Genomic DNA, 128,372 nt, shown 5'->3' on the forward strand with positions numbered 1-128,372 from the left:
ATACCAGAGTAATATCTCTGCTTTTCCAAGGTTCAGCTCCTTTAGTTTATATATCTTAAATAAAACTTCAGGTTGTCGGACACTTCTTTAGGCTTTTGAGCTCCTGTGCTTCCTTTGTCTTGCTACATAAGAGCAACAGATCTCATAGGACCTTACAAAAGAGAGCTGATCCACATCTCACAACAACAACAACAACAAGGAGAAGCGGTTTCGTTGAGAAAAAAAACTTCTTTGCTGGGCTGAACTTAGTGATTAAGTTTGGGAATTCCACACTTCTGCTGCTGAATACTCGTTTCACCCTAACGCAAACTCTCCACCAACTTTTGTAGCTGAGGTTCCCATATCAATAGTTTAAGTAGCCCTTATGTTGAATTCACTTTTTTTTGGTGGGTTTACCTATGTGCTTCCAAGCAATGTAAGGTGTCCCTACACAGATCAGAGAGCAAATCTCGGATTATTTCCTTAGGGCCCAGTGTTTATAAGCTCTCTCATTTTCTGCTCCTTCATATGCTTCTCTAAAGAGTCTCCAGTACGGATACTGACATTGCTCATATTTCATTATGAACCCTGTGGGACTGATAGTGCATCTTTTTCATATATGCTCACTTGTCAGATAGCAGGAGCATTACAGCTGAAGTCTGAGCACTTTAATGCTATCAGGGCACAGGGCAGCTTTGTTTTAGCAAATTAACAGACTGAGGTGGGACTGAGAGACATAGGAATTATTCAGCAAATATTTTTGCCCCAAATCAAGGGCATCTCTTTAAAATACTCCACTGCCCAGGAAAATTCCAGCTTTTGGTCACTCTTTGTGCAATAAAATCCAATTAATGACAAACCTCTGTTTGCTCATTGTTGCTGTCTATTCCAAATGGCTGACTGCCAGCAGTTTTACTGAGAGTGGGAGCCATCTGATATTTCAGCTCACATAAAGAAAGCATCAGCAGAATGCAGGGGATCACAGCACTGAGTGGTGTTCAGAGCACAGCCCACATTTTCGGTATGATTTGAGAGAGAGCCAAAGTTGTACAAAAACAGAATTTGTACAATAACCAGCTTTTGTTCAATGGGGCTCTTTTTAACCTCTAAACATGTAAAGGATGTGCTTATTATTTACATCTTGCTAAATAAGAGCTTGAAAAGTTCCAGTTTGAGTCAATCTGTCCTTCAAGTCAGGAGTGAAAGAGAAGGACCTTTCAGGTCTTCCTGATGAGGAATACAATATGCAGGATTACTTTGTACTGTGTGATAGCCTAATGTCAATGCTTTCCCTGATATTATTAAAACATGATCATAATGCTTCACATTTACTGACTCAGAAATACTTTCTGAGTTCAAATACCTTCAGCTGAACTGGAGGAAAGCTTCCCACCTGACTGTATCCTTGCAGATTACTTTAAAGAGGGCATTTACTACATTCTTGATATAAATCCTCTTTCTTCCTCTTCATAAGCCAAAGTCTTCTTACTCAGCTATCTTGCTATCTAGGACCACCAAAAATCCTTCAGCCAAGTTCTGGGTCATACTGTAAGTCCTCCACTTTGCAGTGAAATTGCATCCTCAACCGTGAGTAGCTGTCTAGTTCCTCCCATCTCATGCCCAAAGAAATATGCTCATGTATGAGGTAGCATGGAGGACTCACACAACTTCTGAGTTATGAAGGCACCTAGATGTATCTGTCTCTCTATATTTAAGTAACATTTACCAGCCACCATATTAGCAGCAGGCTCACTGCTCATGCCTGGGTTAGGCTGACCTGCATGCTCAAATTCAAGTGCAAAAGATCTGACTTAACTCTGCAGATCACCTGCTCCTCTTGACATTATCATCTAGAATTCCTAAGTTTGCTCACATCTTAGAAACTTCTACACAGCTCTGCCCATCACTGTAGGAAACCCTTAAACAGCAAGTCATGTACTGCAACTCTCTTATAGACATTACTTGAAAATTATTGTAATGGACATCCTTAAAATCTTCAAAAACTACACACTACAGTTGTACACTCGGACTGCAAGTATTTATGAGCAACACTTGATGATTCATTTGATGATGTGTTATCAACAGGGAAAAAGAGGGATATAAATAGAATCATGCATGACGAGTAACATTGGAGGGTTTAACGTCTGTGTTTCTCATAGTTCATGCCATTATTACTGTACTCCACTCAGTAATAACAAAAAATTTCACCTTTTTAATACCATATATTACTGAATTTCATTGAATCATTATTCCTGGCACTCTGCTAAGCACTCCACAGCCAATCATTCATATTCCCTCTCTTTACCTATGTTAGTGGGATCATGGATTAGAAGTGCACAAGCAAGAAAACCTCTTAAGATAAGGAATATTTGAAAACATTAAGGAAAATTGAAAGAAAAGAGAAAGAAAACAAAGCAAAATAAGTGGTACAAAGGTAATCATTCACCACCAGTCCCAGGCAGTGAGTAGTTTGTATAAATGATCTTCCTGGTTGTGTTCCCTCCCAAACTCTTGCATACCTCCATATCTACTCTCTGGGGCAACAGAGAGAGAAACAGGAGGCCTTGATTCTGCACATACACTGTTCAGTGGCAGCTAAAACATCGGTGTATTTACTTGCACTGTTTTGGTTGCAAATATAAAACACACCACTATGCAGGCTGCTATTAAGAAAATTAACATTACTGGTGGTTGTGTCTACAGTCTCTGGGATGTATTTCCTTGACTGGATTTCCACAGCCATGATTTCTGTATGAAAGACAAATGACATCACTCCTTCCATGACTAAGAGAAATGGCACTACAAAGCTGCCTTGACCCTTTCAGAAGACATGGCACAAGTCCTGGCACAGTAGCAACAGGTCCAAGATTCAACACCATAAAATCCATACTGTGCTCATGCAGGAATACCAGCAGTATCACAGTGAGAGAGCACTAGAGGAACCTAACACAAATACCCTCAGGTAGAACTCATCAGCTCATCATCTAAACCAAAATGTGCTTTGGCAAGGTGCATCGATAATGGTTCCTCCAGACCTGGAAAGGTTTTAATGACCTTTCACTATGTCTTTCCTTGGAGAATACAGACTTCTACTTAAGACAGGCTCTGCCAAACATTCTAGGCTATAAATAAATCTACTTTCTATTTAACAGTGTCTGTTTTGATATGCTTCTAAACTGCAAATGTAGCACACTTCATTAATGTCAATGTAATGGCTGTTTTCCAGAAAAGAAAAAAAAAAAAAGGAAAAACTGAGATAAACACCGTTTCTAGATGGAGGCCCTGCAAGACGATGGGTGAAGTGCATGAAGATACCTGGGAATAATTCCTCACAGGGACTGGTGAACAAATAAGGCAGTGAGGAAAGACAATGGTGACCTGACTTATTCAGACATTGCAGAAGATTATTCAAGAATGGAACTTCAGCATCAGGGTGCTAAACTGTATCCTCACTGTTCTTCACACTAGTTAGACTGGTGATTCATGGAAGACGTTCATTTAGCTTATACCCTGATAAGCCTGCAGTAGTTTCAGTTCACTTACGCTTGAGATTGGATAGAGCAATGGTAGCAATGAGTTTGTCTAATTGTGTTCACTTTCATTATGTTTTCATAGATGACTGTGGCTGTTTTCTGTTTGTTTGTTTGTTTGTTTGTTTGTTGATGGGAGTTGAAATTTGGGTGGTTTTTGAAAATCTGAAATCTGAAATTAGAGATGAAGAAGTAGCACTAGTAATAAAACCTGTGCCACCATGGGAACAACGAAATATAGGAGAATGCAAGTTCTAGAAGGAGCTACTGGAGTAACAAATAATAATACTAGCAATAATTATAGTTCAAGAAATTTTGTCTATATACGATTTAAGCAATGTTTTGGTTTATCTGAGTTAATGGTAAAAACAAAAAGAAAGAAAAAAAGAAAGAAGAACGTGGCATAATTTTATATTTAAATTATTAAATTTACATGCCTGTCTTGTGTTGAAAGAGATAGAGGTCAACAAAGGGATAAAAATATGCCTCAGCCTAATGACCATTTTAGATGCTCAAAAAATGCCTGGCCTGCCATGTTTTTATCTGCTTGTAGGCACCTTTGGGCTTCATTTCTCTTCCTCCTCGATAAACAAACAGAATGAAGGCAGAAAGGAGAAGGCAATTTTAGAGTTTCTGTTGATAGATAAAGATAATAGTGGTTGACAAGGGAAAAATAAGTGTGATTTCTTGAGTACGTGTAAACAAACACAATTCACCAATGATCAGGACTTCAAATATCATATAAAGTGCCTGCATATTTTATACATAAGGCTCTTAGGAACATCATTGGTTGTTAGTATGGTATAAGGGTAACGTATTAAGGTAATAAGGATGTCTGATTTTGCAAAACAAATTGCTAACATGAGCCATGCCAAATGTACAAGTGGTTTCAGGTGCTGAAAATTACAGTGGGATTTGGGGCTTAAAAATGGTAGAGGGATTTAGCCACAGAACTTCTGCTAAATTCAATGTTAGCTGTTTGGCTAGATGCTCTGTATAACTTTGCAAAATTTTGGTCTTTTTAAATCAAATTTTATAACTACAGAATATTTAGTTTTTCTTGCAGATGTTAGATATAAAAAAAGAAAAACATTAGTGTCTAGCCTTTTGTTTAACTATTTTGTTTCTCCCCCATTGCCTTTTCCTATTCATGCTAATAAATTAAATACTAATACTAGCTTTTTAAAGAATTATTATGTTCATAAGAGCCAAAGCAATGCCTGCTGAGTTTACCTAGCGAAGCCTTTTTTATTTGAAAACACATGTACATGCTACTTAATTCTGAAACTACTGAACTACTGAAAGAAGAATACAGCAGCCAAGCAGGCAAGGAGCTGAAATGGTCTACAACCTCTGTTTAGTCCAAATTAGCAGTGTGGGCAACAATAGTGTGCTATGTTTTCATCTTCACTTGCATATATTAACAGTCACACATGCAAAACAAATTCCCCTTTGTAAAGAATGATTTATGTAAATGTAATTTATATCATCAATTTGGACTTGCAAATTTAATCCACTCAAACATGAAAAGGTTTTCGTGCACTGAATAATCCTGTGGTAGTTTAATATGTTTAAAATAAATGTTCAGCAACTGACAGAAAAACATGCCCTTCATATCACAAAAACTGTTTAAAAACCAATAATTTAAGTGCTTAATTAACATTTACTACCCAAGGATTAAACGACCAAATAAATTGTCTTTCTAAAATAGCCACTGTGCAATCTATACAGGTGGCAGGTATTAGTGGGACTAGATGGCAAATGGGCAAGCCAAAGGCACATAATAAATGCTACTATATTGACAAGTCCTCCATGAAAAAAGAGCAGTTTTTAGAAAAGAGACCTTGACTTTCAGGTCTTCAGCTCATGAAGTGCATTTCCCACCTGTTCATAAATCCTAAGAGAGTAGAGGTAACATAATCTCTCTCCACAAAAACTTTTGTTTAAAATGTTTTATGTTTGTAATGCACCATCAAGTGTTTGCTTACCAAAAAAGAAATGCGGGGAGGCTCAACAACAAACACAACAGTGAGGGCATTGCATGGTAGCCAGTGGGTTACCCTGTACTTGTGTCTTAATTCAGCTGTTAATTATTACAGCTTTTGAACTAATCTCAGCCTCAGAACTTGTGAAAATCTGTCAAATCAAACTACCTCGACTTTACTTTTGGTTCTAAAATGTAAAACAAGAACTTTTGTTGGGAAAAGCAAGGTAAATCTGCCAAATCAAAATGGTAGGCTCATTTATTTCCTTTGCTTTTTAGATCGGAAGGAAGAAGAAGAAGCATTACTATAACCAAGAGTTCTTCATGATTTCTATCGCTGAACTGCATCTTCATACATCTATTCCAGGTACTACTACGTGATCTTTTGCAAATAGTTTTCTTGCCGAAGCATAGCCAAATCCTCCAGTACTGGCCTCACCTGCGCAGAGTAGGGAGGCTAAGTAGATCTGCTGGCAATATTTTGCTTAATTCATCTCATAATATTATTACTCTTCTTTATATACTTTTTTGCAGCCTTCTTTGCAGTAAGGGAATAAACTTGTTGCCCATGGGGATCCCCAGTAACAAAGCTGGTGGGTGGGGGATCTGGAGCACAAGTCTTATAAGGAGTTGTTGAGGGAACTGGGGTTGCTTGGCCTGGAGGAGGTTCCAAGGGGAACTTTACCGTTCTGTAACAAATACCTGAAAGGTCATGGCGTAGTTGGGGTCAGCATCCTCTCCCACATAACTAGAGATAGAACTAGAGAGAATGGCCCAAAGTTGTGCCACAGAAGGTTCAAGTTGGAAATTAGGAAAAATTATTCTCTGAAAGAGTAGTCAAGGCACTGGTGCAGGCTGCCTAGGGAAGCTGTTGAGTCACCATCTCTGGAGGTGCTCAAGAAGCATTTAAATGTGCTGCTAAAGTACATGGATAAGTGGGGAAATACAGGTTGTAGCTGAGTGTTAGAACTAGATGATCATAGAGGACTTTTCTAACCTTGGTGGTTTTCTGACTCCATGATCTTTGAATCTCTTTAGGTACAGACGACTACTAGATATCTCCATCCCTACATCTACTTACAGCATATGCTGATGATATTCTTCTCAAAACAGATCAGCCTATGCATAGAGGCTCTTGGGTCTGCCCATACCGCGCAACGAGGATTTCCCTAAAGGAAGTAAAGCAAACAAATGTCTTCAGAAGCTCAAAGCTGTAACATTGAACTGCAGCATTAACGATTTTGACATTGACTGTTCCCAGTTACATTTTTGTATAACAAATTGCTTTGGAAGGTGAATATTACAATAATTAAATAATGTCTTTAAAAGCAGGATTTGTAATATAATTAGAACATTCTGTTTTTATTACCATTAGTGTGTCTGCTAGAATTAAAATGTCTGTCCTTGTCCTGTCTTTTATGTAAAATGCAAATTATTCTTGAAATGCTATAAAAATTACATTAATCTTACAGATTCAAACACAGGATAGCAAACTGTCTTTGCTTTTTTTTGTTTGTTTGCTTGTTTGTTTGTTTGTTTGTTTTTAAGTTAACAAATATGTATGTTACGTGTAGGAGATATGAAAATTTGAATGTCAGCACAGTGATTTTCCAGAAGGAATCATAATTAGAAATGAATTAGAGTTTCATCTTTAAAAAAAAAAAAAAAAAAAAAAAAAAAAAAAAAAAAAAAAACGGACAAACAAACAAAAAAAACCCAACTTCATGTTTATTGCTGTCAATATTTAGCAGCTTCATCTTAGTTCATTGTAACAGTGATAGATTTTTTACCCCCTACTTCAGAACACACTTTGATGATACAATATGGATTTGGAAAAAAATATATAAATAGGGATGGTTCTGTTACATTACTAACTGGTCACACACCAGGGAATACTTGATAACAGCAGGAAGGAAAGAATACATAATGCACTTAAGTAATTTTAATATCATTCCTAGAAATTAAAAATCATAATACTGAAATGTAGGAATCACTAACTCTGGCAGTTACCTGGGTCTGTCTCCAGTAACTATTTCTTCTACATGTCACAGAGATAGCCTCTATCTATCTATCTATCTATCTATCTATCTATCTATCTATCTATCTATCTATCTATCTATCTACTTATATATTTTTTTTTCACCATTTCAGTCTTTTTTTTTTTTTTTTTTAATCTTACCACTCTTTATACTTCTCAAATTGTAAAGGGTAGGGCATAAAATGTACTTCTGAGTTTGTGCAACACTTAGATCTTTGTAAAGTCACCATTTACCTGTAAAACACAGTCATAAATAAACAAATAAATAATACTATCTTTCCTCATAATTCTGTACTATATAAAGTGCAGTAAAAAGAGAGATACTTTGAGTATTATGTTCCTCTTAAGAGAACTGATGATAAATGCTAGTCAGGTCACACTGACATTAAAAATTAGAATCAGAGGAATGCAGTATGCAGGTATCTCTGATTAAACAGATATTTGCTGATAGAACTTGTTTTTTGCATATTTTTTTAACTACCAATTTATACTTCATTATGCAGGCATTAGCTACAGGCTGTCACATTGAACTGAAGTTATTGACTTTGGTAATGTTATTTTCTGATTATCTAAAAAATAAATAGATAAATAAACAAAATCTTTTTTTTAGAGAAGCCTACATTTAACAGGAGAATATGCTCATTATTTAACAGTTAAATAACACTGTACCTAAATAGCCTCTGCACTGCTATGGCTACAGATATGCATAAGGACAAGCACAGTAAAATCTGCTATTGCATTAGGTTATTACTCTTTCTTACCTGCTGCCGGTTTAAAGATTTTTTGCCAAATCTCTGTGGTCAGTCTTCATCCCTGAGACAAGCAGGAGTTTGGAAGCATTGCTTCTTCAAAAGATTTCCCTTTGAAAATTGGAGAAACCACGTTTGCTGTCTCCTTGATGTTCTCTGTGTAAAAGGACTTAGTACTTGCAGCTTGCTTTGAGTTCACTGATGTTTGTGTGATCTTGGGATCTCTTAAGTCCAGGCTAACTCTTCGTTTCCTTTGGGGACATAGGAGTGAGGGGTGAAGGAAAGAAAAGTGTTTAATTACACTTCACTCGGCCAAGTTTAAAGCCAATGACCACATAAAGTTGATTATTTTACTAGCGGGTAAACACCAGTTTAGAAAATAGCATCACATTATTAAAATGATTTAGAAGTATTTCAAGTCATAATGACAGTAGCTAGCACAAATGATTTATTTTCTGCATTTAATCTATTATCAGACAAGAATATAGATGTGTTTTCTCACACAGGTAGACATAGCTTTGAAAAGAAATTTTGCTTCTCTTTGGGCAAATATAAATAAATCACATTTACTTATTTGTGACCAACCTTTGTGTGTATAAGAGCAAGACAAATCCACTTTCAGGGCTTGTACATCACCTTTAATAAACAGCTATTTATCAGGTTCCTGCTCCCACCACAAAAGGTTGTGTCAGAGCTACATTATATTGTTCTGCTCAGCAAAATAAACTTCAGTGCTGCATGTTCCTGCTTGTATTGAAGTCAATATTATTTTGTCATAAACAGAAGTGACAGCACTATTTTGACCCTGGTAAATAGAATTGGTGCAAAACAAGGAAGAAATCTGATCCTGGAAGAAAATCAAAGCAGCACACATCATGACCTAATCTTCAATTACTTTATCAGCTATATAATATAACATATAGGATTTTCTCTAGCGTTTCCAGAAAGTCATATTAATAAATATCCCCTCTTAAACAAATACAGCTAAAATGTACCCCAAGACTGATTGGATCTAGCTAATGAAAGAGTATGTTGTATGACATATGCGTGAGGAGGTGCTCTCTGCATCTTAACAGTGATTTGAAACTGTCTGGTTCACCTGGATGTGCGTATTTTTTAAAATGTCATTGGCAAAATAGACTTGATTAAATGTAATGCTATAGTGAACAGGAGGCTCCTGTGAATTGATCTATAGTATAAGAGCAGATGGCGCAGGTTAAATCTATTTATTAGCAGTCATTTGGCAGGGAGATTAAAACAAAACAAAACAAAACAAAAAACAAAAAGAAAAGAGACAGGTGTAGCATGACACTTGATATAATAGTTTCATGCTTAAAACCAAAATATGCTTCATCTTCCTATCTATCTCATGTAAAGTCTTCTCAGTCTTCAGATAGAAATTTTTAAAATCCACTGTTCCCCACTAGAATCTTTTCTTTTTTAGATCTGCACAACATGTAATCTGCAACAGCATTGCTGAACAGCTGTTTTTCCATGGAGAACATGAATGTTATTATTCTTTCAGTGGAAAATCAAAGGTAGGAAGTCATACAAAGTCATCAAACGTGGAGATCTACTTTGCTATGGGAAGCTCATTCATTTGAAACAAAATGAGTATCGTAACTGCCTGTCAATGTTTTCAGATGAAATTCCATCCCCTCTTTGTTTATGGTGCTACTGCATTGTATTTCTTCAAGAATCAGAACCGTGTTTTTGGTAGACATTATTCTTGTTCTCTCCACAAAGCTCCTGAAGGGATTACAAATATTATTTTTAGTGCTTTAACTTTGTTTTCACCCCTAAAAATCTAACAGGCAATGCAGTGGTCTGTGTGTTCAGAATATACTAACCCTGTTACTATTCCCTTAGAGTTCATTAAAATGGCAGTGCGTTATGGTTTTTGTTATTCTTTCTAAAGGGACAAGACTGCTAACTCTCATGCTAGTAGTATGATAAGCATCTTTATATATATTCTTTATTTCATCATCTGTCAGAGTTCATGGGAAAAGGATAGCTTTGGTGACTATTAAATCAGTCTCACCTTGTATCCTTCCATAAGTGTGAAGTTTATTCTGAGTGATACTGATTATAGCAGCTGTATCCTTGGTCAAACCTAATTACTACTGCATGTGGTGTGGCACTCCACTGTTGTTTATTAAGGCCAGAGATAATGTGGCCTCTCTTTCGCACAGCAGCCTTTGCAGGCAGCTCCCTGTTAATGAATAGAAAGAGATGAAAAAAAAAAAAAAAATAAAAAAAAACAACAACAACAAACAACACCTACACAGAGTCTCAAATGACCTCTTTTCCATTTTAAAAAGATATGTGGATTGATAAACACACTAGGATGTGTTAGTATCCATTATTCAATTTTACAATTAATGAACATGAACACCTGGCATGGGAAAAGTGAGATAGGTGTCTTCTTTCCATCAGTATTAATGCTGATGTCAAGCAGTAACCAGAAATCACACTGATTTCACCCTTTTAGAGGAGGCAAAATTACAAAACAATATTACTTAATATTAAGATGCATAGATTAAAATGTTAACTTTACAGATTATGGATTACATGCCTTTTGGTAAAGAGCAAAAAGAGCAGAAATAAGACTAATAAGGATTGTGAAAGGTCAGTTATTTCAAGTGTGCAAAATAAAAAGGAGGTGGATCAAGAAGGGGTAACACTTCAGTTTAGCATAGCCAGACAAAGACCATTTTGTTTTGTCCAGCTGATATTATCCAATAGACCTGAATCAACTTGACGTTCAGGTAGAATTTTTTAAAAAGTATTCTTTCTTTGTGAAAGCTTGATAATGTTTGATTGACTACTATTAAATATAGATCCATCTGATTTTGTCTCCCGGTGTGTTGTTTTCCATTTTTATGTATAGTATAGAAACTGTAAACAAACACATGAATACATCAGGTTTAGCAAGCAACAGCATCTTATTGAAAAGATATGCTGAACAAAGTATTTGTTGAAAAGCAGATGTTTGAAGCTCTGGAAATTCACAGCTAAAACCTTTGAGCATAAGAAATGGAACAGGTGAAAACATTAGTTTAGATTTGACTGTTCTTCACAGTGTAAAGGAGGATTTATGCACAAAGGAGTGGATTGTTTTCTTTAATGTGTGCAGGTATCTATTTTTCTGAGCACTGAATGAACTTCTTTACTGTTTATGCTAACAACAATAAGACTTTCAGATACCAATAGGTTAATATATTTATCAAGAAGCACTGATCTTTTGACCAGTATATCTCTCAGAGTAACCCCAGATGCTTTTCCAGAGGGAAAGGGTAGAACAGCAAGGAGACAAAAAAAGAGCTTGTTAAATAATGGCAATAAAATGAAGTGAAAGAAGTGTTAAGGATTAGTTGAAAAAAAAAAAAAATAAAAAAAATAAATAAATCATGTACTCAGCATTGGTCCAGACATACATAAACTGACCAACATGTAAGTAGAGTAGGAATAGAAAACGATAAAACACTAAGCCACAAAATGTCTGGCATAATAAACACCTCATAAAATGACATAGTGAGAACACAGCTTGGAGTTCTTCAGTGCTACCTGCATACTTTGTCACAAGTGAGGATATTTCAGCTGATTTCCACACACTGGTTTTCTGATGCTGAACTGAGATTTGTTACTCTGAGTTTATGTAAAAGTGCAACAATGCACTGGAGGATGCTAATCCAGCTCATAAAATGTACCAGTTAAACAACATGGCTCTGTGTTTACACACCATCTCATATTCTCCTCTCCCACTCCTGTCTCTCATTCTACCCTGTCTGTCTGATCCACAGGATTCACAGAACTATGCAAACAGGCACAGCAATGTGGGAAGGAAGGGCAGAAATCTGTGTCAGTGCTTCTGGCTGAATGTAGAATCACAGAATCATAGAATAATTGGATATCCCAAATTGGAAGGGACACATAAGGATCATTAAGCACAACTCCTGGATCTGCACAGAATGACCCAAAAATCACACCATATGTCAGAGAACTTTGTGAATTCCATGAGCACTTCCCCGGGGAGGCTATTCCATTGCCTAACCACACTTCTGGTGAAGAATGTTTTCCTGGTAACCAGTCTGAACTTCCCCTGTCACAGGTCCATGCCATTCCCTCAGATTCTATCACTGGTCACCAGAGAGCAAAGAGCATTCCCCTTGTGAGGAGATGTAGCCCACATTGAGATCCTCTCTCACATCTCTTCTCTGGACAGAACAAAATAGGAATTCCTCACATGACATCCCCTCTAGGCCATCACCATCTTTGCAGATACCCTCTAATGGTTATAAGGCCTTTTCCTCTTGTGGCACCCAGTGCTGTACCCAGTGCTGTAGGTGAGGCTGCACAGCGCAGAGCAGAGCAGACCGCACCTCCCCTCACCCACTGACAGTGCTGGGCCTGGTGCACCCAGCTTCCATTGGCCCTTTGGACTGCCAGGGCACACTGCTGGCTCACATTCCACTTCCTGTTGACCAAGACCTACAGATCAATTTCAGGATGTCTGCTGTTCAGCCTCCCATCCTCCAGTCTCTACATATATCCAGTGTTGCCCCTTCCCAGGTACTTGATCTCCTTAAACTTCATGTGACTGATGATGACCACCAGCCTAACGTAATCCCACTTACTATAGCCCTTTGAGCCCAACCTATCAGCCAAATGCTGACCCACCACAAAACAGACTGCAGGAGTTTGCAACTCGGAATAAGAAAGCCTTACAATTTTTCACTAGATAAAGTGTTTTTCATATCCTTGGCATTGATGCTGTCTTTTAAAGGGACGGCAGCAATAGCTGCTGTCATTAGACGTACACTATTTTGACATGTATGGTTGATTTATCTGTTGTTTTAAAGCAAAATAACAAATACAAATATGTCAAGTTTTATTATCCATGTAAGTCACAGCTTATAGTGATAACTCAGACACATATGCATTGGCATTTTACTGCTTTGATGTCAATGCATGTTCCTGAGACAGTAACTTTTTAATAAACCTATTAACATCTGTTCAGTTATTCAGCTGGACTTAATATATGTTTAACAATAGTTCAGTGTTTAAACGGTATTGAAGGTCTTGTAGACTGATTGTGTCTGCCTGAAATTAGTTTTTGGGCACGTACTGTCCCAGCAGTTTTTTGGAGATGCTTTTGTCAGTGGAAGAAGTGCATTGCTGCATCTTAAAGTGGCATTAGAACTGGCGTCACAAAGAAGAACACACCAAGGGGCTGTGTTTGCCTCTGTGTGAAGGCAAAACAAGACTAGCAAAGATTTGTTCTGCAAAGTACCTCTTCAGGATACAGATATTAAAAATAAATGTATTCTCTAGATTCCTGGAAATCTGTAGTAAGAAATTTTCTGTAGACTGACATACAAAGTTGCAGTGACTGTTCCCCTAAACTTAGACATGATTGCTGGGTGCTTATATTCTCGAATTCACTTAAGGACAGCCAAATGAAGATGGTTGCTTTGGGCTATATCAATCAATAAGGAAAAAGCTTTTGATGTGGCTCAGTGAACCTAATTTTGCACTTGGATTAATCAGTGTGATTAAAGGCTCCCAAAGGCCACATCCCAGAGCAAGTCAGTAGACATTCATTTAGATGCACTAAATGCTGATGACCATCCAAGTGTTGGGGTCAGACAGGAATATCTTTTTTTTAATCTCTGTAAATACTATTGTCTTGTAACTGCTCTTCAAAACTGCCAGATTTGCTTGCAGACATCTCTTATGCATACAATGTTAGTTTAGGGGCATTGAGGTCAAGACTGAGTGTGAAGCTACTAGAACCATACAAAAAATGAAGTACTGCTTAAAAACGACATCTCGGTGATCACATTTTCTCAATTTGTGCCTTTCCGATGTTGACTAGTAATGACTACAACAAAAATTCATGCCAGTGAGACTGAACATTTCCAAAATGTGAATGTGTGGCTTTCCAGAATTCTTGAAAATATCTCAGTAAAGCTGAAGTAAACAGAGCACATTCAAATATATTCCAAAATAAGTTTTCTGCATCTGGGCAATAAGAGAACAATTATTTTTCATCTTTTAAATTCATTGACAGAATTCATTTTGAACCTTTATTATTATTTAGAACTTGTTAACCTTATCCTGAATATTACTTTGTTAACATACATAAGTATGAATTACTTGCTAAACATGCCCATGTTTTGGAAAGAGTTTTTAATCTTCTAGGATAATCTAAATGGACATTCTACATTAAGATAACATCACATGCTATATTTAAAATATATATATAAAAATGTAAGAGTGTTAAGGCTTTAGATGATCTACGCTTAATTATATCTGGCATTAGTTCAAGAGCAGTTATCACCTACTCTATTAGCAGTGACTGTACATAACAGCAAGAGATAAAGACTCAGAGAAAAACGTAGTACCTTCTCTTGTGTTTGATTTAGTGAAAAGTTATCAGCACTGGAAGATAAGCACCAGCATTTAAACTGGTGTAGATGTGTGTAGAGTAAGTCAGCTGGGAGTTAATTTGCTTTTACAAATTGCCTAAGAAAAGAAATCCACTGAAATGGGGCTGAATCTGGCATCAGAAAGAAGCAGCTTGTTACACAGCACTATTTTTAAGTAAAAGACAGTGAAGAAGTGTTTGAGACAGACTTGAGCCAATAGGTAATCAAAAATCATGTAAGCAATCTGCAGACCAAATTTAAGTAGTGTGCTGCATGATTTTATGTAGGAGATTCAGACAAAAAAAAAAAAATAAATAAATTAAAAATTTAAAAATTAAAAAAAAAAAAAAAGGCATTTCAATTCAGAGCAATGGTGAATTTAAGAGGTTTTAGAAAAACAAAGCTCCTAGCAAAATTGCCTGGCTGTTCTTCTAAGGTGAGAGAGAGAGGGAGGGAGCAAGGGAGGACCAACAGAGTGACTGAGGAAGTTTTCTCATTCATCTGTGGCCCAGGGTTGCAGGTTATGTGGAGAGGTAAAGGAAAGCCAAAGCTGTTTTCCATTTGAACAGACAGACTGGCATATTTCCGTGTAGCCTTCCCAGTGCCAAGGTAGGTGGAGTAGGAGCAGAGAAAAACTGAGAGTCATTTCCCTCTTAAGTACTCAAATACTTTACTTACTGCCTGATTTACTTACATGCAGATATGTGGCTAATGACATGGCACTGCTGCACGGTTAAGCTGCTGCTGGTTAACAGGAGAGGGCAAGAGAGTACCCAGGAGAACTACAAAGGTGAGCACTTAGCTGCACTGAGCACACGTGAGAGCTCTGATTGCTAAGGAGCGCTATGACTGGCCATTGGGCAAGACCTCAAAGCAAGCAGCTGGGGCATATGGTTTGTATAGGAAAGCAATGTACGCCCAATGCAGTGAATGTGGCAGTGGAGCACTTGCTGGAGAGAAGCTGGGTTGTTTCTGCCCAGGGCTGTGCTGAGATCTATGCCTCATTCTCTTGGTGCTGGCTCTCCCACTGGTGCAGGGTCTCCTTACTAACATGTTCACTTTGGTAGAAAGGCCATACACAAGGTGACTGGGTCACCAGTTACAGTGATTTCACAGTGTTGTGAGAGTACTGCAAGGCCAACACCTGTATCAGGAAAGTAAATTTTGAGGATTCTGCTGAAGAAGCTGCATGAGAATGAAACAGCAGGAAATCCAGTGTAGGTTTCTTCTACTGACAAAACTGAAGCAGAGACCAGACTCTCTGCTGGGCCAACACTCTCATCATTAGATAATTATTGCATAACTATTTTACAGTGGCTTCTCAAAATGGGTGTTTCCATTTAGAGAACTTCATACTCCTGAGAAGTTACTACTTTTCCACCTTCAGTTAGCATTGCCTGCCTTCTTTTGATAGGCTCTTTCATTCATATTTTATCTTTATGTTATACTGTAATTTTAATTTATTCTAAGTAACAGTAACAAAAAGGCACTTCACCTTTGTAGAACTTATGATTTGTCACCAACGCTGTCGTGCTTTTCTTCCATCTCAGGTGTATCCTTCAGGATGCATCCTATTCTAAAATGAGTCCTGCACTCCCAACACTATATAAACATCTTATTCCATTATTTTTGTGAGTACTCCTTTTAGTGAGGCTTGAAAGAATGTCATTACATTTACTACTGAACCCACCTACTTCACTGAAACAATCTCAGGGTACTCCATTTGAGGGGATAGTCTGAGCTCTGTATTATCTGTTCCACGTAACACTGCGTTGAGCTGCTCTCGGGCAGGGTAGATAGATAAAACAAGTATAAATACGTGTTAGCAAAACGGCCTGCCTGAGTCCAGAACATCTAAAATAAAATGCACGCTCAGTTACACAGCAGTTACACTGTCACAAATAAGACCTGTTTGATTTCTATCCGTTTCTTTTTAAGCTGATGCTAAAGTGGAGATAATAGAATTTTATAACTGTGTTAGAGCAAAACCTCAATGCTTACTGAAGGCATTTGCTCAACCTTAAGGTACATTAGTAGTTCTAGAGTATCAGTTAAAGAAATGAACATAAATTCAGGTCTGCTTTTAATGGAAGAGGAATCTAAAATGTAGAGTATTATCTGATTAATGACACAACTGGGAGCAGAACAAAGATATTTCAGTTTTCAGTCCCAACTCTTACCCACTTACTGAGGTTATAAGACTGTAAAACAAAACATGCTGTTATAGCATTCCCATCCCATTTACATCAATTGGCATAAAATATTAAAAATATCAATAGGTATTATTGACCTATAGTTTGTATAATTAAGAAATTGTCAAATATTATTTCTCATCTACATGATGTATTATTTACTGCTAAGTTGGTTACTTGTTTGGGGATGTGATATATTTATCAGTAGAAAATCCTTACATACACAGTTGAGAAAAATCATAAGATTTACAAAGCATTGTTATGATTGCCAACGATGTGTCTTTCTATTCAAGAAATTATTTTGTCAGCAAAAGAAATTTTAGTCACTGATACAAGAAGACTGTGGATTAGACTCCATAGAGCAGTTGCACTGGAAGATAATTCAGCATCTGCATTCTAGTAAACAGAGTTTGTGAGGGTAAATTGGGATGGGGTAGTTCAATGCTATTTTTCTTAAAATGTATTTTTCTGAAACAGCTTATAGGAAGTAAAATTCCTTCTGTTATATACCTTTTTTAGTTACTGCCATACAAAATAAAACAAATAAGAATAGTGTTATTAAGACATGTGCTATGATTTAAAGCTAGCTCAATTTGGAAAACATTTGATTCTTCTTGCATAGAACACTGTGATTAATCTGCTTGCAATTCCTTCTTGTTTGTTTCGTTGTTGCCATAGCAATTTCTGTCTTTCAACTACCAAGAAAATCATTGAAAAGTACATCTTCTCTTTATTATGTAAACAGCATGCTCCTATAGAAGGAAATAGTTTACTACTGTGTGCACTAGCATTTCATCTATTGTAGCTGCACTCCCTCTTTTCAATAGAAGTATATCCATTATGGCCCTGGTTTTATTAATTCTTTCCTAATCACAACATCAAAAGATTTTCTTCTCACACTGACATTCAAAAGACATGCTTCTCAAAAAGGGCACAGTAATCAAATTATAAATGTTAATATATTTCCTTTTTCATAACAGTTCTGTGGTATCCTTGTGCTAGAGAAGCACTTAACAACAAAAGTCTGCTACACATATGCCAGAATTCCATTCCAATATCTCTCTGTAAATTGAATTACTTTCAGGCATCTGAAACCCCCAAAACAAAAAGAAATGCATTAGAAGGTACAAAGCTTACAGATGGTTTGGGTTTTTCTTGCTTATAAAAACAATGTCTTGTCAGAACTGCAAATAAATAAAGGGAAAAGGAGAAGGGATATTTCACAGATTGATGTTGGTCTGCAGGAAAGGAGGGGGGTGATGAGGTTTTAGGTTTTTGAGAGCATGAGGTAATCTATATTGGAAGGCACCAGGTCCCCAGTCCAGAGCAGAGCTGGTTTTGACATCATACTAAACTACTTAGGCTGTTATCCATTCCACTGAAGAAATTCAGTGATGAAGATCAGTGTCTTCAGGTCCCTTCTCCACTGCTTGGCTCTCCTTATGGAGAAAATGTTTCTCATTATAGCCAGCCTGAACCTCCCATTTCAATCTATGCTTGTCGTTGCTGTTCCTCCAGCACGGAAAACTGTAAGGAACTTGGCTTCATTTTCTCAGTGACCTCCCCACAGGTGCCACAAGGCTTCTGCTAGGTGTCCCTAGCAGCTGTCCTTTCTCCAGCTTGTACTAACCCCAGTCTTGCAGCTTCTCTTTGAAAGACCTATGGTCCACCCCCCATCCATCTTGGCCTACTGCTCAGCTCACTCCAGTTTATCAAATTCTTTGCTGTATACGGACCCAGAGATTAGTTGCAGGTATGGCCTACCTAACGCTGAGTAGTAGGAAATGATCACCCCCCACCAGGCTCCTGGAAATGCTTCTGTCCACACGGTCCTAAATGCTTCTGGCCCTCACTGCTGTCAAGATACATGATTGACATTGTTCTGCTCACTGCACAAGATGCTCCAGGTTATCTCCGCAGAGCAACTTTCCTGTCATTATCAGGATCTCTTCCCTCTCACAACTCAGCATTTGTTTCTACTGAGTCTCAGCAAGTTTCTCTTCATCAGTTCACCAGTTCATCAGTTCATCAGCCTTCCTAAGTCCATCTGAATGGTAGGTGTTTCATTGAGCATACTAGCTAGCTCCCTTGCAGATCAGGTGCCATGCACAAGAGTGTCCACCATCGCCTGCTCCAGACCCCTGCACTGCACCACCATTTATCAGCCTCTGGGTAGCCTAAGATCCTCTAGCTACTACCAGTTATTTAAGCAGTTGTGGTTTTTTTGTTTTTTTTTTTTTTTGTTTTTTTTTTTTTTTTATTGTTGCTGTTGTTTGTTTGTTTGCTTGTTTTTAAGCCATTTGATTGTCCACTGTGCTGTTCTAACTTGAATATATGAACACGGTGGGACACACTGACAAAAGCCTTGTTACAGATAAATGACCTCCACTGCTCTTCATTTGTCCACAGATCCAATCATTTTATTATCAAAGGCATCTAGGTTGGTCAAGCATTACATATTTTTAGTAAATTCATATTGACTGCTCCCAGTTTCTTTCTTACCCTTCATTTGCTCCAAAGTATGCTCTAAGAAGACTTAACTCTGAGACCTTTCCAGGGATCCACCTGAGAGTAATCACTCTGTAGTTCCCTTGATTCACTTTTGGCATTTTTTTAATATGGGCACATGTTTTCTGTCATTTACCTTCCTCTGTGTGGGATGAACCTTTCCTAATCTCTCTGACATTTCAAAGGTGATAGAGAGAGGCTTTGCAAGGACTTTGGCCATCTCCTTTAGCACTCTTGAGTGCAATACTTTGGGTCTCGTTGAATCCTGTGGGCTGATGTCTGACAACACTTCTGATTCAGAGCTTATCTTCCCAGGTACCTTCTTCCTCACTCAGCTCTGCCACTAAGAATAGAACTCTGGCTGAGTTTTGCTGGTAAGATGAAAGTCACAAGTTCTATCTATGTACACTGTTTATAAATTATCACACCCCCCCCCCCCCCCCCCTTTCAGTCAGCAGCAGTCTCATATTTTCCTTGTTCAGTCTTTTCATTGTGAATGTAGATTTACAAGCTCTTCTTGTCCTTAACATCTGTTTCAAGGCTCACCCAAGTTCAGCTTTGGCTTTTCTGTAAGCATCCCACCTGCCTAGGCAACATTTCTCAAATCTTCCCATTGTAGCTATACTATTTTTTTCTGGGATGGAGTTATCTTTCTTCAAAACAACCCCTACTGTGCTGTGTTTTGGACTTGTGGTGAAAACTGTGGTGACAGCACACCATTGTTTTATTTGTTGCACTGTGGTGCTTACACAATGACAAGGCCTCTGTCTCTTGTGTTACCCTGTCAGCAAAGAGGCTGAGGGTGCATTAGAAACTGGGCCAGAAACACAGCCAGGACAACTGACAACCCTCTCCTACCTACCTTGTATACCATACACACCTCACAGAGGACACTCAATTCTCTCTTCCCTGCCTATGTGTCCTGAAATGCTTCAGTTCTCCATTAGAGAGCTCTGGTTGTGTGCGCTTTTCTACCTCCTCTACAAGATTTCAATTATGCCATATTTTTGTGACTGCACATAGGATTCAATTCAGGCTCCTCCTATTTGTCTCTCAGGCTACACGTATATGTGCTTCACGCACTCCAGATTCATGGCCCTTCACCCTTTCACCATCTTCGAGGTTTTTCTTGTTTTTCTCGCCCTGCACTTGTTGCTTTCTATGCTGTCCAATGTCAACTCCTTTAATTGTGAATCACTACCTCTTTTTTCCAACATTCCTTATTTAAATCTTTTCTCTTGAAGTTGGCCAATCTGTTGAAAAAGATGCTCTTTCTCCATTCTCTGATTGGATTCCATCTCTTCCTAGCAGTTCTCAATTCACAGAGTGGGTCATCTGGGGAAAAAATAGGCAAACTCCCCTCCATAACACCAGCTGAGCAATGAGGCATTGACCTTCAGAATTCATCAGCTTCCCTGCAATACTTTTGCCTTCACCAGTATGGTAGGCTATACCAAAACACAGAATGCCCTCAACCTTCCTCTCCAGAGCCTGCAGTCCTTCTCGATAAGCCTTGGCCTTATTGTTGATGCACAAGGGACATACCATAGGGTACAAGAGTCCAAAGACTGAGCAAGACTCAGCAATCTCTTCAAAGCATCCTGGATCTAAGCCCATTGCAAGCAGAAAAATTCCCTAGAAAGCAAGTTGGGCCAGCAAGTGAGGGACCCTAGAGTCACTTGTTATCATTTGCCAATTCCTCCTGGTGCTCTAGTTCTGATGCTTTTCCAGACAGGGGGTTTTGACCCCCTCCTGTCTTCTACCAGAGTCTTAACCACACTATGCAGTTGCAGATGGAGCACCACCAGCTGTGTACTTGCTAGAGGTCACAAGTTTCCAGCCAGTGCCCATCACAGGAGCCCTTATTCACTCTGCCAGCAATAGTCTCTGGCTGCCTCGCTTTTGGGGCAGGATCTGTTCTCAACAGTCTCTGTGAAGATCTCATTGGTTTTACTTACTTTTTCTGGTTTTCTGCTTGTCTTCCCTGCTGCTGAGCTGTCTGCTCACTTAGCTCCTTCAGCCAGCAGTCCAGCCCATGGCCAGCTTTCACTTCCTGTGAGACACCATCTCCTACCCTAATCAGGGGATAGACTCCAGCCTAGCCTGGAAGCTGCCTGCTCCCTCTGGAGCAATGCCTGAGTCAAGGTCTCTGGCTTATTTGATGCTCAATAGCTCAAGTAAACTGTCAAAACTTCCAATCTGGGGACACTGAAATTGAAAACACTAAACATTTTACAAAAAGTTCAACTGCTTCTCAGCTGGTCAGAGGCTTTGAAGATAAAGGCCATTCTTAATCTGGTCATCCTGGTCATGGTGATATGGATTTTTCCATTAATGAAGCATCCAGTATTTCCTGTTACTGTCCGTCAAGAAGTCTAAATTCACAAACATGCTCTTTCCCTTATCCTCTTCCTAAGAGAAGAGCAAAACGCATTACTTTCTAAGTCTTCTTCTTTCAGCAAATCACACTGAGACGTAAATCTAACAGATTATCCTATACTTCTGCCTGCGAGTTTAGCGTGAATGGAAGAGTGTGGTTGCTGTTCAATTGCTTAATTGCAAATCATTTAAGCTTGAGTCTCAGAGTCAGTCCTTAATTTGTTGGCACAAAACCACATCTGCCATCACTTCAGAGGAAAAACGGTCTGAAACACTCAAAGACAGGTTATGATAATAGCAAATGACTGATTTTTCTCAACTGTAATGGAATAACATATTGTATGGCCCTGCCACGGAAGACTTTTTTTTTTTGTTTGTTTCAAGCACAGTATACTGAAACGCGTGAAAAGATAATACAAAGTAATACTTCCTTAGAGCTGTGGTTGACGTCTCCATGAAACCAAACATTTCCTCCTTTCCAGAAGCTAGCAACCGCATATCAACAGCTTAAGAATTTTATTTCATTACTTACCTTTTTTACTGATACTGAACTGAACAAACATACACACCTGCACTCAAATGAAAATGCACTCACCAATATACATGCATATCATACATATTTTTATGTATTGAAATACTTCTGTGCTGATAAACTTCATAGCAGCTAAGTTGAGCCTAAATCAGCATGAGCTGCAGAAAAGAAAGTAATACTCGTCAAAGTCCCTATTATACTGGCACTAAATCATTTCTTCTGCTTAGCTCCTTACTTTTCTTGACTTAGTTTATAAACGCAGAATCATAGGATTTGGAAACTTTGTGACTCCTCTTCTCTAGAAGTTCCCTGTCTTGCTTGAACTGAAGAGCTCAGAATTGGATACAGTCCTCCAGATGTGGCCTTGCCAGGGCACAGCAGGGTAGGAGGATCACCTACCTCAACCTGTTGGCCACACTCTTTTTAATGCACCCCAGAATACCACTGGCCTTCTTGGCCACAAGGGCATACTGCTGGCTCATGGTCAGCCTGCTGTCCAACAAGTCAATCAGGCCATTCTCCACAAAGGTTCTTTCCAGCAGGTGAACCCCTAACATGTATTAATGCATGCAGTTATTACTCCCAAAGTGTAGGACTCTGTACTTGCCCCTGTTGAACCTCATCAGGTATCTTTTCTTCCAGCTCTCCAGCCTGTCCAGGTCTTGCTGAATGGCTGCACAGCCACCTGGTGTGTCAGCAACTCCTCTCATCCTTAAATCATCATCAAACTTGCTGAGGGTGAACTCTATCCTTTCACCCAGGTCATTAATGAACATATTGAAAAAGATCAAATAGAATACTGACCCCTCAGGAACACCACTAGCTACAGGCCAACAACTAAGACTCTATGCTGCATTCTCTGAGCATGCCCAGTTCTCAATCTACCTCACTGCCCACCTACCTATCCTACATCTCCTAAACTTATCTATGAGAATGCTATGGGAGACGGCATCAAAAGCCTCGCTGAAATCAAGGTACACAACATCCACTGCTCTCCCCTCATCTACCCAGTGGGCTGTGACATCAGAGAAGACTATCTGACTGGTCAAGCATGATTTCCCCTTGGCGAATCTGTGTTGCCTACACCAGATAACCTCCTTTTCCATTTGCTTGGAGATGAGACCCAGAATAAGCTGTTCTATCACCTTATCAAGGACAAAGGTAAGGCTGACTAACCTGTAGTTTTCTGGCTCTTTCTTGCTCTTTTTCAAGACTGGAATGGCCTTTCCTTCAGCCTCAGGCATCTCTCCCATTTTTCATGACCTCTTGAAGATGACTGAGAGCAGTTCAGGAATTATTTCTGCCAGCTCTGTCAGCATTCACGGGTACATCCCATCAGGTCCCATAGATTTGTGAGCATTATTTTGCCTAGGTGCTCTCTGACAAGATTGTCCTCAGCCAAAGAGAAGTCGTTCCATCCCCAGACTCTCTTATTTCCAGAGCCTTGAATTTCTGAAGGGGAGTCTTAGCTTTAAAGACTAAAGCAAAGAAAGAATTAGTAACTCTGCCTTCCCAGGGCAACTACTACCTTCATCAGCAGGCCCACAGTGTCCTCATCTTCTTCTTACTCCTGACATACTTAAAGAAGCCTTTCTTGTTGTCCTTGATCTCCCCCTCCAGATAAAATTCTAAGTGAGCCTTGCCCTGACAACACCCCAATATTCCTGTCAAATGGCCAGATGCCTTCTACACATTCTGTAGACTTTCTTATTCTGTTTAAGTTTTTCCAGAAGCTCCTTGCTCATCCATGCAGATCTCCTGTCATCTCTGCCTGATTTCTTCTGTTTAGAGATGCACTGATCTTGATCTTGAAGAATTTGTGTTTAAATGTCTATCAGTTCTCTTGGGCTGACCTTTCAATGTTCTAACCCATAGGATACCTCAAAATAGGACCTTGAAGAAGTCAAAGTTTGCTCTCCTGATGTCCTTTTTACCTTATTTCTTCTGTGTAAGACCCTGAATTCACTATCTCATTGTCACAGCATCCAAGGCTGCCCCCAACCTTGGATTTCCAAGCAGTCCTTCCTTGTTTTTAGGAACAAAGTGCAGCAGTTCACCTCTTTGCATTGGCTCCCTCACCACCTGCGTCATAAAGTTGCCTTCCACACACTACGGAAACATCCCAGTCTGTGCATGCCTGGTTGTGTTGCTTTTCTAGAAAGTATCAGGGTGGTTGAAGTCTCCCACCAGAACAAGTGTTTGTGATTGTTGTTACTTCCACCTGGCTGCAGAAGGCCTCACCAACTTCTTCCCCCTCATCAATGGTGTTATTTGCCCCCTCATTCTCACCTATAAGAGGAGATTCACACGTCATTTATTCCTTGTTAAAGCTTGATACATTCCTGTTTCAAAGTGTATTGAAACAATTCCCATAGTTCTGGGACACCTTCATTTAAAAAGTCTAACTTACAATACAGTTTCGCACCAACCAGAAACCTACCCTATACAATTTCTGGCACAAGGTTTTTTCTTTTCTTTTTCTTCTTCAGCGGGGAAGACACACACACACACACACACACACACACACACACACACATATACACACGCACATGAAAAACAAAGCAAAGCAAAACAAACAAACAAAAAAAACTACAACGAAACCAATTTAACAAATCAAACAAAACCTGACACTCCACACAACAAAGACGTAAACTCTACTTGCACATATTGTTTTATGAGTCACTGCAGAATCCATTCACTTACTCATTGCTTGGTTCACTAATGACAGGTACAATAAGCTTCTGCAGACATTAAAGACCATGCAAATAATTTTCACACATGCCATAAAATATGATCGTACTAATGTACAATTAATATGCTTAAAAATTACAGAAAACATATATCTATCTCAAAAGACTTTTAGCTTTTAACTATCATTATTATTGCAAAGAACTGGAACATTGTGACAACCTGATTAAGTCTTTCAACAAAAAACTAGAAATGAACATGGAAGCCATAGTTAGATAACCTTATATCACAGCTTCTTTAGGGGTGTGTGCAAGTATTGCTACGAACAGAGTGGTGCTTCCTTTAACCATTAATTAGTAAATCTGTTTGCAGTGCTTTCAAAACATATTTTCATGAAAATACCTGATTGTACAGGTTGAAACATATAAAAGGAATTAATGTGGTTCTACAGAGTTTTGGGAGGGAAGCTTTTACAGCATCCCAAGTTAGACTGTTATCTGAGGTGAACAAGAATAAAATAGAAAACCTAAATATTTTATCTAGAGTTTCTGGACATTTCAATGCAGTTTTACTTCTGAAAACAGCTGAGAAGTTCAAAAGCTTGAGTATTATAATGAAATTGAATAATCTTTCACCAAATGTAATAACCAATAATATTTTGCATTAACATTTTGCTTTCCAGAAGATTGTAAGCCTGAAGTCAAAATATTCTTCCAGGTAACACAATTTGGACAACCAGAGGGTTAATTAATTAAGCCTGGCTGTATTCCAGTCACATACATCATACCTACACATTATAGAGAACACAGCATAGAGGTTAAATAATTTCCTGTTCTCAGCCTGCTGTGGAAAATTTACCTCCTGACATTCAGTCCTATTATCTGAATGCAGTGAACTCGTGGGAAATATGGACAATTGTTAAGCCACAATTTAAAAAAATAGCCCATGGGAGCAGAAATCACTCCGTAGGTCTCAGAGGAAGAAAAAATCTAAAAATAAGGAGTCAAGCTATATTTAATAGGCAACTTCCCAACTGTCAAAAAAAAAGAAAAAAGAAAAAAAAAAGTTCAAAATAATGCATCTTCTTTTTCAAAAATAAAAAGAGGCACTTTAGTATTATGGCCATCAAGCCATGCATCATTCAATTATTAAATAAGAGAGCACTATTACATCTGAAATGTGGACTAATTACTCTAAAAGCATTAATCAATTTGTTAAGAACTCTTCAGTAATAATGTAATCTCTTTGTTGCTACCACAGTAGGATTTACTTCACACAGCCATAATCTGCTTACTGATACAAACACCATCTCCTTTCTGTTAATTTCAGGAAAACATTTTAGAAGTGCCCCAGGCTAAAAGGGATGATAAATAAATTTTTAGACTGAAAGTTGAAGTGGATTGATTAGGAGCAATTTTTTATGTTTTACACAATAAAAACATGAACTGCATGGTTCATGGAGCCAATTTGCAGAGCAACCTCTTTTCTCTAATTGCTGCTAGACTAATGTAGAAGCACACTACTAGGAAGTAGAGAAATCCATTTACCCAACCATGTCATTTAAGTAGTGAACACAAGTAGTGAATTTTTCCATTACTTTTCATATTAGCCTTGCTACATTCCACCTGTGACCTGCATTTTAAGAGGGCATTGCTCTTTTATATGATTTTGTAACTATAATAGAGGTCCTCTTCACATTTTTTTAAGTAGACCAAGGACATAAAAAAAAAAAAAAAAAAAAAAAATCAACAACAACAACAAAAAAACCCATAATTAGGGACATAACCAATCTCACTGATTCCTGGTACTGTATTGTAAAACCAAATTATTTGTTAAATGTCTAATAAATCCCCATCTCCTGGAGCAGAAAAGAACATTTCCTCTATTTCCTCTAGCACGAGAAACTAGTGACTCTTCTCAATACTCACCCTGTGGTTGCCCCAGCTACTGAGAAATTTATTTTAAGAATCATTTACTTATATTAGGAAACCAACATACCAAATGGACAGATCCTATTTAACTCGAGGTAGGAATTTTTTTTGTACTCTTCTCATGAAAATAGACAACATATTGCAGCTGGAGAGAAAAAAAAGAGAGGCACATCCTTAGCTCCACTTATCATAGCAAGTCAGTGTGTATGGAATAATTAGCTTTTCATTCCAGATGTTTCCTCCAAGGACGGTTCCTATTATTGCTGGAACCGCATTAAAAAGAATGCCAAAACTAAAAACTACTCAGCAAGCAGATCAGTGCTTCAGAGTTTCCTTATCGGAATAATATTTTTTAAAAGCTATTCTCATAAATACCTAGAAAGAAATTGTAAACATCTTTGAAGAAAGCATTCATTTTTCCAGAATGAAAGTGAAGACCACTACTGAACTAGTCAATTTACAGAGAAAGTTTCCTAATAGAGTGAAATATGCCTACAGTGTCCCCTGACCCATGGGCAAAATGCATTAAATAATTACAAAGTGTTTTGATACGGTTACTTCAAAATATCCTCTATGCTACTGAAAAACTAAATTATAGGGATGATTCTGGAATAAGTGCTCGAATTCTGCATTGCATACACAGAAGCCCCACATAATACCAACAGCTGCTACAGCTTTTGTTGCAGCAGGAAAATGATCAGTAAAGGGAAAAGAGGAGAACTGAAAATGCCAGCTTAGTTTTTTAAAGACAGAGGCAGTACTTGTTGCACTTCAATACAGCTAACAACATTCTCATTGTTAATGCTCTGCTTTAAAACATAATTAGTGAAACTCGACTCTTCCTGAAAACTGTATTAACAATATTAACAGAAGTAATTTAAGACAATGTTAAATATCTGCTACTTGTGCAACTGTGGATTTAAATTAATTATTTAGATCTCACAACACCAGAGCTAGCATGGATGCATTTGCACTGCAATATTTACAATTTTTCAGCAATATCTGGGCTTTTAAAACAAACTTCAGAACAACCTGGATGGGACAGTTCTGAAAAAGTAACACTTACAGATATATGTAATTTACATTCTAATGAATATAACATTCACACTTATAAAGATGAGACATAATACTTTAAAAGAATTAGCATTGTGAGAAAGGGCTAGTAGTCATGGCCTGCCTGCAGTATGTACCATAATACCACTACAGACATAGGACTTAACGAAGGGTAAGATAAAATGATGTAAGAGACTCAGCCTTGCAAAGAATTAGATTTTTCTCCAAAACCAGTCCAGTCTACAGCACCAAGCTGATAAACTTCTCCAGTGAAGCAGGGGGTATGTGACAAAAGGCCTGTGAAGTCCTGTTGGAGTAGCAGGAAGAGAACAAGTACGGGCCATTGTAGCCAACTTGAGAACCTGGCTGCAGGCCTGGCTCTACCACTCAGTTCAGAAAGGGGACCTGGGCAAATAAGGGTGTGATTCTCTACCTAGTAGTTCCTTTGAAAAGCTTTTCTCTTTGACTTTTTTTCTGACAGCCTTCCCAGCAAATGTTTGATATTGAGTAGAGGCAGCTGTGTCCTAAAGAGTTTGAAATTTTCCTATCAAGCTCCACTGTAGCAGCATAACTTCACTGTCTTGGTTAGATTAAAATCTGATTCATATCAGCAAAACTGGGAAGGAAATCAGACAGACATGCATATTTACTTGGTATTAACCTAAAATCCTGAAGCTAGAATAGACTTTGCTTTAAAGATGTGTAAGGAATTCTGTTAAGGAAGGTACCAGGCATGATTGCATAGTGTGGTTCATGTAACCATTTTGCCTACTGACTTTATAACAGCACAATGAATAAGCAACTTTGGCAAATGTTAAATGGGTTTTGTTTGTTTGTTTTTAAGCAGAATGTGAGAAAGCTTTCTACTCCTGGGGTTAGTCATCAGCAGTCAGCATCTCTGTGGATTCAGCACAGGACATCACAGCATTTTCCTGTTCAGGTACAGGGACCATGTCTTCTTTACCACTTCTGGCTAATTGCTTTTGCAGCACATGCCATTATCCTATGGTTACAATTACCCAGATAAGCCAGGCTTATATCAGAGTGCTTACAGGTTGTGAAGAGGTAAAATTGCTGAGCAACAAGGGCTGTGCCAGTGGAAGTCCCTCATGGAAATAGCACTCCACTGGCAAAATGGCATTGATGACTTGAAATGGCAAATGCAGAAAGGAATGCAGAGAAGATGACACATTTGCAAAGCACAATTTGCTTTTAAAAACAAGCATTTCTGATAAGCCTACTATTTCTAGCCATAGCTGCATTCACAGCACAACCTCAGGAATATTTCAAGTATTGGTATTCAAATGAGAAACACTCTGAACTTTAATCCTAGAAAATTTTCTCAGATGCCTACACTTTCAACAGTCATGGGAGAACACACTTAAAGGGACTCCACGTTGCCTGACACTATTTCCTACCTCCAAACCACATAACTATTCAAGGCACTCCTGACTAATCTGGTCCAACCTGTTCCTAACGCCTCATGCCCAGTGAGCACTCTGCCACCTCCCTGTGCTTATAACAGACTTGAGGTCTCTGCAGGTATCTTAGAATCATAGAATTACCCAGGTTGGAAAAGACCTTGAAGATCATCAAGTCCAACCACAGCCTAACCAGTACCCTAACTCTAAAAACCCTCCGCTAAATCATATCCCTGAGCACCACAAGGTAGTCCTTTACTAGTATTTATTTTCTTCGTATCTAACCTGAGTCTTTTCTGCAGTAATTTAAGCCTGATATTTCTTGTCCTGTAGCAGAAAACAAGAATAGATTAATTGCTTTCTGTCCTTCATAATCCTACACTCATTTGAAGACTATCATTGTTTTCCCATTGCTCCCCCCAAGTCTTCCTTGAAGTAAACATCTCGATTTCCTCTGACCCTCTCCGCTGACAAACTTTCTTGCTCTTCGTATTTTCAGTCTGGTCCACAGCTCCCCTGTGTCATGCTCCCTAAAGCTGGACAGAATAAACCTGCATAAATTCAGCAGTGCTGGCTGGTAGAGAACTATTTTGTGCGTCATATTGGTTTTGGCTAGGATGGAGCTAGCTTTCTTCACAGCAACCTCTATCATGCTGTCTTTCGGATTTGAGGTGAAAACAGCAATAGTACGCAGACGTTATCAGTGTTGCAGAGTTGTGCTTACACAGCACCAAGGTGTCCTGTTTCTTGTGCTTCCCTGTCAGTGAGGAGGGAGATGTTACCAGGTAACTGCTTTCCTAGAAGTGGCTGAACATCTGCTTGCCCATGGGAAATAGTGAATCAATTCCTTGCTTTGCTCTGCTCAGTGAACTGGCTTTATTGCGACCCAGGAGACCTCACACTTCTATATTCCAGCTCTCTCTCCCATCCCACAGGGAAGGAAAAGTGGCTGTGTAGGCTCAGCTGCATGTGGGGGCCCACTCGCCACATGCATATTTCAGGTTACAGTCCTTTACATGTTTCCCTGTCTGACATCTATGTTTTTCACAGCTAACTGAAACTGAGGCTCTCTCACTCCACTGCAACCCATACTTGATTTCCTGAAGAAATGCCTCCTTGGAAGTTACTGTCTGTATCAAACTTGTGCAGTTGATTGTGCAGCATAGTATCTTATTCTTGTTCTTACTGATTTTCACTGGAGCTGTTTTTTGGCCTTTTTTTTGTTTTGTTTTTAAACTAACTACCCAATTTGTCAAGATCATTTTGAATTGTACTTTAACTGTTTAAGCTTTTCTCCCACAGCAGGTGAAATTGAGAGAAATTTTAGCAGGAATGTTTGTGTCATTTCTGAGAAGATGGTGGAAAAAACATGCTATTCTGCTAGTGATTCAAAGGATGATTTAGAAATACTAATACAACCCCAGCTGCCATTTCTTCATGCTCTTAGGCACAATACCCAACACCCATTCACCTGTACCTTTCTGCCACACCATCTAGCAAAACAGGACATCTCTTGATTGTTGAGGAAAGTGATTGTGGAGGGAAGTCAGAGTGTATGAATTCTCAGGTGAGAGTATCAGAAAGTACGCACAAAAGCCTCAATATTTTTTGACATGTGTAAACGGTACAGTTATGCCAGTCACATTTCTTGGGTTAGAAATCCCTAGTTTACTTCCATTATTGTCTTCCCATCATCTTCTCATTTGTCATTCAAAAGTCTGGAGCAAGGAGGGAGTGTGTTCTGATCATCCCTATCTTGTGAAATTAGCAGCTCCCACTGTTTTCAGGATTGTAAATAAATGGCAGGAAAAAAAAAGGAAGAAAAAAAAATAAAAAAATTTCCTGACCTGAGAAGTAATTCTACTTGGTTGGTTTTTTTTGGATCTGAAATAGCAGAGTATAGAAGTAACTGAGGGAACTACAGGTAAAAAACATCAGTTTATGTTTTGTACTATGCTGTTCCAAATGAGAACAAGACAAACAGCATTGGACACTTCAGTTAATACATCATTAAGAAAGACAGTATGAGTCCTAATGAATTTATGGTTTAAGCTAACAAAACATAAAGGAGAAAAAAAGCCATTAACAATATACACAACAATAAAATGAGAAACCAGACAACAAAACTAAATTCCCAATAAGGCTGTGTGATTGAAGTACTTGATTCTAGCAAAATAACAATTTCAGTATTTATTTTTTTTTTAATCTAATGAAGATTTTCCATCAAAAGTCTCTGTTTACCATCAAACTTAACAGTTCTCAAGAAGTCCTGCCAGCAAAATGTTGTCCTTACCATTCATATAGCACTGCAATGATTCCCAAATAAGTATTTCATTCATATTATTGTGATTAATCTAACCCTTCTTTTAAATTAGCATTTTAAATTTGTTGGAGTTTGTGCTTAGATAGATTAACTTATTTTCTTTCTTGTGCTTTTCTAAGACTTAAAATGAACTATTTATATAGGAGCACAAGTGGATGATGGCATTAGATGCACTTCTACTAGCACTTGTGCGCGTATCACATCTTATAACAGAGCCTGTGTAGTAGGAGAATGAGACAGCAATGTCAACAAACTTGGAACACAGATTAAATGGGCAGCATATTTGTTCAAATGTAATTTTAGCAGTCTCTGAATGGAAAATAGAAAGTAACAATTATCTTTTTAGCCAGCATTTTATATTCTGAAATCCTTCTAGTGTGGGTCTAGTTCAATTACTGCATTTTCTTAATTTCCACCAAGGAGCATATTAATTGCAAAGGCTAAGGGGATCCATACACCAGGGACTGCTGAAAGAAACAAGGAAAGAGACTGTATGCCCATCACGTTACTTTAAGTATGCATTGCAAGAGCTTTTCAGGGACACTGAACTATGTAAGCCTTTGGTGCTCACCTATACAGGCTTCTTGCATTTTTGTTCATAAAACTAAGATTTATTAAAGTTTCTTACAAATGGGTTTCCACACACTGGAGGTCTGGAAAATCAGTTCTTGTTTACTATATTGTTTATATATTTATAGTAATGTATTCTGAGAACTCATTAGAATACATGGCTGGAAAATTCTCATTTGATGTGGAATTGTTGTTAAGCAACTTTAAAATTTAATTAGAACTCTTTGCTGCATTTCATTATGAGGTTATTTCATAATTACTCAGCAGGTCCTAAGTATTTACTAATGCAGAAGTGACAGTACATCATAGTGCCGAATTACAACTGCACAGCTGGAGAAGATACTTAGAAAAATGAAGAGCAGATAAATGCATCATTTAAAATGCATCAGGGGAACACTCAGCATTAAGCATCCTTCCCTCTCTCTCTCCAGCTACTTTCCACAATTGTAAATAATGCTTCAAAATTCAGTGTGGTCATCTAATATTTTAAGGAGTCTAGCAAAAAGAAGCAGCTGGTTCTTTACAAATGCAACTTACAGAAGTTAGGATGCTAATAACCAGGAGAGAGGTACAGTCCTACACGGCACAGAAATGGATGAGTTACCATCATTTATGCTGCACACACTGCATGTCATGTAGTACAGCAAGACAGCACACAGGCGTTGGATATCAACATCTGTTGAGACACACACCTTTTATTGTGAGGGGAAAAAAATGACAACAACAACAACAAAAACACAAATAAACAAGAAAAATACAAAATCTAAACATACAAATCATTTTGCCTGAGAAATACCTGCATTCCTTACCTTCTCAAATTCTGCCACTAAAAACGAAGTTACTACTACTACGCAGTCTGCTTAAATAACATGTGAGCGTGCTGCCACCTCTGAGAGAGAAAAAGACATTAGTACGCAGACATTATCTGTGCATGTGCTCACAGAAGTGCAGTCCATACTTTAGTTTCTTACATCTGAAAATATTAAAGTTCAGTGAAATACTTATGGGAAAACAGTGATCCACTGTGCCTTCCTTTCTCTTTTGGCTAGAAAATCCCAGTAGGAAACACAGTGTAGATAACTAATTATCCTTAGATTAAGCAATTTCTTCCAGTTATTTTGAATATCTTCATTGGCTACTTTGATCGGTATAAAACACACATGATTTTCTTTTTTTTTTTTTTTTTCTTTTCCTGCAGCCAAATTGGGCATTCTACAGTCACTTATTTCTTCAGTGCCTCGGAGAGCTTAAAATTTCCCTTTTCCCACCACCCCCATCTTCTTTTGTTTATTATTTGTTACTACTCCTAATAAAATCATTGTTTGATTCAGAGGACACAGTGAGCTTTTCCTCTCGCTGTTATGTCCAGGGATTCTTAGCTTCCTTCTCTTACGTTCTTTACTTGGCCCCTTCCTATATTTTCATCCTATTTTCCTCCAGTGGGTTCCAAGCTGCCTATTGCTATTGATCAGCAAGACTGTGCCTGTGGACAGCTTCACATACCTTGAATCAACCCGTGCAGCTCTCCCTTGCCCTGCTTCTTTCCAAACCTTGCATCATCTACTTCCTTATGCCTCAGGGGGGCTGATTCAGGCTAAAATCCAACCCAGCAACAGGAATCAAAGGTACTTTTTAAGCACAGTAGCACTGCAAAGATTTTTCCTTGTTTTTAACCCAGGATAAAGAGGATGGTTTACAAACATGGAAACAGGGATAGATAAAGTTGGACTGGATGATCTTTTAGGTGTTTTCCAACCTTGGTGATTCTATGATTCTATGATAAGGCCTAACAGCTTCTTTTAGTAGTTGTACTGTTTCAAGTAAATCTAAAGCAAATGCAGAAATATCACATTAAATTATCAGTTCCTCTTTTTATTTTTATTTTTTTTTCCAGTGAACTAAATTCTTCCTAAATCTCAAAGGAAATTTATTGACTAGGGTTCTGCATACTGGCACAGATGTGAGCAGCAGATCATCATTATACAGAAAAAATAAGATTTTCTGATTTTGTTGGTCTATAGCAATACCACAAATAATGCAGTTGCACTGAAACCATCCCCCACGGAAAACAAACCAATCCAGTTTCCAAGACTGAATGGCATCATGTTACCCCAGACAGCTGACTGTTTTGCAGGCTTCCGCCATAGAATGAACATTTTTGTTTCAAACATGCTGGGTGAGACAGTACTCTCAGTAAAAAACAAACCCGTGCTATCTTTAAGCTTTAACAGACAAAGTTTGTAAACACTATAAAAATATTTAGGAGTACTTGTTGAAGTTATATTCTGCCATGAACAAGTCCAACACAAATTTTGCTACTGACAGATGTCACAAACACAGCATTTTCGATGCTGTACCAGTAAAAAAATCATTATTTCCTTTCCTAGATCAGCAATCTTAGTTTAAATACAGATATCAAATCAAACTAAAATGAGCAAAGAATGCTTAGGAGAATGTGCTTCTAATGTTGCTTTTTAAAAATCTTTTGCTTTTTGTTTTCTATGTAGCTAAAGAAATTAAATAAACATCTTGCCAAAATACACTTCCTTCAAGATACCAGACATTCTCACCAGTCACATCCCTTTTTACTACTAACAAGTTCTTATACTTCCTAAATGAATTTGGGAACACAGACATCCAAATTTCCAGCATACAAAACCTTAGCTGACAAAATTGGAGTGCAAAATACTATCATCTCCATTGCAATAAAAATTTGGTTTGCTTCCTTCCATCACAGAACGTCTTTCCTGAGGATCTGAAACCCTAGTAGAATATAGAGTGAACAAACCTACTGTCTCATGAAGACCTAAAGCAATAAATTAAAATAGAAATGTAATATTGTGTTTTTTTTATTAAAAACTAATTACTTCACAGAATAGAGAGACTTCATGAAAAATGTTGAGCTGTGCATTTCAATGAGCTTAAGACTATCCAAAAGACTAATACCTTTTCTTACCACACATTTTCATGTGTTTTTCCACAAAAAAAAAAATAGAAATAATAGTTAATTCATGCATACAAAAAAGTGGGTTTGGTTCAGACTGTACTATTGAAGCAGAACAGTCTGCAGCACAAGAATAAACTACTATTAGGAAAATACATTAAAAAAAAAAAAAAGTAATAATAGATAAATACACAGTCATGCTTCACTTTGTACTTTTGCAACTGCCTGCAAAGGCTGATTACCATGCTTACATATGGATAAATAATACTTAGCTGTGAGTATTCATAATAATTTCACATCTTGATTTTTGCAGGGCCTAATATATTGTTCATTAACTTCATAAAGGCCGCTATGAAAATATCATGAGATCAAACTAACTCCCAGTTCTGTCTGAGAACGGCAGAAACTGAAGAATGATCACTAAACTAAGAGTTTAAAATGGAATCTGGAAAGTAATATTTGCCTAACTGTTTGTCTTATACCTGCCGATAGCAAACTCTTTTCTCCCTTGTGTTCAATCATCTACAATCACCAATACTAATAAACATTTTAGATACAGCATTTTGCTGGAAAAATGAGATTGTTTCATGTCTTTATGTTAAATAAGATTTGTGCTCTACAGTGCTTGTATTAGAGAATAATAGAATGTTTAGTTATAAATAAATGCTAATGTTATTAAAAACATCATGTAATATCAAACTCATTTCCCTTCACAAATAGCAACACACTTCTATAGCTAAAGCATCTGTTTTCCTCCTGTGTTGACTTTGCCTTCATTAACAAATGTGATCACATTACAATATTTAACAGTTCATGCCTGTTAGCTTTGTAGATGAACACTTGCTTTTCTAGTGACTGCTAAGATGAAAAATAAATCTTCCTTCAGCATCCTTGCACAGTTTAACATGCTTTAAAGAAATATTTTTTGTTGTTTTGTTTTTTATACATAGGTTCTTGCTGGCATATCCTGGCAACTCTTGGCAGCTCAAGGGTATTTTTTGTCACTTTTTGTACTCAAGAATAATTGATCTGTAAGTTAAAAGGAAAAGTACATCTTTTTACAGTACATTTCTACTGGATGATTTCTGAATGCTTTAAGTTAAAAGTAGATCTTTATTTACTCTTTCTATTTAATGTTTTCTTGTGAGAATCTGTTTGAGGTTAACTATACTAGTACTTCTAACTGGAGGTAGACTATCTAAGTATGTGCTTAGGTAGCCAGCAGCACTGGTCTGTTTCTGAAAATAAAAGCCAGACTTGTAGTTAAATAGTAACAATTCTTGCCTGTACTTTATACACACTATACATCTGTCAAATAATGATTGTACTGTAATGGTAAATATTAAATGAAATTGTCTTACATACAGAAAAGTCAGTTGCAAACATTTAGCTTGTAATTGCAGTTATTTCCTCAGTGCTGCTGGTGTAGAACATTTCCTCGTAATGACCATAAATCACACTCCTTCCTCTCACAGATTCTCTTATACATGCATATTTTCACCTCAGTGTTTTATGTTTTTGGGTTTTTTTGTTTGTTTGTTTTTTAATCTAAAAGGATGCTCTGTGAAGGCTATGATTCTGCCAACATTTTAAGATCAGACTGTTATCTACTGCCTCACTGTTGTCCTGTAATTATCAACATCATTAAAAAAAGAAAAAAATCCTTGACCCTTTATGCAGAAATAATAACCTGCCTTTTTTATTATTATTTTTCTTCCCCCAAGGAAGACTGTCCTCATCTAAGGACAAAATTCCAAAGAGAGACACAAAGAAATTGCATAACATGTCAGGGTGGTCCACGCCAGCTGGGTTAACTGCACAAGCTCTCAGTAGAACCTTTTCAAGGAGTTTGGTGTTTCTGAAACGGGCACAGATGCTCATTTAGATAGCACTAAATACCAAATATCTCCAGACTCCCGCTCCAATTACAGATAAGGCGCTTAAGAGCTGAAAACTAGATTCAAACTCCAACCACTCTTTGAGGAGCCACCAAGTTGAGGAAGATTTCTTTTCTTTGGCAAACAGACTTGTGAGAGCCTCCTCAGGAACTAAGGAAATTCCTTTGTCTGTAGAAGTCTCAGACCTGTCATTCCTTCACCGAACATCTTTTCCAGCTGTTCGTCTAGTCAGGCTGCATTACTGATGCAATGGTATTTGCCTGTATCCATCCTGACCCTTTTCATAGTCTCAAAACTTTGTTGAAATCAATGACAGTCCTTGAAAATAGTGGAAAAGTTACATTTTCTAAAAATTCATCTAGTACTAAACAATGGGCTGCATATTGCCATTGTCTTTTAAGTAACATCTTTTGCTGTTCAGTAGTAGGTTCTTCCACTACTCCCTCTACAAAAGCGATTTTAAATCCATCATTATGATGACTAATGTTACAATACAAAACCTTCCCCTAAATATCTTACAGCTATTATACATCAGCCACACAGGTGAAAAGAGGCAGGTGAGCAATGAATAGATGGCAGGCAGTACTCTGAGGGACCTGAGCCTCATAAAAAAGACCTCAAGATGCCATACCTGAGGGTCGGCCTGGCTGAGTGATTGTGAGCGTGTGTGGTTTAAAATGCTTCAAATGGTGTGCAAGACAACAGAGACAACTCTGAGCTTCTGAAAATTAGGTCGAAGCTCACTTAGGGATCAATCTGGACACAGTGAGAGACTGCATCCTGCTTGGGGCAGGCCCACAAGCTGCTTCCCTAGGACAACATCTCTGAAGTAGGCCTGCAAAAGAAGCAAACACCAAGCAGGTGCCACAGAGGGCTGATCAGGCAGACCCTGCCTGAGCTCAGTGTGACTAAGGGAGCACATGGAAGGAACTTTTGGAAGACTTGGGGGTGAACACTAGGAGAGCACACAGGGATAAGCACAGCAGCAAATAGGATTTCTGTAAGTATATTCAGAGATAGTGACAAATGGGAGCTCATCATTGAATAAGAGGGAGGACCTAGTAACAAATTGCATGGGAAAGACTGCAGTACTCAGTGAGTTTTTGTTTGTTTTAAGGTCGTGTTTCTCAAGGGTTAAGGTCTGCTTCCCAACCTCACATTTCCCCAGTTCTATTATCAGGATCTGCAGAAAGACAGCACTGCACATTGCAGGAGACAAGACAGATAAAGAGCACAGCATCTTTGCAGTGAAGGTAACTAGTCATATATCAAGCTTTACCCGACAGCAGCAAGCAGCTTCAAGAAAGCAATCCTTCCTCTATTTTCAGTGCTTTGTGAGACCACATTTGGAGCTTTGTGTCCTATTTTGAGTTCACTAGCATAAGAAAAACACTGGAGCACATACAGCAGTAGGCTGCCAAGGTGGTCAGGGGGAGTTGAGAACAAATCACTCCATGGAGAGTATAAGTGAGTTTGTTCAGTCTAAGAAACAAAAGCAGATTCTGACAGGAACACACTACAGCTTTGCCCTGCTGGAAAACCCAGTATAAGCAGGAGAAGGAAGAAAAAAAACAAAAACAAAAACAAAACAACCAAAAAAAGCCTTAAGAAAAAAGGATTAAATAGGGACATACCAATATAGAAGTCTGGTACATGTATAGCAGAAGCTGATTTGTAGGAAATGTATGCCTCTTCTATGGAGCTTAACAAAATTGCAGTGTCAGGCTGCCCTTACCTCCCGTTTCTGTCACTGTTGTTGTTTGGCTGTTCCATTAATTCAGGGACTACAATGCAGAGAAGTAGATCTGAAATCAGAAGTGCTGTTTACATTTTAAAGTCCTTTTTGCCCTTTTCTCCCAGGTAAATACACTGAAGTTTGCTAGCCACTATGATAACTCAGAAACACTGTACTGAAATTCACTCTTTTCTACCTACAAAGTAAGATTTGAAGTTACTGGGTTTTTATTCTAAACAGAAATACTTAACATTACAATAGCAAGATACAAAGAAATATGCTTAGTACCAAATGTTATGATCCCCCACTCAACTTTTATGAGAACATCTCCTACTGATATGACCTGAAATATCATTCTTTCAGCATCAAGTCACCGAAATGCTCTTAGATGGAATCAGTCCAGAGCATCCTTTTGGAAGTGCTTTACCATTACTAACTGGCACTTTAAGACGATATTACCACAACTTGCCGTTGCTTCCTTCTTTAGGAGGCTGCCTTCATTCAACAAGATCATGTTGTCAGGTTACAACGACATGCATCATTGTGGAAAAACTTGTATCCAATAGGATCAGGCTAGTCCCCAAGCTGTTTTTGCAGCCTTGTCTATTTGGAAACCTGCCACATTCTTTGGTCTAGCTACTGCTTTATTCTACAGTAAGAGCGAATACCCTTTAAGAAAGAAGGGCACAATTAAGGAAGAGTGAAGGAGAAGACAGAAAGGACAGCAGCTGCTTTCTGATAGAATATTATGCACAGCTGTTGAGTTATATTGACTATCACCTTCATCAGCTTGTAAGAGAATTCTGAACAACTTCCAAGCAAAGTGCATTTGCACCTCTCCACTCCATCACTACCACAGACAAGGGAGGTTGCAGCCTGTTTACTTATTTGATCTGTAAGAATTCTGATTATCTGAAAGACAGACATGCATCAGTTCTTGGCATGCAAAGGCAATATACATACATCACATGTATCCGTGGCACATAAGCACTGTGATCAGAAATAGCGAAGTTGATTTGGGTCACCAGTAAAGTGAATCGTACATGAACCAACCACTAGTACACACAACCAGTTATGTCACTGCTTGTTTGATATGCTGTTGTTAGTTAAGTATGCTGAAATTTTATTTCCTTTCTTATCTGGAAAAACAACAACAACAACAACAAAAACGTTATATTAGTCATTAATTCTTAAACACAGATCTGGAATCAACAATGCCAGAAAACTGTACCAAAACATCTGCTGGGCAGTGAAGCACTGAACAGACCAGCAGTACTGAGATTTATGTTGTTGCATACACTTGACAACACACACAGAAGCCTTCCAGGAAAAGAACATTCAGAAATTGAAGGCTTACGTATGGTGGAGGTTAGTTAGCTGGAGGTGCAAGGGAACAGATCTGACAAGTAACACTGTCTCTTTTTAGCAGGGAGAAGGTGAACTTCTTTCAGCAGGAAAAAAAAAACACGCAAATATATGAAGAGTGAAAGTGTGACTTGAGGTGATCAGCTAAGACATTGATAACACTTATTTAAGTGCTTTGAATGGCTTGCTCTTGCTTTTCACTAGTAGAATATGCATGGACTATTTGTTTAGCTCAGACTTAAAGGACTGCCATTCCTTTTCATGGTAAGGTTAACATCCCAAATGAAATTAAGTAATTTCCACAACTCCGAGTAATGCAAAAATTTTCCATAAAACTACCCTAGAAGATTAGTCATCTGTACTACATTTTAAGGGGATTAGCTGAGATGAAGCTTGGTCAGTTCCCTATTAACAAGCACATGACAATGCTGGATCTTCAGTTGCTTCAAAAATAGATCTCTCACAACAATCTAGATTTTTGCTATTGCAATTCTAAATGATGCACAACTCTCCCATCAGACCAGAAGGTTAGAAACAGGCAACTAACAGGGCTACGGTTTGCTCAGATTCTCTTCAGAGTGGAGAGGGAAAGGGAATGTGAGGAAGCAAAGCAACACAGGAACTCTACACTGTTCTAATTAATTCCAAATTTCTAATTTCTAAATTTCTAAGCTGTTGGAAACGAAGTATAAAAAGGCCCACGCCTCACAAAGCTTTCCCTTTCTCCACCTGCAGCCAATTTATCTTATTTAGCAAATTATCTCTACTTTTCCTTAAGTCCCTTGGATTATCAAAGAAAACCTCCCAACTGGGGGCAAAGCAGGGAAACAATACCGATAGTCTCCCAGCAACTTCCAAAGTTCTAGCAGCCATGGTTTAGAAAGAGAAGAGGCTATGAAAAAGTTAAATAATGGCAATCTGAATGAAAAATCCCCTCTCCTCACTACTGACTTTACATTCTCCACAAGCACTCAACACTGCACAGACTTTCGCTATCTTCACCCTACTCCTGGAAGAATTCAGAATTCTACTGATTTCAAAGAACAAAATGAAGGTTAAAGGGGGGGAAGAAAGGAAGAACGAAATCAAGCAAAAATATTTCTCATTCTCTATGCACTCAAAAAGACTTATATTCTTCTCTAAAAGTGACAGAACAGCCCTTATCAAAGTTTATACAAAAAGTTTAATGTTTACTTTTATACACTCTAAAAGCAGAAACACAGAACAAAAATTAAGACCAGCATTAAGTATACAGGAGATTTGTAGCACAAGTATTTGACAACTCTGTGGAGAGATTAGACTAGTAAACACTGTAAGAGCTAACAAATAAGTTTGCCTGTGCTCAAAAATATTAGCAGCGATGAATATGCCAAAACATAGATTCTTTATTTGTTAAAATAATTCTTTTTCTGCTAATAAAAATATAATTTTTATATTGCCAAATATTTCAAGTACAGGTTTTTTTAACCCCATTTATGTATATGTAGGTTTTTGGGTTTTTCTACACCTGAACATTCAGAAGAAAATCTTCCACTTCTCTATACTTCATGCTCTCGCACAAACACTATGCACTCAGGTTTTCAAGCTAGCATAGTCAGATGCATTCACACCTAAATAATTCTATCTCAATTTATTCAACCACTTTCCTCCACAACTACCTTTTAAATATCAGGTAATAATTCATCCTTGAGAAAGAGTAAGATCCAGCAGGTTTGTTCTCTATTACTCATTTCTTGACAAAATCTGCTCCTACAGAATACCAGTCAAGAATACAGAAGACTTTGCTGAATTAGAATGATATCTGCATGTTTTAAATCAAGACAGAACTATTTGAAAATTTATTTCGATGCTGTCACCTGAGAAGCACATTGCTAAATTCTTTCTCACCAATCCATCCCCTCCTCTCGTTTTTCCACTACTTTCCCTGAAAGAAAAGGCATACCACTTAACTTCAAAATGTTAAACTTTCAACAGCCTCTTGGAGGAAATATTTAATGTTTCCATTAGGTCAGCAGCTTTGCACACGTTATTTGTTTAAACGTTTCTTCAGTTGTTCTAGATGTCTTGCATCAATATCCTGTAGAATTAAGACAGTGGTTTTAGACTGAAATGGATTGAACTCTATAGTCATCAAACAACAGAGATCAATCAACTGTTTCTGACATCTCTCTAAACCACCCTTAAGCTTTGGTTGCAAAGCTGGATCTTTTCTCAACATATGCATTTCAGGCACTGAAAATCCTATCAAACTTGTTAGAATATCATCAGCAAAATCTACTTCAAGGTAAGCGGAACCATCAGAAACTTTAGCTTTTATACCCCAGGACCCATTACTGCTTGTGAGGTTTCCAGTAAGAGTTACAATAAAACACTTCACTTTCACAACTGTAATAGTTTCTGGCTTTTTTGCAAGGAGAAGGGAAATATACGTGAAAGGTGGAGAATCTAAATCAAGATCACATGTATTTTCTGGTCTGCAAAGGCTGGCCTGCTGATCTGCTTCTGGATCAGTTTTTGAGAAAGATACAGGATCCCTGTACAGCTGCCTGTTGTAAGGAGCATGACGGGATTCACAGCTGCTCTCATCCAGGCCTAAATCATTCTGCCTTTCTTCATGAGGACTTTCCAGAGGCACAATTGCCGAGCTGCAGGCCTGAGATACACTGTTGCACTGTAAAAAGTTACTAGTATCAGTTCCATCTCCAGTAGATACAGTTCTTCCCAGATTCTTTTGCTCACTGATAACTTCTACAGGCTTTTCCCTCTCATATCCATCATCTTTTTCAGAAGTTTCATTTAAAGATGAACGATGGGAGCTTTGGTATGTATGTGGAACTCTCTCAGTAGTTAAATTTACGTTTCCATTCCTGGCAACTGATGGCACTTCTTCCAGCTCTCTTTGGATCTCTTCTTCCAGAAGAATGTCATCTTCCAAAGGAAAGTCATTTAAAAAGGCATCATCGTACTCCACCGGAGGTAGAGTTTGTTCATCTGAACGAGGCAAAACATTCATTGATTCCTGTTGCAAAGTATTTTCATTGTATGTAGTGAGTGAACCCGAGGCTGTATTAAAATTGTTACTTCTACTGCAGTATCCGCTTTCTAAAGATGTTTCATTGTTCAAAATAAAGTCATTATTTTCATCAAGACTGGCCAAGAGCTCTTCATCCGAAGGGCCTAGATTTTGTCCTAACTCATCCACACGACCTGGAACAATTTGTTCATGACCAGGTTGTGCAATAGAAAAGGGGTTCTCAGCTTCTCCAAGTAGTCTAGCAAGGACCCTTTCCTGAGAATACTCCTCCAGAAGAGCATCTACCTCACCACCCAGCAGTTTCACGTTTTCTGGCTTAAGCAAAAGGACCCCAAGACGATATGCAACATTACCATGCACGGTGATTTTTGTTCCAGGTGGAAGGTTGCTATGGAGGACAGGCACTGGCTGATACTCCATGCCTTGGATTTGATGTATCCCATCAGTTAGCTGCAGCATCAGCATTCGGGTAGGCTTTGCTTCCCAGGGCTTCTGGGATGCCTGAGTATTGGCTGTTACCTCTTCATTTACAGTACTTTTCCCTCTTATCTTCTGCAACTGGGAATATGCTGGTTGGCTGACATCAAGCAATGAATCAATCTGCAGGGAGTAAAAGCCAGACAGCTCTCCTTTGGGGGCATCTAAGATGCCATCCGGCAAAACTGGATATTCCAAATCTCTTAGATCAGTAAGCAGCCATTGCTCAAACACCTGCCTGTTAATTTGAGCTTGACTTAAGTTACCACCACCATTTTCTTCCTGAATCCAATTAATACATGCTTCCAGCCATGTCAAAGGAACTTTAACGTGCCATGTAGATGAAAGCCAGGTTTCCACTCTTGCTGTGACATTAGGTGTAGTCATTTTCATTCAAGCTAAAACAAAATCCAGAAAGACATATTTACACTTCTGACAACAGCTGAATTTATGACATATATTTCACTTCTATAATACTGCATTTTTGCTCTCATTTTGAAGCCCAGCTACTCTAACTGTAACAACATAGAATCATTTTCAATTAGAAACATTTCCACAGATACTAAAAATAAATACGCAATTCCAACATTTAAACGAGTAAGCTTCAGCTGGCATCAACTCAGTCTGCATCAGCAGTTTGCTCATGGAGGATCGGTATTTAGACTTCAACACCCAACTCTTTTTGGTGAGTCCTTTCCTGATGATTTAATTAGAAGTATACAACTGTTTCCCTCTTGCTGTGCATAGCAAGACCAGACCAAAACAACTTAAATTTCACGACCAGAGTTACACACAAAAAATGGTTCTCCTATTTATTTTTTGTTTTCTTCTTCTGGGTGCTCCTGTTAACACTGAATTTACTTCAGGAACTGAGCTGACATTCTCCCATGCACGAACAGAAGCAGAAGGCTCCATCCACAACGCAGACCTTCTCACTCCTGTAGCACTGGAGCTGAGAGCTTTGGGCCTGACAACAGGACAACATGAAATACCTCTGCTGCCTCCAGCCTCAGGGCGGGGTTTGACGGCACCACCCCACGGCAGTCAGCACCTGACAATCACCGGGGGCTAAAAGGCCGCGGCAGCTTCTGCTTAGCTTAGGGAGTAGCTGCGTGAATTCAGGCTGCATAACCGCGCCTGCAAGTACTTCATCCCCAAGAAAGGGTGACTAAGGAGCTACACAGTGAAACCCAGCTGCCTGGGCACCCAAGATACACGGTGCCAGGTTTTGGCCGCTTTATCCTACAGCAGTATAAACGAACACCTGCCCCAACGCTCCCTCAGGCCCCACCACAGCACCACCAACGTGCGACCGCCCGAGCCGTGCTCGAGGGCTGCCAGCAGGCGTGGAGAGACCCTAGGGCACTTCGGAAGCGCCCCGCACTTACCGCAGCCTCAGTCCCAGCTCTAGCTCGGGAGTCACCCCAAGCCCGCGCGTCGTGACAGCCAATCACAGCCCCGCTCCACGCGCCGTTTTAGGCCTCGCGAGAGCCCCGCCCCGGCGCTCCCCCCCTTCTCCCGGCGCCGGGCAGCAGGCGCCAGGCGGAGTTTTCTTCGGCGCCATTTTCTCTACGCGCGTCTGGTGCACCGTCGGTCTCCTTCACCGCTTCCCGCTGTTTCTGCTGCCCCCGCCGCTCCCGTGGCGGTTTTCCGCCCGGCAGGTAGGAGTACCAGCGGGGCGCGGCGGGTGTGGCGCGGGGCGGCGGGCACCGTCCTCCCGTGAGCGGCCGGGCCGGCCTCGCCGTGGCTCACTCGGAGGGCGGAGCGGGGTCCGCCCGCCGCGCTGACGGGCAGCGCTCTCCCCCAACGGGGCTGTGGCAGGGCCGCGCGGTGGGGGCGCGGCGGGGCCAATCGCCAGGCGGCGGCGGTCGCGGAGGTGTTCGTTGGCGGCTGCTCCCCTTTCTCTGCTGTGCGCGCGGGTGCCGGCGGCGGCTGCAGGTAACATCTGCCCCCGGCGAGGTGCGGCGGGGGGCGTAGCGTGTCCGCTGGGCTGGGGGAGGTCCGGGCCACACCGGGGGTAGCGGGGCCGCGCCGCGGCCCTCCGTGACACAGCGAGGCGAAAGGCCCGGGCAGACCGCGGGATTTAGGAGGGTCCTGCTGTGACCTCGGTGAGGCGGTGTAGAGGAGGAGGAGAACGGGGTGAGGAGGATGGGAAGGCCTGTGGAGGCCCCACGCGAGCGGCGCGGCCAAGGCTGGCGGCATTGCAGCGGCTGCTCTGGAGGGCGGGGGAGCGGCCGCCGCCTCCTCTCTGCGCCTGCCCTTGGTAACTCTGCGCCCGGGGCGAGTTGTCGGCAGTTATGGCGGCGGGGGGAGGGCGCTGGCGGCCGCACCCTGCGCCGAGGGGGCCTCTTCGGCGCGAGGCGGTGTTCCTCGTTTGCCGCCTGTCTCTTTCTAGATCCCAGCTTGCCGCCACGTCGTCCCGGGCGGTGAGGCGAGAGCCGCCGGCCGCCTTCTTTGTGTTCCCCCAGGCGGGTGGGGAGCGATCTCCGTGCGGCCGCATGGTGGAGGTTCCTCCGCCGTCGGCTCCGCCTAGCAGCGGGCAGGCGCCATTGCAGCCGCCGCCATTTCTGCTGCTTGCCGCCGCCGCCGGGAGCTGCGGCTCGGGCTGCAGGTTACGTAACGGCGGCTGCCCGGGCAGCGGGCGGCGAGGGAAGAGCGGAAAGGAACCGCGTCGGCCTTTCCCGGCGCTGTTCTCGGGGTTACGGTCGCAAATGCGGCCGCCCGTGGACGCTCTGTCCTCCTTGCGCTTATAAGAACGCCGCGTTCGTCAAATTAATGACACCGGCTTGATTTACAGAGCGGGCACTGTAGCGGAGAGCATCTTAAGTACACGTGACGGGGGAGATTTGGTGTGGGCGATCAGTACAGGAGGCCGGGGGAGATTAAGCTCTGAACCAAGATAGTATATTTCATTCCCTTCCCTGCGGTGCTGAAGTTCTGGGAATGGTGGGAAGTAGAATAATCGGCGTTCAGATGGGCTAATTGAACCTTGTAAAAATCTTTTTCCTCTCATAATAGCATTTTGGCAATTTCTGTTTGAGGCTCCCTACACAAGGCAATGGCCGGGAAGGCGCTGCTGCCGCCTGTTCCTTACAGCGCGATTGTAACAAGTTAACAACTGGCTGGGAGTGCCTCTAAAAAAGTTGTGCTCGCCTCCCTATTTTCCTTTGTGTAAACCAGCCTGTCAGACAGTTGCTGGAAGTTAAACAATAAGTTACCAGGGAGATGAGTGGATTGTGTGGTGGTGCTCTGTAGAAATTAAGTTTTGGAAGAAATTACGTTGCCAAATTACTCCTGTCTGGGCTTGCAAGTATTTCCAGATGGATTTAACAAAGGAAGGTATATTAAAATGCCTGCTAGTTAGTTGACACGAGATTTATAAAAGGTAATGTTAACAGTTACAATAAATTTACTGTTTTTTATTTGATTTGTTCAGAATTAAACGCTAGAAGCAAGGGAATCATATTTTTCTAAGTATCTGAAAATCAGTTAATAACAGTAATTACTTAAAATGATAAAATGCTTGGAAACTATGATACTTAAGACTATAATTGTTTATTGTAAGGTTACAGACTTGTTTAATATCACCTCTTATTGGTGTCTTTGGCCTTGGTATATTTTCTCATTTTATGAAGAAGAGCTTTACAGCAGAAACTTGTGTCAGACGTCTTTTTTTCTGGATGTAGTGAGAATCATAGCTGGAAGCCAGGGGAGTCTCAACTCATCTGTGCTTTTTTTGTAGGTTGTGGAAGTGATAGGCTGTTGGATTTTGGTCCCGCCCAGAATACTTAAGGTTTTTCTCGAGAAGGATATATAGCAGCGGTAAGTTCCTGAAGCAGGCATTTATCTTTGCTTTTGCTATCTTTTCAATATAATGCACAATTCACCTTTTTATGAAATAGGTATGCTAGCTCTTTTATTCTTCAACAGGTTTTTGCCTGCCAACCTAAGAAAAAAAGGTAATGGAGACTGAGCAACAGGAGGAGACCTTTACCAACACAGAGACAAATGGTAAATTTTTTAAAGAACTTTTTTTTTAAAAAATCAGTCTTTTATAATTTCATTGTTTCTAAACATCTTGTAATGCTTTAATTGTATGAAATAAGCATTTATCAGCTTTAGTTTTGCATTCTGCATTAAATCTTTCCATTTCTGAGCTCTGTCTGACTTACTTTTGAATCATGAAAGGATAATTTTTCTTTGGATGTTTTAGGGATTGCCTAAATGGCTGTGACTATGTAAAAATATCAGTAGTGTCTCTTAACAGTATTTTTGCATTGCAGGAAGTTAGGGAGGTAGTGCTGAGTTGATTCATGCCAGTTTTTCCAAACAGTGTTTGAAATGCTGCTTTCCTGTTATTTCACCATTATTTCAGTGTTGGATGAGCTACCTTTGAACTTCTTGGTTGGAAGGTTTTTCCCACTTGTACACTGTAGGAGGAAATTACTGGGCAGGTGTTGTTGTATTGTTTTAAACAGCATGTTGCTAATGTGTCACCAACCAAGTGTGTAGCATTGTCACTTAAGTCATGATTCTTAGGTTTTTAAATGGGATCTCAATAACTGATGCAGGCTGATAATTTTACATTTTTTACAAGTTTTTACAACATTTTTAACAGGTTTTTACAACCTGTTGACTTGCTATGGATGCCAAGATTGGACATCAATAACTGGGCTGATAGGAAATAATGTGTTAGAAAGGGGATAAACTTGAAATTTGTTTTGACTTAGAAAGTTAAATAAATGTTTGTATTTCCCCCCTATGGACCTTTCTACAGGCAAACGTCCTGCAGAAGATATGGAGGAAGAACAGGCCTTCAAAAGATCTCGGAATACGGATGAGATGGTTGAATTACGTATCCTGCTTCAAAGCAAAGTAAGCTATCTTTTTATTATCACTCTGTTACTGCTTGTAGTGTTGTGCAGGACAGCTTTGACAAAGTGTAAGTTGAGACATAGGTTTAAAAAGAACACTATGTAATGTAAGTAGAAATAGTTGTCAGTGTGCATGGATAGTAGTAAGACTGTTGTGATGGAATTTTTTTCAGTAATTCGTTCAAAGGGTAAGTTCTTGAGAGTCTGCCGGTTTATTTATAGAAGACACAAATTCTGAAGTAATAGAACAGTAGAAACTAACAGCTGTTTTTCTTGCGTTTGAGTGGATTGCTACTTTGGAGAAGAGGAGGGGGGAAGGGTTGTGTGACTGTATGTTAGTATTCAGAAAGGAAGCAGTTAGAGAATGGTCAGCCAGAGATTGTTAATTTTGTGTGGGAGTTGCGATGAGAACTTCTTGTGATTTTAGTGACTTTCACTGACAGATTTCCTAAATCTGTTCAAATGCACCAGCAAGAAAAAATGTGGGAATAATGCTTTAGGGATTGCAGTAGCTTCATGCACTGGTATAAATTGTTGCTGTAAACGTGCAGTGTATGAATTTCCTCTACTGCTTACCATTGTTAAGGATAATATATGTTGTCTGATGCATCTCAGTCTTTTGTGTTGGCACGGGGAAATATCTGAACTCCGTGCAGATTTCTGACCAGTAATCAAGTTTCGTGGAAATGTTTGTATGCTGTTAGCCTCAGGTATGAACTGCATGTAGTTCTTGAAATAATCTGGTGAAAAAATAAAAATAAAAATGTAGTTTTGCAATTAATTTTCTTTTAGCTCTGCTAGTTTACTTCTGATATTTCTTTAGAAACCTTTAGAAAGTTGGTAGTTGTTAATGTCGTCTTTGCTTTTTGCCAAATGTACCACTCTGAAAAGTCAGTTGACTTAATTAGATGTAAACCAAAGGAAACTCTTAAAATTATCAAGAGTCATTTGAGTGCAAGAATGAAATTTGTGAACATTACATAAAAACAACAAAAAAAAAAGGTTAAATTAGGGAAATTGCTGATGTTCATGGAATCCCCTTTTTTAAACTTGTAGTCTTAACTTTGAGGTAGCTCTAACATATGCAGAATTGTCTAGAGACATAAATTTGGAATTGAAATAATATTAGTTGTCAATTGAAATGCTCAAATGCTCCTCCCTTAGACTATATTAGAGTTGTTGGTATTTTTCCTATGGACAACTTTTATTAGTTTTTATTTGATCCAAACCTTTCCAAAGCAAACATAAGTACCCTCCCGCTCCTTCACCCCCTGCCAGCAGGGTAATATGAAAGTAGATACATGATTCTTATTCTGAAATTCAGAGTTGTTGGCAAAATGTGACTTCTGAAAACTCTTTTTTAGAATGCTGGCGCAGTGATTGGAAAAGGTGGAAAAAATATTAAGGCACTTCGTACAGACGTGAGTATATATGAGTTTGAACTAATTTAACACCAATTCTTCCAGAACACTACATCAAAATCTTGGTTGCATTCATATTTAGAAATGGGATCAATTGGACTCTAGACACCAGTAGTCTAGCTACAAGCTATTTGTAGGTTGTTAGGGTAGGAAACCTAGTAATTAAAGCCCATCTTGACTCGTGGGAGAAGAGGTTTGTATTGAAACCTCTTTCCTTTCGAATAGAATTCCACTAAATTACACACTTCAACTGAGTTAACATCCTGATAATAAATACTGATAAAGCTTAAAACCCCTAATTGTACCATTTCCCATATGTGTGAATCAATTATGGTGCTGCTGAAACCATTGCAGGTGGCTGGCATAACCCAGTGATAGAGGAGTTCTTTAACTTCCTTCCAAAAAACAAGAACAAACACACAACAAAACACAACAAAACAGAAAAATGGTCTGTCCATTCCTTCTTGCACATAAAACACAGAAGCATTAGTGTTAGGTTTACTTGATTAAAATATGGGCACAGAACAGTAGAGAAACAGGATTGTATTACTTAGAAACATTTTTCAGCAGTCATGACTTAAATACTTATTCACACTTTGTAGTGGGTTGACTCTTATGATTAGACACATGTTCAGGATTAATGTTATGTATTTATAAAACTTGGCAACGCTTCTTAAATTCTGTTTGTTTACACTCCTGTACTTAACATCAACTACAATTTCAACAATTCTTTCAAGCAAAACTCTGTTCGACACAGTATTTGGCAACGTCTCAGTACAAATCTGTTCCACCTCAGGTCATAAATACAGCAAGTAGGTTTAAGCTGAAACGGTCAGGAATCATACATACGCTCTCTTTGGCAGCTAGTGGTTTTCTCGTTTTTTATTTATTTTTTTCTCTTTTTTTCTTTTTTGATTTTTTTTTTCTTCTTTTTTTTAAAAATAATTAGTACATCACCGAAGTCCAGATAATTTAGACTGGTCTGGAAAACTAACATTCCCGATTTGCCCAAGGTCTTCGTAGTATCAGTCTTGACAGGTTTTGTGTCTGCCCTCATGAGCCAGCCTGATACTGAAACGTCGTATGTTAAAAGTTAGTTCAGTCAGATAGAGTGACTCATTTTTAAGGTCCACACTGATAAGCCGCAGTCATTGTAGCAATCCGTTATTGTGTTAGCCTTCAGAACAACGTAAGCTTGTTTCATTAATTGAGAGTAATGAGTATAGTTTGTATTAAATTAAAATTTATTGCTTTTCCCCCTTTTCCCTCTCCTTGTTTTTTTGGCCATATATCTCCGTTGCCCATGTACTGGATCGTCTTGCCCCTGCGTTGCCCACCATGACGTTGGCCCATCCGCCCCTGAACGCCCATGTGAAAACCCTGGTTGGCTATGCCCAAAAATGTGCTCGTTGCCAAACGGGTACCATACTTGACAACTTCTGATTGAATACCCATGCCCAATGCCAACATCCACGAACGCCAATGACCAATGCAGTACAATGCCAGTGTTTCAGTCCCAGACAGCAGTGGCCCCGAGCGGTATGTCCCAACAGTTTATGCCTCACTGCCTGATTAGAAAGAGAGAAATGTATTTTATTACCTGCCTTTATATAATTAAATAGTATCCCCTTATAGACGGTGTATTGTTTTTTTTTCAAGTTTTCTGTCTTATTTTCCCCATTAAGTCTTTTTGTCACTGAACTTTTACGTGAGTTGCCCACCCAAACAATCCACTAATTTTATTTCAATGGAAGGAGCACAGCTTCAAGTGTTGCATATTCGCTGCATTGTAAATCAAATTGTTTCAAAGTAGTCTCTCGCTCTGTCTTTGTGGCCCACCTTGCTCCCTCAACATTGCCTGTTCATAATTATTTCTGATGAAATGCTAACTCTGGTTCACTTTCCTTCACTTCTCATTTGTATTGTCCTTTTTTGTCTTGCATTTGTATTTGTTTTCTTGCAGAGCCCATTAGTAATCTAATTTCTAACTGGTATCATAACTTTACTCCAGATACAGTGTTCACCACTTGCATATCCCCACTTATACTACGAGAAGGTGTGCCAGTTTTACAAATGTAACAGCGAGGGAATCCTAAATTAGTGGTGGCGGGGAACATGAATATTCACTTCTGCTTTCAGTTCTGCGTCAATTTCTTGCCCACTTAATCTGAGCCCTTCCAAAAGCCCATTCTCTCTCTCTTTCTATCTCTTTCTGTCTCTCTGCAAGACCTACCTAATCTTATCATGCATATGTATTGGCTATGAACAAAGATGCATGTGTTCTGAATTCAGAAAACAGGTTTACTTTATTTGGGGAATATTGACTAAGTTCTTCAGAGCAGTAAATCTTGTTAGAATTTTACATATCATTGTGAATAAAAAATTTACTTCTGCTTCTTCTTTTCACCTTCTCTATATTGTCTGGCACTGTGGGTTCTGGCAGCATCTTGAGTATAAGTGCGGATATAGAGACAATTGGAGAAATCTTGAAGAAGATTATCCCTACTTTAGAAGAGGTGAGTTTCTTAATGTTTTTATTCTTTAGACCCACAATATTTGCTTTTGAAATGAGATAATTCTAGATGATTTGCTGCTTTTTAATACATTAAATTAGAAAATACAAACAAAAGACTTTTAAACAAGGAGTACAATTCTCAAGCTATGTGTTGGCATCTTTTTTTTTTTTTTTTGCTGGTGGCAGAAAAAGCTGTCTCTAAATTCTAAGTGAATATTTGGAGCAGCAATTCCCTTCCTCTTGCTTTCAGAGCACTTGTCTCCTCTAACTATTTTAGTTTCCAGTTTGAAGTACTTGTATTCTCATTTGTACCCTGTCTTGGTTTTGTAAGCTTGTTGCACTGTTTACTGTCTTCTGAAATTATTACAGAAAGTTATGCAATGTCATAAAAGAAGTAAGGAAGATGATCTTGGTATCAGTTTATGTTGAGGCAAGATGCTATCGCATCAAAGGAAATAAAGGGTTACAATTCCGCTCTTAATGAAGTCATGCTGTCTTTGGAGGAAAAAAAATTGTCTTATTTTCTTCTTAAACATGTATTTCTGACAGTATCAACACTACAAAGGCAGCGACTTTGACTGCGAGTTAAGACTTCTTATTCACCAGAGTTTGGCAGGAGGAATTATTGGTGTCAAGGGTGCTAAAATCAAAGAACTCAGAGAGGTAATGTTTCCTTTTCTTCCAAGACTTGGCTTTTGTTCTTGTATGTTTTGTGTTCATAAAGTGCAGGTGTAAGTATCTTGTATTGGATAGTTCCTTATTACCATGGTGCATGTGATTTCTGTATCCTGAGATTTTTATTGAAAACATCCAGAAATAAAGAGATGATTAATAATAGAGCCTAGTACTTCTCTTCAAGCTTTTAAGCAGTGTTACTGATAGAGCAGTGTTTATAAAGGACATTGCTAAATTTAAGTTCATCGCTCCTGGAAGGATCTACTGTATAGGCTAGATTCCTTGGAGTGAGTGGCCGGACATTGAGAGCGATTTAAGGTGAATCCATTTCCACACACTCTCAAGATGATAATGCAGTGCATGTTTGAATATCTATCTAAAACTTGAAGACCATTACTTTCCTTCCCTGAAGGAATGAAGGTTTTGTTCAAAACAACTAATGGTCTCTGTGAACTTAAAAGACCTTTTTCGTCTGTCCTTTCTTGGTATTGTGTGAGAGGCAGTTTCAGATCAGTTCAGGTATAAGCTGATAACTCTGTGTATGTTGAGAAGGCAAGGTGGCTAGGCAGGTAATCTTAGCAACATTGCTGTATTACAATACAGTAATATCCAAAGCACGTTTTCCTGACAAGTGAAAGTTAATAAGACCCATAGCTTGTAAAGGATGTGTGATTTTTATGTTAGTATTTAGTTCAATGATGGTATATATTGATGAAATGAACTTTTTTCTTCTTAATACGAAAATAATAATTACAGGTCTTTAAAATATACATTCCTAAAATTAAATTTATTGTGAGAACTCAAAAGTAAGAAAATACGTAAAATAACTAGAAATTCAATTGCCTTTTGAGTTGATTATTTAAAAGCATTTTAGTGGGCATTATACCCAATTTATTTTCATTGAGTTTATATAAAGTTGTTTGAAATAATGATATTTCAGAATCTTGTTTGTTTTGTTTTGTTTTTTCAATAGAACACTCAGACCACCATTAAGCTCTTCCAAGAGTGTTGTCCTCATTCAACTGACAGAGTGGTGCTTATTGGTGGAAAGCCTGATAGAGTTGTTGAATGTATCAAGATTATTTTGGATCTTATCTCTGAGGTAATGTTTATTACATTTGATTTTATTCTTCTTTTGACGTTCCTGAGCAATAGGAATCTCTTGGTTGGAACATTACATCTTTCAGTTTCTGTTTTGAGTTCAGTACCTCGTACTTTTCTGATAGCAGAGTGCTGGAATCTGAGGTTTTCCAGAGTCAGGATGCAATTAAGCATTTTTTGTACTAGTGGGACATTATTTGTGTGTCACTTAACATTAATGCAAAAATTGAAAAAGCAAGGCAATTGATAATAGCAGTTCCTCTATCATCATTACGTTTACAGGAAACTCGTCACCTCTTCCTTTCTTACAAGCATTGTGAAATCAAAAATAAGGTCTACATAAATTCACTTCTGAACATGTAATATATTTAAATATGCTAATCATAATGGTGTTAACTTCTTGTTTGTTTATTTTAGTCTCCAATAAAAGGACGGGCACAGCCTTATGATCCCAACTTCTATGATGAAACATATGACTACGGTGGCTTCACTATGTTTGATGATAGAAGGGGACGTCCAGTGGGCTTTCCTATGCGTGGGAGAGGAGGTTTTGATCGAATGCCTCCTGGCCGTGGTGGGCGACCTATGCCTCCATCAAGAAGAGATTATGATGATATGAGCCCTCGTAGAGGACCTCCACCACCTCCACCAGGTCGTGGTGGCAGAGGTGGCAGCAGAGCTCGTAATCTTCCTCTTCCTCCTCCACCACCTCCTCGTGGCGGGTGAGTTGTTGCATAAATACATTGTATAAAACTCTAGTTGTGTTGAATTGTGTTCAGGTTTCCAGTGTTTGCTTCACACTTCGGTTCTGGTAGTGATTACAGAAGCTTGTGTATATATTCCTCTGAAGTACTTTGAAATGTACTGGAATTTATTTTTTGTACTGTAGCATGCAGCCTGCTAGAACTGTGGCCATTGTAGGGTTCTTTATGTCATTCACTATGTGGCTAAAGTAGTTACAATTCAAGGTGCATGAAAATCATGAATATGAAAATTTGGATGAGAATGTAGGAAAACAGTTTATGATGTGATTTGTGTGATGGTTCTTCCTTTCAGAGATCTGATGTCTTACGACAGAAGAGGCAGACCGGGAGACCGTTACGATGGAATGGTAGGAGTTCATAATTCACATTGTTGCATTTTTATAAGCTCAGTTCAGCACTTAACTGAAGGTGCAGTTGCTAACATACCTTGTAGTGTTTTCTCTGTAAAAGCAGTCCCTCCTCAAAAGGAATATTGAGGAGATGTAGCACAATAAACTTAACCTCCCCTGCTGCCCCCCTCTGCCATCAGTATCGCAGCAAGTTCTACTGTGCTTTATCCTGTAAGTTTTTATACAGTGACACTCTTTTAGATTTTCTTTTTAGAGAAAATTTGAGAAACAGGAGATGCTAGGCTTTTCAAGTGAAGAAAACATGTTATTCATGGAAGCAGTCTTAACATGCATGCTAAAAGAGACAACTAACATCAATAGTATTTTATATTTTGTTTACTAAACTTTGTTATACTAAATTGAAAACATTTAACCATATTAGTGCTAGTATCTGCTTGGGGTGGGAGGGAAGGAGAAAGAAGGTGAAATCACAGTTTATGGAAACTTTAAAAACTACCCTGACATGCAACTTCTCCAGCAATCACCTGTAGTTCTAATAGATTGCTGTACTTGTATCAGGAAGAAAAATCATAGCTATCTGTGGTAACATTTTTTTTTTTAATTTAGCTTTGTTGGGTACCTTTCTTAAAATGACAGGCGAGATGAGACTTTTTTTTTTTTTCAAGTTTTTAAAAAATAGTCCTTAATGAATAAAAAAGAAATAAAGAGGAAGTATCAATAACTGGGTTTTACACATCTCTTTCTTCTGGGAGTAAGAGTTACTGGAAGTACATGTCATAAAGCACTTCATGAAGCTGACCACAAATACATATAAACATGGCAGCTTGCCCTTTCTCTGGTATCCGGTTTAGTGCAGTCTTGCTTAGCTTTATTCCCAAGTGGAAATGTCTTCTAGCTTTGTTTCCTTACAGCTAGAATAGAAAAACTGTATGGATTCCTGTTTGGTCTGTTAATCTGAAAATTGTCCTTTACTTTTTTGACTGGAGTGTCCATGAGAAAGTGGAATTCCATCTATTTATTCCATCTATCCATTGATTTTCATAGTCCAAAAACACTGCCTTGTGTTTTGTGTAGATCAAACAAAAAAGCAACAGTAGATGCTCTTCTCAGGCAGACATCTCCAAAATCTCAGAGATATTAAATGTAAAGAGACTTATTTTGCTAGTTCTGATTTCTAGTAAAAGAGCAAATTTGCAGTGGTTAAGAGACCATTAAGGCGAAATGTTGAACCACGTACTTTTGGGATGCAGAGAGAGAAGACATTGACAACCTTGCAAATTCTGAGGTGAAAATAAATTTCATTTTAAAAGAATGTTCATTTTCCTTGCTTATGGTAGCCTGTCTTACAGTTGTAATTGTGCGCTGCTTTCACAAGGGTTCATTTGATATACTGTCTCTGAAGTTTTTTTTCTGAAGGACAGAAAAAAAATTCTCTTAAATAACTAAACATTTCAGTCTGTAAGTACTCCAGAGCAAAGGCTCGCTGGACCATGAAAACTATTCTGACAACTGAGGAAAAAAAATGCATATCTTCTTTCTTTTTTAACACCGTCATGGTTTTATGGTGTTGCTGTCAATATATTCTACATCATAACATCATGTGCAGTATGGATCATTGGAAGGTTCGTGCTCCAGTTCCATGGAATGGCGGAGCTCTCGGAGGAGAACTACATATCCTAGATGGTCCAGTGGTTAGGATTCGGCGCTCTCACCCCTGTGGTCTGGGTTCGATTCCCGGTCAGGAAATGTCATGGTCAGGGAACCATCCTCTGCAAAGTCCTCTGGAATATGTAGTTTTTTAAAAACTGTCACGGGTTAACTAGATTTACCTGTGCCCATGACAGGGGCAGCCGCCCCGTAGGGCCCCCAGCCCAGAAAGGAAGGGAAAAGGGGAATGGAAAAAAGAACAGCGGCAGCAATCTAAGGAGGAAAACTTATTTTACTAAATATGATATCGGAATACAAGATAACACAATATAATACAATATGATTGGGGATAATAAATTGAACAAAACAGAGATGAGAGAGTCCCTGAAAAACGAGAGGCCTACTGTGAACTCTAGGCGACATGGCTGGAATGCTTCCTGCTCTCTTGAGAGTCCAAGACAGAGAGAACTCCAGCCTGGGAGCAAGATTATATATGTCTTCCTCCCATAATTTATCTTTGGCCGCAACATCCTCTGGGATATGTAGTTCATACACTACACATGCAAATACATACATGGATACATAGAATTACTGACTGCACTCCCCCAGCATCAAATTCCCATTCCTATGGGGGTTGGAGCTTCATGATCCTTGAGGTCCCTTCCAACCCAGGTCATTCTGTGATTCTGTGTGACTCTATGGCCCTTTCAAATACATAAATGCACACAAAAACCTATCAGCAGTGGTTGTGGATGAGCCCCAGTAGGCACAGAAGCACCACACAGCCACTTGCTCATTCCTGTTCTGCTGTGGATAGGTGAAGCATTGGGGGGGTGAAACTGTGAACTTGTTGATCAAGATGAAGACAGTTCAGTAGGCAAGGCAAAAACTGCACACAACAAAAGCAAAATTTTAAATAAATAATAAGATAAAAAATAAATATACAAAATGAAATTAAAAATACAGAATTATCAGGTTGTTCTTATTACATACCTAAAGCATAAACATAAAGCAGGGTATCATAAAAGCTACCGTGAAGAAACTTAGCTCCATCTCAGCTCAAACTGGTAGAAAAATGTATACGCATAAAAAGCTACTTTAGCCTAACTGATAATTTATACTATAGTAAACATTATAAATTGAGGTTTGTAGAGAATTAAAATGAAATGCATTTCTTAAATAGGCTGCATCTTCAGAAACTTTCATGGAGTGCATCTCCATTGTTGAGGTAATATGCTCCTTCAGATGATTCCTAGTTCTTTTGTTTTTAACTGTGGAATGTGAGTATACATATATTCCTGTATAAACACTGCAGTAAAAGTTCATACACTTCCGAATGCAAATACTACTCATGTTTAAGGTGTTTGACACAAACCATGTGAAAAAAGGTAAAGGAAGAATATTTGACATCTTGTTTATTTACCTAAGAAGGGAAAAAATGAAAATTTCTAGGATGAGTGAAAATTAGAATAACAAGTTCTGACATTGATGAGGCCCACACGCATCTTCTGTAATAAGCAATAAAAATTAATGCAATGTAACTCATACTGCACTTACACTGCCTTACCCAGACAGTGTTTCATCAGATTTCCATTCTAGTACCAATAGTTATTAGCACCAGTAAGTCTGTAGACCAGAGGATTTGGTTATGTGTCTTAAGATACCTTGCAGCTAGGGTTTTAGAAGCTGTTTTTAAATTGTGCAGGTGAACTTTCTGTCTGTATGCTGTTTATGTTCCATGTTACACGTCATTTTTAACCCTGCAAAGGTCCATGCCTTGGTAGTATTTTGGAAACTATATTTGTACAATTAATGTTTTTCAGCGCTTGCTATAGAATTCTTAAAGTACTATATACTGTGTGTTGTAAAAACATAATTAAATTTCTAGTGGAGATAGGACACAGTATATTACAAACAAACTGGTTATGTTAGGTAAACAGAAATTAATTAGTAGAACATGAGAAGCAGTGTCCTTGATCTCCTTCTGGCACCAAGGTGATCTCTGATAGTTTAGCTTTAATAAACATTTTTAAAAACATACAGGATAAGAGGAAAAGTCTCTTTATGTTTTGCTGTTGTCTGTCTACTTATGTAGAAAATACACTGCACTGTAGTAGAAGTGAGTGTGACCAGTTAGGGGTCTCTTAAGTTGAAAGTAAAAGGTAGTAAGTCTTGTAATTTGTCTAAGCCTTGTACTTTTTCATCTCTGTTGTACTACAGGTAGTTCAGAAAAGTGTTTCGTGGTACCAGCTTATATTGGGTTTGGTTGCAACTAACCTTTAAGGCTCTAAGACATGGCCTTACACCTGTTCTTTTCTTCCTCTTATGTTTTGTCTGGAAGATGATGCAGTGTCATGTAGATGCCTGTGATGACATGCAGCCACCAGAGCTGGTGAGTGTCCCTGGTCTTTTATTCCAAGAACTTCCGTTGAATTGGTTAAGTGATAAAGGTTTTTCTTGAGCTTGAATATAGCCAGTGGCAGCTTTCATAGAAGATGGTAAATCTTCTGACTTGGAACTTTCTGGCAACTTGTCCTAACAGTATGTCATGTACTTGTTCTGTTAATAGAAATATGAAAGTATGTAGCAATACAGCCAGAAGAGAGGAATGTTTTTTTTTTTGTTCCGTTGTATCTTTTATAACCTGTTTCAGTGTTTTAAACAGTAATGTTTAATCCATAACTGATGCGTTATGATTGTAAATATTTAGGATATGTAGTTTGTATTGATTCCGTTATGTTGCTTTCTCCTGTAGCAAATAGGAAATACTAAAAGTTGCCTCTTATTGTTTGTGTATTTGAGAATATTCAGTTTGAACAACAGGTTTTAGGAAGGGAATTTCTGACAGGGTTCTTCAGGCTGTCTAGGAATTGTCAAAAACGATGGCAGACATTAAACATCAGTTGTTTCCTCACACAAACACTGCAGCTGTATTACTTAACTGCTGTCAAATTCATTTGCTGTCCTGTAGTCTTGGGAGGAATAGCAGAAATGCTAAAGGATTTTTCTTCGTAACAGTTTTGTCTAAAAAAGGGCTTCTGTAGAGCAGCAGAGATGTGTTTGTAAATCTGCAGCATGATACTCTGATTGCTCTCTGAATTAAGTCTTAAGCAGTGCCCTTTCTTCTCTTACATATTGTACTCTTACGACAAGCTCTATTATGCTGTATTATAATTGTGCTGCTAAGCAGTGGGATTACACTATATTGATTACTCTAAAACAGTTAAAGAAGAGGTGAGAGAAGTAGGACTGTTTGAACTGGAGAAGGCTTGAGAGGGATTTCATCAATGTATGTAAATACTTAAAGGAAAGTTGCATAGGGGATGAAGCTAGGCACTTTGTAGGGGTACCCAGAGCCATTACAAGAGACAGTGGACAAAAACTGGAACACAAGAGGTTCACTTTGAACACTAGGCAGCACTTCTTTACTGTGCTGGTGACAAAGCATTGGCAAAGGTTGCCCAGAGAAAATGTGGAGTCTCCTTGGAGATCTTCAGAAGTTACTTGGATGTGTTCCTGGGTAGCCTACTGTGGGTATTCGTTCTTGGGCAAGGGTTGGAGCTGATGGACCCAGAGGTCCCTGCCAACCTCAGCCATTCTGTGATAAGCTGAAGAATTTGCTGCAAATCACTTCAGTGTTACTGTTCCAAAAAAGTAGAAGATAAATAGCTTTTTGAGAAATTTGTTGCATTACAACTTTCTCAGTCTGGTAGTTGCGATGGGTTGACCTTAGCTGGCTGCTAGGCTTTGACTCAACTGTGCTCTCACTTTCTTTTCTCAACAAGACAAAGACAGAAAGTAAGATTAAAAAGCTCATGGGATTAGATAATGGAGACAGACTGTCAAGTGCTGTCACTCAGTTTGGGGAAAATTCATGTTGCTTTTTCCCTTGAAACTGTAAGAAGGGTGAGGCAGAAACGCTAAACTAAAAATACCTTCCCCTCTGAAATCATCTTTTCAGGCTTAACTTCAGTCCTTCAGTCCTGACTCTTTCACCTCGTTCCCAGCCCGAGCAGTTCGGTGGGGGAGGATGGGCTTTGGTTGTTAGTAGTTCTTAACGGGTCCTCTCTGCCACTCCTTCTCACTTTCCCTTGCCCCATAATATGGGCCCTCAACTGGTTTACCATCTTTCCCGAACTGTACCAGAGCAGGTCCTTTGCAAAGGCTGCAGTTCATTGTGAGCTTCTTTGGAATGTAACCGCTCAATGCGGTACCAGTCCTTTGAGAACAGACTGCTCCAGTATGGGTCCTCCACTGGACACATGTTCCTACCAGAAAAACATGGTTCTATCTAAACTCCTGACATGGGCAATAGTTCTGTCAGGGGGACCACCTGTGCAGGCTCTCTGTGGGTATTGGCTCTCACATGATCCTCTGTAGACTGTAGTGAAGCAAAGGATGATCTCATTCAGAGACTGCAGAGGAATGTGCTCTGGTGGTCTAGGACACTTCCTGCCCACACCACCGCACTGCAGTCCTTCTGTCCTTGGTATCTGAAGTATTCTCTCTCTCACATCTTTCCTTCCTTACTCGTCCCTCTTGCAACTGATACATGGCACTTATTTATTTACCTATTTCCCTTTCTTAAATATGGTCTCAAAGAAGTGCCACAGAATATGCTGGTTGGTTCAGCTTTCTCCAGCAGTGGGTCTGTTTTGAAGCCAGCTGGAACTGGCTGTATCTGGGCACAGAAGCAGCTTTGGTTTCTTCTCACAGAGGCCATTCCAGCAGCAGAATGCTGGAAACTGAACTCTAGAGAACTGCTTTTATAGGAAAAGAATAAAATAAGGGTTTGTGCATTTAGATTGCTCTAAATGAAATTAAACACTTGGATACCAAGTACCAGTCTGAATCCTAAAAATATGCCAGGAGTGCTCATTACAGTGATTTGGATTTGATGCATGGTGTTATAGCAGAACAGAAGTAATTTGTGTCATGACTATCTGTTTTAAAAGAAAAGACTACGGCATAATTGAGAGACAAGTTACAGAGCAGTATTTAGAGTTTTAAGATATATAGATGAACGAAGTAGGAGGTCTGACAGTGGTAAATGTTTGGTCACCAAAATGAAGCTTTTGTCTCTCCTGAGCTATATTGATAATACTAATGAAGCTGTTCTGAAATCTCTTGATTTGAAAGTTAGGTAGGCATCGAGCTGTCTACCAGCAGCTGAATTAGAAAAGATTGCTTGGTGAACTGCTATGTCTGGATTGTTAATGTTTTTTTCTGTCTTGCGTCCTTGAGGTTTTGACAGGGCAGGACAAGAGGTTAATGAGATTTGCACCCCTTTTGTTTCATCTTGCCATCAGATGGGAAAGATGGCTGTTATACTTGTGCACTTCTACATTGCTAGTAATGTGGGGGGTGGGTTGAGATTTCTGCATAAAATGGGCTCAGAGTTAGGAGTATGTTACTTAAAATGTAAGCATGTTAATGGAGCATGGCTATTCACTAGTGCTTTTTTCTCTTTTTGTTGCAGTTTGAGGGCGGCTCTGGATATGGTAAGTTTTTATACAGAACCTTGATACGTAACTAATTATGAAGTTATCAAAGGGCTTGGTACATACATTTAAATCAGACTATTCTTATGCAGGGGGTCGTGGTTCATATGGGGATCTTGGAGGACCTATCATCACAACACAAGTAACAATTCCCAAAGATGTAAGTAAAGTGGTTTTTCTTTTAACTTGTTTCTGTAAGATAAAGTCACAGAGACTCTCAGAGCAACTTTAATAGTTAATATTGAATAATAGAAATGGCCCACGTAACTTCTTTTTAAAACGATGAGGCAGTTCTCCCAGTTTTATCCCACCTGAATGTATGTAGTTGGTATTGCAGTTTTAAGACTGTAAAGGAGGAAGCTGCCTTAGCAGCTCTTAAAATTAAATTAAAATCCACTGCGATTTTTCTAATAGTTGTTATGTAAATATATATCAGTAAATGAGTGCTTTGCTTTCTCCCTTAGCTGGCAGGATCTATTATTGGAAAGGGAGGTCAGAGAATCAAACAAATAAGGCATGAGTCTGGAGCTTCAATCAAAATTGATGAACCACTAGAAGGCTCAGAAGATCGGATTATAACCATTACGGGAACACAGGACCAGATACAAAATGCACAATATTTACTGCAGAACAGGCAAGTTGAAGCTTAATGTTGTTCTCACTGTTAGTTTTAAACTGGTTTTTTTTTTGTTTTGTTTTGTTTTTGTTTTTTTGTTGTTGTTTTTTTCTGGTAAATTCTAAATTTCTTCTCTGTAATAGAGGTTTTTGGAAGGCAGGTTTTAAGTAACTATTTGAACCTAACTGCTCCAGTGGTAGTTTTGCCTTGATTCTCCTCTGTTTTCCATTCTAACTAAAATGAAGACACCCTCTAAACTAATTTGCTGGAAGACACCTTAACCAAGCAGTCCTCTCATTTCTCTGGTGAAAACTGCTGCCCAAAAAAATTAAACAATAATAATAGAATAAAAAGAAATAAAAACCAAACTACATGTAATAAATTACATAGAGCCTGTAGAAAAAATGTAGAAGATTACAGTGGATGTTGGTCTAGTTCTGTGTGGAAGACTAGTGATTTTGTTGTTTTTAGATAATTAAATTGACAACAAATCACAGTCTGCCATATGGCACAGATCATGCCTCTACAGGACAAGTTGAAATCAGGACAATTTGGTGCTGTTAAGCAGCATTTCACACCTCGCTAGCGTTACTTTGTCATTTCTGCCAAATACAAATAACAGCTTAAGATATAATTTGTTAAGTTTCGCTTTATTAACATGTTAGCTGTCGTAGTAGATTTTAATGTTTAACTTAAGTGTTGGGCTTCAGATCACTAACACCTAAGTATGCCTGAAATATTTCTACATGTGAATATATATATATGTATATATATAATTACTAGCAGTTAATCTGTTGTAACTATTTTTTAATGTGTTACAAGTTTTGAAGTGTAATCTGTTGTAAGAATGTCATTGTAAATGTTGATGCGAGATGTATGGTCAATCATTCTAATACCTGCTTTTTTCTTTTTCTTTTATAGTGTGAAGCAGTATGCAGATGTTGAAGGATTCTAATGCAAGATTATTTTTTCTTTTTTATAGTGTGAAGCAGTATTCTGGAAAGTTTTTCTAAGACTAGTGAAGAACTGAAGGAGTCCTGCAACCTTTTTTTTTTTATCTGCTTCTGTTTAAAAAGCCAACATTCCTCTGCTTCATAGGTGTTCTGCATTTGAGGTGTAGTGGAATCTTTGCTGTCCACCAGATGTAATGTTTTAGTTCCTTACAAATATTCTGGGGGAGGGAAAGGGCGCGCGAGACTAACATGGAAGTTTTGAAACAGCAGAGAGAGTGAATATCATTTTTGTTCACTGTTGGTGGTAAACTGTAATGTTTCTTTGTAACTGTTGTGAACACCCTGCTTTTATGTACACTGTACCTTTTGAAAGGGGATAATACTGGTAGTCCACGTGTCCTTGGCATCCTTTGCGAGCAGTGTGCAGAATGTAATGCTCTTTTGTAAGAAACATACTTGATTTTTCAATAAATCTAGTGAACCTATTCTTGGTGGTCATCTCTCTTTAGATATAAATAAGGTGATGTCTAAAATCAGTACACCCTTTTTTTTCTTTCCCCCACCCCCAAGGAGAAAATGCATAAGTGAAACTTGCTGTTAAGCTTGCTTTTGTGCTCCTTTGATATAGACGGAGCTATGCGGGATTTTCTTAACGATGAAACTGTGTGAAAGCAATGGCTCAGCTTTGCTGTTTGGGGAGAAAATGCAAAAATGTTCCTGTGAACTTGGTGTAAAATGACTTTCTGCAAGTGTTGGGCCCTCTCCGCAGTACCTCTATATATGGGTGACAGTATATAAATAAAATATTTTAAAACTCTGTGATGTCACTGAGTAAAGCAGTGGTAAAGCACACTGGTTCTAGACAGCTCGCTTGATGCAAATAACACTTAGAAAAGGCAGATGGTTATAGCTGTTCTCAGAGCTTGCATATGTATGAGGTAGGCTTTCTTATGAATTGGCAAACCGACAGCATATAACTCTGTAACTTGTTTTCCCTGTATACAAAACTTAACCTTGTTTGGTTTCCCTGCTGTATGTTTTATGCCATAGGAAATATGTGAGAAATAAAGAAGGAAAAAAAAAAAAAAGAAAAAAGAAAAAAGCTTCCTGAATATATCATGTGTAATATCTTTGCATTTGTATTTATAGTTTATGAGTCTAAATTTCACTTCCTAAATAAAAAGCAAAAATAAATTAAAAACTGCAAACCGATTCGCACGCACCTACGAGTGGATTCTTTGTTTCCGGCTAGCTGCAGGCAGGACGCTTTACTTTCCTAGCTTTCTTTTCCTATCGGGATGGGTGATCTCTAGCTCGGTAGGATGGGAGGGTTCGTGGTCCCGGCCTCGGAGCTGATCCTTTCAAGACAGAGACAGTTACCGAGATGGCCAGGGAACCGAGGCCGGCTTTCGGACAACGCAGAGCGAGGGAAGCGGGACACGTGGCGCTCACTCGCTCTGTGCGTGTGCACAGCGCCCTGCTGCCGCGCCCCCATCGCCGCCGGGGGGTCGGGCCCAACACGCGCCTCCCCCCTCGCGCCTGCGCAGTGTGAGGCGGGAAGTGGCGCTCCGCCGCCGGAGGGCTGGCGGCGCCCGAGGTGGGGCCCGCCGGGGCGTGGCGGCCGGAAAGCGCTGGCGTTCCGTACAGGCGGGAGGCGGCGGTATGGAGGCGCTCTCGTCCCCGCTGGAGTCAGCGCGGTTCATCGCGGGCCGCAGCCGAGACGTGTCGGTGGACGAGGAGGGGGCGAGAAAGGTGGCCGAGTCGCTGTTCGATAAAGCGTCGGAGGCGGCGTTCGGGCTGTCGGGATGGAAGGCGCTGCACGAGCTGAACCCGCGGGCCGCCAGCGAGGAGGCGGTGAACTGGGTGTTCCTGGTGGACACCCTCAACTTTTCCTTCTGGTCCGAGAGCGCCGAGCAGAAGTGCCTGGTGCGCTACAAGGGGAAGGACTACAGCGGCTACTGGGCGCTCTGCGCCGCCGTCAACCGCGCGCTGGATGACGGTCAGTGCGGGCGGGGCGGGCGGGCTGCGGGCGGAGGTTGTGCGGGGCTGTGCGAGGGCGGGTGGGTGGGTGGGCGGCTGCCGCGGGCGGAAGGGGGGTACGCGGTCTCCTAAAGACGGCTTCAGGGTGCCAGCGGTCAGCGCTCTGTGACTGCGGGTGTTGCCGTGGCGAAGGAGAAGGCCGCGCTGAGAGCCGTCTGGGTCGGTTGGCCCCGTGGTTCTGGAAAGCGCGTGCCGGCGCGGCGGTGTGCCGGAGTTCCGCCTCGTCTGGGTGCGCTCGGTGGGAGAAAGAAACAGTATTTGGATGTGCAGGGGGAAACTTTAGTTAACGCTGATTCTTAATTGAAGAAGGGCTTGCAGTGAGGTCCTTCTTGTAAATACAAAACAGTGAGGAGCTCAGGCAAAAAGAAGACTGATAGTAATGGCTATATGGGGTTGGAGGACAGTGTGTGCACACCGTGCTGAACGATGGAAACAACCCAGTTTGGAAAATCGCATGCAGAGAGTAATAAGCGTACCGCGGCAGTGTGTCAGGAGGTCCTACCCAAGCAGGGAGCGCACCAACCGAGCGCCTGTGGTGTTAAGCAGCAATTTGAATGTGATCTTCACTGTCTGCTGTCAGTCTTAAGAGCTGAGCGGCTCTCTGAGTCTCACCATTGCAGTGGGTCTGTGCATGAGGTCTCTGCGTGCGGCAGCCTAACAAACACTTTGTTTTTGCTCTTCTGAAGGAATACCCATCACCAGCGCATCGTACTATGCCACCATGACGCTGGACCAGGTCAAACAGGTGTTCCGCTCCGACACAGAGGTGCCCATGCCTCTACTTGAGGAGAGGCACCAGGTGCTGAACGAAAGTGGAACGGTTCTGTTGGAGAAGTTTGGAGGCTCTTTCCTCACATGTGTTAAAAAGAGTGAGAACAGCGCTCAGAAACTACTACGTCTTGTGGTGGAAAACTTCCCTTCTTACAGAGATGAAGCTGTTTTTGAGGTATGTTAGTTGTGGCGCTGAATTTTTTCATGGTGTGAACTTGTTATTAATTGTGGCTTTAAAAGATAGATCGTGAGTATTTATTTTTTCTGGAGCAACAGTTTAGAATTGGTGTAAAAGTTGTGTATTTGTTACAGCTTTAATACAGAAGAAGGGAAACTGAGTGTGAGGTCCAAAGAAAGGCAGCAAGGCTGATGAAGGGCTTGGGGAATCTGCCCTAAGAGGGGAGACTGAAGGAACTGGAGCCGTTTAGTCTGGGGAACAGGAGGCTGAGGGGAGACCTCATTGCTCTCTTCAAATACCTGCAAGGTGCTTACAGCGAGAGTGGTTGGTCTCTTCTCACTGGTGGCAGGTGACAGGATGAGGGGAAATGGCCTCAAGATGTGGCAGGGTAAGCTTAGGCTGGATATCAGGAAAAGCTTCTTTACAGGAAGGGTTGTTAAGCGCTGGAATAGGCTCCCCAGGGAGATGGTTGAGTCACCACCCCTGGATGTGCGTAAGAACCAACTGGATGTGGTGCTCATGGACATGATTTCATGGATGGTTGATAGAGTTAGGGTACTATGGTTAGGTTGTGGTTGGACTCAATGATCTTTAAGTTCTTTTCCAGCCTGAGCTGTTTGTGGAATTCAAAAGTAAAATTCAAAGGAAGTTGAAGGGAAATACAGCTTCATTTTAATATTCCACTTCAAGTCATCTAAGGGATTAGTCTGTATAATGGAAGTCAAGACTTTGAAGTGGGTGATCTAATTGTGTAAATTGCTCTGAGTAATACAGATGGGGAAGATAGGTGTTGTAGTACTCTTGGGCCAGCATATGTGTTTTTGTTAAGATAGGGTAAAGGTATTGAGATTTCATTTCTCGATCCGTCTAAAACAAAATCACACCATTTATTAGCAATAAATGAATCTCCATCATCTGAAGTACTGAATTGGCCGGGAATGTATATCTGGTGATAATTATGTCTTCTTTGGGTTTTTCTTCTTTCCTTAGTGGAGAACCAGGTTTTCTTTGTGGGCTTTCTGTATTTTTCACTCTGTTGTAATCTGTTTTGAGGTACTCCAGGTTTAACCACAACTCTACTTCATGTCTTATAAATGTGTAACATGTAAGATAACTTCTGCCTGACAAATCAGAATCTTTGTTTATCTTGTTTGTTTGTTTGTTTCCTTAAATTTGTACCCCTCACTCTCTTTTTCTTCATTTACCATGAGGGTCTTTGCATCTCATGGAAGAGATGAGACTCCAGTAGTGTAACGAAAATGTACAATTGACTACCAGGAGTCTGTAACTGCGTTAGTTCAATAGACCCTGCAGGAATGGCTGCAGGCCAGAATTAACCCTATATGTTGCAGCACTTATGTCAGAGTTGACACAGTACATAAGCTTTTTGCAGCAGTTTCTCTGAAAGAAACTGATGGGAAGTAAATAGAGTGTTCTTGGTGTTCTCCAGTTGTCTCTGTATAAGCACCATTTTTTTTAAGGCTCGGTGGCATGTGCTCTGTTCCATCTGCAGTACTGTTCAGATGTTTCATCACCAGAACACCCAGTTCCATCTTCAGTGCAGCCTGTACTAAGTAATAGCTTGAACAGACCATTGGAAATAGTGCCCTGAAACAGTATTCGTTGGGCCTCTGAACCAGTTGCTTTTTACACTTACCTGTGGTGTTGAGTAAGTGGCATCACTTTTTACCTCTTTATCTCCGATTATGAAGATACCATATTAACTTGAAAAATCAGAGGTTCTCTGTAAATTATCGTTGATGTTACTTGTTTGACTTACTGGGATTTTTACATATGAGGTCATTTTATGATGACTTTTGTGATCAAAAAAGCAGGCATTTTCCAAGTGATAAATAGAGTATTTTCTTATCTTTATAGTGACTGTATTCTCTGACGTAATGTCTTTCATGAGATGGTGCTGAGTGCTTTATAAAGCAAGGCTCCCTAAAAGCAGCTGCAGACTACAGAATGAAAAGCTGTTCCAAAAATGATCCCAGACCGTAAGCACTGATGTAGTAGTGAAGTCTATTGCATAAACACAGAAGCTGCTTTTCTACTTTCACTAAGCAAGCTGTGTATTTTGAAGGTGGGTGAAATAATAGAGATGAGGTTTACACCTTATTTGTTCTGAAGTATGTTTTTTAAGAAAACATTATATGAGGTGACATGGATTGTATTACCATCACAATTTCTGTGCAGCCAGTTGAGATCTCGTAAGTAAACATTTGCCTTCATTAAAAAGAGAACTAGACGTAGGTATCTATCTGACAACGTACTGTTGTTTTTCGTTTACTCTCTGTAATAGAAACGTGTATGAGAATAAATTCTGTACCACAGTAAATCATACTATCACAGACTGTTACAGCTTTCCTATGATTTGAACTCCCGGAGGAACTTGTAAAATTAAGCCAATTCCTTGGCTGTATGTCTTAGCAAAATTGTATACTAAAAATTAGTCATAGTTACACGTTACTGAATGTAATTGCATGTTGTCGGTGTTCTTTTACTTCTATGCAGTGAAGTGCAAAACAAAGCCTCTGAAATCTTTTTGTCCTAATATGGGTATTTCATATTTAGGCATTGTACTGACTTTGAATACTGGCAGAACATTAAAAAATGAATTATTTATCAGGATTTTCATGTTCTGGCATACATTTGAGTCCTTCCAAGATTCCAGCCATCAATGCTGCATGTATGCACTTTTTTGTTTCCCATCATTTTTTATGGAGGTAGTTAGATTTGTGTGCTATTCCTATTCTCTGCCTTTCTTTCTAGCTATGCTATCACATTTATATGTTTGCCAGCACAATATCCTTTCTTTCTTTTAATATCCATAGGCCTGAATTAACTCTGTCTCTTTATACTTCTTGAAGTAAAGGTAGTGGAGTGGTAAGTGAGGAGAACTGGTAGCTTTTCTGGGAATGCAAGGGCAGAAAAGTTGTGGAAAATAAGTGTAGGTTTGTCTCCATCAGGTAAAATGTTCAGTTTTTGGAGAACTACACTGTCTTTGAGAGGTAACACCATTCACCCAGTGCTTTTCTTACTCCATGTTAAAAAGAACAGTGGGAAAATTTACTGTAAAAGCTTGATTGTCTTTTCCATATAGAAAATTTTCACAAACTTCAGGCCTGTGCATCGTAAAAACTACCAACTGAAGCAATGAAATTACAAATCCATAAGAAGTCCCAGACAGTATTAATCTTCCAAGCTAAACTGCAGCACAGGACAAAAAGTTCAATTTAAAGTCTCTCTTCCACGCTGCTCTTGCAAGATGTTGTGGTGCTGTTGCTTACTACATTGGAGAAATGGTAACACTACTAAAAGAGCAGTGACTTTGGTTACTGGGAGCTGTGATGGAATTTGGTCTATTGTTATTTTTTTTATTTGCCCTAGGGAGTTTTTTTGAGCATTATGTCATTATTTAATAGAGGAGTAACACTGATACATGCTACTTAGCGTGGATGTTTGTCATGGGTTAACCTAAAATCTACCTGCACCCAAGACAGGGGGGCAGTCGGCCCACAGGCCGCTGGCCCAGAAGGGAAAGAAAACAGGGAAAAAGGAAGTAAATACAGCGGCAGCGATCTAAGGAGGCACACTTATTTACTAAATACTATATCGGAATACAGAATAACACAATATAGTACAATATAATTGGAATTAAGGCTAACGAATCAAGTAAAATAAGAGAGAGTGAGTCCCGAAACCGAGAGGCCTACTGTAACTCTAGGCGAAACGGCTGGAACGCTCCCACACGGCTCCCCCCTGGCTGGCAAGGTCCAAGAGAGCGAGTCCAGCACTGAAGTGAGATTATTATATAGAGTCTGTGTCATATGACTGACCGTGTTGTTCTCTGGGACATTCTGTCTTCTTCTGTGAGCAGCACATTCGTCAAAATTATCTATGCTTAACATGATGTTACGATGTGGAATACTGATAGCAAAATACAAAATTGTAAAACCATGACAATGTTCTGCAAACTCCAGGGCTTCAGGAAGAGTATGTGCAGGACTTTGACTGCTGTTGGTGAAGTAGAAGTAAACTGGCATTAATGTCTTCTGTTAGCTGAGCATTTTTTTAAAATAAATAAATAACTTTTTATCCCACTGCTCTTTTTGATGAGGATTGCACTTTATATTTGTGTGCAGTTCAGAATTTAGATTTTAAGGTACTTCTAGCGTTGTGCTTTTATTTATTGTTTTAGTTAATATTTGCTTAACAAAATATATCTTTTGTTGTGTTTTCTAGAGCAACATAACTTACCTGTCTTTCTCTGTTTTCATTTTTTGTATTTATTGAAGCGTCCCTAGCACTTAAATTGTTTGAATTTTTTTCATCAGAAAAAGAAGGTGTCTTTCTACAAACGGGCACAAATTCTGGTGGCTGATACATGGAGCGTATTGGAAGGCAAGGGAGATGGCTTTTTTGGAGACATTTCCAGCCTGACTGTATTTGCTGACTACAGAATTCCTCAAGTTCTTGTTCATTTAAAAGCCATGAAATATTCTGAAGATCTAATGAAAAAGCTACGTGAAGGTTTGTCCCTTCCTTACTATTTTAAAGTACTCTTATGTTTTGAATCTGTCTGTTCTTGGGATTAAAAATTGGCAAGGTGTGAATAAAGAGACTCTTGGGGGTTGATTTCAGAGTTTCAGAACAACCACTGTTGATGGCAGCACTTTCCAGCATGATTGTGGTTGTGGTTTTGAGATTTAGATAGTAGAAACATCAATTTTTTCATTAGTTCAAAGGATGTGGAAAGGCACGGCGGTTCTTGTTTGTCAGTATTCAACAGGACTTGCTGTTCTTAAGAGCAGCAAACAAAATAATAAGATAAACACACACTTTAAGAAAGCGTGCCATAGCTTTTAAAGAAGATAATTGCACGGGTCTGGTTCCATCTTACAGTGCTTATTAACTAAGAGCTTGAACAAATGAAAACATAAACCAGTCCTTTTCCTACTGCACAGGGACTGTGTTTACAGGCAGGACTATTGTTTGTGATTTTTCAAGTTGTGCAGCAACATAATCAAATAGCCCGTGTGTTTGAATGGCTGTGGTGGAAATGACCGTAAATTGTTCTGTGATGGTAAAGGTATCATAGAGTGTTGTGATTTGCTTGATCCTTGATCTTAGCGAAGAGTAGAACTACCCCTTGCAGAAAATACCCGTTTGGAATTATACTTTTGACTCCAGAAACAAAATAGCCATTACTGTATAGCCCAGCCACCTGTTCTCACCCCAAGCCCAGTCTTTTAAAATACTGGATATCTTCTTAATTGAAAGGGAGGCAAACTTAACAAATACGTACAGTAATGTTAAAGTAACCCACAGAAAATGTACAGTAACACAGTATGTAGTTAGAGTATAAGGGGTAGAAACTGTGGCACTGGAATAGCTTAAACGTGAAACAAAATGAGAAAATCCTATACATCTGGGGATTCTGTCTCCTGAATGTAATTGAGTTGCTATCTCTTATCCTACAGGAACTGTTTTCAAGTCTGGAGACAGAGAAGAAGTGGAGATCCGTGGTTGTTCGATTTGGTGCTGCAGCCTAATCTGCAAACACTTGCTGGAGCTCTACGAGAAGAAGGGTCAAGACATGCGTGATCAGATCAATGCAGTTTTACTTGATTACTATCTCTGGGACTATGCCAGGGATCACAGGGAAGATATGAAAGATATTCCATTTCACCGAGTGCGATGTATATATTACTAAATCCAGCAGGATAGCTGCTGTATCGTTGTGTTTCCTTTTTTCATACAGTGATTTGTTGTATACTAGTTTGGAACTTGCTAAATCAAATAGACGCATTCTGATGACGTATGAATAACTTGCTTGATTTCTTTGAATCACATACTGACCGAGACTGGAGTTAATGATGTAAAACTGCTGGAAAATGTGTAGATTTCTAGCGATACAGATTTTGTTACTCTTGCTTTGAGTTTGCGTACGGGTATGTACGTGTTTCTACATATGTACAGTCATGTATGTATATGTACATCCAACAAAATGGAAGGGAATGGTGGGGGGAAGGTTCAGCCTCTCCTGTTGTGCCACCAGCATTCCCCTCTGATGTTGCGGGCCAGGGTGATAAAATAGGATGTGTTGCTTTTGGAGCAGCCCTGTACACGCACATGGGTACATACGCAGTCCTTGGTTGGCAGTGGGGCCATGCCTGCGTGTACCTTGCCAGCCCTACACTGAAGTGACCTGCCTTTCCTTTCCTTTGGGGAAAGCTCGCCCTACGCTCCTAAGCTTTGTTATTATTAAGCGATCGGCGCAACTCTTGTAATAAAGCGTGCAGAGCGTAAGCGGCCGCCTCCTTCGTCCTTCCGGGGAGCTACGGGGCTGTCGCGCCTCCCGCCGCAAGGGGGCGCTGCGTGCGGCGGGGCGCTGCCGGTGTTGCCGCGGGGCAGCCGCCGGACGTTGCTGCCGTTGCCTAGCGAGGCGCTGTCAACGGCGGGCGGCCGCAACGGGAGTTAGCGGGCTGTCACCGCCTCCCGGCCGCTCCGCCCGCCCTCCTTTCTTCTCCTCCGCTCGGCGGTATCGGCGGGCTGCTTGGCGCCGCCTGGCCCTTCGTTACTGAGAACTCCCGGAGGCGGCCGGTGCCGAGCTCAGCAGGTTTGGAAAGAGGCTGGGGCGCTGCCAGAGCGCTGCCCGCCCGCCCGCTGCTTCACGGCGCCGCGGTGACACGCAGCGCCTTGCGATATTCGCGTGTTGTTAGGGAGCGGCGCATAGGATCTCTGTCTCTCTCCCTCCCTCTCTCTCTGTGACCTCTTTTATTTGCGTGTTTTTGTTTGTTTGAGGATAACTTTCAAAGGGGGGGAGTGGCAGCTTTGAGCGGCTGTCCTCGCTGGGGATGAGAAGAGGGCCGACCGGATAATTAAAAGCAGACGTAGGCCAATATGTGGCTTGGATCTGTATGCAGTAAGTCATACAGTCACTCCTGCTTGCCGTGTCCGTTGTGATATGAGGACGGTTCCAACCGCAGCTCTGCCTGATTGACTTCCAGCTGCTCAGATTAATTAAATGGGGCTTTTCTTCAGCCCCCAGGTAGAGTTCCAAACTCAGCTCCAAACTCAAAGGGACAGAGCGAGGTGCAAAAGCTCCTCCTTTTGCAATTACAAAAGACCACATCTCTAAAACTCATCTGTAAATATATTCCGGAAACCTGAGTTTCATGTGCTTAGCAGGTGAGTTCTGCTGGGCAGGAGCTCCACAAGTTTCCCTTGCCCCATGAAGCTGCTGAGAACTGCTGTTGAACCAAAAGCTGTGCCGAGGATCCAGCAGTGTTCCCAGCAGACAGCTGCAAGGAAATGCTGTGCCTTGATGCTTTTCTTTGTGCTGCTCTGCAGTGCTGATGTGTTAAGGATGAGCACGCAGGGGACAGCATCAGGAAGCATACTTGCTAAAATATACAGTTAACAAAAGTTAATTACATACAGGCATGAGAGGCAGATTAAAATCAGATGAATGCTTTGTATGTAGTTATTGTCTGTGTGTGAAACCATTTCTGCCTTACAGGCAGCACAACAGCCTGCTCTGCATCTCTTAGGTTATAAATGTGTGGCCCTTCTAAATGGAAGAGGGCTCTAAGGTGTGTGTGTGTGTATATTTTCCTTTGGGAAGAAAAGGGTTTGTTTGACTAATTTCTGCTGCCTATGCAGCAGGAACGTAGAAGGAAAGTAAGATTCCTCTTCAGGATGTGCTTTATCAATAAGTTTGTGAACAAAGCCTTGCAACACTGTTCCCTCATATGGCTGTATTAAATTCATGGAGAAAGTCAGGCAACTTTCAGGCTTAAGTCTGCTAGTTTAGAAACTAGTAGTAACAAAATTAAGTTATGAATTCATTTAACAGTTATTAATATTGTCGCTTTCCTATCAGAGTTACTTTCAGCATTTAAAGTTGCTTTGTATTCATTAGGAAACTCTTTGACCATCAACCTCAGCAGGGAATTCATTCTTATTTATTAAATAACTGGGATAACATTTCTTTTTAGTTGCAGAAGATTTGGAACGAGATGAGCACTGGAACCATAACATTTCCAGCAACTACGTGGAGCACAGAGATGGAGGCTGGCATGGAGGAAATCCCAGTTAAAGTTGCAGTAAGGATCAGACCTCTGCTTTCCAAAGAAGTACTTCATAATCACCAAGTGTGTGTGAGATTAGTTCCAAATACACAACAAATTATCATTGGAAAAGACCGTGCCTTCACTTTCGACTTCGTATTTGGCGAAAACTCAACCCAAGGAGAAGTTTACACGGTTTGCATTAAGCCTCTTCTAATGTCTTTAACTGAGGGATACAATGCTACAGTATTTGCATATGGACAGACAGGCTCTGGGAAGACTTACACCATTGGAGGTGGTCACATTGGTACGTTACAGGTCTCGTTCTGCTTCATTTTTTTTTTACTTGTGTACGATGTAGTTGTGCAAATTATGTACTTAATGCATAGCAGATAGAGCTGGAGCATGAAGGGATCATGAAAATAGATGTAATAGAAAAAAAGCACAAAAGCACCCAAAGCGTATGGAGCAGCTGAAGTGTTCTAATTGCAAATTCTGCTTACAATAAAATGTAAGAAAAGCATTGGAGAAAGAAGCAATTTGTTTGTTTGTTTGTTTTTCTTTTGGTTTGGTTTTGTTTTGCATTTTAACATGCAACTTAAACTGTGACTCCTTTCTGAAAACTACAGCTACGTTACAGCTATGTGCAGTGCTTTAGAAATTCTCAATAGCTTTCCTCTATCTGCTTTAGGCAATAGTTTGCTTACTCTCTGTTGGCTTCTTTTGAGAGTCTGGCAAAGGTATTAATTTCATGTTTAAGTTTCATAGAATGAATTCACAGAATGATGGCATGGTTTAGCTTGGAAGAGACGTCCTTGGAAGTCCATGCCCCATCCTTGGAAGTGTTCAAGGCCAGGTTGGATGGGGCCCTGGGCAACCTGATCTAGTAAAGGTGTATGTTTGGTGGCCCTGCCAGGCAGGGGGGTTGGAACGACATGATCCTTGAGGTCCCTTCCAACCCGGGTCATTCTATGATTCTATGATGTGAAAGTCCACCTAGTTTCAGTTCCTTGCCACAGACAGGGCTGCCACCCACCAGATTGGGGCTGCCCAGGGCCCCTTCCAACTTGGACTTTAACATCTCCAGGGAGAGAGCACTCACAGCTTCTCTGGGCAGCAGAATGACTACAAGTGTCCGTGACATCTTTCTTTGTATTTTAGCCTCAATTGCAGAGGATGAAAAGGGCATAATCCCACGGGCTATTCAGGAATTATTTCAGCATATTTCTGAAAACCGTAACATTGACTTCCAAGTGAAAGTATCTTATATAGAGGTCTACAAGGAAGAACTTCGTGATTTATTGGAGTTGGAGACCTCTGTGAAAGATTTGCATATCCGAGAAGATGACAAGGGGAATACAGGTAGGATTTTGGATCTAAACTTTGATGTACGTGGTTTCAGTTGTGTGCCAACGTTATCTTTCCCACCTTGAAAAGAGAGAAACGCATCAGGTGTTAAGGTAGAAACACAGTTACTACTTCGCAAATTCTGCCTAGAAATACAATGGCTCCTGGTTGTTCCATTGAATAAACAGTTTAAAATTAAGCCTTCTCACCTTAAAGAGATATTTGTTAAGCTACTTACACTGCAAATACCAGCACCCATTTCACTCTGACATGAGTGGGACAAAGAATAGTATCATCTGATATCTTTAGACCTCCCATAGTTCTCATGTCTCTACAGGGAGATGCTAAAAGAATCCACTACAGAGTCTTTTTCTTCTGAAACTGTAACTTTATTTTTTCCTTTATATTCTCATTTCTGTATTCTTTATAGCATTATTATTACCGTTGCTTTGAGCTAGTATGGCTTTCTGCTCCATAGCTGGAAGAAGGCAGTACATGCATATGCAGATAGTACAAAGCTTAGTCTGCAAACAGTATTACTGCTTCATATACATGGATATATATGATACTATTGTAGTATTTAAATATAGTAGTATTTAAACTCCTGCATCAGGTCTGTTTGAGTCAGCTTTAGTTGATCATGTACCTGCTATGGTATTTTCCATCCTACAACAAATGATAAAAAAATAAGCTGTTAGGAGCACTTTTACACCACTTCTACACTGTAAGGTTACTCAAACAGTAGATACATCTCTAAAAGACTCAGCTACTTGATTTATACAGAATGAAAATGCTGCTCCTAACATAGGCTGGAATCACTTCTACTATACATTTTTTTGTCCTTTTTTAATTCACAAAGTAACCTTTGAGCTGAGTTTGCTCTTTTTGAATTGCCTATACCTATGTGTAAATATCTAAAGGTGTGCCTTCTGTGTAAAATACTGTTACAATTGCTATGACCATACACCCACACTTCAAATTTCTGTGGTCTTCAGGTGTGCTGTACTCCATGGTTTCCATGTATTCTTTCCTTAGCTGTGTGCTGGACCTTATAATAATGCAGGCTTGTACATTTCTTCAGTTTATGTTTATAGATTGCTGTGAACTGTTGCTGAAACTAATTTAATTATTCCTGTTTTCTTTGGTTTGGTGTTTAAGTGATTGTTGGTGCTAAGGAATTTGAAGTAGAATGTGCCGATGAAGTAATGAGCCTGTTGGAAAGTGGCAATGCAGCTCGTCACACAGGCACAACACAAATGAATGAGCACTCCAGTCGATCTCATGCCATTTTTACCATCAGTATTTGTCAGAAACAATCTGCAGAGTCTCAGAGAAATACTGATATTCCACAGGATCCATCTTGGAAATCAGTCAGAATGATTGCTTCAAAGTTCCATTTTGTGGATTTGGCAGGATCAGAGAGAGTGACAAAGACTGGAAATACCGGTGAACGGTTTAAAGAATCAATTCAGATCAATAGTGGTTTGCTGGCCTTGGGAAACGTCCTCAGTGCTCTTGGAGACCCAAAAAGGAAAAGTGTGCATATTCCTTACAGGGATGCTAAAATCACTCGTATCCTGAAAGACTCACTGGGAGGAAATGCCAAGACTGTCATGATAACATGTATCAGTCCATCCTCATCAGACTTCGATGAATCTTTAAATTCACTCAAATATGCCAACAGAGCCAAAAACATTAGAAATAAGCCAGTTGTAAACTACAACCCTGATCAAGACCGGATTGATGAAATGGAACTTGAAATCAGATTGCTCCGAGAAGCTTTGCAGAACCAGCAAGTCAGTAATCAGTGTTCTCATGACATAAATCAGGAAAGAATTCGAATCAGTTCACTAGAAGAGCAGCTCACCCAGCTTCAAGTTCAGTGCTTTAGCTATAGAAACTGCATAGATGAAGCCTTCTCATTCTTGGTTGACTTGAATGATGATACTAGCTTGAAAAAAAGTCAGCGGGACAGGCTGCAGAGTTGGATCACCATGGTGCAAGAAGTAAGGAAAGAAGCTCTCACCATGCAGCAGGCTGACACTGGGACCAGCCACGAGCCTCGTCATATCACAGTCCTTCAGCTAAAGCGGGAACTGAAGAAATGCCAGGTATTTAAGCTGATTATTCAGTAACTATGCGAAGTCTGCTAACACTTGAATTCAGTTTTGAAATATGTAAAACTGCTAAACCTTAATTACACCTAATCTGTATTTAATTCTGACTATATATTCTCATTTTATTTATCTAATCCTCTGAAATACAGTTTTAATGGATAATTGAATGGACTGACATCTTCATCCTAATAGAGTTAGGTAAAGTAACACCATATTCTGGCTCAGAAGTTTTAAGGTAGTTCTATGAGGTTGGGTCATTTTATCTGTTAGATTCTTTGTTTTAGCTACAATAGTTTTAGTTGTTCTGTAAACACAAACTGTTTAAGTAATGCTGATCAATGAGCTTATCAGAAGCATTGCAAACATAATGCAGACATTTTGACAAATACCTGTGTACTTGAAGATATAATTTGGGCTAAATTTTGTAACTTATATCTAGTACTGCTTGATGTTAAGCACACAGTATACTAGTATAGCTGATACTAAGAAGTTGCAAGTAACTTTCCTGGTATTACTAAATCACTTTTTAATGTTCAGTAATCTTCTTAACTAGAACTCCTCCCTTTCAGTTTCATTATTAGGCCTTTAGTTTACTGTGTTTCAGAATAATTTACAGGTTTCCCTTTCTTATTTTCTTACCCTCGCTGCTACCCCCTTCTTGCTTTTAGGTAACATAGTTCTTTACAGCCTGAACTGAGAATTCCAAAGCAAGGTAAGGGTTATCTTGCAGATATTTCACAAGGATCCTGTAACTCTGAATAGTTCTTTCTCAGCAGCAGTGTGTAATCAATGAACATAGCAATGTTATAATTAGGAAATAAACAGAAGAGATAGGCCAACAAGTTGTTAGGTTAGAGAATAATGAATGGAGCTTACCCTTATCCTGGGCTCACTACAAGTCTCCAAAAGAGACTTACCCAGTGGTAGTTAGTGGTAGTCTTAAATGGGAGCTAGGAGAGCTGGAGCTGGGCTCCACCCCTTCCAGTACCATAGGAGAATTGCCTTCACCTGTGCTCCCAGGGCTGACTTATTGCTCGCCTCAGGTGGTTAACCAGAGGTTCAGGCCGTGATTCAGCAGTTCCCATACAAGCTGATAGCTACAGGTGATGGCCTATGGGAGAAGAGCTCATAGCCTTCTCAAGCATGATAGTGTCTCCTCAAAGAACTGACAAATGATCAAACAAAAATAATATTTTAGCATCCCCATATACATTCAGGAAGTGTGTATTTTGGGTGCACTGAGGTGAAATGTTAATAAAACATTTTAAATGATGCAGATATGAGGAGTACAATAAATAGAGCCTCATCTGAAAATGAAATCTGTGACTTATAATACCTGTACACTAATTTGAGACGGAGTGAAGTTCTAAGGTGAGCTCCTTTTGAACAGATCAGAAAAGATGATTTGATTCAGACTGTGGAAGGAGACAGTGCTCCAAGGAGCTAGAATTTTATAAAATCAACACACAGTTTTCACACTGAGTTCTGGTAAGCCTGTAGATGGTTATAGCATACACAGCTTCTCTTTTCTTGGCTCCCATCATTTTAATTTACAGCAGTTTTATTTCTTCTGTAGCTTATTTCAAACCTCTCATTCCCATATTCAAAACAGCATAAGAGCTGGATTGAAACTGAAAGGTACACAGGTGAGCGTGTGTAAGGTGGAATGGTACAAAGAGGTTAACAGATATTCAAAAGGTCATTTATGAGGAAAAACTCACTTATATGGATGCCTTCACTGGGAAATGCTGAGGCAATCTCCACCAGGGAGCAATCTCCAAGAGATGCTGCCTTAATGATGGTCAGCCCTTAAATGAGGTCTAGAGGAGGTGAAGTCAAGCTCCACCCCTTCAAGGAGCACAGCTAAATTACTCTCACCTGTGCTCCCACAGCTGATCCAACACTTGCCTCAGCTGATTAATCAGAGGTGCAGGCTGTGATTACCAATTTCCCATACAGCATGCCATCTGCAGCTTAGAGGAGATGGTTAAATAGCAGCTTAGAGGAGATGATAAAATAAACAGACCATAAAGACTCCTGACTAGGGCTTTCCTGTGGACCATCTGATTTAGTAGCAAATATCACAGTATCACAGTATCGTGCGAGTTGGAAGGGACCTTAGAGATCATCGAGTCCAACTCCCAGGATTCGAGCCCTCTGTGTAGCAGAGCAGCATTTCTGCCACTTATGCCACAGGGGGGATTCGAACCCCGGGCCTCTGGTGTTGCAAGCAGCAACTTATACCACTGCGCCACCGGAGGCACACACAATAGTCAGCCTATTCTTGTGTGTGCAAATGTATTTCTCTGCTAACAGGTGTGACTGTCTGGATAATGCTGAGCAAAATGGAAGTACTGTTGTAGCCATAGGTAACAACCAGACTCACCCAACCTTGCACTCACACCTACTCCATCAGTGGGACTAGGGCAGAAAAAATAGCAGAAACGGGAATGAGGCAGATTGGGATAAAGACAAAAAGATTGCCTACCTAACAGACAAGAAAATACAATTTATTGTAAATAAACATTTGATTACTCATTTGAAAAGTAGGATGCAAAAAGTTAAATATTAAAAAAAACACCTTCACCCCATCTTTTTCCAGGTTCAACTTCATGTCTTCACTCCAGATTTCTCTGTCACACTGCTGGGTGGTGCTAGTGTACTGAGGGGTGGTTTATGGTCAGTGCACAGCAGTTTTTCTTTTCTGCTCCTCTTCACACCTTCTGATTTGGGCATGGGTCCTCCATTGGCAGAAGTTCTTTCAGGAATATCCACTTGCTCTGGCATGGGTCTTTCCTGTGCTGCAGTATAGTTCAGTTACCAGCTCTGCCATGGAGCACCTCTTTCTCTAACCCTGGTGTTTCTTCTTCTTCTGGTCTTTCTTACTTCATTTTTTTCCTTGGTCTTCTTTCTCTTCCTTAAATATGTTATCACAGAGATGACAGCAGCTTGGTAGACGGCAGACTCATCTGTGCCCTGGAATGGATGTTTATCTCCATCAAAAATTACTCTAAATGTTTGGGTGTGACAAAGGTGGTAGGTGAAATCACCTTCCTTGTTTAAAATCGCTGTCATGCACTTTGCACAATACCATATAGTGCATGCAGTTATACTACTGCCAGTCAAATGTGAAAGGTAAAAAGTAAATAAATGGAAATTATGCCACTGTACTGCCTTTGGCTGGGATGGAGTTAGATTTCCCCACAGCAGCCCATGTAGTGCTGCGCTTTGCACTTGTAGCTATAACAGCATTGAACTGCACAAGTGTTTTGGCTGTTTGGTAGGCAGTGCTCACCCAGCATCAAGGCTGTTTGCACTTCCCCCCTTGGCCGAGGCCAATAGGCTGGGGACGGGCAGGAGATGAGGAGGGGCTGACCTAAATCAACCAAAGGGATATGCCGCACCATATGATGTCATATAAGCATTAAAAGCTGGGTAGAGCTGGAGTAGAAGAGGGGCAACTCATTATGAAAGCATCTGTCTTTTGGAGCAACTGCTTCACATATCAAGGCCTGGCTTTCCAGGAGGTGGATAAACACTTCTTACTGATGGGAAGTAGAGAATATTTTTTCCTCTTTTTCTTCTATGTGTAGCCTTTGCTATTCTGTCACTGAATTGCTTCTAACTTAAAACAAGCAAACAAACAAGAATGCAACAACAACAAAACACACACAAAACAAACAAAACAACCCTGCAAGTTTTCCTCCACTGCATTTTCTATCCTGCCATCCTTTGGAGGAGAGGGAGTGAAAGAGCTGTCACGTGGTACTGCCAGTGTTAAACCACAACAACCGCTTACATTTCTGTCATTTCATCCTGCCCCACTCCTACCATGCTAGCACCTGTTTAATCTTTACTGCTACCTGTTATCTTCTCCTTCTGTAGCTGTCTCAGCTCTGAATAATGATACACCCCCATTGTCAGACCAGATACACTTGTCAACTAAGTAGAAATATTTGTATTGGTACAATATGTATTGGCAATTTGGAAAAAGTGCTATCCTCTAAAGAGACAGCAGGTTCTTCAGTGCTTTCTTAGGAGCACTTAAAAAGCTCTTAAATAGAGAGCTATCTTTTTGTGGAAGAAAGATGTAGGTAAGCTAGTTGTGCAGAAGTATCCAGTTTTACAGTGGTGTGCTATGATGTTTCTGTACTTTGTCTTTAGTTTCTGCAAGTTTTCTGGTGGACTAACTACATTAGGACTCTCCTTCAATCAGTACTGAACTATTTTCTCATAAAAACACCTGAAGGAATATTCTTACAGTTTCTTTAATCTGTAGGCAGATATCTGAGTATAAAAATGAGGAAGGCCATCCTTATTTTTTCATTTGAGAAGCATATTAATCTTTGATGCTGAGACTTCGTGGCCATATCTCATAGCACGCTGAAGAAAATAGTTGGATTTAAATACTTCAGAATGTAGTTGGATTATTGGTACACTGTTTCCTTTAGGAGAAAGAAATTTGTCTGAAGAAAATCAATAGATACGAAACAGAAGTGAAGAAATAGTGGGTAGAAAACATGCACACTAGAGGTGAGCAGCTTTTTCACCATAAGGCCATGGTATTGTAACCAGAGGGATCTTGATGGCTGTTCTGCAGAAAAGGAACTGGGGCTCCTGGTGGATACCTATCAACACAAGCCAGCAGTGTGCCTTTGTTGCTAAGAAAGCCAATGATATTCTTGCCTGCATTGCCAGCATGTCAAGAGAAGTGATCCTTGATGGGTCTGTATGTGGAATACTGTGCTTAGTTGTGGCTGCAAGCCATATCGGGTGCATTAAACACAGTGTAGCCAGATGGTCAAAAAAGACAATTATCTTGCTGCATGTAGTGTTCATGCAGCCTCACTGTGAATGCAGTTCTGGGCCTCTTATTATAAAAAGGATGTTAAGGTTCTTGAAAGTATCTAGAGGAGAGCAACACAACTGAAAGCAGGGCTGGGAGACATGTCCTGTGATGAATGAGGTTAGAGGGCTGTGCAGTGTGGAGAAGAGAGGGCCAGGAGGTGACTGCACAGCTCTCTGCATCTCCCTGAGGAGGGCAAGCAGAAGGAGTGTTGGGCTCTGCTCCTGGGAATCTGTGGCAGGATGTGAAAACAGCACAAAGCTGTGGAAAGGGAGGCCCAGTTTGGACATGAGGAAGCATTTCTGTGCTGTGAAGGTGATCAAACACTGTCACAGGACTCTAGAGAGGTGTCTGATGCCCTATGGAGCAGGGTTCAGGAAGTGTTTGGATAAGTCTCTCAGTAATATGCTTTAACTGTTGGTTAGCCCTGTAGTAGTCAGGCAGTTGGACTAGATCTTTGAAGGTCCCTTCCAAATGAACTGTTCTGTTCCATTCTGTTCTATTCATTTTCTCTTCAATTCTGTTCAGTACTGAGGCCACCAGTACTTGAGAGATGTGGAGCTACTGGAAGGAGTCCAATGTAGGAACACAAAGGTGGTGAAGGGACTGGAACACCTACCTCTTCTCTGGGGATAGGCTGAGAGAGATGGGACTTTTCGGCCTAGAAAAGAGGAGGCTGAAGGGGACCTCATCAATGTCTATATATACCTGAAAGAAAGGTGCAAAGGACCGATGTCCTAGCCAGGCTCCTTTCAGAGGTGCTCAGTGCCAGGATGGAGAGGCAATGGGCACAAACTGGAGCATGGGGCATTCCCTCTGAAGACCAGGAAGCACTTCTATAAGCTTGTGCTGGTGACAGCACTGGCACAAGTTGCTTAGAAAAACTGTGGAGTCTTGGAGATGTTCAGAAAGGAGCCTTAATATGGGCCTGGGCTCCCAACTTCATGTGTCTCTGCTTGGGCAGAGAGGCTGGACCAGGTGGATTCCAGAGGTCTCTGCCAACTTTAATCATTCTGTGATCCCGTGATTGGAGAATTTTCTATACATACATCAAAACTTTGCAGTTCTAATCACATCTTTGAGCAAAAAATGAATACATATATATATATTTTTATTTTCCACTGTAAGAATAACAATGTTCTCTTCTTCTGAGCTGAACTTTCCTTTTATTATCCAGCAGGCTTTAGTCATGGATGAAGAAGTATTTAGCCAGAAGGATCATGAACTAATGATGCTACAGAATCAGATAAAGGCACTAATACAGGAAAATGAAGAACACTTGGAATCTTTAAAGAAGGCTGAAGAAACACAAAGATTACAGGTATTTTTCCTCTGGCACATATTACGAATCTCCGTATTGATGCATCTTTCCACAGTATGAATGAATTATTATTTTAAGGCGGACCCTTCAGTATATTTGGGGAGTATACATGTCTACAAATCTTATGAGTGCTTTGAATCAGAGCTGTGTCCCTTAATGAGGCAAGTCATCTAGTGGATGAAACCCAATATTGTGATTCCTAAATCTTATGTATCAGCCCAGCTGTGCCACAGCCTTTCTGTACAACCTTACATTAACCATTTACTTTCTCTGTGCTTCTTAAAACATATCACATACATCTCTCTCCAGATGTGTATTGCTCATAAGTTGTTTCAGGACAATTAATGAAATAGGTTTTGAAAGACCTTCAAAAATTCTTTAGTATATGAAAAAGACTTATAAAGTACCTACTGAATGTTTTAATTGAGAAGTTGTATAGAAACATATTTCATTATGTCTTTAAGTGTCAGAGTTAAGTGTCATTGCCTTTTTACTTGCTAAGACAGAATCTCATCCTTCTTTTCTGAGTTTACTGTTATAGAAAACTGTGTAACATAGTGGAAACACTGCTTTCCTCTTTCCCTCTCTTGACCTCAGTTGCCAAAGAAATTGTAATTGTTACGAAGTTTAAAGTATTTCAAGATCTGTGAGACCATAAAAAGAGCATTTGATATTCTCCTAGCGTTGCCTGTCATGTGGATGATAGATCTGACTTTTAGAAAGGGAACAATATAAACATGGCTAGTTAGTGCTCTTCTCCTTATTCTTCTTTTTCTCCTTTTTCCTTTTCTTTACCTATGGCTTGTGGAGAGTAGATTAATGAAAGGTGAGTATGCTAACAGTCATCTTCTTATGCCATTTGTTGTTTTTTTGTTCTGTCATCTCTGAATAGGTTTGTTGTTTGTTTTTTTTAACCCACTCAACATAATGTCAGTGTATTACACCAAGGCAATACTTATAATATTACTTCTTCGTTATGCAAGATAGAATTTATGAATAGAAACAGCTGCATTTTAGGCAAAAAATCACAACTGTTTCAGTACTAGAGTCAGGAGAGACATTGAGAACCCCCAGCAACTAGTTTTATGTACTTAATCCATTAAACTGATATTTTTATTTAAAACGTATTAAAAAAAAAAAATTATAATTAAAAGCAAATGCTTGTGGCAAATGGCTTAAGGTTGTATTCACAGGAACATGCATTTTAGTGATACATGGAGGAAGAACTGGGTGTAGCACATGGTAAATATTTATACACGTACGTGTTTATGCAACAGGTGATGTGCTGAGAGGGTAAAGGGGTAGCAGGGATAAAGGATCTTAAAAGAGTTAAAAACAAAAAAAAACCCAAATCAAAACAAAACACCCTGCAAGGTGGAATTGACCTTTACTTCATCATAAAATGTGTGGTATTAATATGTATGTTCTATTTTTTATGACACAAGAATATTATGTATTGTATTCCACTGTCAACTTGCAGAGTACTGTTTGTGTATACGGAAAGAACTTGCTGCCTAAGACAACCAGATATAAAGGATAATACGAAAAATATATGATTCGAAGTGGGAGAATGAATACATTTGGTTAACTATCACCATCTGTTCTTAAGATTCCCTGTTTTTGGTAGGCCTGATTTTAGAGGTATTCTAAAAGGATTAAAGGGAGTTGAAAATTGATATAATCTTGGCCTTATTGGATGAATTAGTTCAGTGGAGATAACTAATTTTGAGCAGTGTGCAGATACTGCTGTAGGAAAGACGGATGAGTAAGTTTTTCAAACTAGCATTACGAAACATTTGAGGCTGAGTAGGAAAAAATGAAGTAGTTGGTACAAGGTCTCTTGGACTAACGTATGTTTTTGTTTATTAATACAAATAATCTTTAAAATAAGACTGCTTGAAGAGGATGCCTGTGCACAATTAATTATTTAACTTGAACCGTGTCTTTCTTTTGGGCATGTTTCTTGAATTACCATATTATTTCTTGATAAGCACAAAAATAAAGCGATCTGGGACTAATAAGCATGTCATTGCCTTCTCACTAGATGATTGGATAAGCTAACTTAACCTACCTAGGGCAGGTTCCTCTGAACACAAATGTCACTAACAGCATTTACTGGAGTTTGGGGGCAGATAAGATTAATGGTATGCCAGATGATTTTCAGCTTGTTCCAGAATTTGCCTATGCACTGTGAAAGAATTTCAATCAATGAACAATTTACAGGATTCTTGACCTTTGTAATGAATTCTGAAAAGGTGAGCATGACGTAGACCTGATGATCAGCAACAGCTCAACAGTTTTGCTTTGTCTTTGTTGTTGTTTGTTTGCTTTTATTTTCTAATGAGAATGAGAAAATGGTGGAACAGCAAATCCTTATTGACCAGCTAAAAGAAAAACTGGAGAAGTTTACAGTTGTGAAAACGCTAGACATCTCAAGTGCTTGTGAAGATGAGCCTGCTGTTGTGGCATCTGCTAGGAGGCCATACAGTGTCCCACTTACAAAGAGTCTGTTATACTCACTTCACCCACCTTCAGGGACACAGACCCGAAAGGTAAGGTCTGCCTAAATGTGACGTTTTTGTTAAATGGTTATAGTTCAGTAGTTAGATTAGACATAACAGTCAGCTGCAGTTCAGTTTCCCATAGTGAAGACTCTGAACAACTACTTATAATGTTGTGACAGATTGTATGTCACAATTGTCCAAAATGTATGGGCTAGCATTCAGAATCATGAATGGCTAGAATTGAAAGGGACTTTTAAAAATCACCTAGTCCAACCCCCATGCCATTGGCAGGGGTGTCTTTCAGAACATCAGAGACCACCTAAATGGATTTTGAAAAGTTTTGAAATTTATCAGAGTGATAAACCTGTAGTCTTCTCTGATCTCTTCTTGGGAGTTTTCAGGCTTCACATATGAAATATAACCAAAACTGAATGATTATTTTGTACTGATTCATTGAATATTTGGGTTAATTAGTTGATATTGGCACCTTCTTCTGCAGTTTGGGCAGTTTTTCTAAACACTTGAAGAACCTTCTATTACAAAGGAACTCAGAAATATTATTGAAAATCTCTGTAATCTTGTGTACAAGCTCAGGCAGTGAGTGACTGAAATACGACTGGAGTGTCAGTAAAGAGTTACTGAATTATTACAACTATTTCTTGGGTGGTTTTTGGCAGGTATATACCAGTCCCCCTGCCTTCTCCCTGGCTCGGATGATGGCAGGATTCCGTGCTCGCAGCCAGATGATACTGAGCTGCATAGAAGATCAAGATGAAGTCCTTCACTGCCACCTCTCTGATGAGAGCGATGGAGAGGAAGAAAATACACATAGTAAAAAGAAAAGTTCATTTAAGTAATTTTTTGTTCTTTATTTTTTGTTACAGACTGCTATATAACAAATAAAATGCTACTACCTAATCCTACTAAAACATGAGGCCATTTTTGAGACTACTTAAAGTAACCTTATGGGATGAGCTGGACAGGGTACAAAGATTTGTTTGAGAAATACATGTATTTGTTAATGTAATAAAGATTGCATGATCCTTGTTTTGGGCCAGAATCCACCAAGAGTATCTAGAAGGGGAGGAGGAAAGTACAAATACTTATGTGAGCTTTCTCAGTTTGGTATTTACTTAGAAGATCGGGTACTTAGCATGGAGATAACAGAAAAAAATATTCCTTTGTGCCTGAAATGCAGCATGTCTTCCGTTCTTCCTTAGGCGTTCAATAAACCGCACATGGACACGAAAACAAGCTTCACTGTGCTTTCCCTTTGAGCTAATTGACATGAAATGTCAAGTAGAAAATTCCAGTTTGCCCAACAAACCTGCATTACAGAATGAGATGCCCGCAGGTAAAATGGAAGTTATGAAAGCAAATCAAATTAGATATTATAATATCATGATATGCAAATTTGTGTTTATCACATTTAATTATTTTTCCCATAAAATATCTGTCTGATACAAATATTTCTTGTTATAGCTCAACATAAATGTATTTTTTGAGATTTCTTTTTTCTTTTTGAAACTGACATCAGTCGCCTTAATGTTTGAATAATTCTCATCAGACAGAAAGTGCTTCACATATCAAGAGCTATTTAGATTTAAATCTCTAGCGCTCATTCAAGGAAAGGAAAATGGTGCTGTTATTTCATCAGAGAAGCACTGAAAACGTTTATATACTATTCTACTTCCTCCTCAGGGTCTTGAAATGATAGTGCATCCTATCGTCTCTCTCTCTGTTCGAATCTATGGCAGGGAAAAGGCTATTTGCATTTGGTCCTTTCACTCGGCACTCAAGATGTCTATACATACAGTATTTCTTTTCGAAAAATAGTGCGTCCCATTTCTTCCTTCATCTCACCATTGCTTTGTTTATTTCAAGGTGAAGAGATTGACAGCCTCCAGAAAAGTCATGTTTTTAACATGCAGAAGTTAAAGAATTCAGAGTTAAGACTCACTGAGGCCCAGCAGAAAATGAGAGAACTTGCACTTAATATCAAAATGAAGGAGGAACTTATTAAGGAATTGGTAAGAACAGGTAAGTGGCTACCGATGGACAAATTGAAATGAAGACATTTAGAAATAAAAAAGAGAAAAGAAGTAAAAAACCTGATGTCCTGTATGTCATAGTTTTTATGTAGTTATCCTATGCAAGAATACTTCTGGTAACTTGAAAATTCATAATGTGCATAGATTACTTGGTACAACTGCAGTGAAGGCTGTACATTTTTATTATGGCCGTTTCTACTATGATATGCAGATGTGTTTGTTGAATATTTTTTGTGCTTTGCTGTTTATTCAGTTTATCCGCTAACAGTGTAATTTTGCATGTATGCTTAGAGGTGCTGATTGCTTTGTGGATTTGTATTTGTTATGTAGTGTCTGGGATAGGAGAGATGACATGACACTGTGCTGGGAATTCTTGTATTCCCATCGCAGCAGTAGGGAAGCAGGAGTGAGAAGGGGAAAAGGTTTTAGCTTATATCGTTAAGCCTCTGTCCTGGTAGAAACTAGCATTACGGTGACCCTAAGGGTCTCTCCTTACTACTTTTACTTACACTCTTCTCCTGTGTACAAATTCTCTCAAGGCTGTCTTTTGGCATTCAGAAAGATTCTGTACCCCCAGAAAATCGTACCACGAGGAAAACTGCCCAAACAGGGAAAATTAGAGGGCAGAAATAAAATCAAAAGTTGTTCACTGATTACCAAGTTAGAAGCTGAGTAATAAATAAACAGCATAATCTGTTTTAAAACTATTTGGATATGGTGTTTTTAAGGTAAGGATGCACAGTCTGTAAGCAGGCAATATACTCTGAAGATATCTAAGCTGGAGAAAGAATCTGAGCAGGCCAAAACGGAACTGGCTGAAACACAAAAGCAGCTTCAAGAGCTGGAGAGTAAGGAGCTGAGAGACATTCCAGAGAAAGCCAGGCTACAGAAAGAGTTTCGGAAGAAGATGGATGCAGCTAAGTTGAAAGTGCAGGTATTTCTGACATGACCATTAGGATTTACAAATGCTTGTTTAAATATCATCTCTAAAATCTTAACTGTCTGCCTGTGAAATTGTCATGAGCTTTACGCAGCTAACACTGGTTGGATTGAAGCAGCCAACAAAAATGTTAGTACAACTATACTTAATGCTACTTAACAAATATGTAGTTAGATATACCTAGACACCACTCTGTGCAATATCATACAAGAATGTACACAAGTAGATTACTTCAATTTCATTAGCTGCTGTAAATAAAATTGCTGTTTTCTGGAAATATTGTATAAATTTTATGTTTAAGCAGGTCATCATGATGGTTTGTGATTGTGTGTTTGTCATACCAGATTCAGTATCTGCCAGTAAGTAATTTTAAGTTCTCTTGTGGGCCAGCTTAAGCACTCTCTTGGTCCTAGAATGGGAGGCCAGACATGCACTGCTCATAAAATGCTAACTGGCTTATTTAGCTGAGTTCAGGACCATAACCTTGATTAACCTTCATATCTCTGCACATTATCCTGAGCTGTTGCTTCTGGAAGAGTTCACTGCCTTAATTGTGTTACTAAGTATGAACCGTATCCGTGCCTTTTCATGCTGCTTCAGATTAGTTCTGCATTTGCTGATTTTACCACAAGCAGTAGAAACCACAGAAATAGTGAGTGATTATAGTGGTAAAATTTAGTAAGTCTTGCTGACTGAACTCAGTGAAATAAATAATAAACCCAAGTCACATTATAGTTTTAAGTTTTCTTGCTACTAAGATGAAATTTGCCATGAACATTCAGGCCTTACAGAAAAAGAAGCAAGACTCTAAGAAACTGGCTTCGTTATCTAACCAAAGTGAAAAACGAGCAACAGAACTTGAGCAGAACATCGTTCAGATGAAGCACCAGCAGACCTTGCTGGAGAAAAGACTGCATGAGGAGAGTGAAAAAAAGAAGCAACTAGAAACAGAGATTCATCGAGACCAGCAACAAATTAAAGTAGGACTATTTCTGTTTCTGTGTAACAAAGAGTGAGATCAGCCAATTTTGCCTCTCTTTTCCCAAAAACAATGCACTGTATTACCAGATTTTACATAGTTCTATGTAATCACTTCACTGACAAATTCACTGAAGAAATTGTGTATAAATATTTTGACAGAAATCTTCTATTCACCTTTCTCCTCAGCTTTTCTAAAGAAATGATATTATGTGATTGTGTAGCCTTGAGCTGTAGTTTTACATGTAAATATAGGGTTCATATTTCAGTTTACATACTTGTGTAGATTCTGCCATAGAATATGTTTAAAAACAGGCTGAGGCAGACAGACTTATTTTTTTGTTTCTTTTTGTTGTTGTTTTGTTTTTGTTTGTTGTTTTTTTTTTTTAGGAACTACAACTTAGGATGGAGCAACAACAGAAAATACTTACACTTAAAGATAAAGAGATTGCTGCATTTAAAAAGAGGGATAGCTCTGCAAGAACTTCACAGAAGTCAGAGGTAGTTAATATTCTCTAAGTCTTTGTGGGTGCTGAAAACTAAAAAAACAAATAATAATCTTTATTCATCCCTAGTCATTCTGGTATAATAATAGGTGTTCTCTGCAGCTGTGCTACCTGCATTATTTCAGATCTGGACACTGAGACACAAGTATTTCATGAATTATCAAAAGTCTTTAAAGATAAAAATAACTTTTAAAACCAAGTGAAATAATGGTAGCTTTTTAGACATACTAGTATTATACCCACTGATAGGCTATTACTTCAGAAGAAACTTCTCTGAGCAGTATCAGAACTCTCATTTTTTCTGTCTTTCAGCATTTTGGTTTCTTCACTTAATGTCTTTCCTCAAAAAATTGGTCCTAGGGGCAACTATAATAGAGTGAAGAAGGGCTAGCTGAATTCTCGAGCCACCTTCCAAACCTAGTTGGTCTCTTTATATATAGGGCACCCGTTTATGTACCTGATGACAGGAAAAGGCATCTGGTAAAAAATTGTTTAAATAAGATATAGCAATATAACATTGGTGAGCCTCCTTTTAAGTCAGCCCAATTTCTGTATTATCCAGAATCAAAATTTTATTTCAGATTTAGTGATAAGATCAGGAACGTCATTTTCTCATACAGCGTATTGGTTACTCTAAAAGATGAAAAAACAGAATCATAAAATTCTCACCAAAGAAGTCCTCATTAACTCTCTCTTTATTCAAATTACAGAAGTTAGAAGAGCAAAAGAAATGGCTGGATGAAGAAATGGAAAGAGTTCTCCAACAGCACCGACAATTAGCAGAACTAGAAGAAGATTTAAAGAAAAGAGAAGCCATTGTAGCCAAAAAAGAAGCATTATTGCAAGAGAAAAGCCACCTTGAAATCAGGAAACTGAGATCTAGCCAGGTAACTTAAGAAAAAGACAAGAATCTCATCGCAACTGTAGCTTTGACTGAAAGACTGCAGAAGGAGGGCAACCAGATGACAGGAGAGGTTTAAGCCATGTGATTCCAGCTTCTAGCAATGACGTTAAGTTATGGTGTGGGTTGAGCAAATCAACATTTGAAATGTGAATAATACAGAACAATCGCTTTTATTCACATTTTGTCCCCAGATTCCAACAATAAAACAAAAAATTGAATACTGGAATACTGTTATTGCAGATCATTAAATGATGGTATCAAAAAATGACTAAATTGTTCTGCAAACTAGAGAATGTGGCAGATAAATTTCACATTATTTATTTATCATATTTGGCAAAAGAAATAGAAATTTAAGTATAATTATCAAACTCATTTAATGTATGTAGAAAACTGCACATTTGAGTGGTCTCACTTCCTTTCATCTTCTAAGTACATTTTATGATAGCTGTCTACTCAGTTTGTATGGGGTCCCATTGCAAGAAGCAAGCCTTTCACTGTGAAAAGTCACTCATATTTGTTTCCTCTGGAAGGAGCTTCTCAATTTTATACCTCCTGTTTCTGGGTATTTTTTAGGCTTTAAATAAAGATAGTATGAAATTGTCTTCTCGCTTAAGTATGCTGGACCAGGAATTGTGTGATAAAAGTATGCAGCTTCAGGGCAGCACTACTGAAGACAGGACAGACATTCTGGAAAAAATCCAGGTTCTTCAGAAGGAAAGAGATCAGCTGCTCACAAGAAGAAATAGTGTGGATGAGAAACTGAAAGAGGGTAAAGTGCTGTCAGCTGAAGTAAGTAGGCACCCCTGAAATAAATTTATAGGTTTTAGGCCGTAGTAAAACATTCCAGTCATTACCTAAGTCTCCCAACAGTAGGTAAGCTAGAACCAAGGAACTGAAGTTGGGTATTTTTGTTAATCATAATGTTCTAATACTGCTATGTAGTGCTACTTTCATACAAGCTAATAAAGTTTATATGCAGAGAGACTTTACCTAGTGCTTTGATAAATTCCACTACCCTAAGGATTACAAAATTAGAAGGAATGGAACTGGACATACATCAGTTTATCCTAAACAATTATTATAATGTCAGGACATAGACAAAGTAAAGTATTCCAGTTTATATAAAATATAGAGATTTGCTTCATGTCTTGAGAAGCAGTGTGGGCCTGCGTATGACCTGATGATGTGCTGAAGAGAATCCTACTCATCTCACTCCACAGAATCTTCTGCGGTGTTTCAGGCCATTCAGTTCTACCACCTCTCTGAACAGTTTGTGGTCACAAAACTCCTGGCTTATCTGATTCATTCATGAATCTGACAGAAAACTGGTACAGCCAAAAAAATGTTAGTGGAAGTCAGACTGTGGAGAGGGAGAATGAAGGGATGATAAAACTTATGCTTTTGTGGTGAGGAACCAATTGTTTGTGCTGGAGGGCAGAAGAAAAAACAGGTTCCAGATTTCTATTCTTCCTCTTACTTTTCCCATTCCATTATCTGTACTACTGCTACTGGTTTGCCTTGCTCTTCCATTTAATTTCACTTTTAAGAATGAAGTTAATGTCTTATGTATACAAAGATTAAATTTGTACTTTTCAAGAAGATTTAACCATGTTAAATCCATGTTTCTCTGCAGGAGGAACATATCCTTTTCCAATTGGAAGAAGGAATTGAAGCCCTGGAGGCTGCTATTGATTACAAGAATGAAAGTATTCAAAGTCGGCAGCACTTGCTTAGATCTTCTTCACAAATCCTTTCACATAGTGAGGATAACATAGTAGGAAAATTAGTTTCCTTGTCTGCTGCTGAACTCAGAGCTATCCTCTTCAGATATTTTAACAAGGTATGCTTTTGCTAATGAGTAGTATTTTATCTGATTTATCTGTTACTGTTCTAGGTAATGAAATGAAATGGTATCAAGTGGCAAAAATCAATTTAGCAAGCTTTTCAGGAAAGTCTGCTTAGGTTACATACATTTGTTGTCAACTCAAGGCATTTCAAATCTGTACCATAACATAAATAGGATGCTCGTGTGCTAACTTTGTATATCTTGATTTGAGGTCACCTGATTAAAAGATCTTTAAAATCTGGAAATTTCCTTGCTCCTTTCCGCTGCTCTGTAGGGCTAACTTTTCAAGTAGGAATATACTTAAATATTGATGCCATATTAAAATTGTTTTGTGAAGTTGTCTGAGGGTGGTAGACAAGTTGGAAGTTTCCCAGAAAGGGGAAATCATTTTTATATCAGTTTAAATTCTGCACAGAGCATCAAAAAATGCAGTAGTCCATGTGATCAGAATGTGCCAAGCTTCTTTCTGAAGAATGAACATAGCAGCAGGTAAATCTATTTCCAGTATAAGCTCACAGTTCATTGAGACAATTGGTTTTGTATGCACTAACTTACTTTAAAATAAATGCTTTTATTAAAATGGTTAGATAAAAGAAACGTATTTCTTTCTTAGATTGTTGGCCTGCGTGAGACTGAACGTAAGTTACAACTGCAGACTGAAGAACAGGAAATGAAGGTCACAGAACAGGAAAACGTAATACGTGAATTAGAATCTGCACTTGAACACATCAAGTTGCAGTGCGATAGGCAGCTGACTCTACAACACAAAGAACATGAGAAAAAACTACAGCTGATACTGCATCATTTCAGAGGTGTGTGTTTGCTTGTTTTCAAAGAGGGATGGTACAGTAAGTGTTATACTTAGCTGCTATTGAGAAATACTGTATTTCAGCTGAAAGCAAACAAACAAAAACAACCACAAAAACCCTGACTGAGGTGAAAGGATACATTTTGGCTGTTACTATTCTGATATTACATAGGATGCTGGTGAAATGACACGAGGTGCCTGCATAAAAGAAAAAACAGTAGTTTAAAACAAAACAAAACAAAACGTCAGAATTGTCATATTTTCATCTTGAGTTTGCTGATAATGGAAAGCTGAAATTCCCACCAATCTTTATTTTCTAAATACTCCTATTAAAATTACAAATGAGGTTGATGTGGCCTTTTTGATCATCTGCTCGTTTACATGTACGCATGGAAAGCAATGTATCAGCAAGACGCAGGACATATTCTGTCTAGCTAGGCGTCTTGATTTTTGGCACAGAGGAATTGGTGTTTCATTCTGAAACTTTTTTACTTGTCCTAGAACAAGATGGTGAAGGTATTGCAGAAACCTTGAAAGAGTATGAAGTGAAAGTCCAGCAACTGGAAAAGGAGTTATTTTTCTATAAGAAAACCAGCAGAGAACTGAAGAAGAAACTGAAAAGCACACTTGGAGAGTCATCCCACCAACAACTCGCACCCTCTAAATGTAAGTACTTTATCTTAAAATGCTTTTGCAATTGTCCATATACCATCTGAGGGGCAGTGAACACACAATGTACATCAGATAGACGTAAAAATTGTGTTTTCACTGAACTAACTGTTCTCTAGGAATGTATTCTATCTCCTCCAGTTTCAAAGGACAGACAACTTTAGCTTGTAAATGCAGCAGTGATATTTATCAGTCGGTGTTCTACATTCTTGTTCACTTTTTCTCTGTATTCTAGTATAATTTCATTAGTTACATCTATTAATATATATTTATCACTGTTGTGATGAAGAAAATGGTATTTTGCTGCCTGAGTGGCTGTGAATGACATGGTAATTAACAGCTTTGTAGCATGCCACACTTCAGATATCAGTATTTTAAAACCTTAATTAGCTCAATTAATCAATTAATTAATCAATTAAGCTAATTAATCAATTAGCTTGTATTACAAGCACTGAGTTAGAGGAAAGTAATGGAGTGAGAGGAAAGCAATTCCCTCTGATGTTTTTGTAGATGACAAGCTTTTTAAAGAAAAAGGAACTGATGAGGTTTAACAAGAGCACGTGTAGAGTCTTGCACCTGGGGAGCATTAACTGCATGATCTGTACAAGTCAGGGAATGACCTGCTGGAATTCAGATGTGCAAAGACCTGAGTGTTCTGGCGGACAACAGTTTGGCCATTAGCCAGCAGTGTGCTCTTGTGGCCAAGAGGGCCAATGGTATCCTGGGATGCATTAAAAATACTGTGGCCAGCAGGTTGTGGCCATCCTCTACTCTGCCCTGGTGAGGCCACATTTAGAATACTGCATCCAGTTCTAGGCTCCCCAGTTCAAAGAGCCTAAAGCATCTCCTGTATGTGAAAAGACTGAGTTACCTGGGTCTGTTCAGTCTGGAGTAGAGAAGACTGAGGAGGGGTTCTTATCAATGCTTATAGATACCCACAGACAGATGAGGGGCAGGTACCTGCAGCTAAGCTCTTCTCAGTCATGTGTGGTGATAGGACAAGGAGCAAAGGCCTAAAACTTGAACAAAAGAAGTGCGATACAAACATGCTGAAGAGCTTCTTTATGGTAAGGATGACAGAGCACAGGAACAGGCTGCCCAGACAGGTTGTGAAGTCTCCTTCTATGGAGATATTAAATATTATCTGGACACCTACCTGTGCAACCTATGTATGGTAACTTCTTTAGCAGGAGGATTGGACTTAAAGATCTCTTGAGGTTCCTTCCACCTCTTCAGTCCTGTTATTCTGTGACAAAAGGTGAGATTAAAGTGCCTTTAGATGACCTTCACACCACAGGATATGCACAGTGTGAAACCATGCCAGCTCACTAACATTTCCTGATGTCAGATACTCAGAAGAGTTGGACTTACATATCTCCTGATAAATTTTGTTTTAGATAACAATGCCGGTGACAAGGCATCCAGTCACAATGAAGCAGAAGTTGCGTCTGAAGAATTCAAGTTGAAAACCTATAGTCAGGCAGGAAAAATAAAAGAAGCAGAGAGAACAAATATTTTAAGAACACGGCAGAATTCGTACAAGATTGGAGAAGATGTATCAGAATTTGTATGCAGCAAAGAGTCCTTGACAAACACTGCTGATGACAAACTAGGAGAAGATGAAATGCAGCCTTTGAAGCCTCAGTCTCATCTGCCTTCTGTCATCCAGAGAAGAGAGACCATAACACAGTTTCAAGGAGTAACCTCTGTAAAACTATCTCGTAGAGAGTTACGTCATATCCCTCACTCTGAATTATCTTTGAGGCGTTCAAGCCTTGGAGCTGGTGTCAGTTTTATTGCTCCAGATTCCATTGAAATGGACAAAAAGTAGCATCACTAAGACATAGTTACTCCTTATTGAATTTTTAATATCTGTTGCCTCTGAAGCCATGTTGCTAGATTTCTTTTTTGATGATCTTGTTACACAGCAGCCATGGATACATGAATAACTCTGCTTTGGTTCTTCTGGCTAGCAGGTACTTTTGACATTCACATAGTTTCAGTGAATCTTAGATTTTAACTAACATGGTATTTTTGGGCATATGATTCGAAGTCCTTTTAACACTGAAGAAATTATATGATTTTATGTTTTTTCCCACTGATCTGAAAAGTAAAAAACATGTTTTCAGAAACTGCACTGTGAAGTGCACTGTACTTGTGTAATTTAGGTTTCCTAGAGCAACATTCTACTCTCCTGTGTCAGAAACAAAAGCAGATGACTTTATTTCAAGAAAGAGCTAGAAGATACAGTTTCCAGTGTCTTGCCCAGTATTATAATGACTGACTTCTGTAAGCTTTTTTCTAAATACATTTCATGCAAACCATGCCTGAGATAAAAACTGATGCCTCAAGATAAATTTGTTATTTGAAAGGAACGTGATTTTTTTCTTAATGTTATTTAGCTAACATTATTTAAAAGTCCTATTGTATGAACTGGAAGGTTTACTTCTGCCCCCCATGCCCCCCCCACCCCCCACCCCACACACACAAAAATCTTATTTGCAAAAGAGTTGTTATGGCCTATTTGTTATGGCCTATTTGTTATGGCCTGTATGTGCTTATTTCATATTATGATTTTGTTTGTTGTGACTTTTAAACAATTGAATGTTCGGAACCTCAGTACATGACATTTGTTTTTGTACTACTTGAATGGGGGGAAAAAAGAAACAAGACAAAAGAGAACCAAATCCAGCATCTTCTAGGGAAGCTAAATGAACAAATACAGTATTTTCTTTGTCCTTGTTATTTGTGTCCTTCCATTTAGAACACAGATCTTTGGATTTCTTAATCTGCTTCAGAGCAAGGACTACACAGATCCATTGGTTTGTTGCTGGTAGGCAGCAGATCTTTTCTGTATGTGTACTGTGTTCACTCAGAGGCATACAATTAACAGCTGCACAAACTTGAAGGCAGACAGCAGAAGGGTCACAATGAAATGAATTTAACACTTCTATTCATAACTTTCTCCTGCATAAAAAGAGGAACATTTGAAAGTAAGCTTAGTTTTATTTCAGCAGCTGACTTCAAGCAGTCCTGCTTGATATGTTGTGGATTATTAGACATATTTAACAGAAGAATTTTTACTCTGCTGTTGTCTGGGCATGTTGTTGTGTATAGCACATGTGGCTATAGAAAAGAAAGAACTGCATTTTTCCATGCTGCAAGCAAAGAACAGATTTGTCTGTATGACAGAGATGTTAACAACGTGATAAATAGACCTATTGTCTTGTGGCACATTTAAAATGTTCCTGTAGACTGCAAAACAACATATTCTAATCAGTTAGATAAACAATTTAACAAGCCAGATGATTTCATCATTCGCAGTTATTATCACTTTTGCAGCTCAATTGTGAGATAAAGACTGGGGCCTTTTTTTGATTGTTTTTACTTTCACGGAAGTGACAACAGAGTCTTACTAATGTTAAATATTAGTTTATGTTTGTGGACAAAAAGCAATAAACAGAAACAAGTAAATACAGTTTATAATGTGTATTTATCTATAGCATCTCCACATTAAGTGAAAGAATTACTGAAAGGATTTCTGCTTAGGGATAATACTGTGCATTATTATATATCTCACACTACTGTACAAGTAAATATTAATTTGTCTTGTTTTTAAGTTTCCAGAAATGAAAAGCCTGTTCTTGATGGATGTAAAATAAGCAAAGGTAAATTTAAGGAAGTACAGTTCAATTGGTAGTAGATGTCTGCTGACACATTAGAGCATGGGTGTCCAAGCTTTTGTTTTGTCTGGGCTGTTCTGCGTGAAGAGGAATTGTCTTGAGCCACATAAAGGTTGTTCCAAAAGTAATGCTTCCTATTTATTTCTATGCTAAGTGCAACAGATACAATGAGCACAAGAACACTGCTTTGTACAGCAAATTCTCAGCTACAAAACACTAATTTTCAACATATTCACTACCATTAGCTATGGATTTTCACCACTGACAAAGAGGAGCCTGCATGCTGCACAAGTGAAAATCTGCACCAGTGGAAGTCACCCACTGTCACCACTGCTTGTTTTTATTTTCAATTAAAATATGCAAAGGAGTAGCAAAATCAAAAAACTAGTGGGATAGCTGACCTTGTTTTTCTGAAACTAATGCACCAGTCTGGTTCTGTGGCAGCAGTTGCAATTCTTGCTACCAGTTTTGTTCAGTTCTTTTTGCCAGTGATCTGGATGAGGAGATCAAATGTAGCCTCAGTAAGATCGCGGACAACACCACACTAGGTGGGACTGATGATCTTTTTGAATGCAGTAAGGTGCTGCAGAAGGATCTGTATGGGCTGGAATGATGGGCTGACTCAAACTGCACAACACCCAACCAGGCTAATTACTGTGTGCTGCACTTAGGTCATAAACTCATTGTGCAGTGGGGAAGAGTGGCTGGAAAGCTGCCTGACAGTGAAGGATGTGGGGCTGTCAGTTGAGAGCTGGCTGAACATGAGCCAACGGAGTGCGCAGGCGGCCTAGAATGGCATCCTGCCTTGTATCAGAAATAGCTTAGGCAGCAGGACTAGGGAAGCGACTTTCCCCTTTATATGGCACTGGTGAGATCCTCACTGTAAATAGGATATTGCTCCAGCATGTACAGAGAAGGACAAAGCTGGTGAAAGGACTCAAAAACAGGAGTTGTGAGGAGCAGCTGAGGGCCCAGGAGTTGTTTAATCCAGAGAAAAGGAGGCTGCAGTGCGACCTCATCACTTTGTACAAGTGCCTAAAAAGAGGTTGTAGCCAGAACAGAGTAAGTCACTCTTCTTAGACAACAAGTGCTAAGAAGCAAAGAAAGACTCTCAAATTGTGTCAACGGTGGTTTAGACTGGATAAGAGGAAGAGTTCATCCATGGAGAGAGTAGGCAGGCATTGGCCTTGGGATATAATAAAGTCTCCATCCTTGGAGGTATTTACAAGACAAGTGGCACTCGAGGACATGGTTTAGTGATGGGACTTTGTAGGTCAGGTTGATGGTAGGACTTGAAGGTCTTGAAAATCCTTTCCAACCCAAATTATTCCGTGATTCTCTTTCCAGTTTCACGTAACTCTAATAGAGCTAAAACAAGATGTTTTGTTTTTTAACTCTCTGAAAATATGTAGTTTCTCTTACTAATTAAAACCAAGGCTTTATCTGATAGGCTCTTATTAACCTTTATTGAAACACTCTTTTAATGTTATTCATTGGTATTTATGGCCTTAATTGATGTTTAGATTATGTGCAACATGGTAACAAAGACAACATGGACTTGCAGTGATCTCATGCCATTATTTTACTTATTAACAGCTATTTCCCAGCTAATGACTGCAGGAAAAAAAAAATAAATAAATAAACTATTCTGATGCTTAGCTAGTAATTGTGAATACAAAGGTAGAGTATACAGAGTTAGAATACAAAGAATTCTCTGTTAGAGATATCTGAACACTGTGATGGCAGCTGGCTGCATTTCACAGAATCTCACAGAATCACAGGATGGCTTGGGTTGGAAGGAACCTCAAGGAGCACGAATCTCCGACCCCCTGCCATGAGCAGGGCCACCAACTTTTGTATCTAATGTTAGCCCTGGCTGCCCAGGGCCCCATCCAAACAAGCCTTGAACACCTACAGGGACAGGGCATCCGCAACCTCTCTGAGCAGCCTGTTCTAGCACCTCACCACTCTGTAAAGAAGTTCCCTCTGAGATCCAACCAAAATCTTCCCTCCTCCAACTTAAAACCAGTTTCCCCTGTCCTGATATTATCTACCCTTGTAAAGAGCTGACTCCCCTCCTTTTTTAGGCTCTCTTTAGGTACTGAAAGGCTGCAGTGAGGTCACCCCACAGCCTTCTTCAGGCTGAACAAGCCCAGCTCCCTCAGCCTGTCTTTGTAGTGGAGGTGCTCCAGCCCTCTGGTCATCTTTGTGGCCCTGCTCTGGACTCTTTCCAGCAACTCTGTCATTCTTGTATTGAGGGCCCCAGACCTGGACACAGTACTCTGGATGGGGACAAACAAGGGCAGAGTAGAGAGGGACGATCACCTCCCTGCCCCTGCTGACCACCCCTCTTCTGATGGAGCCCAGGATACCATTTGCTTTCCAAGCTGCAGGAGCACACTGCTGGCTCATGTGCAGTTTTTCATCCACCAGGAGCCCCAGATCCTTTTCTGCAGGGCTATTCTCAAGGATTGCTCCTCCCAGTGTGTATATGCCTGGGATTCCTCTGTCCCAAGTGCAAAACCTTGCACTTTGCTGTGTTGAACCTCATTAGATTCACCCAGGCCCACCTTTCCAGCCTGTTCCTTCCACTGTGTCAACAAAAAATTATTATTGGGGAATAAATTTCTTTAATAAACTCTTTCTTCTTCCATTACGGATTTTTACTTATGAACTACGTACTAATGGCAGATGTAATCCCACGCAGAGAGTTTGCAGAAATCCTCTGACGTGTGGAAATATTAACTGCATTACTTTCGAGAAGCAAGTCTTGCAGTAAGTGAAGTCTTACCCAATCTATCTGAAAATAAGCAGAAAGAAAAGTCACGGCTCTGGTTCTTAGAAACTTAAAGATGAGTTTTAAAAGGAATTAAGTATATGGGGGTGCGGACCTTTTAACCTGGAAGGTGAGCTCCAGTCAGAGCGATTTGAACATCCCAGATTGAACCGAGTTTTACCCAGCAGACAACAACACGTCAGTTCTGTTGTTCAGGCTCAGACTGCTCATAAATCGGGTAATTCCGTGCCGGCTCCACTTCATCAAACGCACGTTTCATGGGGTTGTGCCATTTCGTAGCTTTTACGGCACGAACGAGCACCGAAGACGGCGGCAAACCCCGCAGTACCGGTAGGCAGCGCTCCTGCTGCGCCGCGCCGGCTGCTCGAGCCGGAGGACGCGGGCGGCGGGTGGGTTTGTTTTGGCAGACGGAAGGGACGCCGCGGTGTCAGAGCGCAGCGCTGTCCTCGCTTAAACCTGCCTGCTGGGACAGCTGCTACTCTGCTCTTACAGCGATGCTCTCTGACAGAAAACATCTCTCCGAGAGACTTGTCCAGCGAACAAGGATTTGGGCGCCAGCTTCATGTCAGCCGACACAGGTAAGATACCCCGTGGCTTAAGAAGACCGGAGTGGACTCAGCCCCCTTCCAAGCTCTCTGCCGTTAGCGTTACTCCAGCCCCAGTGCCGAGGCCTCTCTCAGCTGCCTCCGCACGAGAAGCGACCCCGGGGGCAGCGGCGGGAGCACGCCGGCGCCCCACATCACCCGGGCCGAGCCTAGCGGCGGGCCCCGCTCCTCACTCGACCTCCGCCGTTGCGCCGGCCGTTGTGCCCTCGGCGGGCCAGTGGCAGTGGGAAGGAGAACTGGGGCCGACGCTTGGGCGCTCTCGGGGCGGGCCTCACCGGGTCCCGGCGTTGGAGCGGCGGCCGTTCCGTCCGTCCCGGGGCGCGTTGGGCGGCGGCGGGCGGCAGCTCGTTTGTTCCGTCCGTGCGCCTGCGACGGACGGCCCGGGCCGGGTTACAGCCCCGCAGCTGGCTGTGCCGCCCCGTGCGGCTCCGCGGCGCACCTTCCCGGCTGCCCCGTCCTTCACGGAGGGCTGCCAGCAGCCGCCGTCTCCTGGAGCCGCGCGGCGTGTGCCGGCTGCGTGCGGGGGGTGCGGGGCGCGCGTCTGTCAGAATGCGGTAACTCACCCTCCGTTCACTTCTTGGGGAACAGGGGAGCAAAAGTTGCGGAGAGCAAGCCTGGCTAGCGTGCTGTGAGGAAGATGAAGTCAGACTTGCTTCGTTGCTCCGGCACTTTCATCCCGGGACTAAAGAATGACTTATAAAAAAGTGCTTAGTCGCTAAAATCACTTACTTTCTGAGATCTGCTGTGGTAAATTCACACATAAGCCGCTCACTCTTAAATGCTGCGCATTGGTGGCTGCTGTGTGTGCTGGTGCCGCGGCTTTCATGTGGATTCTGGAAGCCGGGTGTGTGGCACTGAGGTTACTGGAGGAGCTCACTGACAGGCGGATGTCTTGAGTTGGCTTCAGAAACTGCGTGGATTTTAGAGCAGGTTAATGTCTCTGCATGGCTTTTGGTCAGTTGGTATAAGAGACAGAAGTGACTGAAGAAAGCTGAACTGGCTGTGTGGGTCAGAACTCCCTATAAGCACGCTGGTGGGGTAGCTAGAGCTTGTTGTGATAAACATACCAATGGCCAAAGATCAGTAGTTCAGGTGCAGGAAGGGCAACGCTTGGTCTGTGCCAGCAGAGAATGAACTTATCCCTTCACACAAACGAGTACTGTGTACTTTAGTGATGTCTCAGGTTTGCAGGAAAATGCTGAGGTCAGTTGATATTTAAGGTGTTTGTTAAGCCCATACAGTGATTACAGATGATCACAAATACTGTCTTAGTAGTAGAAACAGGAAGATTGTGTGTGGAAAGATGCTGTTCTAAAAGTTTCTGAAAGTGTGTCTTTATCAGGTGGAAGTGGGTTAAAAGGAAACCATGCATTTTTGAGCTTTTCGTCATGTTTTCCTTAGAATAGTAGAGCACCACATTTAAAACTCCGAGATTATTCCCTGGGTGCTTGAAAGTGCGCTACTGAAATCAGCCTGGAGTCTCCTAAATGGTGGTGTAGTGCTCGGTTCTTAGTGCTGGGCAGACCCTTGCCATTTACATGTGCATTCACACGCAAAGCTGCGCACAGACCAGCAAGTTACTGGTGTTCAGACTGAGTTAGTGGCTGTCTTAGCATGTGTACTGAGAGACTTTATAATACAGTATTTCAAAATCTGTCTGGCCTGCTTTATGAGTTAGTGTGAGTCACCAATACAGAAAGGATTCCAAATTACTGGAACTCATGATACTGTAACAATAATCTGTTGGCGGAGGCTGGTGTGATTTATAGAAGAGTATAACTGATAAATGAACAAAACACAGATCAATGGTTAATAGTAATAATGTATGCTTCTATGTAGCCTTAAAATTATGTTGTATATATGTATAGTGTATGTCTTCAGTTTGTGATGCATGAAACCAAACAGTAGGCGCTTCTGCCTTAAGGAGCTGTGCTCACAGCTCCTGCAGTTTGGAACAAACTGCACAGACTCATTGTAGCGATGTGCAAAGCATAAGGTTTTGAAGCTGAGTTACTCATTGGTGTTGCCTTGCATTTAAAAAGCAGGCTTTGGGTGGCAGACTGTTACTTGCCAAATTTTTACCAGACCTCACAGCCCATGCTTGAAATCACCATAAAAAAATCAAAGGGATGTTTCTAATCTTCGTTTGGTCTGTGGAATTACAAACCTTTCTGTGATACGTGAACACTTTCCTTCTGCAATCTAAATGCTGCTTGAAGTAACGCCTCAAGCTCAAGAATATAGGGTTTTCTATTTGTTTTCTGATCATCTGTAGTAATGAAGAACAAGGCTACTTACAGTTCTGTGTTGGGGTTGGGAGAGCTGAGAGGGGTACAGACAGACTTGTTGGTGGGTAGCAAGCGCCTGTCAGAAGCTGAAAGCTTTTTAGATGTCTGCCCATTGGTTTCCTGAGGTGGGAGCAGCAGAAGCCAGAGTTTGAAACTCAATGTTGAATACTTGAGATAAATTAGAAGTCAGATCTGCAGATGCCTTATTAAGATCTGAAGCCTGGTGTGGTGGCAGGCTGGAGTGAATCACTGTATCTATCTTTAAATGTTGTAGAAGTGGGGTAATTAGATCCTGCAGTAATATGAATAGTTGCATTGAAGTGTCCTACTAACTAAATCAGCAACGTTAACAGCTTTTCTAGTCTTAACTAAAAAAAAAATAACTGTTGATCTTGTGTGTTTGCTGTTTCCTTTAGAAACTAATTTCTATCCTATTTTATTCTATAGAAATAAATATAATTGAGGAATAAGCATTTCTGTCATCTTGTTGTTGCCATTGTATTTCGGTGAATTGTAACAGGTGCATTTGTAATCTCTTCTCTGAGCTTCAGGTTCCAATTTACTGCATGTTCAGCTAGTAAGAGTGTGGAGTCTCTCACTCTGGCTAATCTCCTGCGCTGAATAACCATTCAGTTACTGAGAATTAAAATATATTTAAGTGTCTGCATACTTGTATGTACACATAGAGATGTGTGTGTTCCAAAATCGGCATTTATTGTGCTGTTTTGTCACTTAAAACATAAGTTGTTATACTTTAGGTGCTACTGACTGGGTTTTTTGTGTTCTTTTTCCCCTAGATCCGTGGTTGTGGTCTGATCAAAGAATCTGAATGTCAGCATCAGGTAGGCTCACGATTTGTTGCACAGTATGTTTTGTTCTGAAAATACGTCAGTCTTCACTATCTATTTTTTGTTTTGAAAGAAGTGCAGCTGGATAACATCTGAGTTGTACGCCATACAACTCTTTGTGTGTCAGAAACGCTGTTTGTTTCAACTTCTATGAACCTGAACAGAGTTCATAGTATGATGAACTTAGCACTATGAGCTTACGTGTTGGTTCCCTCATCTTTGAAAAGTGAAATGTCATATTCCTTTTAAATAATTATTTTAGGTAATGGTTTTTGCTGTGCTGTTATTGTTGCCTGTTGATATATCTGAGTATACTAGGGCTATGACAGAAGTTTGTACTTGAGAAAATCTGGAGTTTAATTGATAAAGAAGCCTGTTGAGTCTTCTGTAGATTCTCACGTGAGTTGCTTCCTTACTATTTACAAAAGAATGTGTAGACCACCTAAGGAGACATTCAATTTGTCAAACTATGAGTTTAACTTCTGGTCATAAGCAATAAGAGTGTGTTTTACTAAACCTCCACCATAATACATCAGCATAGATAGTGTTTGTTTTCTCTGTAATTCACCATTGCAGATGGATATGACCACTTCCAATACTCAACTAGTTTTCCAAACGCTGCATGGAGAAGCTGCAATTTTACAAATATTCCTATGTCAAAGACATAATTTTTGTACTAGATGCATGATTTGAGTTTTGGAATGATGTCATGGACGGATGTACATGTCTAAATGTATGGGGTGGCAACTGCAGACATATGTGTTTTAGTTCTGCCTCTCCTCAGCACACCCTTTGTTTTGCTGTAAAAACTGGTGAAGTTAATGTTTGAGGAGATTATTGACCAAAATGTTGGGCTCACCTTCCTGTGAGGAATACTATCTATTGAAATAATTTCCAGTGACATGCGAAGAAAACTGAGCTTGTAAAGGAAGAGACAAGGTGTCTTACCTCAAATCGGAGCCTGCATATGCAGAATACCAACTTTCTTAAATCATGTTTGTCAGGCTGTGGGGACAGAATCTGAATCAGTTTTGTTACAGTACACTATTCTATTTTATTGTGATATTTTCCCCCTTGAACATAAAGGACAGTTTCTTTAGGGCTGACTACTTGTGGCTTCCCCCGCCCCCAAAATGCAGTCCCTTAGGAACAAATGCATTAGCTTAAAATATCTGTTTTATAGTTTATTCTTTCTTTATAGAGTAGTTCTTGAGATATAAGCTACTACAATGTAGTTAAAATACCAAAAATTAGTAGGAGTTGGTTTGGTTTCCAAGTCTGTGAATAAGAAAGAAAAAAGAAAGAACCAGCAAGGAAAAGACAAACCTCTCACTGTGTCCCTGAAAGATTTTCAGTCAGAAAGTAGTATAGGTATGCCTTATCGTACCGCATGTGCTGTTCTAATTGGAATTTTGATAGTGTGTGTACTAAAAGCAAAATGGCCTTCTGTCTTTGTTCATTAATGCCGTGTTGGAACAAATTCTAAATGAGTTGGAGCTAATATGTACTAAGTCTAAAAGCTAAATGCTCATTATATAATAGTGTGCAAGTTAAATCATCGGGAAAAAAAAAGAGGTTACAGAAAACTGGGGTGGATTCACATACTGTCTTTATAAATCTATGTCACTGTTTTTGTTTTGTTTTTGTTCTTTGTTAGTTTGATTTTTGTGGGCTGTACTGAGTTTACTCTCCTCAGGCAACTGAGATTTTCTGATTTGAGTAATAGCAAGTCACTATTTGCCTTTCTTCAATACTGTCTTTCATTAAAGTGAGTAAATATTGCAAGTATTTGTTTATGCTCATTTTTACATGTTTGGAATTCTTTCATCTGTTTCTATAAAACAGAGATTGTGAATTTTAGTGGAGAAATAAAGGTAGAGTCTGCAAGAGGAAGGAAGTAAATTATTTTTTTAAGGTGTTCTTCCTTAGGATATTTTTATTCAAATTACAGTATTTTCAGAGAATCTGAACACAGGAAAAAGGCTGATAGCGCAGCATTAGTATCTTAATTCAAGAGAATGAGAGGCATACAGATCTACAGTGAGAGATGTGTCTAAGTAGACTTTAAGAGCAGTAACAAACAAGTAAAAAGTTTGTGTACCAAAGACATTGTCTTCCACTTTAACTGAAGCAAGTGTATGCGGGATGCTGCTTTTGATTTTCGTAGTTAGGAAGAATAGAGATACAAATATAGAGGTCAGCCCCAAATATTCTTTATAATCCTTGCTTCTAATCAAAGAATGGCGGAGATTGGAAGGGACCTCAGAAGATGGTCTTGTCCGGTCCCCTTGCTGGAGCAGGAACACCTAGATTAGGTCACATAGGAATGCGTCCAGGCGGGCTTTTAGTGTCTCCAGAGAAGGAGACCCCATGACCTCTCTGGGCAGCCTGTTCCACTGTTGTGTCACCATCACTGTTCTGAAGCTTTTTTAGTACTTAAGTGGAACCTCCCATGTTCCAGCTTGCACCCATTGCAATCATTGGATGTCACTGGGAAGAGCCTGGCTCCATCCTTATGACACTCACCCTATACTTATTTATAAATATTAACGAGGTCACCCCTCAGTCTCCTCCAAGCTAAAGGGATCCATCTCCCTCGGCCTTTCCTTGTAAGGGAGATGCTCTTCTCCCTTAAGTGCTTTTTTTCCCCCTTTTTTAACATGGCTTTAAGAGGTGGTTTGACATTGAGGAACTCCACTGTTGTTTTCAAAATAGCTTGTTTTAATAGCAGACAATGTAAGATTTGAGAGACTTATTGTACTTTTTTCTTTCTGTTCTTTTCAGATAAAGTTGCTAAAAAACATGAGGTACGTCTGATTTTTTTTTTATTTAACTACTTAGATTAGGTAATTATTTGGGCACTCTCTGTTTTGCCAAACTACTATTTAGTTCCAAACTGACTTCTTTGCATTTAGAAAAATCTTACAGATGCAGATTTAATAGAGATGTATGTCTGTAGGCATAGCATTTGGCAGCATAGCATTGGCTTTCTTAGAGCTAGTGCTTCTTTATTTAGTTCTCCAATAGTCTTAAACTCTGATGCAACTTGAAAATGTAAAAACATGTTCAAAAAAATAAAGAGCGTTGTAGAGAAAAAGAAAAGCATATCAGGTAATATTACTGTAATGCTGTTATGCTGTGGCTCAGTGCACAAACATAAAAACATCTAGCAGGAAGAATAGTTGATAGTGAAATGAAACAAATCAGTGGCAGCATAGGGCAAAAGTGTGAAATTTTAATGTTTCTGTCAAATCTCATAGTCAATTAAATGTTGACTTTTAATTTCTAGGCTCTTCAATTAGTATCATATTCTCTAGGTGGAAGTCAGAATATTCTCAGGATTGAGGTTTAAATAAATAAATCAGAATGTTGTCTTTTTTTCCATATTTTTAAAGCACATTGCTTTTGTCTGATTATTAATTTGTTTAAAGGGAAATGTGTTGCAATACTTATTTTTAACAGGAACCGATCTCTTCTCAGACTTTGATGAATGATGGAGGATTTTTCCATAAGATGGAAGATGATGTTCATGAAGTACTTGAAAGAGAAAAAAGGAGAGACCAGCTCACTGATTGCAATGAAATAGATAACTACCCATCTCATGAGCACAACCAGGCATGTAAAAGGGGAGTCAGTCTCAAGTGAAGAAGTGACTAAGAATTAGGAGAGAGTACCTAAGTGGAAGAAAACACTAATCAAAGCATGATAATTTTAAAATAAACAACAATTAAAAACAACGACGACAAAAGAAACCAAATATTAAAAACCTGCAACATCATTTTTAATACTTTTGTCTATCTGAAGAGAGATTTAAATCGCATGTGGTCCAGATACTTGCCCAACAGAACAAGACAGTATCTATTCCTGCATCTCTAATTCATCCTTCTGGCATTTGTGCAGATATACTTAATCTAATTTCCATCAATGATCCTAGTCTATAATAAAAAGAAATAAGTTGCCTTTCACAGGAATCTAATTCAAATTGCTCTGTTATTAACAAATGATACTTCCTTGTTTACAGGAGAGTGGTATGAAATATGGAAAAACAGAACAACTAACATATGAGCTTGAAAAGAAAGATGCAGAAATTCAGCAACTTAAACATATAATAACTCAGTGGGAGGTATGTAGCTTATAATAACTTATAATTGCAAACAAAATCTAACTTCAGTCATGTCTTAGTACATACTCTAAGTGTGTAATAATCTGTAGAGATAGTTTAGCTTAGTCTCAGGTTATCTTTACAAAGCAAAATTATTCCTCTACTACCCCGTGAAGTAGTCTTTCTTGGTAAGTTAAGGATTTAAAAATAATTTGAAGAATCAAGATGAAGCATCCAGACAAACTTCCTCAATGGTATATCTGCATATCTACTACTAGTATTGCTGCTTTGTTTATTGTATAGGGAAAAAAATCCTTACTCGGAAGTTAGCTCTTCTTGGAGCAGAAAGTTGGATTTCCTTTGGTCTTTTCCAATTTATAGGTTTATTTATTTATTTATATTTAACTCAGCCTAGGCTTTCCTTGAATTTAAGAACTACATGTAGGATTGGATTTTTTGTGGGCTTGTTCATTTTTTTCTTCACAGATTCAGTGCATTGCCTGAAATTCTGAAAGACAACACTGAAGGAGTGAATATTTTGTTAGTTTTAAGAGGACTCCTTTAAAGCTGCAGTGTGGCAAGAGTGGAGTCCTGTATTCCTATTAAACAAATGTAAAACTGAAGTCAGATTCAGTAAATGCTAAAACACATAAGGAAAATAATAACTACACAGTATTGTCAGAATAGCTGGGGAAAATGACTCTAGTTGCTTCCATGTTTTCAGGTGATGTTAGCACTGTCTGGATAGTGTCTAGAGAAAAAAGGGAAAAACATCCATGTTTAACAGGTATTGCAACAAAATAAAGCAGTGTGGAATTACTTTTAAATTATTTTATTATGACTTGCATTCATGTCTTAAGGTAGCTTGAGCAGGTTGATTTTGGAAGCATTCTGATGCTTCAGAGGAGTTTTACTTGTAGAAATAAAAGCAGGAATCCCATTAGAAGCTGTTTTCACCATGTACTACGGTTGGACTCGCTGTGTGAATTTTTTTTGAGCTACAAACTCACGTAGATTTACCACATTAGCACTTCACTGCATTTGGCAGAATAAACACAATGCATAAGGGTACTGGTGAGGTGATGGGTGTTATACAGCTGTTTGATTTTTTATAAGCTTGTCCAGAGACCCTAATACTGCTTGTGGTCATAAACGGTCTTGCGTAAGTGTATGTTTTTGAAAGATTAAATGCTTATTGATTGTGGCTGTGGTACAGTGTTTCAGTACACTGGAATTGGAAGTTGTGTTAAAAACAAATGTTCAAAAACAAAGGACCAAAACAAAGGACCCACCAACTTTGGTGGAGCACATAATAGGCTTATGCACATGCACATGGTTCCAAGACACAAAGTGAGAGGGCACTGCACTACCCATACTAGTAGCTCTTTTCATGTTTGCAATTGACTGGAAGGTAAACAACTGTTTTGGGGAAGTAAGATTGTTTCTTGAGATCTGATGTAGTATTAAGTGAGAAGTGGTAGATTCTTTATTGAAGAAAAATGGTTATAGAACTTCTTAGTGATTAGCTTTGTGACTGAAAAAGTAAGTTTACTATTAAGATGTATGGCTACTACTGACAATGGTAATCAGTTACGTAAAAGACTGCCTTACGAATAGTTAAAAGCCATAAATAAAAAAAAAAAAACAAAAACAAACAAAAAAAAAAAAACGAAGGAATTCCTGAGGTGGAAAGTGTTTATAAGGAAACTGTAACTAAGAACTGTAAGTTATAAAATCATCTGTAGAACAGTGAGATCTTATCCTATTAACCAAGTAATATGACAAACTTTATATTGTCCAGAAAGTTTTATAATTATGTGATATATGAATACTTTTCATTGGAGAAGCCTTAAAGCTTCTGATGCAACAGGCCTAGGTTTAGGCAGGCCTATACTGTGGTTTTCAGTGGCATAACTTTCTTATTTTAATTTTCTTTCATTAAAACTTGTGCTTGCCTTAATTTATTGACTTTGCTATTAATCCATTTTTCCTATCATGCATTTCTTACTTTGACTATGGCTTAATTAAAACAGACATCAGATTCTTCGCGGCAGTCATAATTTTCAATTCTGAGACCTTTTTTAAAGAATAACTTTTTATAGTGTATACAGGTAATTATTTTTTTTTTTCATGCAGGCGAAACATAAAGAAGTAAAAGCAAGAAATGCACAGCTTCTGAAGATGCTGCGGGAAGGTGAAAGTAAGAGATTCATCGGGAAACCTGAGAGCGCTTTTGAAAACCTAGAAGGAACTTTCAAATCAGATTTTTTTAAAATAAGTGGGCACAGTGACAGCTGTAAGGAACTAGAAGGCTATTGATTTGCAGCAACTCCAGTGAAATAACGCATTTGAACTACACAGTACTGCATATCTGGGCTCACATGAAGATTACAATCCCAAAATCTTCTTATGGACTTCTTTCACAGTGAATGTCCTTAAAAATCCATGTTACTTATAGAGTTAAGTACAGGTAACTAGTACAAGACTGGGTTTTAATCTTCAGAACTTCCCCAGCTGCTACTAATGGCACTGGCAACTAATAGTTACTTTTGATATCATAGTGCTGTTACAGATGAAGACCTGCAAATACAGAAGAAAATCTCATTCTGTTTCTTTCTCTCTGTAGTGAAAGATAAAGCAGAAATACTCCTACAGGTGTATGAATTGCAAGTTATAATAAATGAATTGGCCCTACAGGTAAGCAAGGATTTTATTTTATTTTATTTTATTTTATTTTATTTTATTTTATTTTATTTTATTTTATTTTATTTTATTTTATTTTATTTTATTTTATTTTATTTTATTTTTATTATTTTTTGCATTTAAAAATTGTTGTTTTAAGGCAACCATAGGAGGAAACTGAAACCAAAACAAAGTTGTGACGTTTTGTTAGCCCAGCCCAGTATGTGCTGGAGGACTTTTAACTCCGCTATTACTCACTTAGATGTTTTTCTGTTAAGGCAGCAGACATGAGAAAGCCTGAAAGGATTTTGCATTCAACAGTACATTACGAATATCATCTTTTTATAACTAAAGATAGGAAGTTCTGAAAGGTGTTTCAGAAGATGGGGTTTTATTCTTTTTTTTTTTTTTTTTTTTTTTTTTTTTTTTCTGACGGTTGTTGTTGTGGATTTTTTCATCACTGCCATTGCTTCTGGTTGGTTTCTTTCCTTTTCCTTTTCCATCTCTAGTTTGAAAAATGCAGGTCTATGAAGAAAAGCGAGCTACAGGTAACTCACAGACATGACTGTTGGCAAGCCGTCATATTGAAGAGCACTCAAGATTTTTATGCTTAGTTTTGGTTTGCAGCTACTGTTACTTCTAAGCTTCCAGCCTAAGTAAACTTAATATTGTAATACGTGTTACTCAATTTTAAGGACGATGTATTAATCTTATCTCTGCTGTGTCATATGCATCATTTAAGTGTTCTGTGGAAAAAGTTAAAGCAAAGTCCAAAAGTCAGAAGTGTTTCTGACTTTATGGGTTTCATATAGGATAAACTAGTAAATGTTGTGTGGGAAATAATGGTTGTTAAAGAAGATTTTACTTGCACTTTAGTTCATGTGCAATCACACGTTTACTTACTTTTCCCGCAAATCCAGCATTTATTACTGATTTGTCCACATAGTACTAATGGAGGACTGCAGTGACCTAATTACACTGACTTAAAATTGTGAAGCATGCTTTATAAATCATCATTCTGTACATTTTTAGGTAACTACACTTCATGCTGCATTAGAGCTGCAGGCAGAATTAACAAAATATCAGGTATTGTTGTTTTACATACAGTTAAGGATGTTAATAACTTTGTTTTGCTGATGGAACAAACTGTGATGAAGTAATCTACTGTGAACTAACCTGTTAGTTCTGATTCTTTTTGTTTAAAATACAATTAATAGTTCAAGCTGTAGTTGGGGACTGTGGGTGGGGTGAGGGACATAGTAGCAAAGCAAAGAAAGTTTTCACATGTAGAATTCTGTTTTGTACTTTAAAACTTGAACTATGCAGGCAAATAGCAAAAGGCAGGTGTTCTACTCTGTGTCTGTGTGAACTAACTATAGAATTCATAAATGTGGCTTTTTTGCCGCATTCCTCATTTCTGTATTACATTTCTGTCTGTAGACAAATGTTTGTAGGAAATTCATACCAAGTTATATGGAAATTGTGCGTTAGGATTAGTGTCTTGCTGACTGTGTACATTCAGCTTCATAACTAATGTATATGATGTTTAGTGAATTTCTGTTCGCTGCTATGTTAACAGTTTGGTGCTTAACATTCTGGCTTTTTTTTTGAAAACAGCAAATATTTAATCCCATGAGACTGAGGATGACTGAGGCTGTGGCTTGGCACATCTTAGTGTTTTTCTTTGGCTGTGGCCTTTTGCATAAGTTACAAGGACAGTGTATTTATTTATTTTATGATAGAAGCTCTTAAGATAGTCCTGTAGGCTCTGTAGCTTGTCTTCTCCAATTACACAAATAGTCTGGCATTACATTGGTTTGTAGGTATCCTGTCAGCTTTTCCCCCTCCTGTCATTTTACCATAAATTCGCAAGTTCCTTCTTACAGCTGTCCTGCAGCAGTGCCAAATGTAGGTAGTTCAGCCCCTTACAGACAAGCCTTATGGCGAAGCTGAGAGCACATTCTGCTAATTGAAAATAATACAGTAAATAAAGTAAATTTGTTACTGCCAAATTTATTCATATCACTGTTCTTGTGACAATTGTATTATGCTTGTGTTTAGTACTTTTTTGTAACCAATTTTCAGTAAGAATTTATTTTCTTATTACTTATAATAAGTGGGATTAACAGAGTAACAGCAGAGACCTTACTAAAAATTTTGGTTTTCCTTATGTGCTTTGTGATTACCCCAAAATCATCTTGCCAGCCACTCTTTTATCTCTGCTCTCCCCTATTATAATATGGTTTAATCTCTCCACATCTTGCTCTGTTTCTTTCTTTATCCATCATATTTTTATTTCCCATTTATTTTTCTTTCCCCTTCCTCCCCCTTACCCCCCCCCCCCATTTTTCTAGTTAATTTGCTTCTATTAAGAAAATAGTTTTATCTGCCATGCGGGGATTGTTTCTGCTTTTAGTATTCTCCACTGTAATTTCTGCATGGAGACCAGGATGACACTTCTTATTTTTGTGATATTGTCTTTTGATGATGCTATGCCCACTTTCTTAATTGAAAACTGTCCTGAATCAGGAGGACAAATTTAAAAAAAATAATAAACAAAAAATGTGTGGGTTAAAAATTACAAATTACAATAATAAATAAGAAATAAACAAGTGTATTTTTTTATCACCAGATGTTAAAGGCCTGTGTGCCTACTGGCAGAGTATGGAAAAAAGATGTACTACCAAAGGTATAGAAAGCTGTGGTTCACTTGCACAAAACTGACATACATAGCTCTATAGGACCAGATTGCCTGCAAAGGAACTGAAGAAGCGAGCTGATGTTCATGCTACTCTAGTCTGTCATCTTCAGTCCTTTGGAGAGCAACTTAGAATCGTAGAATCACAAGGTTGGAAAGGACCTACAGATTCATCTTGTTCAATCGTCCTCCCATTACCGTAGCTACAGCAAACCACTAAACTTTTATATGGGCAGATAATAGTGAGACAAGGGGGAGCATTTTAAAGGAGGGGAGATTTAGGTTAGATGTAAGGTGGAAGTACTTTTCTCAGAGGGTGGTAAGGCTCTGGCGCCTGCTGCCCAGAGAAGCTGTGGATGCCCCCATCCCTGGAGTCATTCAGGGGCAGGCTGGATGGGTTCCTAGCCCCACGGCAGGTGGGCTTGAACTGGGTCCTTTTCACCTTACCTGTCAATTATCTACCATTTAAGTACCTTGACTGTTTTCATTTATTTATCTGATGTTTACATGGGTTCATGTCCCATAATATTTGTATAGTTTAGCAAAACTCCCTTTTTTGCCTTACTAATTGATGCTACTTCAGTAAAAAAAATAACCGCAGGTTGAATGTGTCATGTCCACTGTATTAACAAAATGCTTGTTTTTATTCTCTTACAGAGTGGGAAAAGAGGGAAAAAAAAGAGGTGATGTCCTTTGCCACCAGATTCAATGCAAGAAAAAAAAAAAAAGAAAAAGTAAATCTTTGTTCAGGGTTTTGCAGAAATTTATATATTTGTTGTACAACTGCTCAACTATGCAGTTTTTGAAGAAAAATTAATAATACTAGTTTAATTAACATTCTGAAAACTTGATTTGTTGCACTTTCTGCTGAAGAAAAGTGAAAAAACTAGTATTCTGGCAAAGCTTAAACATGAATTGTAATGCCGTTAGTTTTTCATCATTCAATAAAACTTACTCTTGCATTTCTGTGTTTGAATTCTTGCTTCTGTAGAATTTTTCAAATTAGATAGCTTCACTTAATTATCATTTAATCAGGACTTAAGGTGAAGTGATAAAGGTACAAGAAAGAGAAAAAGGCTCCTGTTCTTTGAACATGCTTACACTGCGTACACTGCGTAGGTTCTGTCGTAGGGTCTATACTACTTTTATGACAGGTTTAAAAAGAGTTTACATCTGGAAGTTTCTCATGATGAATTTAGGAATTAATTTCAGGGGAAAAAAAAAAAAAAAAGAGGTCTTAAGTTGGGGAAACTGAGGTGTCTTTGCCCAAAGAACAGAAAAGCTCTCTACAACAGGTTAAGGAGACCAGGAGCATGGAGGAGAGGCAGAAGGCAAAGAACAGGGTATGTACAGAGCAGACATAGAGAAGCAACATTTCTGGGATCAATATAACTAAGTATAACTAAATAAAGTTTTACAGAGTAGAAAATATTATCATGAATCAAAACAACAAAAATACGTTGTCATAGGTTAACCTAAAATCTACCTGCACCCATGACAGGGGGGTAGTCGGCCCGCAGGCCGCTGGCCCAGAAGGGAAAGAAAACAGGGAAAAAGGAAATAAATACAGCAGCAACGACCTAAGGAGGCACACTTATTTACTAAATACTATATTGGAATACAGAATAACACAATATAATACAATATAATTGGAATTAAGGCTAACGAATCAAGTAAAATAGGAGAGAGTGAGTCTCGAAACCGAGAGGCCTACTGTAACTCTAGGCGAAATGGCTGGAACGCTCCCACACGGCTCCCCCATGGCTGGCAGGATCCAAGAGAGCGAGTCCAGCACTGAAGTGAGATTATATAGTCCTTGTCATATGACTGACCGTGGTGTTCCCTGGGACATTCAGTCTTCTTCTGTGAGCAGCATATTCGTCAAAATTATCTATGCTTAACATGATGTTATGATGTGGAATACTGATAGCAAAATACAAAATTGTAAAACCATGACATTTCACCCCTTATTCTACATCATTACATTATGCTTATTATACACACACACATATATATGGTTGTGAACAATCAGCAACCTTATTTTCTTAACAATTTATATCTATTTTCATGCAAATCCCTAAGATGAAAATATAACTCCATAACCTAACACATTATTATTTATTAACTCGAGAAAATGGCAAAATTGCTGGGGAAAAAAAAAAAAAAGGAACATGACAGCGGTGGAGGGGAAAAGCAGCGCTAGCGGAGTGTCCCCCATATAAAGGTGCACTCATCCTTTCCCAACCACCACGGATCCCCTCTGAATTATACTTCTTTCCATGTGTGCTCTACACATGCATGGCCAGTACACGATATAGAGCCCAGATGGAAAAAAACTTGCTTATAGGATACTAATTTAGGTATACGGAAAATGTTTTCTTAACATTAATCCATCTATCTTAAGTCCTGCTCCATAATTGGACATTCATCATATATCTCTGAGGCTCTACTTATATATACAAGAAATTATTGGCTGCACTCCCCCAGCATCAAATTCCCTTGTGGTACACATTGGACATTCCCATTTTTGTGCATCACCCACCAAGTACATCCAGGTCCCTGGGCAAAAACAGTACCTTGGAGAGGTTTTCCCTTTCCAGACGCTGGAAGGACCCAAACTGCTTTTCCCAACACGCTCCTTACATGTACTACAGGAACCTTATCTCCCTCTACGGTACATGGGGAGCTGGATTGGTTGGGAACATCACGATTACCAGATCCTTGAGTGCTGACCAACCAGGTGGCTTCTGCTAAATGATTTTCCCAATTTTTATATGTTCCGCTGCCCATTGCTTTCAACATAGTTTTTAACAATCCATTGAATCGTTCAATTTTACCAGACGCCGGTGCATGATAGGGAATATGGTAAATCCACTCAATGCCATGATTTTTGGCCCAAGTATTTACAAGGGAATTTTTGAAATGAGTTCCATTATCTGATTCAATTCTTTCCGGAGTGCCATGCCGCCACAGGACTTGCTTTTCCAATCCTATTATGGTATTTTGGGCGGTAGCATGGAGTACTGCATGTGTTTCAAGCCACCCAGTGGTCGCCTCGACCATGGTGAGCACATAACGCTTATCATTTCGGGATCGTGACAAGGTGATATAATCAACCTGCCACGTCTCCCCATATTTATACTTTTGCCATCGCCCTTCCCCCCAACAAGGTTTCATCCTCTTGGCTTGTTTAATTATGGCGCATGTTTCACAGTCTTGAATGACCTCAGTAATAGCGTCCATAGTTAAGTCCCCCCCTCAGTCTCTGGCCCACTTATATGTTGCATCTCTTCCCTGAAGTCCCGAAGTCTCATGGGCCCACCGAGCTAGGAATAATTCACCTTTGTTCTGCCAGTCCAAGTCTATTTGAGCCACCTCAATTTTGGCAACTCGATCAACCTGATGGTTATTTTGATGTTCTTCAGTAGCCTTACTTTTAGGCATGTGAGCATCTACATGGCGCACTTTTACAACAATATTCCTGTTGCCGTGTGCAATCATGGTTCAACCCCCCCCTTGCCCAGGTTCTAGCGAAACCCCCGCTAGGGCCAAGAAGACCACTGTGACTCAGCAAGGAAGGTGGCAAAATGGCGTTTATTAGGAGTAATCAACACCTTATATACCTTAATTACTTCGTCTACACCCCCTAGGGTGCACGTTTGAAATGCGCGCCCAAGGTACATCACAAGGTAGGGGACAGAAGAGGGGGGGCTACTACCACCGTAACATCTCGAAAAGCCCCGCTACTGCCTACATGCCTACAACATCTCCCCCCCTCCAAATACTACAAGGTTCAGCTTCGTTAGCATCTACAACATCTCCCCCTCCCCAAATACAACAATCTGCCCCCTTACGGTGTAACCACTAAAATCCCAAATATAGTCTTTTGCAAAGTCTACAGTATTCTATACACTAATAGAAATACTCAAAGAAGCCCATTTGAATTATCCGTCTTATTTGCTAAACCTTAATATATTATGTATAACCTTAAAATATACTCTAAACATAACTAATATTATATATTACTCTATATAAACCTTAATAAACCTTAAAAAACTCTATATAATATAATCAGTAGCATAAGGCACAACCGTGTTAAGAGAAGCAGCACCACAACTGGATGGAGCAAGTGATTAGATAGTCCTCTTGCTGTCAGGAACCATTCGAGAAGCAGTTCTCGTCCGTAATATTTTCCATCCCTCTTCATTCTTCTTAGGCATGATGCATCTTCTCTGCATGGTGAACAGTAGTCAAAGTCTTCTATCCATAGCCTTGATAGCGTCCATCAGCTCATCAGCACACGGCAACATGCACCCTCATTACATTAACGTGTAATCGATATGTAGTGACTAGGTAACTAGAATCACACTCTATAGGATAAGAAGATCACATCCTAAAAGATAAGTGAAGTTGCAAATACAGATAAGTGTGAATCTACTGTTGGCTGAGATCCGACAATTCTAGACTGAATCCAGAAGGTCCCCGCGCTTGTTGTTCAAGCGGTACTAATCACTTAGACCAACAGCAGCAGAACATTCTCAGGTACCAGATTCGGACTCCCCACCAACTGCTCCTGTAAGGAAAGAACTCTTATCCCACTTCCCATAGTCAGTCTTCACCAACCATTCTTGAGTAAAATGAGAAGTGAAGCAGGACCCATTGTCAGTCTTAACATGACTGGGTAAATCGACCATAGCAACAGCAGTTGCCAAATGGTATCGGACTGCAGTCGAGCTGGACCTGACATGCTGAGTGGCCGTGATGACAGTAGAGGAGGTACTCACAGCAATAGCCAGCCATTGACGGGGAGACAAGCAAGGCTCCCAGATGATACCAGTTTGCCAGATCTGCAGCGACCCTAGGACAAAGACAGGAGTGCTGGCAACTGCTGCTGCTCAGGGCCCCATGAGAAATTATTCTTTTTCCATGTCACCTGATAGAGGGGGTTCACAATGTGGCTGTAGTTTGGGACATGCATTCTCCAAAAGCCCACCACTCCCAAAAAAGATTGGGTCTCTGTCTTGTTGGTGGGCGGAGACATAGCAGTGATTTTGTCAGTCACATCTGCTGGGATGTGACGATGCCCATCTTGCCATTTTATACCTAAGAATTGAATTTCCCGGGCAGGCCCCTTCACTTTGCTGCGCTTAATAGCAAAACCGGCTTGCAAAAGAATTTGGATTATTTGCTTTCCTTTCTTGAAAACTTCCACTGCTGTATCATCCCACACAACAATATCATCAATATACTGCAAGTGCTCGGGAGCATTACCCTGCTCCAAAACAGCTTGGATCAATCCATGGCAAATGGTTGGGCTATGTTTCCACCACTGGGGTAGATGGTTCCAGGTGTACTGAACACTCCTCCAGGTAAAAGCAAACTGTGGCCTACATTCTGCAGCCAATGGGATGGAAAAGAAGGCATTAGCAATGTCAGTGGTGGCATACCACTTGGCTTCTTTTGGCTTCATACTGGAGTTCTAGCATGTCTGGTACAGCAGCACTCAATGGGGGTGTGACTTCATTCAGACCTCGGTAATCCACCGTCAGCCTCCATTCTCCACTGGCTTTACGCACTGGCCATATGGGACTGTTAAAAGGCGAGTGAGTTTTGCTAATCACTCCCTGATTTTCTAGTTGACGAATTAACTTGTGAATGGGAAGCAATGAGTCCCTATTGGTGCGGTACTGCCGTCTGTGCACCACTTTGGTGGCAATTGGTACCTCTTGGTCTTTTACCTGGAGCAACCCCACAGCAGAAGGATCATCTGACAGATCAGGTAAAACTGACAGCTGCTTAACATTGTTTGTGTTAACAGCAGCTATCCCAAAGGCCCATCGATACCCCTTGGGATCCTTAAAATATCCCATCCTGAGGTAATCGATACCCAATATACATGGAGCCTCTGGACCAGTCACAATAGGGTGTTTTTGCCAGTCCTTACTAGTGAGGCTCATTTCGGCCTCCAATATAGTCAACTCTTGGGAACCCCCAGTCACTCCATGGATATGTATTGATTGTGTCCCTTGGTGACTGGAGGGCATTAGGGTGTACTGTGCACCAGTGTCCACCAGGGCCTTGTATTTCTGTGGTTGAGATGTGCCAGGCCACCTAATCCACACAGTCCAGTATACTCTATTGTCCCTTTCCCCCCCCCTGGCTGGGGGCAGGGCCCCTCTATTGGTTACCTCGGTGGCTTGCGGCAACTGGAGCCTTCCCCCTTTTGGAAGGGTTCGCCTTGATGACTGATTTGCGCTGTAATTCTTTCACTCGTGCCTGAAGTGCAGAAGTGGGTGAATTACTCCACTTCTTTATATCCTCCCCATGACTATGCAGGAAAAACAACAAGGCAAAACGTATGACCTTACTGTTGTCATTTGCTCCAACATGAGGACATCCCCTTTTTATGGCTGAAATCTTCAATGATACAGGTTGGGAGGATCTTGCTTTGTTTAGTTTTCCCGATAGGCAATCGTGGGAATCCTGGTCCCCATCATCTGGTACCACCATGGATCCATCAACATCGGGCACGGTAGTCAATATATCTATAATATCATTCTGTGTGTTTTCCACTTTATCTAACCTTTTAATTACCTTGGTGACGGCCGAGATGCAAAATTCTATAGTATTTATAAATAACTAATGTGGCTTAGGTACAACTGGGAAATTCTTGTTAACTACTTAGGATAATAAAAGAGATTCTTATTTTCTAGATGTTGAGTGTGTACTTAGTGGCAGTCACAGTTCAGAAACTTGGGGCTCTATTTCTATCTGATGCTCCTTTCATGAAGATCTTTAATGTCTTCCATAGAGTAAAGAGAAATCCCACTGTGAGACACAAAGTGAGACAACCATTTTATTTGTTGGAGCTGCTGATGAGCTGACAAGATGTTACCCTCTGATTCAGCTGTAGCAATGTGTCATGCACATGTTTTCCTGTATTAAAGGTGGTACATTCACATAGTGGTCAGTAGAAGAGCACTGCTGTCTACTCAGAAACAATTGATTATGCAGCTTTTTGTTTTTACACTTTTACTTCTTGTATGGGAGATTGGTAATCACAGCCTGAACCTCTGATTAATCAGCTGAGGCAAGTATGGGGTCAGCTGTGGGAGCACAGGTGAGAGTGATGTAGCTGTGCTCCCGGGAGGGGTGGAGCTTGACTCCATCCCCTCTGAGACCTCATTTAAGGGCTGACTCCCACTGGAGCAGTATCTCTTGGAGATCGCTCACCAGGGAGGACTGCCTCAGCTGCTTCAGTCAAGGCACCACCATTGGTGAGTTTTTCCTTTACTTATTCACTTATATACCTTCTGTACATTTTGTTTCCATCTGTACATTTAAAACCAATACATTTGGCGAGCCAGGCAGGAGCCTGCAAATATCGGAAAAAAAAAATGTCTTTCCTATGGAATGTGTTTAGCTGGTTCAAGGGGGAGAAGATCACCCCCTTAGGGAAAATCCTCCCTGGACAAATACCAGGGTTTGAGGCGTCCCCATATTTTCAATTAGCGACGATTATCGAACAATGGGGGCCCTTACGGGTAACGGGCAATATGTCCCCTTACCATCTAACTGAATACTTTCAGGGGTTGCAAAAAGATATTTTGACAACCAAGGAAAGGCAAATGGCTGCATCCATGGCTGCTTGGCCTTTATTGAATGCTTTAAATCAGGCAGAGGTTAAATCAAATAAGATTGAACATGAAAATCAATTATTAAAAGCCCGCATTGAAAAATTGGAGGGCGAAATTAATCTATTAACGGGGAAAAATTCATCATTTTTTTCAAACACCCCCCAAATTAGATATATTACAATGGATGATAGTAGGGATCCTGAAACATCGGATCAAACTAAGGTCACTAAATCTGACCTAGAAGAGCCACTTAAGACGGACTTATTAGAAGTCCGTCCTATGGTAACTCAAAAAACAAAAAAAGTCCAGGAGCGACCAGCAGGGGTGCCTCCTGATCAATGGACCCCTGCTGACTCCTATTTACACGTAACAGCACGTCCATACACACCCACTGAACTTATGGATCTAGTACAGCGCTTCAGGCAAAGACCGAGGGAAAGTGTCCCAGCCTGGATGCTACGATTATGGGACTCGGGAGCAGAAAGTGTAATAGTTAGTGGCTCCGAGGTATCTAAACTAGCAACAATAACAGTCCATCCTGCCCTGAGGCAGAGATTGTACTCAGGGTCCCAGTTCCCTGAAGAGAATCATTCAATCGTAGATTGGATAATGGCTGCCTGCCGTATGGTATGGTCAAATAAAACAGACATGCCAATACATACAGGAATGTGGTCTTCTATGGAAGACCTACAAAATTATATCCGGGAACTAGGCATGCGAGAGGCTGTCTATGAAGATGTATCTGTTAGTCCGGACATGGTGAAGTTTTCCGCAGGAATGAGGGACCTAATCTTACAGCAGGCTCCCTCACATATGTATGGAACATTGGTTTCTATATTGAATCCTTTAGTGGCCGCAGAGGCAGCAGTCCAGCATGCTGCCCAATTGGTAGCGGACCTGGGAGAAACTGAGCGCCTGAGAACCAAGCGCAATATTAGAGTAATTGAAGATTCTGAAGTTTTTCCAATAACCCGAGCCAGGAGATCGGCTCCACGAACCCCTCGGGCGGGACCCATTAGGGTGTCCCGAAAACAAATGTTTAATGATCTACTCCGAGCAGGTGTTCAATTTGCCAAAATTGATGGGCAGCCCAATCACGTTCTGCTTCAGTTGTGGAAACAGCTGAAGGATGAACAAAAATTTCAAAACCGCCCCAAAAGACCGGGGATAAGGCTTATAGAACGACGACCAACAACAGTTTGGAATCTAGAAGACTTTGTCGTGCCAAATAGGAAAAAGAGGCCACCTCAGGTGCCTCGGGTCACAGTACCAGAGGCATCAGAGGTAAAAGACTTGAATCTGGCCCAGTTTATGGCGTGATGAGGGACGTCAGTCACCCTAGGGCCTCTAGACGGGACCGGAGGCCCTATGTGGAATTGACAATATATTGGTCCCGAGAGAATGTGCAGAAGGTTATGGCCCTCGTTGATACTGGGGCGGAAACATCTATAATATATGGAGACCCAACAAAATTCAGAGGGAACAAAGTAATGATTGGAGGCTTTGGGGGACAGACCGTTCCAGTCACCCAAACTTGGGTAAAATTGGGGGTCGGGCGCCTCCCACCACGGGAGTACAAGGTATCTATTGCTCCAATTCCGGAGTACATATTGGGAATTGATATCTTGTGGGGTCTGGCTCTCCACACAACAGTGGGAGAGTTCCGGTTGCGGCAGAGATGCATTAGTATCCGGGCAATTCAGACAATATTGAGAGGCCATGCAAAACATGAGCCTATTTGTCTGCCCAAGCCACGTCGGATTACTAATGTAAAACAGTACAGACTCCCAGGTGGGCAGGATGAAATAACAAAAACAGTGCAGGAATTAGAAAAAGTGGGTATTATAAGGCCTGCACATAGCCCGTACAACTCCCCAATATGGCCAGTGCGAAAATCGGATGGAACATGGAGGATGACAGTGGATTACAGGGAATTAAATAAGGTCACGCCGCCCGTTCATGCAGCCGTACCCAATATTGCCTCCCTAATGGACACACTAAGTAGAGAAATTAAAACGTATCACTGTGTCCTAGACTTAGCGAATGCATTCTTCAGTATTCCAATTAGTGAAGAATCACAAGACCAGTTTGCATTCACATGGGAAGGCAGGCAGTGGACTTTTCAGGTTCTGCCGCAAGGGTACGTGCATTCACCTACTTTTTGTCATAATTTGGTGGCGCGTGATCTGGCTAAGTGGCAGAAGCCACATAATGTAAATTTATATCATTATATTGATGACCTCCTGTTAACATCCGATTCATTAGAGGCGGTGAGACAAGCAGCAGATTTATTGATAGCTTATCTGCAGAAGAGAGGGTGGGCTATAAACCCACAGAAGGTGCAAGGTCCGGGGCTATCTGTAAAATTCCTGGGAGTAATTTGGTCCGGAAAAACCAAAGTACTACCCAGTGCAGTAGTGGATAAAGTCCAAGCGTTCCCAGTCCCTACAACATCGAAACAGCTACAAGAGTTCTTAGGTATATTGGGGTATTGGCGCTCCTTTATACCTCACTTAGCTCAGTTGTTGAGGCCATTGTATAAGCTTACCAAGAAGGGTCAATCGTGGAACTGGGGGAAGGTAGAACAAGATGCTTTCCAACAGGCAAAGCTGGCAGTTAAACAAGCCCAGGCATTGGGTATATTTGATCCGACCCTCCCAGCTGAACTAGACGTTCATGTTACCCAGGATGGTTTTGGCTGGGGCCTGTGGCAACGCCAGAGTTCTGTTCGAACCCCCATTGGATTCTGGTCTCAGGTTTGGCACGGAGCAGAAGAAAGATACAGCATGATTGAAAAACAGTTATTGGCTGCCTATTCAGCGTTACAAGCGGTAGAACCAATAACGCAAACAGCAGAGGTTATAGTTAAAACTACATTACCGATCCAGGGGTGGGTAAGAGATCTAACTCACCTTCCTAAGACAGGGGTGGCCCAAGCACAGACGGTAGCACGATGGGTTGCCTATCTAAGTCAAAGAAGCAGCCTGTCTTCGTCTCCACTCAAGGAGGAATTACAGAAGATCCTAGGCCCAGTGACATATCGCAGTGATACGCCGAAAGAACCAATGGTCGCTCCACCAGAGAAGAGCCCTGTTCAGGAAGGAAGATATCCTATTCCTGAAGATGCCTGGTATACGGATGGGTCCAGCAGAGGCAACCCGAGCAAGTGGCGAGCTATAGCATACCATCCCTCTACTGAGACAATCTGGTTTGATGAGGGGGATGGTCAGAGCAGCCAATGGGCAGAATTACGAGCCGTGTGGATGGTTATAACTAAAGAACCTGGTGATGGCATCCTGAACATCTGTACGGATAGTTGGGCCGTGTACCGGGGGCTTACTCTGTGGATTACGCAGTGGGCTACCCAGGAATGGACTATCCACGCCCGACCGATCTGGGGGAAAGACATGTGGGTAGACATTTGGAATACAGTCAAACACAGGACGGTATGTGTCTACCATGTCTCTGGTCATCAACCCCTGCAGTCACCAGGAAACGATGAAGCGGACACACTGGCCCGAGTTCGATGGATTGGGAATTCACAATCCGAAAATATTGCCCGATGGTTACATCAGAAGCTACGGCATGCTGGACAAAAGATAATGTGGGCAGCTGCTAAAGCATGGGGGCTGCCTGTACAGCTATCTGATATTGTCCAAGCATGTCAGGACTGTGACGCTTGCTCGAAGATGAGACCAAGACCGTTGCCTGAAACAACATCCCACATTGCTAGAGGATATAGTCCTCTTCAGAGATGGCAGGTTGATTACATTGGGCCCCTCCCTCGGTCTGAGGGGGCGAGATATGCCCTGACCTGCGTTGATACTGTAAGTGGACTGCTGCAAGCCTATCCCGTACCAAAGGCAAATCAAGCATATACAATTAAGGCACTCACTAAACTGATGTCTGCATATGGGACACCTCAAGTCATCGAGAGCGACCAAGGGACTCACTTTACTGGAGCGATGATACAGCGCTGGGCAGAAGAGAACAACATTGAATGGCGATTCCATCTGCCATATAATCCAACAGGGGCAGGCCTTATTGAACGCTACAATGGTATTCTTAAGGCTGCCCTGAAGACAGACTCCCAGTCCCTGCAGGGGTGGACAAAAAGATTATACGAAACCCTGCGGGACTTGAACGAAAGACCTCGGGATGGCAGACCCAGTGCTCTGAAAATGTTACACACTATATGGGCCTCCCCTCTTAGGATTCAAATTACAGGTGCTGATAATGAGGTAAAACCGCAGGTTGGTAATGACAATAATCTTCTGCTCCCTGCCCCTGAGAATCTAAAACCAGGAATCCATAAGATAAATTGGCCCTGGAAGGTGCAAGTAGGACCCAAGTGGTGTGGCCTACTTGCACCTTGGGGGAGACTATTGGAGGTGGGAGGTTCAGTTACCCCCTCGGTGATAGGTACATGGCCTACTGACATCGTGGTCAATACTCCGGTCTTTATTGCTAAAGGGACACCCATCATGTCCCTATGGCAGATCAGGACTCCTCCTCTGGTGCCAGATATAGTTATACAGCCACAGATATCTGGCCAGAGAGTATGGTATCGGAGGCCGGGACATAATCCGGTGCGAGCAGAAGTATTGACCCAAGACAAGAATACGGCCTGTATCTTGCCCTGGAGGGCAGACCTTCCTCTCCTGGTACCCTTGAAACATCTGTATTACTCTCCCTAAGATTCTAAGCCTCTAGGACCATCAGAGAACAATTTGTGTGGACTGATGAAACGCAAATGGACCTGCACCTCGAGATGGCTTGTCTCCAGTAACATCTATCAAGCACTGGCCCACGGAAGATCGTGAATACCCATCCAATCATCATTTGAATAACATCAGCATTCGGTGCGACGGGAAATTGTATCAGCGTCGCGTTGGGTCTCTGTGATAAGGGAAAACTCACCTAATCATTGGTTCACGCTGTGAAGGGGTG

General features: G+C 39.9%; 5 protein-coding genes across 13 annotated transcripts; 4 read left to right on the forward strand and 1 right to left on the reverse strand.

The window, feature by feature from the left end:
- Nucleotides 1-41,420: 41,420 nt before the first annotated feature.
- Nucleotides 41,421-45,263, reverse strand: RMI1 (RecQ mediated genome instability 1). Its single transcript, XM_072360548.1, has 2 exons — nucleotides 45,150-45,263; nucleotides 41,421-44,159 (listed from the first exon to the last, which is right to left on the reverse strand). The coding sequence occupies exon 2, from the start codon at nucleotides 44,152-44,154 to the stop codon at nucleotides 42,277-42,279; it is 1,878 nt and encodes a 625-aa protein (XP_072216649.1). The 5' UTR covers nucleotides 44,155-44,159; nucleotides 45,150-45,263; the 3' UTR covers nucleotides 41,421-42,276.
- A 10-nt stretch (nucleotides 45,264-45,273) lies between these two features.
- Nucleotides 45,274-65,399, forward strand: HNRNPK (heterogeneous nuclear ribonucleoprotein K). Of its 8 annotated transcripts, none has more exons than XM_072360554.1 (16): nucleotides 45,274-45,422; nucleotides 47,504-47,583; nucleotides 47,692-47,772; nucleotides 48,539-48,636; nucleotides 50,000-50,056; nucleotides 51,552-51,595; nucleotides 52,500-52,572; nucleotides 53,121-53,234; nucleotides 54,220-54,348; nucleotides 54,765-55,069; nucleotides 55,404-55,458; nucleotides 59,450-59,500; nucleotides 62,588-62,609; nucleotides 62,687-62,769; nucleotides 63,074-63,243; nucleotides 64,147-65,399. In XM_072360554.1, the coding sequence occupies exons 3-16, from the start codon at nucleotides 47,724-47,726 to the stop codon at nucleotides 64,178-64,180; spliced, it is 1,284 nt and encodes a 427-aa protein (XP_072216655.1). In that variant the 5' UTR covers nucleotides 45,274-45,422; nucleotides 47,504-47,583; nucleotides 47,692-47,723; the 3' UTR covers nucleotides 64,181-65,399. The 8 variants fall into 8 exon arrangements, with proteins under 8 accessions (XP_072216655.1, XP_072216658.1, XP_072216651.1 ...); XM_072360557.1 differs by having other exon boundaries at nucleotides 64,208-65,399; XM_072360550.1 differs by having other exon boundaries at nucleotides 45,286-45,422; nucleotides 47,692-47,771; nucleotides 48,526-48,636.
- Nucleotides 65,400-65,736: 337 nt separating this feature from the next.
- Nucleotides 65,737-73,480, forward strand: QNG1 (Q-nucleotide N-glycosylase 1). 2 transcript variants are annotated; one of them, XM_072359687.1, is made up of 4 exons: nucleotides 65,737-66,177; nucleotides 66,905-67,164; nucleotides 71,508-71,703; nucleotides 72,654-73,480. In XM_072359687.1, the coding sequence occupies exons 1-4, from the start codon at nucleotides 65,841-65,843 to the stop codon at nucleotides 72,884-72,886; spliced, it is 1,026 nt and encodes a 341-aa protein (XP_072215788.1). In that variant the 5' UTR covers nucleotides 65,737-65,840; the 3' UTR covers nucleotides 72,887-73,480. The 2 variants fall into 2 exon arrangements, with proteins under 2 accessions (XP_072215788.1, XP_072215789.1); XM_072359688.1 differs by lacking the exon at nucleotides 65,737-66,177 and adding an exon at nucleotides 66,299-66,447.
- Nucleotides 73,481-73,708: 228 nt separating this feature from the next.
- KIF27 (kinesin family member 27) lies at nucleotides 73,709-97,996 on the forward strand. Its single transcript, XM_072359638.1, has 18 exons — nucleotides 73,709-73,792; nucleotides 75,174-75,552; nucleotides 76,407-76,607; nucleotides 77,751-78,703; nucleotides 84,733-84,876; nucleotides 87,222-87,428; nucleotides 88,058-88,233; nucleotides 88,601-88,734; nucleotides 89,265-89,420; nucleotides 90,160-90,365; nucleotides 91,154-91,351; nucleotides 91,740-91,850; nucleotides 92,566-92,742; nucleotides 93,333-93,548; nucleotides 94,393-94,599; nucleotides 95,219-95,417; nucleotides 95,915-96,079; nucleotides 97,480-97,996. Exons 2-18 carry the CDS (start codon nucleotides 75,195-75,197, stop codon nucleotides 97,911-97,913), a joined length of 4,242 nt encoding a protein of 1,413 aa, XP_072215739.1. The 5' UTR covers nucleotides 73,709-73,792; nucleotides 75,174-75,194; the 3' UTR covers nucleotides 97,914-97,996.
- Nucleotides 97,997-102,868: 4,872 nt separating this feature from the next.
- GKAP1 (G kinase anchoring protein 1) lies at nucleotides 102,869-116,568 on the forward strand. Its single transcript, XM_072360314.1, has 10 exons — nucleotides 102,869-103,140; nucleotides 106,253-106,297; nucleotides 109,088-109,110; nucleotides 109,766-109,918; nucleotides 110,325-110,426; nucleotides 112,542-112,605; nucleotides 113,032-113,102; nucleotides 114,120-114,173; nucleotides 115,720-115,776; nucleotides 116,443-116,568. Exons 2-10 carry the CDS (start codon nucleotides 106,285-106,287, stop codon nucleotides 116,470-116,472), a joined length of 567 nt encoding a protein of 188 aa, XP_072216415.1. The 5' UTR covers nucleotides 102,869-103,140; nucleotides 106,253-106,284; the 3' UTR covers nucleotides 116,473-116,568.
- Nucleotides 116,569-128,372: the final 11,804 nt, after the last annotated feature.

The sequence above is a fragment of the Excalfactoria chinensis genome, chromosome Z (assembly GCF_039878825.1).
Source record: "Excalfactoria chinensis isolate bCotChi1 chromosome Z, bCotChi1.hap2, whole genome shotgun sequence".
NCBI lineage: Eukaryota > Metazoa > Chordata > Aves > Galliformes > Phasianidae > Excalfactoria > Excalfactoria chinensis.

Bases quoted from the DNA above. Each gene is read 5' to 3' on its own strand.
- HNRNPK (XM_072360550.1), top strand. From the start codon at position 47,724: ATGGAGACTGAGCAACAGGAGGAGACCTTTACCAACACAGAGACAAAT. The intron at 53,235-54,219 runs GTAATGTTTCCT...TTTTTTCAATAG, and splicing joins AAATCAAAGAACTCAGAGAG to AACACTCAGACCACCATTAA. The intron at 63,244-64,146 runs GCAAGTTGAAGC...TTTCTTTTATAG, and splicing joins CAATATTTACTGCAGAACAG to TGTGAAGCAGTATGCAGATG.
- KIF27 (XM_072359638.1), top strand. From the start codon at position 75,195: ATGAGCACTGGAACCATAACATTTCCAGCAACTACGTGGAGCACAGAG. The intron at 76,608-77,750 runs GTAGGATTTTGG...TTGGTGTTTAAG, and splicing joins AGATGACAAGGGGAATACAG to TGATTGTTGGTGCTAAGGAA. The intron at 88,234-88,600 runs GTAATTTTTTGT...GTTCTTCCTTAG, and splicing joins AAAAAGAAAAGTTCATTTAA to GCGTTCAATAAACCGCACAT.
- RMI1 (XM_072360548.1), bottom strand. From the start codon at position 44,154: ATGAAAATGACTACACCTAATGTCACAGCAAGAGTGGAAACCTGGCTT.
- QNG1 (XM_072359687.1), top strand. From the start codon at position 65,841: ATGGAGGCGCTCTCGTCCCCGCTGGAGTCAGCGCGGTTCATCGCGGGC. The intron at 66,178-66,904 runs GTCAGTGCGGGC...GCTCTTCTGAAG, and splicing joins CAACCGCGCGCTGGATGACG to GAATACCCATCACCAGCGCA. The intron at 67,165-71,507 runs GTATGTTAGTTG...TTTTTTCATCAG, and splicing joins GAGATGAAGCTGTTTTTGAG to AAAAAGAAGGTGTCTTTCTA.
- GKAP1 (XM_072360314.1), top strand. The intron at 109,111-109,765 runs GTACGTCTGATT...TATTTTTAACAG, and splicing joins AAGTTGCTAAAAAACATGAG to GAACCGATCTCTTCTCAGAC. The intron at 110,427-112,541 runs GTATGTAGCTTA...TTTTTCATGCAG, and splicing joins ATATAATAACTCAGTGGGAG to GCGAAACATAAAGAAGTAAA.